Here is a 124,584-nt window from a genome sequence, read left to right on the forward strand (position 1 = left end):
GGCTGAATACTAAATTTACAATTAAAATATAAAACTGAGGTTTGCAATCCATGTTTTTGGCAGTCTACGTAATGCAAAGTCTAGCTTCAGAACTGTTAGGAGAAAGACGTAACTACTCTAATTCTGCTTTGCGGCTGCAAGGGGGAAAGAATTCGAGATAGACATCCCTTTGGTTCCTTAATCTTGAGAGAAGTAGGTGCTTAATGTTATCAGGAAAGTTTAAGAATCGGAGCTCAAGGAAGTATTACGATGATTTGGAGTTTGATTTGTTGCCTCTGCAGCTGGCTGGCTCGTTGCTGATTTATACTGTGGACTCGGTTGTATATGTACCTTTGGGCTATATGTTTTCCAGCCTTGGGGATGTGTTTCTTTAATTATATTCAAATTAATAAAAAGTTAAATATAATGGAAAGTAAATCTGAGTCACATTTCCCACATAACAAACTCAAAACTTCAGAATCCCTCTCTCTACTACATAAATTTCGGCTCTATAAGCCAGACTTCTATGGCCAATTTCTGCAATAACTCAGAGCAGGACTGGCTCAAACTATCTTGTTGCCTTGGATGAAAATAGCACTGGGATCAGAGGGGTTGTGTGAAGTCATGGTTGCCCTGCCAGTGAATGAAGCAAGGCATTCATTGGGGTGAGGGTGTGACTGGGAGCCATTACTGCGGTAACCCTGAGAGTTCTCCAAAGTAGCCCAAGAGCACCTGGTAAATTTGACAATTCCAAGCAGCTGAATTGATTGACTTGGATCCAGACTAAGTTAGTAGTTGTTGTTTATTAATCGCCTTCCACAGGTTAAAAGCTTTGGGATGCAACTCAGCCAGTGGGTTTGTTTTGTGTTTTTTTTAAATAATATTTATTAGATATTTTATAATTATAAAAAGAAAAAACAATCAAGAAAAACAATACATGGATTCAACAAACAATACATCAACAATAAAAAGAATACAATACAACAATATAACACAAAAAACAAACAAAAACACACATCCAAATTTTATATCTATATCTTTCATTAGCTTATTTCCTCGACTTCCTCGCACCTCCCTTTTTTTGTATTCTGGTTCAAATTAACTGGTTCAACAAATCCTTTCCCTCTTCTTCAATTTTTGTTCTATAATTTACCCTAACACAATTTAACTTTAAATTTTCCACTTTATCAAATTAACACTTAATATTCATATAATTCTTAACACTTGTGCTAAAACCATGTAGCTTCATTCCAATATTCTTCTAACATTCATTAATTTTGCAATATTTCTGTAAATATACTTTAAATTTTTCCCAATCTTCTTCCATCGACTCTTCTCCCTGGTCTCGGATTCTGCCGGTCATTTCCGCCATTTCCATGTAGTCCATCAGTTTCATCTGCCATTCTTCCCGGGTGGGTAATTATTGTGTCTTCCAACTCAGCCAGTGGGTTTGCATAGGAGAAAGGAGACACAGAGGTGCAATCTAGGCACATATAAAAAACATTGTGAAAATGCTTTTTATGAAATAATATATTGAATTTGCCATAGCTCTCCATCACCATCAAGGGGAAGCCGGAGGAGGCAGCAGCGGCTGCAGCCTGAGGGAGGAGGAAGAGGAGGGGATGGGGACGGACGCAGAAGGGTGGCGCTTCTGCGGCTGCTGCGGCACCCCAACCACCTCATGCCAGGCTCGCAGGCGGCATGGGTGAGAATCTCTCTCCCTCCCTCCCTCTCTCTCGGGCGGGGAAGGGCCGATGGAACTCCTCGCGCCAGGACGACGGCAGCCCTGACGTGCTGCTTAGCATCCCCTCCAACCAGTGCAGCATCTTAATGTAGTGATTTCCCCCTCTGCATCCCTTTCATAACTCTATTTTTATAAATCATTTGTCCACCCATAGTTCAAATTTTTACTACAAGTTTTCTGTCAATCCTACCAATGCATGTAACTCTTTACAATAGCTTTTCAACCAAATTGTAAACTTTCCCCATTCCTTATTAAAGAGGTCCTCTTCCTGGTTTCTAATTCTGCCTGTAAGCTTTGCCATCTCGACGTTGTTCATCAGTTTTGTCCGCCACTCTTCTTCGGTCGGAGTTGTAGACCCTTAGGATCATCTAGTCCAACCCCCTGCAAAACAGAGTCAGTCGCAGCAAAAGCAGCATGGCTCCATCAGTGCAGGATTTCTATACAAACTAAGCAAAATCCCTTATTTTGGCTGCTGATCCCTTATTTTCATGGCTGCTGGTCCCTTATTTTCAAATCTGTAAATTGACAGCTATGAAGAAGAAGAAGAAGAAGAAGAAGAAGAAGAAGAAGAAGAGGAGGAGTTTGGATTTGATATCCCACCTTTCACTCCCCTTCAGGAGTCTCAAAGCGGCTAACATTCTCCTTTCCCTTCCTCCCCCACAACAAACACTCTGTGAGGTGAGTGGGGCTGAGAGACTTCAAAGAAGTGTGACTGGCCCAAGGTCACCCAGCAGCTGCATGTGGAGGAGCGGAGACTCGAACCCGGTTCCCCAGATTACAAGACTACCGCTCTTAACCACTACACCACACTGGCTCTCTGGCATGTAGCTCACACAGTTTTGCACACAGGAAACTAACCTTTACTACAGAAGGGAGCACCGTAAGGCCTGAGAGCTGAAAGAAATCCTTCCTGCCTGGTCCTTTTGTAACTGGAGGTGGCAGGGGGTTGAATGGGGGGGGGGACGTCAGCAAGCAAAGCCTCTGCCTGTCTCCCTCTGCTGGCACCCAGTAGACACCAGACAGAGGTCTCAACACTGTCACATGAAAACACTATAGCTTTGCAGGGGTCGTGGGGTGTCAGATCGACACAGCCCAGAGAGGATGAATACAGTATCTATTGGAAATATCTTAAGCTCAGGGGCTAATCTTGAGAATGGGTGTTCATTCTTGTATTGCAGAAACGGCCTGCTTGACTAGCAGCTTCACAATGGCTGTGGGTGAACAGCCGGTTTTAAGCTTGGCCTCATGCACATATCTGCAGGAATCCCCTGGTTTCCTCCAGGCACAAGTGCCACCTGGTGGCCACTCGGAGAGCAGCAAGCCCAATCTGTTGACAAAGCCACGTCAACTTGATTAATACCTGACAATTAATAAATATGCACGGTAAATTCATAAAGTTTCTGTGTACTATAAAGTCGCCATAAATCCCAGGCATCTATGGTGTAGATTAAAAGCATATAAATACCAAGGATATAAAATATTACCGATAGTAAAAGAGTTTGTTATATCCCAATTATGTTTTCTACTTTGCTTTTTCATCGCATTATATCTACGTGTGTGTGTGTGTGTGTGTGATTCTGCTGTTGTGCAGTGTAACTGAATGGCGTAAAATATGCCAGGCTTTCAAGCCATTTGAGACACTTTAAATGGCAGCGCTTTTAATTTACTTGTTACATTGATGTTAAAGCTCGCGGTAACTTTTATTAATAAAATCGTCACAGCCACCATGTGCATAAATGCAAACACAGAATTGTCTTTAGACCACCTACAAAAATAGCAAGCTGCGTTAGACCAAGCCAAGCCATTGGCCCATCTAGGTCAATATTGTCAACACTGACAGGCAACAACTCTCTGGGTTTCAAGCAGGGGTTTTTCCCAGGGGCTGAACCTGAGACCATCAGTGTCCTGAAGTGGCAGGACAATGGAAAAGGGGAAGAGGATCCTGGCGAGGTGTGTAGCTGGGACTGAGACACAAGCTGGGGGTGCGGAAGGAGAAGTTGGTGTAGGAGCTACTCACAGGGTGATGGAGGGTGACAAGGGGTTGTGGGGCAATGCAGTGGCGTAGCGTGGGTTGTCAGCACCCGGGGCAAGGCAAGTAATTTGCGCCCCCTAACCCGGGGCAAGGCAAGTAATTTGCACACACCCCCCGCGCTGCACTGTCCCTCCCCCAGATAGTCCCTCGCTCTCTCTCCGCACCACACCGCACGCCTGGCACCCTCCCCTCCACAGTGGGCGGCGACCCGGCGGCTCGGATCGGATTCGCACAGCCAGCACTGCAGTGAGAGAGAGTGAGTGAGCCAGGTAGGGGCAGAGAGCTGCGAGTGCGAGCGCCCCCCCCCCCCCGATGTTGCGCCCTGTGCGGCTGGCCCCCCCTGCACCCCCCACACTATGCCACTGGGGCAATGCACAGGAACCAGAGCAGCAGGACCCGTCACCAGAGCCAGAGGGGCCCCAGTCTCCACGAACTGTTGGGATTCCATTCCACCTTTCGTTGCAAACATGGGATTGTTGCGTGTCACATGTCTGTTTACATTCCAGCACAGATTGCTGGGTTCCGCTCTGTGTACTGCTTTTGTTTTTGGTCTCTCTCCTAGAAGACAGCAAGGAGAGACGACCCATAGTGGCGCTGTGGGTTAAACCACAGAGGCTAGGACTTGCCGATCAGAAGGTCGGCGGTTCGAATCCCCGCGACGAGGTGAGCTCCTGTTGCTCGGTCCCTGCTCCTGCCAATCTAGCAGTTCGAAAGCACGTCAAAGAGCAAGTAGATAAATAGGTACCGCTCCGTCGGGAAGGTAAACGGCATTCCTGTGCGCTGCTCTGGTTCGCCAGAAGCGGCTTAGTCATGCTGGCCACATGACCTGGAAGCTGTACGCCGGCTCCCTTGGCCAATAAAGCGAGATGAGCGCCGCAACCCCAGAGTCGGCCACGACTGGACCTAATGGACAGGGGTCCCTTTACCTTTACTTACAGCCTCAAGCCTCTTATGTTGTGCAGTTTACACTGCTGAGTAAAGTGTGCTCAAGTCTGAGTCACTGATCACGTCGGAGCAGAGGTCATTGAATCTCCACAGCGGCAAGGCTGAAGGGAGACGCTCCAGCTGGGGCCCTGCTAGCTGGCCTTATGACCCCAAGATTCTGACACAAACATGGTGGGGCTCTGAGGTGTAGGAGCAGAGGGAGGGACACTCTAGGACAGGGGTCAGCAAACGTTTTCAGCAGGGGGCCGGTCCCTCAGACCATGTGGTGGGCTGGACTATTTTTGGGGGAGAAATGAACAAATTCCTATGCCCCACAAATAACCCAGAGATGCATTTTAAATAAAAGCACACATTCTACTCATGTAAAAACACCAGGCAGGCCCCACAAATAACCCAGAGATGCATTTTAAATAAAAGAACACATTCTACTCATGTAAAAACACGCTGATTCCCGGACCGTCCGCGGGCCAGATTTAGAAGGCAATTGGGCCGGATCCAGGCCCTGGGCCTTAGGTTGCCTACCCCTGCTCTAGGAGGCTGAGGCAGGCAAGGGCCCACAGCCCAGATTGCTAGCTGGCCATGTGGGGCTCGCTAGCTCTGGTAGGAGGTGTGTGATTCCTCAGCTGGAGTTGGCCCGGAACAGGTGAGGGTCACCTGTCTCATGAAACCCAGACGCTGCAATCAGCAGGCATAGTATAAAAGGGCAGCAGAGCTGAGGTGCTGTGTCTGCTTGACTGTCCATGTTGATGGACCTCAGCTTGGATGCTCCAGGTTCTCTGCGGGACTGTGCTTGCGACACTTGGATTGACCCTAGACTGGGGGACTCGGGTTAAGTACTTAATTCGTTCCGGAGGTCCGTTCTTAACCTGAAACTGTTCTTAACCTGAAGACCACTTTAGCTAATGGGGCCTCCCGCCGCCCGATTTCTGCTCTCATCCTTGAAGCAAAGTTCTTAACCTGAGGTACTATTTCTGGGTTAGCGGAGTCTGTAACCTGAAGTGTCTGTAACCTGAAGCGTATGTAACCCAAGGTACCACTGTACTGACTTGCTGCCAGGGGTTCAGGACATTCTGCATGGAAAGCATATGCTTTGCCGCTGAGTTATGGTCTTCCCCCAAAAAGTTGTATGCCCATTTCCTTGAGAATAACTTCAGTAGTGAATGTGCACAGAGGACAGCGGATCTAATCCAAATGATCCCTTCTGGGACCCATCACTGCAACCTTTCAACATCACCCTCAATGTTGGCGATAACATGTGATGCTCGATACAACTATAGAGAAGCTGAGGACAATGCAAGCAAAGAAGTTCAGAAGCGAAGAAAGATCTGTCATATTTATGGGTTGCCACCTAGTGCTTTTATTGATTGATAAGTCTGATTACATTTGTGTACAGTCCAGCCAAGTATACAAACAGGCAATATACATTTGTATACTGCCCCATTTGCATAGCGCATACTGGGTGGTCTGCATAAGCCATAAAATACAAAATACCATTCACAATAAAATAAACCAATTCGCAATAAACCGAAGCAAAATACATCTCAGCAGCTGCAAAAGGATGCAGGCAACCGGAATCAGCATAAAGTGCAGCGGCTAGAATAATTTAATCAGTTTACAAAACCAGCATAATCCCCAGCAGAGGAACCTTGGTGCAAAAAAAAAAAAAAATCCAAAGCACTAGGTGACTTGTGATTAAAAGGCAGAGCAAGATGTTCATCTGGTGCCTAAAAAGACTATAGCATGAGCACCAAGCAAGCCTCTCTGGGGAAGGCATTGCATAACCAGGGTGCCACTACTGAAAAGGCCCTTCTTTTTAGGAGCCACCTTCCATATTCCAATGGGCAGAGGAACCTGGAGAAGGACATCCAAAGGTCATTTCAAGGTCCAGGCAGGTCTGTGGCTGGGGCCCATTCTGACTGATGGAGCAGAAGGCGTAGAGTCCAAAATGTAGGGGCACCCAGAGCCAATGACAGGCAAAGCCCACAAATTCTAGTTTCCCCCGCACCCTCCCTTCTGAATTCTGCAAGGGTAATGCTGAGACAGAAGAGGAGGACCAAACTGAGTAGCTGGAAAGCAAGCAGGTGGGGGCTGGCTGAGGTTGGTGGGGCAGTGCCCCATTTGCCTCTGTGGACCAGTCTCTACCAAACGAAGAAATAGAACAGGCACAACTTTTTTTTTTAAGGAACACAGGAAGCTGTCTGTATTGTCTAATTGACAACTGTGACTCTAAGGTAGAGAGCATGGGTAGGCAAACTAAGGACTCGGGGGCCGGATCCGGCCCAATCGCCTTCTAAATCCAGCCCGTGGACGGTCCAGGAATCAGTGTGGTTTTTACATGAGTAGAATATGTCCTTTTATTTAAAATGCATCTCTGGGTTATTTGTGGGGCATAGGAATTCGTTCATCCCCCCCCAAAAAAAAATATAGTCCGGCCCCCCACAAGGTCTGAGGGACAGTGGACCGGCCCCCTGCTGAAAAAGTTTGCTGACCCCTGGTAGAGAGTCTTTCACACCACCAGGGACAGGATTATTTGTTAGTTAAAACGGTCATGGGTTGAATCTGTACCTTCTGCAAGCAAAGCGGAATACCCAAATCCGAACTAAGGCTGGTCCTCCCTTCCATTTCAAGTGTGCTAGCAGAGGCCACCTCATGAGAAGAGAAGTCTCCCTGGAAAAGACCCTGATGTTGGGGAAGATGGAGGGCACAAGGAGAAGGGGACGACAGAGGACGAGATGGTTGGACAGTGTTCTGGAAGCTACCAGCATGAGTTTGACCAGACTGGGGGAGGCAGTGGAAAACAGGAGTGCCTGGCGTGCTCTGGTCCAGGGGGTCACGAAGAGTCGGACACGACTAAACGACTAAACAACAACAATAACAAAAGGAAGCTGATGGGAGTCATAGTTCAAAACAAGTGGAGGGCTCCACATGGCTGCTATCCCTGAACTAAGTTTCTGTAGTGTAGTGGTTATCACGTTCGCCTAACATGCGAAAGGTCCCGGGTTCGAAACTGGGCAGAAACAACATGAAATTTTGATAGCCACCGTGGTGTAGTGGTTAAGAGCCGTAGACTCGTAATCTGGTGAACCGGGTTCGCGTCTCCGCTCCTCCACATGCAGCTGCTGGGTGACCTTGGGCTTGTCACACTTCTCTGAAGTCTCTTAGCCCCACTCACCTCACAGAGTGTTTGTTGTGGGGGAGGAAGGGAAAGGAGAATGTTAGCCGCTTTGAGACTCCTTCGGGTAGTAATAAAGCGGGATATCAAATCCAAACTCTGCTTCTTCTACTACTACAGTATGAAGTTCCTGAAGCTATGGTCCTATGGAATGTCCTTAAGCTGAAGAAAAGCAATGAGATCAGCCCCGTCCCATCCTGCTTTTTAGCAAATGTCTTTTTGTTTCACACTGCTTTTTAGGGTACCATCTAGGTTTCAAATCCACTGCTATCAGATTTTACGTTCTTCTGCTGCCTGTTTCAATCCTTTAAGGTTTGGGGGTGTTGTCTATTTAATTGTTAGATATTTTACTATGTGTGTAACACACAAACACATTCACAATTAAGCAAGGGAGTGTTTTCATGCAAAACTCTTTTTTTTTAGAAAAACATGTTGCCTTTCCAGTTCGTTGTTTAACAGCGGCGTGTATGTTGTTTCTTTATTTTGCTTTATTTTGATGTGGTGTCTTTTCAGTGGTGGCTCCTTGGCAATGAAATGCCCTCCCCAGTGAGGCTTGACTGAGACATATTTTTGATGTCATTTAAGTAGCAGGCAAAAATACCTTTTTTAAATTTCCCAGCGATTTTAATGTGTTCCGGCTATAATTTACTTTCCGTGCCCCTTTTTATATTGATTTCACTATATGTTTCACTACTGGTTCTGTTTTATTGTATGTGTTCTTAATTGGCTTTTGCTCTCATTGTAATTCACACCGAGAACTTGGTGGTAAACTGTATGTGAATACTTAAAATAAAATGGGGATTTGACCCAAACACACAAGACAAGCTGGCTTACTTGTGCCACTTATTATCTGTAGATTCTGCTCAAATTTGATTTATAGTCTATTTTAGATAATTTTATAATCTACATTTAATCTTGGTAGTACATTTCTGGAGATTTTAAAAATTATTATTAAAGAGCCCTTAATTATTATTTTGGGAGGGTAGATGTTAGAAAATTCTTACGCTGCATTTTCTCCTTTCTCCCAATCTTACACCCTTGTGCAATTTCCATAATTTTTCACGACAGACAGCTCAGTGCTGCAGGAAATGCACCAGGCTCCTCCTTTGCATAATGAACCATTGTATATTTGGTTTTGCATCGTAAAGGTTGGGTGCATCCCATTCTTTGCATAATAAGAGGATTGACCAGAGAAGCATGGCTACTGAAGTGTTGTCTGCATTGCAGAGTACCACTTTGGACACCAGGTGGCACTAGAGGAAAAGCTCAAAGAAGCCCTCTTGCTCCCAATTCTCCTTCCAGGAACTAAAGGTAGCAATGGGCTTTATTAGTGCATTGAGCTGAGCATTTAAGCAATGCTGATAAAGGGGCTGTGCGCAGCATCCTTTAAAGCTGCTCCAGGCCAGTGTAAGCCCTCTCTTTCCTTCCATAGTTCTGATCCAAGTAGGAAGTCTCTTATTCTCACCTTATAGCCAACTTTTCTTCTGCAGAGCTGAAGGCATGGGGTTCGCAAGTCATTTCCCAACCAGTTTAATGATCACAGCAAGACCTGCTTGACTTCAGCAAGATGGTTGCATCATCATGTTGCCTTCAGACCAGTGAGTTTAGGAAAAGCACTTTTTCACATGCAGCCTCGATCCCACATCTGTAGCAGGGGGGATAACCGTACTACCCTACTGCCCGGTTCTGTCGGAAGGATTGCAGAGATCATTTCTGCAAGATGCTTTGAAACTAGAGCTAAAAAACACACAGCTCCTCTAGCATTGATCTTCTGCTTTCTAGCAAAATGCCCCTTTGTAATGGGAGAATGTCTTATACATGGCAAAGATTGTGCATGTGTGTGTAAAGGTAAAGGGACCCCTGACCATTAGGTCCAGTCGTGGCCGACTCTGGGGTTGCAGTGCTCATCTTGCTTTATTGGCCGAGGGAGCTTCCGGGTCATGTGTCCAGCATGACAAAGCCGCTTCTGGTGAACCAGAGCAGTGCATGGAAACGCCATTTACCTTCCCACCGGAGTGGTACCTATTTATCTACTTACACTTTGACGTGCTTTCGAACTGCTAGGTTGGCAGGAGCAGGGACCGAGCAACGGGAGCTCACCCCGTCGCGGGGATTCGAACTGCCAACCTTCTGATCAGCAAGCCCTAGGCTCTGTGGTTTAACCCACAGTGCCACCCATGCATGTGTACAGGCATGCAAAATGCTGTGAAAATCCGTGTCAGTGAGGGACATCCTCTGTCACTGTCAGGAGTGACGGGCAGATTGATTCCCCAACTCAACATTGTCCTTACATACCGGTATATAACATTTACCTACCTCCTGTTCCCTCCTATCTCGGCCATTAGGAGCAAAGTGTGCTTGGATCTGCACAGTCCCCCCTTTTCACTCTTCTCATTCTTGGTCACACAGGAATGTGATGGACAGAATCTGATTTGTGTTCGTTTGTTCATTAGATTCCACATCTACTAGGGGGATTTTTTTTGGTGGGGGGGGGGGGAGAAGCTGCTGGGCAAAGAAGCACAATTCCTGAGCACTGGCAATCCTGGCTTTGAAGATTTCTGCAAGCTTTGCCCCCATAGGTTTAAAGCCACGCTTTTGCTTTTTTTGTGAGTAAATCATTTTTATCTACCATATTTTTCGCTCTATAAGACACACCAGACCATATGATGCACCTAGTTTTTGGAGGAGGAAAACAAGAAAAAAAATATTCTGAATCCCAGAAGCCAGGACAGCAAGCGGGATCGCAGCTTGCTGTCCTGGCTTATGGGATAGCCACGCGCAGCCTCTCCTGGGCAGCAGCATGAATTCTCCCCCTGCCCGGGAGAAGCTGCGTGTGGCTAAGGCTCCCCCAAGAACCGCCCCAAGAGCCCCACACACGTTCCAGGCGGCTCTTTAAAGGGAGTGCTGAGCAGAGCCTCCCGTCTGCATTCACTCCATAAGACGCACACACATTTCCCCTTACTTTTTAGGAGGGGGAAAGTGTGTCTTATAGAGCAAAAAATACGGTACTTTAAACAAGAGGAGAGGGAAAGGACAAACTGCACAGGTGTTCAAAGCCAGGCTTTCACATTTTATTTCTTTATTTTAGATGGATGCAGAGTTTCCCAGAGTTTTTTAGGGAGGACGGTGTTTCCGGCGGGGCTGGAGGACGCGGGCAGTGGCTGGAGTGTGGCTCCTCCGGCGAGGAAGAGGAGGAGGCTGGACGTGGCACCTCCTGGTTCAGCTGGCCGCTTCGTGCCACGGTGGCCACGGCAGACGGAGGCTCTGCTGCATGGCGGAGGCGGGTGAGGGCAGCGAGCTGATGTCTGGAGGCACCGCATCCAGCCTCTGCATCTTCCCTGGCGCCCTCCAGAACTTGGCGCCCTGGCACCCCGCGCCACTAGCCTCTATCCCTGCTCACACATCCACCCCCACCCCCCTAATTGGATTGGTTCCACACCAGGGTCCATTAGCATGGGTGAGGCAATTTCTTCCCACCATCAACCAGAAAGTAGAATCAAAACAGGGTTTTCTGCCCAGTACTCACTATAGTGCTATATTACTAGGCAATGCTATTCTTCCACGGCTGAGACTCTTCTGATTACCCACCAGTTACAGAGTTGGCCCACACGGCGTTGTTATTTAAGTATAATGAGAAGGATTTCCAATGTATTTAAAATATAGTCTCCCGATCTTTGCTCTTTATACACTGATCTTTCAGGGTCTCTTTAAAGCACTAGGGAGTTCACTTTCTTTATATAAATCCAGCAGACCTCCTTCTCAATAATAATAATAATAATAATAATAATTTATTATTTATACCCCGCCCATCTGGCTGAGTTTCCCCAGCCACCCTGGGCGGCTCCCAATCGAGTGTTAAAAACAATACAGCATTAAAAATTAAAAACTTCCCTGAACAGGGCTGCCTTCAGATGTCTTTTAAAGATAGGAGAGCTGCTTATTTCCTTCACATCTGAAGGGAGGCTGTTCCATAGAGTGGGCGCCACTACCAAGAAGGCCCTCTGTCTGGTTCCCTGTAACCTCACTTCTCGCAATTAGGGAACTGCCAGAAGGCCCTCGGCGCTGGATCTCAGTGTCCGGGCTGAACAATGGGGGTGGAGACGCTCCTTCAGGTATACGGGACCTGAATAATCTCTCCTTATTTGCTTATTCCTTAGTCAAGGGGATTGAGGAAGTTGGAAATTTTGCCGCTGTTCTTACCTTCTGGGGTTTTGAGGCTTGCTGATGAGGATTGCTCGTGTCTAGTTTCCCTCCGTCACCTCGCCTCCTAGATGGGACGTGAACTTCAGAGAGTTCCTTTTTTTAAACGCTGCTGGACCTTGTCAGTTCTGGGTCACCACCAGAGCCTTTTTGGGGGTCGCGTAGCCTCCGCGTTGCCCCCCCAAATTCCCTCTATCAGCTGCTGAACGCGAGAACCCACGAAGCACACCCACAACGGAAGGCGGAAAAAACCGGAAGCCTCCATTCCAGATTTAATTCAAAGTACAGCTTTTTTTTTTTTAATGGCTTGGGGCCAGGAATATACACCTGTCCTAACATGGAGAGCTTCCACTAGGTTTTGACGCCCCCAGTCCTTTTTTTTATATAAAACACACACACACACCAATCAATCTATTTTTCAAGTTCTGGAATCATTGCTTATCTGCTTTTATTCTTTGCTATGCTTGAAGTTTTTACTTTAGATTATCATATAGGCCATTTCTATGTTGGAAGCTGTCTGCAAAGACCAATGATATAGGGCAGCGTTTTATATATATTACTGGGGGGGGGGCACATCTTTAAAGTTGTTAAATGTTACAAATATTATGCCTGAATGTATCCTTTCAACTTGACAGCTCAGGAAAGATACCTAGCTTCAAAAATCATATAAAATCAACTCCTTTGCTATTTTGCCCTTGGAAAAAGGACTCTTTTCCCTGCCACCTCCCCAAGTGTGAAGACATGTATAGGTAAAGGGACCCCTGACCATTAGGTCCAGTCGTGGCCAGCTGGGGTTGCGGCGCTCATCTCGCTTTATTTGCCAAGGGAGCCAGCTTACAGCTTCCGGGTCATGTGGCCAGCATGACTAAGCTGCTTCTGGTAAACCAGAGTAGCGCACGGAAACGCCGTTTACCTTCCCGCCAGAGCGGTACCTATTTATCTACTTGCACTTTGACGTGCTTTCGAAATGCTAGGTGGGCAGGAGCAGGGACCGAGCAACGGGAACTCACCCCATCGCAGGGATTCGAACCACTGACCTTCTGATTGACAAGTCCTAGGCTCTGTGGTTTAACCCACAGCGCCACCCGCCTCCCTGAAGACATGTATACACACCTCCTACCCCAGGAAATGCCCAGAGGTGACAATTGCTGGGCTCATAGTTAGCCAAGGGAAGCCAAATCTCATCACCAGACTTGCCTCAGGCTCCAGAAATACTTTAGGTGGTGGGTACTTAAGACATGTTTGCCTATGCTAATCTTATACTTGGGTGTTGCCCTGACATATCTTTCTATGCTAATCTTGTGTAACTCTCCCCTTTCTGACGTTTTTAGTGATGTAGCAGTGATGTACTGATGATGCTGTGTGAACTGTATTCTGGGATATGGTGGGAAAGTTTTAAAAGTCAATGTTGCCCCATGCTCAGGGTTCACTCGCTGCTGTTTGAACCTGTTGCACGACAATAAAGGATCTAAGTCTACTGGCTGCTGTTTTGCTTCAAATTACTTGGCTGGAATTTCCTTCTTTTACTAACCACATGGACCTGTGGGGGCAGGGGGGGCTTGTACCCCGACGAGCTGGGCTGTTGAGTAGTCTCTCAACCCAGAATTTCCCTTAACAGTAGCAAAGACCCCTTGTTAGGCTGCAAATGAAGAAGCAGCAGAGCCTCAAAGAGGGAAAGGTTAAATATGTTGAGGTTAAAGGTGGGTTCTTTAGGGACGCAGGTGGCGCTGTGGGTTAAACCACAGAGCCTAGGACTTGTCAATCAGAAGGTCGCAGTTTGAATCCCTGTGACAGGGTGAGCTCCTGTTGCTCAGTCCCTGCTCCTGCCAAACTAGCAGTTCGACAGCATGTCAAAGTGCAAGTAGATAAATAGGTACCGTGGGAAGGTAAATGGCATTTCCATGCACTGCTCTGGTTTGCCAGAAGCGGCTTAGTCATGCTGGCGAAATGACCTGGAAGCTGTACGCCTGCTCCCTTGGCCAATAAAGCGAGATGAGCGCCGCAACCCCAGAGTCAGCCACGACTGGACCTAATGGTCAGGGGTCCCTTTATCTTTACCTTAAAGATGGGTTCTAGTTCTCAAAAAGCTGAAGACGATGGGCGAAATAATATATAATATATAATAAATATATAATATATAATATATAATATATAATATATAATATATAATATAATTAGGGACGCGGGTGGCGCTGTGGGTTAAAGCCTCAGCGCCTAGGACTTGCCGATCGAAAGGTCGCGGTTCGAATCCCCGCAGGCGGGGTGCGCTCCCGTTACTCGGTCCCAGCGCCTGCCAACCTAGCAGTTCGAAAGCACTCCCGGGTGCAAGTAGATAAATAGGGACCGCTTAATAGGGAAGGTAAACGGCGTTTCCGTGTGCGGCTCTGGCTCGCCAGAGCAGCGATGTCACGCTGGCCACGTGACCCGGAAGTGTCTTCGGACAGCGCTGGCCCCCGGCCTCTTTGAGATGGGTGCACAACCCTAGAGTCTGTCAAGACTGGCCCGTACGGGCAGGGGTACCTTTACCTTTATATAATATATAATATATAATATGGTGACCACAGATCTTAGCTACGATGGGGGAAACAGCCAATTTTCTCACGCCTGCTGTGCTTCTGCTGTTGGCGGTTTCCTCCACTGTTCTGCTCTTCCTCTCTAGGGCAGCTTCTCGTTCGATGCAGCAACCAGATTCAAAAGCAGACACCGGAGGAGCTAAAGAAAAGGACAAGAGCCTGTTCTGAAAAGTAACCATTTATTAGAACCAATACAAGAAGTATGAAAGAGTGGGGATGAGGAACACAGGGCAGAGGAGAGAGGTTTGTTTGTAACGCGTCAAACTGTACGACAAATAGCTCCTTCGCTTAAAAATCAATTTTTCACACTTTAAAAAACAGTGTAACATACATTAGTGGAGAATCAAAGAGCTTGGCTAAAACGTCACCACAAGGGAAGCTCACATGTACACCCCCCCCCTTGCAAAGTTAACCAACGTTTTATTGTGGACGGCAGCATATTACTGGCAGTGGCGTAGCGTGGGGGGTGCAAGGGGGGCTGGCCGCACCGGCCGCAACATCTGGGGGGTAGGGTTAGGGGGCGCAAATCCATGGGTTTAGGGGGCGCAAATCCACGGGTTAGGGGGTGCAAATTACTTGCCTTGCCCCGGGTGCTGACAACCCATGCTACGCCACTGATTACTGGGGTGAAAAGGGAAGATTGGACACATTGCCCCAGTAAGGCCTCCCTCCAGCGTTCACTGGAACTTTTAACACTGATCAAGTTGAACCTTGATATTCTTCACTTCCTTGCCCCACAGGAAACTCTCAAGGTCCTTTCACACAACTACTCTGCATGTGGCTGAGCTTGTGTTTTTCTGCTTGGATCCGACCAAAGTATTAATGTCGTCTGAACGGTTTGCTATAAATCGAATGCTACAACTTGACAGCCTCTCTCCGAAAGGCTTCACAACAGGCTTCAGTTTGTTGTGAACGGATTCAGGCAACATTATGCACCCAAATGATGCCTGCATCCAGGCAAGGTGAAAAAAAGTAAATGCAGCGAACCACCAGATTTCTTTTCCTTTGAGAGCTGGCTTTGGATTTTGAAGTGATGACATAAGCTAAATGTCTTGGATGTCTCTCTTGTGCAGCTAAAATTCGCTTCTTTGTGACCCGTGGTCTTTGTTTCTGATAAACAAGAATTTCAGATCAGGCACAAGAAATTTAGGATCTAGCTCAAAACGGTTCAAATGCTTTTTTTAAAAGGCTTCAGAGAACAGGAATCCAAAACAAAGCCTGCTGTAAGCTAAGCAGCAAGTTGCAAGCCTAAAGTTGTTGCAAAAGTTGCAGGTAAAATCTAATGCTCTTGTTCACAAGCAGAATGCCTCTCCAGTTTGGGGGATCCAAGAAAATTCAGATCGTACTAGGTCGATGCCTGGCTTCTCCCTTCCTTCTGCTGCCTTCTTCACTGTTCCCCACTGAGGGGACGAGGCATTACACTGCACGTTGCCAAGGAAAGATTTAGATGCCACCCCAGGTAAAAATTAGACCGTTAATCAAAAAATTAATGAGTTTAATTAAAACAAAATTAATTTTCTCTCTCTGAATTTTATTTCATTATTCTAGGCGACTGGGATAACAATTCACTTCTTGACAGCATGCTAAGAAGAAGATGCGTCAGAAGACTGCACCTGCAAATTGAATGTCTCACCATGAACTTAACCCATGATGAATACAGAGAGGAAGTACTCAATTTAAAAGGGGGGGGGGATCTTTAGAGTTTTTTAAAGCCCCAAACAGACATGCACACATGCACACCATTTACAAACCTCTAATAAAAGCCCAGATCTAAAAATCAAACCTCCCCCATCTACTCATCAGACATACATTTCCCCACAACTTCCAAAGGTAAGACACCAAAAAAGCTAACATCAAAATGCCTTTGTTTTGCCACTGAAACATTGAGACCAGGAGCCAAAGAGGAGGTAGGATCATTTCAGAAGCCACTGAAACGCAGCATGAATGGCTTAGAGATCCTAAGATGTTTTCAATCAGCTGGCAAGTTCCATACACCTTGCAGGATGTTCAGCTGACTGGAGGGAACTGGGGCGGCGGCGGCGGGGGGGGTGCACATGGCTGGTATCCAGGAATCCAGCCATGCTTTTGGGATATATTTAAAAGAGCTTTCTCTTTTTTAAAAAAGAAGTGTCTTTTTGAACAGTGCTGCAGCATATCATCAGTTCACGTTGTGAAACTCGCTAAGGTCTACTTCCTTACATTTCTGCCTACTGAGAAGATTAAAAGGGATTTTCGGTTTCTGTCTCTTAGCAGGTTAGGCAGCTGACCCATTTTGTGGGTATGTTTAGCTCGGCAAGGGAGCTTTAAGTACCACATACAATGTCCAACTGTGACGGGGGGTTGTGTGCTACCTCAGACTAAAAGTGCATTTTTTTTTAAAGTTGAGAGAGGAAAAACAGAATGACATTCGAGTTATTTTAACTTTTCTCCTCCCTGGAAAGCTGTGTATAGGAGTAGATATTTAAAAACACACATGCAGACCAACAAATGCACCGCTGAGAAATTGTAGCACAAATACTTGCAAGGAAGAGAAGTGCTAGCGTGTTTTGCTTGAAATGGTTTTAATGCAGTGGTATTGGGCAGTGGTATTATCAAATACCTACTAATTTCCCCAACAGATGTCTTTGCTTTTTTTTTTTTAGCCTGACACACAAGTGCTTATAATCACCAGAAGTCCTCATTTTCAGCTCTGGAGAGAAACATCTATTAGCAGCAGCTGGCGAAAAGGATAGTGTTTATGCTGCAATAGAGTGGAGGATAAAGAAAATATGTGCTTCTAGTGCTCTCAACGCTGTTCCCACGAGGTTTACAGGGGTAAGAGGGGGAGAAATCACTGTTTGATCTGGTGGAACTGTGGGGACTTTTACAGAGAGGATCTGGGAATTATCCTTATGAAAGGAAAGCTCTCTTATTTAGCCTGCACCCTACTGTCAGGATGTCCAGCTGTAAGAGGTCAGGGCACCTGCACCTTCGACAGTTGTGTGGAAGAGGGAATTTCAGCTGGTGTAATTTGTCAGACGATTCACTCTTCTACACAGCTATCATAAGGGACAGGAGCCCTGTTCTGTTTTGCAACTGGCCACTCCTACCTGAACTAAACACACCAACCTTGGCCGATACCAGGCAATGTTGCTGCTAGAGCCTTGGCCTGGGAAGCTAAAGAAGGCGGCCACAATATGGAAACTCTGAGTTTCGATACTGCAGGTTTTGGTCCACAGAACCAGTGGTGTAGCGTGGGGGGAGCTGAAGGGGCCATCTACCCGCAGACAGTTTTTTGGGGGGTGCCTCAGCTCCCGTTGCTCAGTCCCTGCTCCTGCCAACCTAGCAGTTTGAAAGCATGTCAAAATGCAAGTAGATCAATAGGTACCACTCTGGCAGGAAGGTAAATGCCGTTTCCGTGCACTGCTCTGGTTCACCAAAAGCGGCTTAGTCATGCGGGCCACATGACCTGGAAGCTGTACGCCGGCTCCCTCGGCCAATAAAGCAAGATAAGCGCTGCAACCCCAGAGTCGGTCACGACTGGACCTAATGGTCAGGGGTCCCTTTACCTTTTACATGGCACCATGCCCCATTGTGAGCTGTTGCAACATGTGTGCACCCTGGCCCTCCCTGCGAGCCCAGCGCTGCTTGCAAAAGCAGCAGTGGGCTCGAAGGGAGGGCCGGGACGCACGTCTGTTTGCAGTACCCCGCAAGCCCCGCCTCGTTCTTGCAAGTCTCCCAAAGCGATGCTGGGCTTGTGGGGTGTCATGAGCGTGCCCCACTTTGTAGCAGTGGGCAGGGATTGCTCAGGTGGTGCGCCCCACCCATGGCTCCACCCCACAGTGTGCCCTGCGCATGCCCCAGTTGCAAGCGGGGAATGCTTCGCCACTGTGCAGAACTGCGGAACAGGAAAGATGTTCCAAACGGTAGACTGCAGTTCGTTCAAAGCTTCTACTCTGCGGTGGGCTTAGATGTGGTCCCTTGCTGTGGACTCCTGATACCTCTTTACTTCTTTGTCTACTTCCCCAAACTGCAGACCGCATGGAGACAACTAGTGGCAAAGAAGAAGGTGCAAATGGGACTTCAGAGGCTGAGAGCTGTTTGCTGGCTGATTAAGGGCATCTAACTCTCAGTATTGCCTTCCCAGATGCAATTCTTCTTGACTCCTATTCCTCAGTCCCCCCTCCCATCTTTTTGTTTTTTTTTTTTTTTGTTAAGTAGAAGGCAGAAGCTATAATGAATCACAGCCCCCACCCAAGATGGTGAGCCTCATACCTGTAATGCCTTCAGGTGCATAAATAAAATTTGGGTCATTCAGCAGCTTTATTTTTCCTGCTGTTTTAATTCAAACAGATGGCTAACAACAAAAGCAATAATAACGAAAATAAGATGATGGCTATTTTAAACCATTTGTTCTTTCCATCTTTACAGAATACAATGCAAAAAAAAAAAAAAAATTATCCAACTGGCCCTTTCCAACAGTTGTAACTAGGGAATGGGGATGGGGGGGGGGAGAAGACAGCTTTCTGTGAAGAAGTGTAGGGAAAGAAACAGGAACTCCCCCCCCCCCTTTAAAGTAACTATATTCGAAGATCAGAGCCTTCTCAAAGAACTCTCCAAGTGATTATTTGTTCACGGTGCAAAAGTGGCGCAGATCAAATTAAAGTGGAGCGTGAAACCCATCTATCCTCACAAATCCTGCTTAGCAGCTGCTGTATTCTGCCTGTTCAACATGCATGTGTTTTGGGGACTGAGTGAGAAGATGCCAAAACACAGAAATGCTGGTGGAGTCAGAAGAGATGGGAGATGGGCAAGTCTCTAGTGGCGCAGGAGTTACAAGCAATAGCACCAAGTCAGCTCCTGCCACCACACCATCTCCAAACCATCCACAAGAAGCGGTTCTTGACAGTGTGACAGGGCTCAGCATACAGAGGCACAAAATGGAATGATGCGGAACCGCTTTAACTGTCTGCTGTAGGAAAAGACAAAGCTGAAAACCTCACAATGCCAAACTGAACAGGTGCAAACACTCTGTCTCACCCTTCTCCCCTATAAAAAGCAAGACGAAAGTGGTTGGGAGAAGAGGTGTGCATGTGGGGCAGGCAGGGAGCAAAAGAGTTAACTACCAGACCCTAAAAGGAAATTAGCAGGAAATGCAAGGACTAGTGGCATTTCACTTCCACTGGGCAGAAGGCTAGCCTACTTCAAACTGATTCTTTTGCACGCTCCCATCAAGTCTCTTACAAAGTTGTGCGATGCTTATCTGTCCTTAGGTCTCCAAAAGTGCAGCTGGTGAGAAGCCAGCAGCAATCAATGCTAATACTGTCAAGCTTTCCCTTTTATTGCCGGGAGTTACACCAAAATCTGTCTGCAAAGAGGGAAGATGAAGCTATTAATGAGTGTCAAAACTCTAAAGGGCCCTAAAGTCCTATCTATATACTACACAATACAGACATTCCATGTGGAAAAACATGCATGGGCATTGTCATGAGAGAAGGGCACGAAGGAGGGGAAGACTGCTACCTGCTTTCTGTGACTTGGTCCTCCAGCCGCTCACCATATGGAACAAGATGGGGAAATCAACTGCCGAAAGGTCTTCTAAGGGTTAAACAATCCCAACACCCTCAGCGTGGAATAATTACTTAGCTGCCACATTGCTGGTGCAGAGAAATGGGATACTTTTCAGGGGGCAGCCAAGGAGAGACAAAAAAAAAAGTCTGTCCAGAAAACTCTTGCATCAAGATCCGTGTGCTACATATAACCAGGTGCTTGAAAGGAAAGCATGCTTGTATGAGACAGCTCCTCTAAGTGGCCAATTTCCTTTTTTTAAAAAAAAAAAAAAACATACCTGGGGTAAATGGAAGAAATAAAAGAGTTTGCCCACATCTCACAGCAAAGGTTATTATGTCAGAGATGCCTGCTGCATGTGAAGAGAGCTATCCGAATGACGAGAGAGCCCAGAAATAATCCAATTTTGGAACCATGATTTCCAGCTGTCTTTGGAATAGCCACAACAAAGAAGGCTCTCCAGTATGGCACAAAATTTGGCTGGGCTGCTAGTCCTATCCATGTACTGCAAGATAAGAGAAACAAAAGGAAAGAGGTGGTAGGAGACTAGATTTTGATTGCATGAAAGGACTGGTTGGAAAAGGAGGAAATTGTCCTTGCTAGCTAATTAGTTTTTAATGGTTGCCTTCCCAAATTACCTGCTCCTGCCCTGCGGCTAGAAAACTGAGTGCTGGCTGAGTGGAGCTGGTGCAAGTGACATTGGCATTGGGAGTCAGGATGAAAACCGGTACCCAGCATCCTGGAACCCAATTCCAGCAAAACGTCAGCAATTCCTAAAACAACGAAAATGGCCCCATGATGTCCTGGCTTGAGAATTATTTGGGTAATCTCAGAATCCAAAGAGTGTTCTGAGTCCCTGTCAGTTTTACAGTCTTCATATAGGCCAATGGGAAACAATAACCCTTCACTCTCAAACTGATGCAAAAGTGAGGAAGCCGGGGGGCGGGGAGGGAGACAAATGGCCTGGAGACTCAGAGGGATTTCAAAGTGAAAACAGATTTGGGGGGATTGTGAGATAAGGGGAACAAGGAACACACATACACGCACGCACACACACACACCATGTCAATCTTTTGGAGTGAAACTGAACGTGACTCACACCATTAATGTTATGGCTAACCCAACCAATATCAACATTTCTCCTGTGGAGCACAGTAATAAGCACATTTTCATGGATGCATTTGGGTGGAGGGGAAAGGAGGGTGGATATGTACAACTATGGACGGACAAAGGACCCTGGCCACTTTAGCTTTTCACTGCTTCCCGCTCTTTGTTTTCAGCGTCTTCTGGGTACGCGTGCCAGGTCAGTCTCTCTTCATAAAACGCTATCACAATTTGAGGGCACTTGACGTTGGCTTCTTTCGCTAGAACCAGGTCAGCCTCATCCGTGTCTTTCCTGAAGAGGTAAGCGAGGACAACAAGAGAAGGACTCGTCACTAGTTGATCAAGCAGTCACCCACCCCCCAATTGATTGGTACATGAAAAAAGGGGAGCTGGGCTCAAGTAACCTGCCTGAAGGAAGCAGCACCAGAGTAGGAGAAAACATATTCCTGTATTTAAGCTAAATAAAAAATTTCCTTCCAGTAGCACCTTAGAGTTATTCAAGCCCCTTCGCCACGGCAAGGCATGAAGGGACATCCCATGGACTGCAAGAAGATGAAACCTATCCATTCTGAAGGCAATCAGCCCTGAGTGCTCACTGGAAGGGCAGATCCTGGAGCTGAGGCTCCAATACTCTGGCCACCTCATGAGAAGAGAAGACTCCCTGGAAAAGACCCTGATGTTGGGAAAGATGGAGGGCACAAGGAGAAGGGGACGACAGAGGACGAGATGGTGGGACAGTGTTCTCGAAGCTACCAGCATGAGTCTGACCAAACTGTGGGAGGCAGTGGAAGACAGAAATGCCTGGCGTGCTCTGGGCCATGGGGTCACGAAGAGTCGGACACGACTAAATGACTAAACAACAAAGCACCTTAGAGACCAACTAAGTTTGTTATTGGTATGAGCTTTCATGTGCATGCACACTTCTTCAGATACATTGAAGCTGTCAATTAACTGGGAGGAGGAAGGCAGCTACTGCAACCCTAGTGGTGTGTGTGTGTGTGTTGCATATATTAATTGTCAACTAAGGGACTTTTTTTCAGTGAAGAAGCAATTTATAAACAAAATATACATATGCAATACTTATAACAGGCTGCAAGTGTCGACAGGCATAATCAATAAATGAATCAACTAAATCTTTAGTTGATTAATGGGAGCAATTTTAAATCAATGAGACTGAATTAAAGCCATCCTTGTTTTACATTTCAAGGTGATTTGGTTGTAGTATCTTTTACAAAACGGAAGAAAAGTTTGGGGGGGGGGAGGAAAAAGAAAAATATTGAAAGGTGGCCTTTCCTATTAATTAGGTTGTTGTTTTTGGTTTTATTATGTATTTTGTGTTTTTATATCTTGATTTTAGTCTGTGAACCATCCTGAGACAGGTTAAGGGCAGTACAGTGGTACCTCAGGTTACATATGCTTCAGGATACATACGCTTCAGGTTACAGACTCCGCTAACCCAGAAATAGTGCTTCAGGTTAAGAACTTTGCTTCAGGATGAGAACAGAAATCGTGCTCCAGCGGCGCGGCAGCAGCAGGAGGCCCCATTAGCTAAAGTGGTGCTTCAGGTTAAGAACAGTTTCAGGTTAAGAACGGACCTCCAGAACAAATTAAGTACTTAACCCGAGGTACCACTGTATATAAATTCCAATAATAATAGTAATAATAATAGCTTTTGTTCATAAATGGCGAATTAAACTTAAATTTCCTCCAATATCACAATGAATTGATTGAAGCACAGATGGTTTATCAACTTAAAAAAAAGATTGACAACTCTCATTATATACTACTTAATGTCCTGGTCAGCAACTGGCTTTCTGGAGGACTCTTTGAGGAGGGAGCAAGGGATGGCTGCCAACCATTTATTTTGCCACAGTTGCCTTTAATCCTCTAGGTTGAGAACTGGAGGGCCAGGTTGGCATCTCCTAGGGTACCCAATCTGACACAAGTGCTTCCAGTTGCTGAACCCAATCCTAGTGAAGTAACACTGATGTTCTAACCAGTGTTTGAATGCATACTCAAACAGAAATCTCTGCATTTCTCCCTTTTTCCTGCTCTGATCGATGAGGGGCACAAACACAATTTTCTCTGCTGTACCCCTTCTCCAAGAGCTGACTTTAAGATTAGGGCTGGGTTGCCAAAAGAAAGCAACACTGTGCGCTTCTTTTCCCATCAAAAGGATGAGAAGAGGGGAGAGTAAGCAACAGAGCAATGTCTCGCCCTCAATCTTTCTAGGAATTGTACAGTTATGGGTAGGAGTTCAACATTCAATCAATTAATTGGTTAGATCAATCAATTAAAAATACTCCAACTGGTTAAAAATGTGCATCTGTGCATTACATACAGCACAACCAAGCACACACTGCAGGAAATACTATTGACAAAAATTGAATGATTCTTTCAAGCCTGATTGCAGCAGAAGATAGGATTATCTGGGCACATGTTTGCCCAGGAATGCCATGTTGGAAACCCCTAATTTAAATCAAAGGACGTACGGTTTTCTTTTTTGTTTTACCCCTGTGCAAATGTAATTGATTAATAATGAATCCCCGATTTTATTTTTTACACCACCCAGAAAACTATTCCTGTTGAGCAACTGATAAATGGTTGACTAAGGTAAATGGCAGCCCGAGTTTGAAATGTTTCCACCTAACATACCGTATTTTTCGCTCTATAGGACGCACCCGACCATAGGACGCACATTGTTTTAGAGGGGGAGAACAAGAAAAAAAATTCTCCCCATCTCTGCTCAGCGCCCCTCCAGTGAAGCAACAGGAGAAACGGAGCCCCTTCCATTTCTCCTCCCGCTTCGCTGAAGGGGCGCTGCGCAGCTCTCCCTCTCTGCCGAAGCCAGGAAGCTCTGGTCTCCTGGCTTCAGCAAAAGGAACCCGAAGCCTCCGGAGCGCAGTGGGAGCGCTCCCTCTGCGCTTTGGAGGCTTTGCGTTGCTATCGCTGAAGCCAAGGAGCCTGCATTCGCTCCATAGGACGCACACACATTTCCCCTTAATTTTTGGAGAGGAGAAAGTGCGTCCTATAGAGTGAAAAATACGGTAATAGGGGCTAAATACAGTATAAAAAGGTGCCCACTTTTCCTGGATTTCTAGAAGCATAGAATTTGGCTCCTGTACTTGTCCACACAATCGTTTGATGGCACAGCATATTGAAAACTGCTACTAAAGGCAAACTTTTTAGTTATTTTTTCCAGCTTAACTTTGTTTCAATTTATTTACGCTTAAAATGTTGTGCTTCAAAAGGTCAACTCCCAGGATTTTTCTTTCTTTCTTTACTCTATTGGCAGGACTGGAGGCTTGCAGTGTATGTTAGAGATTCCTATTTTAAAATGCATTTCCTATTTTAATACCTCAAGGGAACTGCATGCAACCGATGAAGAAATCATATAGTAGAATGTACAACTACACGAGATGAAATGTAAGCTTGCTTTGTAATCTAGCACCTTTTTTTTTAGATAGGCAAAGGCAAAACAGAGGTAAGGCAAGGGTATACAAAGAGGACAATTTAGCTTGACCAGTATACTACAATAACAAGAACAGAAATGGGCAATATAGCCTGGATGTCCATCCACTCTCATTTTCTATGCCTTGCTTTGAGTTTAAAAGCTTCTGGTGATACCTGAGCTTTCTGCAAAGGCATTATTACAAAGTTGCTAGACATTGCGTATCTCATGACATTTACTGGTAAATGTCAGTAAATGACATCTGTGCTAGGTAAACATTTATCAGTTTACCAGTAAATGACATTTACTGGTAAACTGGTAAATGTTTACCTAGCACAGATTAGGGCTACAAACTTTTTAATTAATTAACTGGTGCAATCAACTCAAGACTTCATTACCAGTTAACCTCCACCCCCAACACATACACAATGGTATTAGTGAGAGGCTATAGCAAGTAAACAGTCTGGGACTGTTAAAGGTAAATTTGATAAAGGTAAATTTGCAGACTGCTTTTCCTTGTGTCTGTGCCCAACATTAACAGTTAAGCCCTGGGAAGCAAAGGTTTTCATGAAAGTCGTCAGAAACTGAAGCTGGTAATCCTGACTTTTACTTGCTTTTTATTATTAAGCTGATGAAAAATAAAATATTGACAAATTGCCTTTCCTTAAACAAATACATTATTTATTAATTTATAAGCTACTTCTCTTCGCTTCAAGATCCCCAAAACAAAACAATCATTCAAGTTTTACATTTTGTCAATCTAAATAATATACATATTGTTGGTGAGCATTTTAGGTTCTTTTTACTCGTTTTTAATATTTGTTTTCAAAAGTCACTTTGAGTTTACCTTTCTGAGAAAAGCAATAAATATAATAAGTAATTATAGCAAAATATTTATTAGTAGATATTAGGTGCACTGTTAAGTCCCAACTGAGTGCAATTCAGTAAATGCAATTCCCAAGCAAATGGGTACAGGATTGCAACCTTAATTCAATAGAATTCGTTTAAATGCAAAGACGTTTCATTAATGACCACTGAATGATGTCAATTGCAAAGGTAAGATTTAAAAGTGATCCAACGCAGAGTACAGATTAGTTAAAATGAGTGTTGTTAAACTTCACAATCTGTTTCTGCAGTATTTTGCAATAGAAATTATTCCCACTGCCTAAAAAGAGATTAGTTCTTTTGAATTAATTAATTTACCCAATGATAGCAAATGTGATCCAGGGGATAATTTGGTTGTGTACCTATAAGCCCAGGGCTCAAACCAAAGCCTTGGACAAGCCACATTCCCTTAACCTCAGCTTCGATTTATAAAACAGCAATCACAGCAGAATAGTTCACAGGGTTCAATGGTGCTGAGCACTGTAAATAACCTTTGCACATTTAAAACAGTCTACAAAATATCATCGTGTTAATCTGCAAAGCATTTGTCTCATTGAACAGATTCCTTGTTCTACAGAATTCGAGTGAGCTGGAAATTTCAAGATTGGATATTCATCAGCTATTAATCATTGCCTTCCTTGGATGCATCACCTGGGACCAAGCTACCATTGGACCTGGGCCTCATATAAATGACTTTTTTAAAAACAGTGATTGTTCCACACAGGTGATTTACCAAAGGTGAAGTTCTCCAGTTTGGGATTGTAGCCCTTACAGGGTATGGGGGTGTATTTCCGCAACCAAGAGGTGCCAGAAAATACCCCTGGGTCCCCGGGGCGTTTGGTCGCGCAGTAGAATGAACCAGGGAGAGGTGAATCTACCAATTCTTCTCCCCGCTTTCCTTGTCTCTGTGTTCCCTCCAGCCCCCTCCTCCAAGGCGCTGTGTGCAGCTGGCTCCCTTCCCCCACCCTGTCTCAAGAGGAGCAGGCACCATCCATCTCAACCCCGCCAGCTTCAGAGACAGCAAAGCCCAGGACAAGGGCTTATTATCTCTGCTGCATTGCTACAGGGGAGGAGGACCCAGTATCAAAATCTTGCGGGGCTGGGGCTGGGGCTGGGGCTGGCGGAGGGGAGCTGAGGAGCAAGAGGCAGCTTCCTTGAACACAGCTGTGCTATAACCTCTGCCAGGCAGATAAGCCAGACTCCCAGCTCTTTGTTTCGGGCTGCTGGTGGGGGAGGGGCTGCTGCATATGCAGCATGGCCATCTCTCTCTCTCTCTCTCTCTCTCTCTCTCTCTCTCTCTGCCCAGAGAGGCTTCCAGCTGAGATAAGCCCAGGAGCAAAACCAAGAGGCAAGTCAAAACCTTCCCAGGAGGATTTCCTGTGCTCTCTAGTATTTCTTCTTCTTTTTGGGGGCGGGGAGGGGGGGGCCGAGATGTGGAAGGGAAGGGGCTTGTGTATCTTGCAAAGCATGATATACAAGCTCCAGGTGTACAGCATTTTGCAGAGCAGAGGGAAAACAAAGCCTTAGCAGAGAAGCAGAATGAAGTGTCCTTGGGCCATTTCGCCACAGCACCTCACCCTAGACTATTCTGGTAATTTATTGGCTGCTTTAAGAAGGGCCGCCGAGAGCAGGAAAACCAGACAACAGGGTCAATATTTATTAAAAAAAAAGAAGCACACTCACCATTTCATTAGGAACATTAAATCGCCACACGAGTCTGTGGCTCCAATGATCTTTTCCGGCTCCAATCCTCTTTCAAAGCCCCTGGCAATATCGGTGCTCTGGTGGAAAGAAAGACAAGAGAAAGAGAAAGACGGTTACAAAAACAATTCTTTCCTCCTCCCGTTCTTTGGCCATTTGTTAATCTCCCTCAACCATGAGGCAGAGGGGCTTCAAAGGGCACCGAGAATCAGGTGATAAACAGATGTGGTACATGGCTTGATGGTAATTAGCAGATGAGGGAAGAGGCCTTATCATCTTTTCTTCTTCTCTCTTTTCTTTGACATACCTTCTTTATGAAATGTTTGGGGAGAGGGGGGAAAGGGGAAAGAAACCTAAAGGGGGGGGGGAGAGGGAGAGAGGTAGAGAGAGAGAGAGGAGAGAAATAAAGAGTCGCCATTAAAATGGGCTAGCAAAGCGATGGATAGAGCTAGGGAATTAAGTCATCTTGCCTTTGCAGCTGCTGCAGCAGCAGTAGCAGCAGCCATTCGTGATTTCCAAGGCTCCCCATCCCTGCTACGCCTCCCCCGCTCCAGAGCGCACCACCTCTACGGGCTCTCACACGGTCCTTGAGGTCTTTGTGCCGGTGCCGTCAATAGGTGTGTCCCATTCATGCAGTTGGGGCGCTTTTTTTGGTTTGTTTTTTTTGTTTGCAAGGAGAGAGCTTAAACCGCCGGGGCCCCAGACAAGGGTCGGTCAGCTCCCTCTGCACATACCATCTGAAGGCTGGTAACAGCGTTCAGTTGCTGCAAGCCTGGAGCGAGCGTGTTCTCCCTGCTTTGCAGCAGCAGCAGCAGCAGCACCGCCACACGCTATTCTGAGGGAGATCCACACATTTGTTGCCCACACATACTGCCTGGTAGATGCGACTAGGCAGAGCAAGCAGTTAACAAAAGAGGCAGGCGGCTTGACTTTTTCGAGGAAATAAAAGCAATTGCCAAATGAAGAGGAAGAAGAGGAATTTTTTTTAAAAAAAAAAATCTGTGTGTGTGTGTGTGTGTGTGTGTGTGAGAGAGAGAGAGAGAGAGAGAGAGAGAGAGAGAGAGAGAGAAAATACAGACTGAATACAGAGGACAACTCTAGGGGACCTTGGGGGAACTAATGAACCCACAAACCAAGTAATAATATAATACAACACTTCATTTCTCAGCTTCTTCATATTGCATAAGAAATCCAGACCAAACTCCTGGTTTAGGACAGTTTGGACTAACAATCACCTCCGGCTTTAGTTAAGAACACTTTAAATTGAACTCGTAACAGGGGCCAGAACAAGATCATGTCTGTGTGGAAAATTGCAGCATATGAGGGGGGCCCCTATTTCCCCCCCCCCCAAAAAAAAAATTGGAGTGGGGGCTTAGTCAAAACTGGCCACTAAGATTACTGAGCCCTTGCAACAAATATCTAACTCAACAGGTATGTATATGGGCATTTTTAAAAAAACTTCTTACTCCCCAAAGTGCTGATGGCCATGATAGATCTACGTATAGCTGTTACAACTCCCAACAGCCTGGTAGAAAAGGATAACTGCTTTAAAGAAAAGATTTGTTGGGTAAAGAGAATCTCTTGTGCGAACAGTAATTGGATAGTGCGCTAGCCAAAACAAACAAGCAAAAGTGTTCTCCTTTTGAACTACTGAGTCTCCAGTAGCTATTGTTATTTGCTGTGATCTCTAAAACAGTCACAGTGTTAGCAAGGCCCTAGCAGATGGCTCAATATAAGGGCCAAAGCTACACATGGCTTTAAAAAGAGGGGAATGTTTTTTTGTCTGTGTGTGTGTGTGTGTGTGTGTGAGAGTGAGAGAGAGAGAGAGAGAGAGAGAGAGAGAGAGAGAGATTTCCATCCAAAGGACATGTGCATTCTCCCCATGCCCCTTTTGTGCTTTAAAATCACATGCCCCACCCACCTTACATATGACTGGAGGAGACACAGGTTACATGCCACCATTAAACATAGTTTTGCCTTGGATTACCAACTAAGTTAAAAAGCAGTCTGGGCTGGAACTGAGACCAGTGCTCAGTGCTGTCTCACTCTGCCTTACCAAGGAGCCTAGCTGCACATGGAGATTTGTTTATTTGTTTTTTTAATCTAAGTTTTACTTAAGAGAAGACATACTGAAATTAATGGACCTAACCTAGCCATGTTCGCCAATACCAATGAGTGTACTTCAAGTAAAACTTAGCTGACTACCAACCCACCTCTATCAAATCTCCCTCACGGCAGAAAGTTTCATACACTTATTTTATTTATTTAAGTATTTTTATGCCTCCCTTCAGTAGAACTCCTGGGGTGGCTTGCAAGAAAATGAGAAAAACAAAAAAAGGTTAACAACAAATATAAAAACAACAATAATCCAATAGCGCAACTAATCTTTGAGCACACTGCTGAAACTGTGAGCAGCCAGGAACGCACAACAGAGTTTTAATCTGAGATACAGGATCTCTTATATGACACAGACCCATCTTTTTCACAGGCTTCCCTGTGTTCCTCTCCCTTAAAGAGCACCACAGGCTCTAGTGTAGAGACAATCATAAGTGCACTGAGCTCTGATAACCAAAGCATATACCAAGAAAGAATAATGCTGTACCGCTGCAAACTTCCTCTCTTGAAAATCACATCTTTTGAGGTGGTTTCAGTGGCTAGGTCAGACAGATATGGGATTTTCACAAGATGTGTTTTATATGTGGTTGATTATTTAAAACATTTTAAATATATATGTTTAGTTGTCAGCTATCCTAAGCTCTGGAATGGGGCTAGATGGATGTTTGAATGCCTTTCCAGCTCCCCACTTGCTCATCACATTTATATCCTGTTAGGAGTTCAATGCAATCTCACTTTATCCTCACAATTCTGAGAGGTAAGTTAGACTAAGAGAAGCAGAGTAACTTGCTCAAGGTCATCTAGTGAGCCTGTGGTCCAAATCCCATGCTTCATCCACTACTATACCATACTGGCTTCCAAAGAGGGAGCCCTATGAACTGAGCTTCTAGCCTTTTCCAAGGCTGGTGCAGACATGATGCTTAACCATGATTAAACATAACAAATGGCCTTAGCCTTACTATCTGGGTTCTCATCAGCTGCAAACTAAAATGTGAAAGCATGACTTAAAGCAAGATTGCTAATCGCAGTCACGGCGTCTATGGTTTCATCCCTGTCTGCGCAGGCCACGACACCAGAGAGATGGGAATGCCGAGCAGACATACTGCAAGTCAAAAAGCAGATCTTTTCCAAACTAATATTTACAGTCTTCCTCTTTCTATCTGTGACTCAGCTTCCATCTACACCTCATGCCTGGACTCTGGCTCAACCATAGGAGCCAATTCCTAGGGTCCATGGGGTCTTCAGTTCCCACAATAAAATATTTGAGGGGCTGATCCCCCCCAGTTGATGGGCATTCCCATTCAAATGGTGTGTGTGCACTGTGTCACGTGATCAATTATGCAGGGTGGGGCTTACCTGGGCCCCCACAATATTTATTCAAGTTGGCACCTGTGGGCTCAACCAGCAACAGCCTGTGCCTACAATTTGTGACTGTCTGATACGTCTGTCCCAGCAGTCCAGCAGAGACCTCAGAAAACATCTGCTGCAGCCCATGACCTAGAGCTGAAAAATTATCAACAGAGAGATCAGAGCTATTCCTTCTTAAACGGTACAAAAGCATCACTGTAGTGAAACAAGGAGACCAGGGAGCTTGTTGACATGGAGGTGAGCAAGAATATGCAGGAACGTCTGCAAACCCAGCTCTGAAAAAAGACTACCTTTAGAAGAAGAGATTGGATTTGATATCCCGCTTTATCACTACCTGAAGGAGTCTCAAAGCAGCTAACATTCTCCTTTCCCTTCCTCCCCCACAACAAACCCTCTGTGAGGTGAGTGGGGCTGAGAGACTTCAGAGAAGTGTGACTGGCCCAAGGTCACCCAGCAGCTGCATGTGGAGGAGTGGGGAAGTGAACCCAGTTCACCAGATTACAAGTCCACTGCTCTTAACCACTACACCACACTGGCTCTCTTTATCTAGCTGTTAAGAGATAGCAAAGAAAGGCTACAACAGAGCCTCATGCTAACAGGTGGGGAACCTCTGGCCCTCCAGGTGTTGCTGGACTACAACTCCCATCACCCTGAATCATTGACTATGAAGGCAGGGGCTGATGGAGTCCAACAACATCTGGAGGTCCAGAGGCTTCATATCCCTGCTCTAGCCAGTGCAGGGAGAAATGCAGCGGCAGCTCACAATCTCCATTCTGGAGCAGAAGCCATCTGAAGTGTCCAACAGGATGGGGAAACGGAAATTAAAGAAGTTGCCATTTAGTGCCTGCTTCAAGAGAAGCCACAGGATTGCAGACAAAGGAATAGTACTGCTGTGGGTTCCAACATTTCTCTGACTCGTTCCACACCTTCTGAAACAAATCCTGTGTTTTGTTGGGGATGGGAAAGAACAGCATGGTGGGGGTGTTGCTAGTAGACTTTGAACATGACAATGAACACTCTCAACTCTTTGGAATGAATCAGTGTCACTTGAGGTATTGCCAAGGTGGCTAAGAGGCCTGGAGCCACAGATCCTTGATGAAACTTCACCCTGCTCCTAGAATGGAGTTTATCACCCCAGAGGATAGGATCACACTTCAAAACGACCTTGACAGATTAGAGAACTGGGCCAAAACAAACAAGATGAATTTTAACAGGGAGAAATGTAAAGTATTGCACTTGGGCAAAAAAAAAGATGGGTGACACCTGGCTTGAGAGTACATGTGAAAAGGATCTAGGAGTCTTGGTTGACCACAAACCTGACATGAGCCAACAGTGTGATGCGGCAGCTAAAAAAGCCAATGCAATTCTGGGCTGCATCAACAGGAGTATAGCATCTAGATCAAGGGAAGTAATAGTGCCACTGTATTCTGCTCTGGTCAGACCTCACCTGGAGTACTGTGTCCAGTTCTGGGCACCACAGTTCAAGAAGGACACTGACAAACTGGAACGTGTCCAGAGGAGGGCAACCAAAATGGTCAAAGGCCTGGAAACGATGCCTTTAGAGGAACGGCTAAGGGAGCTGGGCATGTTTAGCCTGGAGAAGAAGAGGTTAAGGGGTGATATGATAGCCATGTTCAAATATATAAAAGGATGTCACATAGAGGAGGGAGAAAGGTTGTTTTCTGCTGCTCCAGAGAAGCGGACACGGAGCAATGGATCCAAAGTACAAGAAAGAAGATTCCACCTAAACATTAGGAAGAACTTCCTGACAGTAAGAGCTGTTCGACAGTGGAATTTGCTGCAAAGGAGTGTGGTGGAGTCTCCTTCTTTGGAGGTCTTTAAGCAGAGGCTTGACAACCATATGTCAGGAGTGCTCTGATGGTGTTTCCTGCTTGGCAGGGGGCTGGACTCAATGGCCCTTGTGGTCTCTTCCAACTCTATGATTCTATGATTCTATGAAAGCCATCACAAACTCAGGGAAGGCAACAGCTGGAAGGTGCTCAGTGGCAGGCACCTGACATTCTCTACTAATTTCCTGTTTGCTTGCAACTCCCAACTAAACATTCCATAAGTGTATTTGGAATTTCCCCTGCACCTCATTTAGCAGGTACTTAAATGAGAGGTGCCTGTAGCATTTCAAGATAACCCACTTCCCTTTAAATTCCTATGTCTCTTGCTAATTTTTTGCACAATTAATATTTCCCCATTCCTGTCTCTCTCAGCAAACAGGGAAAGAGCAACCATGTGTGTCCCTAGATGGCACACGAGCATTGATTCAGTTTATGGTTGTGGGTGGAGGAGGCCGATAATCTGCTACAGCCACAGGAAGAAGAGTAGCAGAAATAACCCCTTAACATTTCTAAAGAAAGCATGCCTGGGAGGAAAAAAACAGGGATGTGAAGGAGAGGCCTGAATTACAGGGAATACTAGATGCCACTGTTTAGGGTACGTTGGTCTACAAACTTGGGGAAGGGTACTTGGGTGGGTAGTACTAGGAATTGGAAGTGAAACACCTGAACAGGAGGTGAAAAGCTGAGAATTGCCCAGACATTGTCAAGGAGGAATGCCCTTGGCTCATCTGCCTGCCAATGGTACAATGCTAACTTGTATGATGTTGCTTTGCCCTCAGTTAGGCAAAACAGAGCAAGGTCAAAGAGCATGTGGGGCTCCTGAAGAAAGCAGGTGAGACAAAGGACACCATTGAAAGCTGCGGAGGAACAGTCCCTCTTTCCTCCTATGCACACAGTCAGGGCGGCTCAGCACAGCTAACTGCTGATTGAGTCCAGGCCAGGTACACTGGAGAAAACTTGAGCAGTGTGTGCAAGTGGGAAGGTGAAACCTTGGACGGTGAATCCATGGGTCGGTCACTCACTCACACCCTCTACCTGCCTGCCACCATTCTCCCACCTCCTGGGTGCCATTGTTGCTGACGTTGGTACTGCCAGGCCAATTGCCTCTGTCAGGAGGGCAGCACAAGTCTGGTTTGTACCTTGGAATGTAGTCTGTCCTCTGTTCTGAATAGGGTTGCCCAAGGAAGGTGGACAGGGAGCAATACTGCAAGAGAGCGCGACAGGCAATCACTGTCCTTTAACTCATCACCACACATTCAGTCCCAGGGCATTGAAGTGCCAGCAGAAATCTGCCCAAGCCAGGCCTCACTTGAGTAGAGGCGATATGTAAAGATGCAGCACAGCCTCCTTCTACCATTACCCAATCCACACTAGCCAGCCTCCTTTGAACATGTCCCTTTGGGGAAGAAAATGCCAAGGAAATCGTCATCACTGTTCCCCTCTCTTGGCAGTGGTAAGAATAGCTGCAGTTGGCTTGTACATTTAACAAAGATACTACCATTGTGATGCACCCCCACTTGCTATTGTCTTTGATAAATGTTACAGGAGCAACAGAACCTCATAATCCCCACATTGGCTACCAAAATGTCACTCACTGTCCATTAACATGAGGTCTACAAAGATGGTGGTCTGATCAGTGGTGGACACTTTGCTGTCCAGGTCCCAGCACCTGAGCATTTTGACAGCTGAGGCAGAGCCTAGACTGTCGTTTGACTGTATGCTTTAAATCTTAACTGCTGATAGGATTCTAAACTGTGGTTACCACTGGCTACGGTTAAGTGTTATGTCTGCAACTGGCCCTAATGGACAAGTCCTAAAAACCGGAGGCACTAAGTCCAAGGGGAATCGTGGCATGTTAAAATGCTGGAGGAGACAGGATGTTTCGGCAGGAACCAAACCACTCATTTTCACAGTGGACAGTTTTACTTCTCAAACTTTAAGGAGAATACATAATGGGTTATAAAACTGTAATCCAAACGCACTAAGGATAACCTGCTGGATATGAAATATACGACCTTATTACCCCTTATGATTTCATTAAGGACCGACAGTAGCAGTGCAGGTTTGAATCTCTAGTGACTTAGCCATAATTTTGTACAGACACAGCTGTAAAGGGCAGGGCATTTCTTCAAATAAGGTTATAAAAAAATAACGAACACACAGAACTGCAGAAGATTTTTCTCCTCCAGGAAAGGAAAGACAAGACATAAAATGCCACTCAACAGATCCTCATTTATACCAAATTTCATATGTTCACATTCCCCTATAAAGATGTTTTAATAACCCATGTTCTCATGTCTCCTCATGCATTGGCTAGTGAATTCGGCAAATTTTTAAATGAAGGGGAGAAATGCCATTAAGCTTTAACCAATCAAGGTGATACATTTGACCTTCACAGTATTTCCAATACCTGTAACTTAAGTCAGCAAGAGCACTGTCTTTACAACATCATATATAGAGCGGTGTGTGCTCTGTCATTTGAAGGCCCCAGTGTGCAAGCATGGAGCAGGGCACAGAAACCATCATCCTTAGAACCTCAGATTAATGTAAGAATGCAAAGATAAGCCAGAAAGTAAAGTGTGTGGACAAATCCTCATGAAATCTCAGAAGTGGGAAGAACTGAGGGAGCAGAATTTCAGGGCCCCACATTGGGTCATTTGCAGAATTAATTATGTGGAAAATACCATATTTTTTGCTCTATAAGACTCACTTTTTCCCTCCTAAAAAGTGAGGGGAAATGTGTGTGCGTCTTATGGAGTGAATGCAGGCTGCACAGCTATCCCAGAAGCCAGAACAGCAAGAGGGATTGCTGCTTTCACTGCACAGCGATCCCTCTTGCTGTTCTGGCTTCTGAGATTCAGAATATTTTTTCTCTTGTTTTCCTCCTCCAAAAACTAGGTGCGTCTTGTGGTCTGGTGCGTCTTATAGAGCGAAAAATACGGTATATTGGTATTGTGTACACAGGACATAGGTTGTACCCTGAGCTACAGGAGTGGAAAGCAGCTCACACAGCCAGTCTTTCCCTGCCCTCCTGCATCTCTAGAGAGCCAGGGGAATCTCTCAAATATTGTGAGCTGTGTTTTATGCAGTAGGAGGGATGAACTGCAATTGCCCCTTCCCACTACAGCTCCGTAAGACTCAGCCCAAAACATTTGATACGCCCCTCTGACATTTTGGAGAAGCTTTTCACATTGTACAGATGGCTGCCCAGAAGAAGAAGGGAAAGACCAGTTGCAGAAGCAGAGCTTTGGATGCAGCCCATAGAATTTTGATTCCTCTCAGCAGAGTATACACAGGCCTGATCACACTGAGGCAGCTTGCGTTTTCTAAGTGAATTGTAAGAATTTATCCTTCAAATTCTTTTTGGCTTGCATGCCTCGTGAAAATCATATAAGGGTTTGAAATATGGAGTAATGACTCCTAGTAAAGATACGACAGGCTTCATCTTGCCTATCTCAAAAGAGGCTTTTCTCTGAACATAACTTGGCAACATTCACCTAAAGTTTCGTCCAGATCATAGCTACCCACACTCTCTGTACACTAAGCTAGAATTATGGAAGTAGGAGAAAGAAAACGTAGCCTTTTCTCTCTCTATTAGAGTATCAATAGATTGTCCGGTCCACATTAGACTTGTATTCATTACAGCCTGCACTAAAAAACTGCAGCAAATGACCAGCACAAACTAGAAGGACCAACATGTATGGAGTGATGAATGTGACCAGAAAGCACAGCTGTGACCATTCAAAGCCACCACCTGGCCTGCCCTTATATCCACAGCATTTACTCTCTTTCTTTGCCAAAATTTTCACTGCAGAACTCAGAATTTCAACTTTCAGTTGTAAAACTGTGACCCAATCTACTTGCTGCATATGTATTGGGAAAGAACTCTCAGTTGTTTAAAGAGGTGTATTATGTCCTCCCCTCCATAACTGTAATTGAAATATCTAATATTTTTGTAGAAAGCCTAATGCAGCTAACACAAAATTAAAAGCAGTAATAGCAAAAAGATCAAAACAATTCCATAAAACTATTAAAATTCTATTAATTCATCACAAGTTAAATACGTGATAATATTTCAGTAACTAACTACCTAATAAAATATCAGCATAACACCAAGTAATCTTGAAATATTATTCTTCTGTGACCCTCTCAAAGGTAAGGAGGACCTTTGACTGTAAGGACACAGGAGTTGTGAAAGATCCATTCTACCTCACTCAGTGCAGGGTGTGGCTTCAGAGCTCGTATGAGGCTAACTTCAGAACAAGCTTTCCCTTCCTTACCTGTTGTGGCACATCTGCTCTGAGCACCCTGCTGTTACAGCAGCAGAGGTTAGCCATTTGGGCAGTACATTCTTAGCAGGTGATTCCTGAACCATGGGTCTTGAAATTGCTTCCCCTCCCTCCCCCCCCCCCCCGATTCTTTTATGTTAAGGCTACTCCTTCCAAAGAAAAGTGATAGAAAATTCAGCAGAACACAATCACAAAAAAATAAGCTGTTCCCATACACACACACACAACTCTCTACGTTGATTTGTGAGCTTGTTTACTGTCACAGTTAGAAGAGTGCATTAAAAAGGATTTTGCTTTAGCCAGGCGTTCAAACAGTAAATTGCATTTCTTCCAATCTTAATCTGCTCTAGATAGTACTGTGAGGCTCCCTGCTTGATTGTTAATCTTTATTATATTTTAAAGGCCATAATTATTTTAGCGATTCTTTTCTTTACAATGAGTGGTGGCAATTAGCTCATCCTGTTTTACAGGGTAGTTTTCCCTGAGAGGGGTATGAAAATTGGCACAATGAAGCACAGCCAACCTGAAGCTTTGCTCTGGGGACGTAACATCTCAAGTCCTTGATTTTTAAACTTAAAATCCTAAGGTTTCTTAGGATGCAGTTTTAAACTACTGAGTGCCACCGGCATACACACATACATCCAGTGCTGGAATCACTGAGATGGGGCAAACCCAAGGCGAAAAGCTCACCTCTCTCTTCTTTTTGGCTTTGATGTCTTCAGTATTGTTGGCAAGGCTTGACTTCCGCTTGGCACTCTCTGATTTCTCCCGAGGCTTGTTCTCACCTTCCTTCATTTTTTTGTATTTTTTCATAAACTCAGAAATCAGTTCAGGGCAGTCAAGGTTCTTCTCAGGTTCCCAAGTATTATGCTCCCTGATATAGTAAAAGAAGGACAACAGTGGGGGACAAAATAACAAACAGAAAAAAGTTGAAAAAGTTCCCATTTAGTGATCACAGACATCAATTAAGAACTGAGTGAAGAATTACCCTGCACAAGAAAATCTGTGTATGGAGAAAAAACTGTTCCAGGTTTTTAGGGAAGACTGGACACTTAGAAAACCAATTCAGAAGACCTGATGCTCACGATGGATTGCTCAGAGTAAGAGTTGTTTGAATCTCTGAGGGCTTAAACAGAATTCTGTGGCAATTTGGGATTGGTTTCAGCTGCAGTGGAAGAACTCTAAGCACAACATTGCCCTGATTGCTAAAAATCCAATGCAGCTGCTTAAGAAATTGTCATTCTTCCCGGCCACTTTGACCCTTGCACAGGACTGTTTCCTAAAAAAATTGGTTTCTAACACTTGCATTTGAAACATCTTACCAGCCCTGGTTCTAGGAGGTATTTTTGTTTAAAGGGTTACATACTCTTTGAGAGATTTCCCCAAATTTACATTAGGAACAACATTAGCAGCATTTAGAGATATTTGTAATAAAGGAATTAATCACACCGTCACTTACGTACAGGGAGACTTCCTATATACCATAAGCTGCAAGAATGCCTACAATGCAAGGGATTTATTTCTGAGAATATAGCCTTGTCTTAGATACGAGCTGTTCTAAGAACAGTACCAGAGATACTAACTGAACACAGATTAAATAGGAACAGTTTAATCATATCATTATTAGGTTCAACTAAATGAGCAAACATTCATATTTCAAAGAGCCCTTTTTCAGGCTTGATGTTTAAACAAAACAAAAAGGAAAAAGTTGGGTGGTAATAGAGGAAAAGGTCACTTTAGACTAACTGGGTTAGTTTGTGTCCAGTATATGAGATTACAGGTTGCAGCAAAAGCATATTGAAACACTGAAGCAATGGTTACGATTCCACACAATGCTCAACCACAGTTTAGTGCTATTTGGCTGACTCTCCACAAGCCCAAACAAAGTGTTAGCCTCTCAAGTCCCCACCTCTTCTTCAGCCAGAAGGAAGACCTTTGGCAAGTTTAGTTTTGCTTTCAAAGGATCTCAGTTTAGTGCTGCATACAAACCAGGGATCCCAGTTTAAAGCAATTCTTAGTTAAACAAGCCCATACTTTGAGGCTGGCTTTGTTTAGCAACGAACCACTGTGAGCTGCAAGCCAGAATTCCTGGTTCATACGTAATGCTAAGTCAAGGTTCTTTGACAGTGAAGCTAAACTAAACAGAAGTCCTCCTCCCAGCTCCACATAAGGAAAAAGAAGGCAAAAGCACACAAGCAGAACACTTTGCTCAGGTTCAGAGAGGCTCATCCACATAGCACTAAATAACAGTTTAGCATTACGTGTGAGCTGGATCTAAGGCTATTTTCCTTGGAGATTATTTACTTTTATATTTTCAAACTGAGCATGGTCTAAGGGACACAGAATCATTTTGAACAACTGAATCACCGCAAGCCCAAAGTGCTCTTTTTTGATGTGGTGCTGATGAAGAAATACCCTCTCAAATGCTGCACAGCAGGGCAATGTGTCAGTGTCTGCTTGATAACTTGCCTTCCCAGAGTCAGGTGGTGTGCATCCATTTAAACACCGTGGCCTCAAATCTGGACTCTTACATAATGAATCACGGCTGTCCTTCACGGAACCGTAAAACCGGCTGCCAGAACCCAGGACAAATACCCAGGGTACATATACATACAAACACATACATCGACAAAAATCCTTTTTAGAGCAGTTCTTTTGTACTGGGACTAATGAGAAGGGCTGTGCTTTAAAAAATAATGAAATCAATCAAAATGACATACTAAGTTAACTTAAGCTCTGCACCCTGTGCAAATTATGCATTTTGCATATATTTGCTTTGCATAAATCTATTTCAATTCTGGTAATTGTGGAGAGGGCCAAAGTATGCTGAAGCTACTGATTTGGTTCCTGGAGATTCTTCTCAGCTCATCTCGGTGTCTGAGATTCAACAACCTTTGCTGACAACTTTCAAGCTTATCTTAATATCCTTAACAGCTAGAAAGTTGTATTTTTGAAAAATCAAAATCAAAAATCATAGCAGAGATATTTGGGATACTCAAATTTCACACCCAGCACCGAATTCTGTGCTTGGACAACACAGCCCTGAAGGGAGGGGAAGAGGATTAACGTTCCTTTTCCAAAGCAGCAGTTTAAAGCAATCCACAAGAGTATTTGATCAAAATGCCCTCCCAAATCAGAAACCTCAAACGAGGAGGAAAACTATTTAGACAATAGTGCTGGTGAATAACTCAAGTGGAACTACCAACTCTGTGAAGTGAGAGAGGGAACGCAGATGCCAGGGTTTCCAAAACACGCTTTAAGGTCCCAGGCCCTCGCCTCGTGACCCACTCATTTAAATGGATGCACGCCACTCTTGTCTGGAGTGAGGAAAGCAAGCTCCCACCCGTGAAGGTTTTTTTTTGTTTTTAAGGAAAGCTTGAATGAGGGCAACGGAAGTTAAATTTGAAGCACTGCCTGGAGCTCTGCTAACAAGAAAGCTCAAAGCCCACGCCAGAAGGAAAGTTGGACTTACTCAGAGAATCCTTTCCACTTGAGAAGATACTCCACTTGACCCTTCACAACACGCCTGTCTAGAACCTTCTCCACAACATATTCCTCCTCCTCTTCAGAGGACGAACTATCTGCTGTCCTCCTGTTTCTCTTTCCCATAGCGCAGAAGTTGCACCTAATGCACAAAGGCTACCCAATTCCTGCAAATCGGAAGGGAAACGTTAATTGGCGATAACTGAAAACGGGCTTCTGTTTCCAGAAATCTCACAGCGCATCACCCACTCTGGAACGGCACATCTCTCAAATGTTTCACTGTCTGCTGGCTAACAGTCGGGGCTGCAAGGGGGATCTGAGGGCAGAGGAGGCTAACAATTCGTATATAAAAATAAGCTGATTTTAAAGGAAGAAGGGAATAAACAAATGAAGCATTAGGTCTTTTCTTCCAGGCCATTTTTAAGGTGCATGATACAAACAATTCCACAGAGCCACATTATATGCCAAACCTACCCGCATTCCCCCGAAATATCAACCATGCTGATACTAGTCATTAAGCATTGTCCCAATTGAACAAATTTGCGATGCTCAGTAGCAAGAAAGGAGGCTGCATTTATCTCAAGATAAATAAACAGGCATGGCATGAGATTGTTTCACAGGGTGTTAAATACCAGCTCCTAGCGTAGCAGGTCAAACTGGAGCTAATTCAAGAAAATCTTTAATAAACATTATTTATTAAAAAAAGAGAGAGTGAAAGAATTGCGTGGGTGCTCATTATGAATATGAAACTCCTGGTGGGGAGGTAAGCTGTATGCTTCAAAAGAGAATTCCCCTCAACAGCATATAGTAATTTATTCTCTCTTCCTGCAGTAGCCAATCACTTCTAAAAAGGAGCAGAGCTTCCATTTGAGCTACTTTGTTTTAATTTTTATCACATATATACAGCTTTTAGCGAGGAAAACGATTTACCACCTTCTTCTTCTCATTTGGACTTTACAGCAGTCCTTCAACTGTTTCATTTTTTGCAGACTGGGATGCAAGGCTAAAAACTAAAACTAGGCTATGCAGCAAGGGCATGCAATGACAGAGTCCAGCCTGGAACCGATTCAGCACTGGACCCACTGTAAAGTGAACCCCAAAAATGACAAAACAGATGTACACTACAAATGTAGGATACTGTAGAAGTGAGCAGATACCTGTTTCAGCAAGGCTAAAAGCACCTTGGCTCACACCAGGAAGGCATGTTAGGCTTAAAACATTATTTAGGAGGGCAGAAGCTCATGCTGCTGGGTCCATACTGAACAGAAAGAGCACCTGTGCTCAAACTCCTGATTTGTAAAGGTAAAGGTACCCCTGCCCGTACGGGCCAGTCTTGCCAGACTCTAGGGTTGTGCGCTCATCTCACTCTATAGGCCGGGAGCCAGCGCTGTCCGCAGACACTTCCGGGTCACGTGGCCAGCGTGACAAGCGTGGGTGTAAATCTGCACAGTGTACAGGGGTCAGCAAACTTTTTTAGCAGAGGGACAGTCCACCGTCCCTCAGACCTTGTGGGGGGCCGGACTATATTTTGAAGGGGGGGGGAGTGAACGAGTTCCTATGCCCCACAAATAACCCAGATATGCATTTTAAATAAAAGCACACATTCTACTCATGTAAAAACACCAGGCAGGCCCCACAAATAACCCAGAGATGCATTTAAAATAAGACGACACATTCTACTCATGTAAAAACATGCTGATTCCTGGACTGTCCGTGGGCCGGATTTAGAAGACGATTGGGCCGGATCTGGCCCCCGGGCCTTAGTTTGCATACCTATGGTGTAGACGCTTCCAGCTACTATGTTTCTCTAGGGCCAAATGTGAGGAGGGACGGATCATAAAATAAGCCATGCTGGAATGCACAAGCCTTGTTACTGAAGAACTGGAAGCTGCGATCTAGGAAATGTTTTGTAACTTACAACAGTTGCATGAATGTAGAGAAAAATTGGTTTGTATCCCTAGATTTCCCCTATTTTGCATGCTATTTCCAAAGAGAAGATTAGATCTATCACTTTGTGGGACAGTAACTTATGGTAGAGGCATAGGTGCCTATCTGCTGTGGATTTCAGGAATATGAGGGGAGGGAAAGCAGGTACTTCAAAGAGGAAAGCGGCAGAAAAAAATTTTAAAAAGAAAAACGGAAAAGAATGAAACTCAATTTTGTTCTGCTGCAACTTCTTGTCACACACACTTTTTTTTAACATTAAAAATAACTTTGAAAAGAAAGGTAAGATAGTTGGCCCAGTACTTTATTTTGGTTCAATGACAAATTAAAATAATGTAAATGTACATTAAAAAAAAATGAACAGGAAAATATATTCGAGTGATGACTAACCTGTGGTCCTCCAGACGTTTTTGGACTACAACTCCCCCTATCTCTGAACACTGGCCATGCTGGCTGCAGCAGATGGAAGATGTGAGTCCAACATGTGGAGAGCCACATGTAAGCCACCTCTGTGCTGGGGGTGGGGGTAACAATTGAGAAATACTCTTGTGGAACAAAAGGATGGATTTTAAAAATTTTCTGCCCCATTTAACATTACTTGTAGCCCCACTTAACATTCAAATGTAGCCCCACTTCTGAAATGTTAAAAGCCGATGACATTATCTGAAATTTGGATATTGCCACTGTAAAAATCAAGATATTTATACCCACAGAATAAAAGTTGCAGACACGTTTCTGAGTATGCAGTCTTTAACTGGTGAGTGTGTGATGCAGGTAACGCGCCAATAAAATTACTTAGAAACCTCACATTAACAAGAGAAACTCTTCTCAAAAGCAGAGTTGAAATGACGAAAAACTGAAATGGATTGATTCTTTCAACAGACTAGTGCCTCACTGCTACGGCTACAATAAACTGGACTGTGGTCATGCTGGTATTCATGGATCAGTAGTTAAAGTTCTGTCACAGCTAGTTATAAAAAGGCATATTTTTCCAGGGATTTATAACTTGGCTATAAAAATTCACTGCAGCTTGAAATATGGGCTTATGAGGTCTCAGACCCTGAGTGAAGTTTAATACCACCCAAAAAAGGTATGTGTCTGTGGAAGAGAAATCAATTACACCATTTGAGTTACAAGACTGAAAAAAAAGTAGTTACAGTTGCTTTGTGCTCTTATAAATTACACAGCTTCCAATTTTAACAAGTCTGAATTTAGCAGATGATTAGTTCATAAACACTGTGTGGTCCAGCTGTGCTTAGCAGAAATTTTATTTAACTTTCACTTACGGGTTGCCCTCACAGCTCTACCCCTACTGCAAATATTTGCCATTGTGAAACATGCGCACCCCATCACAATTAATTGCACATTCCATATGCAGACATGAAATTAGGTGTTGCAGTCTTGAACAAAACACAGTAAGAGGGCTTATAAATGGAAGTTCTTAATAATTTTCCAAATGGAGACACATTACAAGTTCCCTGGAAAGTGCATATTTTTATAAGGCTATTAAATGTGTTTTTAAAAGAAATTAACACAACAACAACAGAGAGACTTATTTTGACGGAAACCAGGAAATTCCATGTTGAAGCAGGCTCCCATTTCTTAGCTGGAATTTCCTGACTTGTGTCAGTTTAGGTCAGACAGCTAACATATTAAACGGTTATTATAACAGATTCTTTGCCCACAGGAGTCTGCCTGGCAGGCCTGTCCCAGGGCAAAAGCAACATAGCAACCAGTGCAGCCTGAACAAAATGTGTGCAAGTAAACTCCCAAACTGTATGTAGTTGTGGGCATGTTGTCATTTACTATACAGATTATGCAAAGCTAACATCCTATACAGGGAGAAAGATCATATGGAGATAACAGATGAAGACAGCATGCAAAAAAGTGTTTGTGCTTTTGTCAAAAGGCAGCTGTCTGAAAGTAACAAGTTTCTACTATCTTCCCCATGCAATGGACAGAAATAATGCACTTTATTCCTGCTAGGGCTTCTGAGACTAAAGCTCTAGGGGAGCAAAAGAAATGAAAGGGGGGGGGTGGGTTCTGCTCCATCTGACAGATCAACGAAACTGCCAACAATGGTTGGGATTAAGCTAGCATTTTACACAATGTTAACAACATGCTGTTAGCCACTTTGTTTCTCTACAATGGAAGCATTTGCACTTGGCAGTGGTAATGACCACATTAAAACCAACTGAGTTAACACTGTATGTAACCATAATAGTGCTTTACACTCTGATTTAAAACTACAGTATCTTGCAAAACCTAAGGAGTTAAGTATCTCCCTGCCTGGAAAGAGGATCTGTTTAGTATATCTTCAGAAGGCTACAATCCATAAAATATTCCAGCGAGTGGGTACTGAAAAAGAACCATATACATTTAAACCATGGTTTTATAATTTGTAAACACTGAAAATGGTATTTTAGCTAATGAACACTAAGTGACAGGACATGGAGGCCTCTGTCCCCCTTACTACATCATTTTGCAGTGCAGGGATAAGATTACTACTGTCAGCAATAATTCTCATGTTTCTCGTGATAGTCAACTGTGCCTGTCCACTAGCGCAATGGACTTCCACTTGAACAACTGGACTCTTCTCCCATCTGCAGCTTTGAAACATTACAGGACAGAGTGATTTGGAAGGGGGGTGCAAGCAGCAGAGAGGAGAGGAAGGGGAAATCTGTGCCACAGGTTCATACAGAACCTTTGTGTTTGAGTAGCCTTAAATAAATGTATCTACACTGCAAAATTCCAATAACTGTGGGAATGTGATCAACAAAACATGGGCAGGCTGAGCAGTCTTCAGATTGTGACCAACACCAATCAACTCTTGGGTTGCATTCAACAAAGTAGTCTTATTCGTGCAAGGACTTTTGCCTGAAGAATGGGATGACTTCTCTGTCCTCTTCCCACATGTCCCCTGATCGGGAGGGCTGGGGAAAAGCCCAGAACAGGTTGAGAGGAAGTCCCATAGTGCAAGCAGAAGTCCTTGCACTAATGGAACAACCGATTTTCTTAATGAGGATCAGCAACATGAAGTTTAGCTTGCAATGGTGCTAGTATGCTGTCAAGTTCCCTAAGAAACTCCTATGACTCAGGGCTAAAATAGGGCTCAGATACTGTCAACTTAGAACATAGAGCATAACCATTCTATAGCGGAATGAAACACCCTTATCAGTGTTCGTTTATGCATGTCAAACAAGTCTACAGGCCCAACCACTGCTAAATGCCTTCATAATTTAAAAGGTAGCTGTGATAAATTGTAAAGTTAGACAAATTAGTGGTGTCCAGTTTTTAGGATGTCGGTTTGAATGATTTGAAACATATATGCCAAGATAAGTATGATAAAATCTTTAATTGGCATTTACTGTACTGCAGCTGAAATATTTTATGACACTGTACCACTACGATAATCAATATCCTGCAAATACCTAAAAGAGGAAAATTAATATGCTTGTGAAATCATATGTATGCCTAACACAAAGCGCACACAAAGATGTAACATCTAACATACAATGGTTGAGAAATGGATGCAGACCAACCCACTGAGGCCGAATGCAATTGTTAGCAGGCCTTGTGACTTAGAGAAGATAGGGATAATTATCTTTATAGGGCCAAACCACCCTTGTAATTAAGTTTAAAAGCCTGTAGATGCTTCTGGATCCCGGAGCCAAAGTGACTTAAGGAAAGATTTCTGGGTGGTATATCTTAGGGACATTTATTTCTAAATTCTTAAGAGAAGAATAAGCTTGTAACTCTGGATATACCTAATAATTGGGGGGGGGGGGAAGAGTCCTACAGCACACGCTAACACATTTAATAGTACGTATATTAACTCTGGCAGACAAAACAACTACTTCCTCAGACCCCCAGCACATGAGATAAAGACATGGGCATAGCCAAGGGGAGCAGGGAGAGCAGCCGTCCCCCCCTAGATCAAGTAAAACAATAGAAATAACTAACTGGTCAATCACATCAGTTCTGCCCCCCCCCCCCAAACAAAAGTTCTGCCCCTCCAACAAAAATCCTGGCTACGCCCATGGATAAAGATAAAGGAACATATCCTGAAGGCAGACACAGCAAACGTAAGTCTTTATGTTTTTATATGCCCTGGGACCTTGTGGTGAGCAGCAGGTAAGAAATCTTAAAAGTAAATAAATAATAGGTTCAGTCCACTGAAATGAACAAGATCCAATAACATGGCACAATCCAACATAAGAGTACCCATTCCTTACAGGTGGGAGCTTCATCTGCATAGATAAACTCTTTATTAACACATGTGTTTTGGTCAACATTACAGGGTGCAAATTTTACTTAAAATTTGGAGGAAACTGATGTGGTTGTTGCTAGTCTTTTGGCCCAGTAAGAGGGGAGGCTAGTGCTAAAATAGCAAGTACAGCATTGAGGCCAGGATAAAGAAAAATAAAGTTTACAAGCAGCTTTTTTACTTGCAGTTGAAGGACCAGACCATAAACCTTAGGCTTTATTCAACAACACAAACACAACTATTACTAAGTCTTCTATACGTCTATGGAAAGTGATAATGGAAGAAAAGAAAATAATAATTAGAATTTCGTATGTTTTATATCAGCCGCAGTGCCATCTGTTATTTGTAAGCCATATGGAGCTGGCATTTACAATATTCTGGTGATACTGTAAAGCAATCCCTATAACAGAGCATTTAAGATTTAAACATTTAGTTACAAAAACATAATCAAGATATGCATTTCCTATAGTAATTCCCAGTCCATAAAGTTTTGTTATGCTTCCAGCAACACTCACATTGTGCTATTTGATGCAAAAACAATCCCTGCGAATGTCTCACACTTAAAATTTTAAACGCTAACATAACCCCCAACAATGGACTGAAAGAAAAGCTCTGTTAAGTCTGCCCATGTACCAGAAAGTTTATATACTGAAGAAATGCCTAAAGCCCTATTACACAACAAGAAAAAAATAATATGGCTAAAAAGCAGTAATTAAGTAAGAACCCAAGGAGTTCAGGCCAAAGGCCCATCTAGTTCAGAATCCTGTTCCCACAATGACCAAACAAATTATTATTTTCTATTCAATCACTTACCTGCCCTTCACCATGAGGTCCCATGGTGAGTTATAGCAATTTAAAAATACAGGATTAAAAACATGTTAAAACAAATGTCTGTGGGAAGCCTGCCAGCAGGGCACAAGCGCAACAGCGTTAAATTAAATATTTTCCTTGTAATTAACTATTTTTGTTAAAACTAAGTAAGATAACGTTTTGTCACCATTTTGTCAAATTTCCTGTATTTACAAATCTTTTGATCAGTGTGCATTTAATAATGTACCATAGCATAGGGATTTGGTACCCGGCTGAAAGATCATGTACCCCTACTCATACAAATTCACCCAAATTGTACACTACACATTTACATGATCACATGTTTTGTTTTGTTTCTACACTGTATTTAGACAACTTTCCGTTATGGTGCATCGGCGCACTTAATTCCAAACCAGATTAGGAGAAGACAGGGAAATTTCAGTACAAAAGGGAAGGGACAGAATAGAGAGAAACGTGATCCCATTTCCATTTCCTAGGCAATGGCTCTTAGTTATGAATCTTCTAGGTAGGTTTTGTTGCTGCAGTGACTATTATTATTTCTCCAACTTCAACCTTTACAAACATATCTAATCTTTAGACATCCCAAAGAAGATGCATGTGATATATCTGCTAAAGTTCTTTCTTTCTTGAGGCAAATCACTGTGCAGAAAAGAAAAAGTGGGGTTTTCTGTTGGTGAGACACAGGACAATTAAGGCCATTTAAAAACCACGGATTCAAACTGAAATCTTTGCCTGACAGGAGTTTTTCTGCTTCTGGATGCCATGTAGATCTAAGAATAATTTGTTATTTTTTAACAAAATCTGTTATTTCTCAATTACTATATCTTTAGTTTCTTTTTTAAAAAAAACCTTTAGTTTGAGGAGGAGGAGGCGGGAGGAATAGCCCAGCTATTGTTTTATTGATTTAATATGCTGAAACTGCTTTGAGATTTTTATTAAAAATATAAAGAGGTATAGAAATAAATATTAAATAAATAAATACAAATCTTTGGGGCATACTGAAATAGACGCTTACCAATAAGCAGAGAGTTGTTGTAAATTAAAAGTATGATTTCCACAGCCTTTGGAACCAAAAATTCCACTGTGTGTGAAGTTAGTAGAATAAACTGTATTGTATTTTAATCTTGTTTTTTAAATTGTATTTTAATCAACTTGATTTTATTATTGGTTGTTAGCCACCCTGAGCCTTGTCTTGGCTGGGGAGGGCGGGGTATAAATATAAATATAAATATAAAATAAAAATAACTGGGAGAATTGTTTCTCTCTCTCTCTCTCTCTCTCTCTCTCTCTCTCCCAAATACCCCGACTGGCTTCAGATTATCAGAGGACTCTCCATAATTGTTTTTGTGTGTTTTTTTTGGAGGAGAGAACAGAGAAATTATTTTTCATTTGTCCAGTGCAATCTTTGGAGTCAAGTTTACTTTGCAGTTTCCTTTGGAGCAAAACTAAATTATACAAATGTGCTGAGTGCATATAAAGCTTGATGATGGAGGGAGTCAGGTTCAAAGTTCTGTTCAACCATGAAGTTTATTGAAAGGCCCTGGGCAACTCACTATCCGACAGCCTAACCTACCTCGCATGGTTGTTGTGAGGACAAAAAGAAGGATATCGGAAATTACCCTAGTATAAAAAGGCAATTTCAACAAATTACACAAATGTTACCTGATAATTAAGCTAACAGTCTGCTTTTAAGAAACCTGATGAACTTTCTGGATCCTGTCAACAAACCTTCACAAATCTACAGTGGGATAACAGCTATGCAATACAGCAGTGTCCTAGTTTCTAGTAACAATTATCCAAGGAAAAAAAGCTTGTACAGTGGTGCCTCGCAAGACGAAAAGAATCCGTTCCGCGAGTCTCTTCGTCTAGCGGTTTTTTCATCTTGCGAAGCAACCCTATTAGCGGATTAGCGCTATTAGAGGCTATTAAAGGCTCAAGGGATTAGCGGATTAGCTGCTAAAAGGCTATTAGCAGCTTAGTGCTTTAGAAAAAGGGGTTGGGGAGCGAAAAAAAATCGCAAGAATCGCAAGACACTTTCGTCTTGCGAAGCAAGCCCATAGAGAAATTCGTCCTGCGAAGCGCATTGAAAAACGGAAAACCCTTTCGTCTAGCGGGTTTTCTGTCTTGCGAGGCATTCGTCTTGCGGGGCACCACTGTATTAAGTTCAGTTCTTGGGCCGACTCCCTGCTAGAGCCCACAAAAACAGTCACATGCCTGACAATGCCCGCAGAAGTTCCAAGCAAATATTCAGAAAACTAAGATAATGGCTGAAGTTTAATCTTCTACCAAAAATTTGATGAAGGGTTTGGCAGTGCCTCTTTTAATGCGCAGTATAGTTTTGTACTCCAGTATCACTCCAATGCATTTGTCAAACAAATTACATTTAAGCTATATAGCCTAGAACTTAGACACATAAAACCAAAATAGTATTGAACTTTCATCCACCCCGTGCAAGGGTACCCTTGGCAGCCTCTTAACCATCCATTATAATCCAAAGCAATTTCTCTCTGTAGCAATTTAAAAGCTGTAAAAAATATAATGGCCGATGACAGGAGAAACAAACCACACCAGAAGTTATTGAACCTTGTAGGTTCTCTCAAGTGTCTCTATTGACATTTAAGTGTGAGTTATTGTGCCACAATATCATAAAATGTGCTCAGTGTTGCAGATATATTGTTATTTAAATGGCACCCAAAAAAAATCAGCTCCAAAGAAGAGGTAGCTACATCTTACAGAAAGAGAAAGCTTTCTTATAACCTTGCTGCTGTGGAATAGGAATTTCAGTTACTTAATTTAGAGAATTGATACAAATGGTTTCCCCACACACACCCTGCTTATCGCTCACTTGGTTCACAAACAGAAAAATCCAACAGACTTCAATCTCAGAAGTGTAGTTTATGAACAAATGGTGCAATGTGGACTTAAAAAAATAAATTTATAGAAGAATTCATTTCACAATTTATTAAGAACTATTTCTGCTTCCTGCTAAAACGCATAGCTGCATTTACCACTGCAATAAATGGCTCGGCCACAATCCTGAGATGAAATACCTAAGACTAGTGTTGTGTGCCTTGTAGGACTTCTGTCACAGGTCAACCCTCTTCTACCCGATCCCAAACAAAGACTAGTGTCATAGAAAGAAAACTGCATATGCATCTTCCTAAAGTTCTGGATGGAGACCAGATTTTCCCATTCTCTAGCATTATGTTTTTTTATCAATAAGGTCTACAATAGCCCACATTTCTGTCAGAAGGAAAAGAAGACCCCCAAAACTTTGTACCAGGCACCCTTGGTCTGATAAAAGAATATAATACATTGGTGCCCCGCAAGACGAATGCCTCGCAAGATGGAAAACCCGCAAGACGAAAGGGTTTTCCGTTTTCAGAGGCACTTCGCAAGACAAATTTCCCTATGGGCTTGCTTCGCAAGACGAAAATTGACGGAAATTTTTGAGGGGGTTTTTCGCTCCAAACCCCCTTTTTCTGAAGCGCTAAGCTGCTAAAAGCATTTTAGCAGCAAAACCGCTAATCCCTTATGCCTTTAATAGGCGTTAATAGCCCTTAAACTGTCAATAGCGCTAATCCGCTAATGGGCTTGCTTCGCAAGATGAAAAAACCGCAAGACGAAGAAACTCGCGGAACGGATTCTTTTCGTCTTGCGAGGCACCACTGTATATCAATAACTTGGATCCTAACTAGGCTTCCACTTACTCAGGCACGTCCAGCAGGTAGATCGTGATCTAGATCACTCGACTTTCCTCCTCCCTAAAAAAAGCTCAGCAACTTTGACCTGAACCCCCCAAAAGGAGTAGATCACCACCAGTTTTTAACTGTGAGTAGACTGCAGTCTCTTGGGAGTTGGCCAGCCCTGCACTAACTGAAGGACTCCTTCCATTCACAGACAGGACTGAGAATCCAGCCGAGGAAGCTGCCAGCAGAGGAGCAGGGAGGGCATTTTTCACCCATTTCCCACTACACCTGCAGTACCCCCACCTCCTGGTGCCAGGGGCATAGGAAAGGGGGGCCGGGGGGCTGCCCCAGGTGCCGTAATGGAAGGGGCTGACAAATTATCAAGGAACAATTACTGCCCTAAAAAGGTCTTATCTTACTACACTAGGGATTATATAGCTATATCTGAAATTTCGTGCATATCAGTTAATATCTTGACCCTCCTCCATGAAAATAGCTATTTACTTGGCCGTTTTCCTATGTCGTGAAGGCTGAAATTTCAATTCAGTGGAGCAGGGTCAAGATATTAACTGATATGCATGAAATTTCCGATATAGCTATATAATCCCTAGTGTAGTAAGATAAGACCTTCAGAGCAGGCATATTTTTTTAAAAAGTTTTTTATGAACCACCCTACTGCCCTACCCTCCACTGGGCTTCCCAGGTCCTGGAAAGTCAGCCTATGTGAAGAAAATGAGACTAGGCTGAGTAGATTAGGCCTTGCCTTGCCTTTGTCCCGCCCCCTGCACGCAGCCGATTTTTCTTGATTTTACTGCTGTGGGGTTTTTTGTTTTGGTAAACCACTTTGTAGGTTTTTTAAAAAATAAATTTTATTAAATAAACAATAAATATAAATAAAATAACACAAGCCAAAACACAGTCCATCCTGTAGATTTAAGTATCCGTCCGTAGTCGCCTACTTGTTATCAGAGGCCCAGAATCTACATTCCTTTGTAAGAAAATATGAAATAAGGTAAAACCATTTTTGCAGGCAAAAAAAATAAAAATCAGTGTGTGGGGGGTGACAAGAAATTTTCTGCACCGGGTACCACCTGACTTTCCTATGCCTCTGCTTGGTGCTATATCCAAATGGCCAGCTCGGTCCCCCCCCCCATCCGCTCTGGTAACACTAGAGCACAACCTAATGCTGCCATCGACATCAGGGATTCATTCACCTGATCATCTTTCCAAGGTGATATATGCCATCATCTGCAGCAATGTCTTTCTGCATTCCACACAGGACAAAACAGGCCTGCCTCCCCACAAAATAATAAATGGGCATGAATCTGACAGTAGAAATGACACTATTCGAAGCCAGCGAAGGACCATTTCAGATTCCCAGGACACTCTGTAAAGTGATCTTGGGGTAAAGGAGGTTCAAAGGAAAACTGTGGCACAAAACCACTGAAGTACAACACTTCAAAGGATTCAACGCTATCCTTTGTGCAAAGGATTTTTAGCACATTATATATGTTAACTGGCTTACCAATGTCAGGATGTCTGTGTTAAGAACTGTTTGGTGAATTGCCACTATTAAGGACTTTGCTGCACTGTCATTTCCCTCTGAACTCATTGTAAACAAAAAGGTAAAGGGACCCCTGACCATTAGGTCCAGTCGTGACCGACTCTGGGGTTGCAGTGCTCATCTCGCTTTATTGGCCGAGGGAGCCGGCGTACAGCTTCTGGGTCATGTGGCCAGCATGACTAAGCTGCTTCTGGAGAACCAGAGCAGCGCACGGAAACGCCGTTTACCTTCCCGCCGGAGTGGTACCTATTTATCTACTTGCACTCTGACGTGCTTTCGAACTGCTAGGTTGGCAGGAGCAGGGACCAAGCAACAGGAGCTCACCCCGCCGTGGGGATTTGAACCGCCGACCTTCTGATCGGCAAGTTCCAGGCTCTGTGCCACAGCGCCACCTGCGTCCCTATTGTAAACAAAACCTCCCCCCTATAAAAAAAAAACATGTATGGATGTGTGCGCGTAACTATCTATCTGTCTATCTAGCTAGCTGCAATTCAAGATAGTCCACAAAGGCTTATGTGAGGAGTGGATCTTTGTCAGTCCCAAGGACCGTGTTGCTTTGTGTACAAATTTTTACCTTTGTACAGTGGGCTAGTTTCTACACATACTCACACATGCCTCTCTATCCTTCAATTCAGCGCTCAAGGGCACATTCCAGCCAGCCAAAGACACTCAAAGAAAGTCTGAAGCAGGGTCACTGAAATGTGGCTTGGGGCACAGCCAAAGGAAAGCCCCAAGTAAAGATGCAAAATTAAAACCCACTCCCCCCCCCACCAGGAAGAACAGAAACTTTGGAATAAAGGGGGAAATATGCAGTACTCCCTTTTTTTAGCACCCTTTACTGGAAATGACTTTGTTGCTTTAGGAACGTAAAACGTATTATCTGCAATTTGGTTTCCCATAAAATTATCATCTTTGGCTTATTAAAAGTACAGTTTATTAAGGCAATAATTACAAACTGAATTTACTTTGTGTTACAAACGGTGTTACAACCTGCTGAACTATAAGGGACCTAGCATCCCTTTTGCCAGTTTCAGTACAGTAAAACAAATTATGTCTTCTGAAAAAAATATTTCAGCCCTCCTATGTCAAGCAGACATAAAGCACTTACTAATTCCATTCATAAAAAGTTGAGAAAAAGAGTGGCAGGGAGGAGAGGACCAAAAGGCAATGAATACGACATGAAATTCAATCATTATCTTTTTTTTCTCAGCTATCATGACCAGTTGTTTATATTTGTCAATGGATTTATAATGGACATGAAAACTGGGGGTATGCCCAGATGTGGGGAACCTTTGTCCCTCCAGCTGCTGCTGAACTACAGCTCCCATCATGTCTGGCCATTGACAAGGCTTGCTGAGGCTGATGGGAGTTGTAAGTTCAGCAACATCTGGAGGCCCAAAGGTTCCCCCAGACTTGCTCTACCCTTTCATGTGTCCGTTTATTTATTGATTTGGTGTATTTCCAAGCATAGACCACTTTCTTCTACATGCTGCAAAAGAAGTTGGCGAGAAGCAAGAGGAGTCAGAGGTTGTGCTGCGCAGAGGCTTGCAACCATGTTGCAGGAGGTTTGGCAGAATCCCAGTCTGCATTCCTGCGCTAAGTAACTAAAGATGTTCTGGATTCTGCAACATTTGAAAGTACATCTGGTCCTAAGTGTTCTGCTTGTTTTGTAATCCAGTCAAATGCAGTAGCAGTGCTATCATCACTTACATTTCTGCCTTTGAATCTTGGATCCAACAGATTTGCAGCGGCAACAAATTTCTATTGCTCTGTATGTTCCCCTACTCCCAGTTCTCTTGAGGCCCAGTCAAGCCAAGGGGACGGAGACAGATCCACCAACTGTGTTGTAACAAGATGAAGACGCAGCTTCGCTTGTGACAATGGCAGTGTGCCCTAGAAGCAGAAATGTATTTTGCGCTTGCATTTGAGACTTGGAAGTCTTAGTGATTGTCCTCAGTGTACAGGAACTGTAATGATCTGATACTGTACTTACATAGCAATCTTCCAGTTACCCAGGTTTTTTGGTTTTGAAAGAGTAAAAATAATTTTGAGGAGTTAAGTACATGGTCACCTGCTCTTAAATATTTTATTCATGTAAAATGAAAATATTTCACACACACCATTTTTCAATTCGGGGGGACGGGGGCGGGACTAGCTTTGGAGAAACCCCACACCATTTTCTTCCATGTCTTTACATTTTTAGTCTCCAACCCTGAGCTGATGCCCTAACTTGTGCATCTTTAAGGTGTTCATCTTCGTTGTTTTTAAGGTACAATGTTAGCTTGACAGCTTTCCTTTACAAAGACGATACCAAACTAGGATCTAGGTAGTCTCTCCTTAACACAAAAGGAGTATGAGATACTTCAGACTCAGACCAAAAATTGTGCAAGCCTCGACAGGTCTTTGTTCTATAGAAGAAATTTAAGAACATCAGTAGAATATCACCTTCATGCACACCCTAAGCTTCTACATCTATCAGTTTCAAAAGTTCACAGCAAAGTCTCCACTGGGTGATTTACAGCCACATTCCAGTGACTCAAGATGGGCCACTGTCTTAGAGCATTAGCATTTAAATTGTGACAACTAAGCCTTACCATTAACACTCTATTGAGATAAATAAGGGAAATTTACACCTCGTTTTGATGCAATTTCCATGCATATGGCTATAAATACCAGACACAAAAGGTGATCTTTTTGCCCAGAAGCTTTGTCTAAACCACCCCTCTATCTTTCCCACACCATTCCCCTATATTTCACATAATTGCTTGCCTTGCTACTTTTGGTTAACGCAAGCATCAGTTACTTAGAAACAGTCAAAGCCCAAGAAATACTGGAGTTACTGGAGGAATTCTCATTTGAATGTTGTTATGTTGCTTTGGTAAAGGAGATATTTGAGAATCCACCCTGATGAATTTAGGAGTTACAAGGAGAGCAAACCATATCTCTGTCCGTAAAGTGCTCACACAGCTGGTAAAACACTTTTGTTCAACAGAAGCAGTCAAAAAAGTCCACAGGGCCCAGAGCATGAAGCAGCTGGATCTTCTCTAGGTATTCTTTGAAAGCAGTTGAGAGAATGAGCTGTGGCCAGTGCGTGTTTATGGTTTGGAAGGGGGAAAAAGACTGTGAGAGAGTAGAGAGGCAGCTGCTGTAGATAACATCACTTCTAGTAGATAACTTTAGACAAATCTAGTTGTGGTTTATTAAACCATGGCTTAGTTTTATATGCAAACCCTGCCCTGCAGGTTAACTATGATTTGTCTACTGCAAAAAAAACCCCACAATCTGAAACCATGGTTTGTTTCTGGCTTACAAACCTGGCTTACTTTCACCATGGCTTTATATTACATCTGAATCCAGCATTTCCCTAACCATAGTTTGACCACCTCGCCCCAGAAACTACAAAATATCATATTGATTTATAGCATGCTTTTTTTTCCAAACAGGGACTCAACATGGCTTACAACTAAACTAGGTTACTGTATTAAAATGTATTTAAAAAGCAATGTTTGAAAACAATTAAACATTAGCAATACTCACACACACACATACATACACACATGATCATATACAAAGGTATGTTGGAGACAAGAGCAGCTGGGAAACAAACCAAGCTAGTCATAATTTTGTTTGATCACCTGTGGGTTAACTCATTGCTAACTTCTAGTTTGTTAAACAAACCATGGCTCAGTTATGTCTGAACCAAGCTTATTCTCAGCCCTGTATCTGCAATATGGCAATGATAAAAATACTGTATACAGTAATACTGTACTGTTATAAGGATTGCTAAAATTTGGAAGGTGAAGTTATTTGAATGCTCAAGAAACACTACATAAATCTGAGGTATGATTATCATCATTTTATAATATCCTGTAGGGTGCTGAAGTACTGAATACCAGCTATGGACACCATTAGTGATTAAAATGTCATTTTCTGTAAATGCACACTTCTGTTGCTGTGAAGGACAGGTGGGGAGGGACGAAAAGCTAAAACTGATCTAGACCCTACAATTAAGCCACAGGAAGCAGAAATGCTATCTAACCATTTGGGTCAACATGGACCACTGCAACAAAATTACTGCAATGCAGCTACCATGAGATCTTGATTTCACATGCGCATAACTGTATAGGTCTTCCTATTTCCAGCTGAATTGTTCCTGTGCTTGATTTTAACTGTAAGCAATTTTTCCTGCCTAAACAAAAAGCTCCACTGTTTTACAATATAGGAGAAATAAAAATTTTCAACTCACAAGGAAGAAGCGAATGTCATATTTTAATCTGATAAACTGCTGTAGTTTAGAAGACAGAGATCCATAGCCGCCTGTCTGGGGACTAGTGCCTCTGCCTCTTTTTAAATATGCAGTTTTGAGCTAATAACAACAACAAAATGTAGGGAAATTACTAGGAATCTATAGAAAATTGCCAGCATTTTCTTTGCTTAACAGAAAAGAAAAAAATATTTTAACACCAACGAAGCAATGTGAACACACATTTAGCATATATAGAGGCTATGTAGCACAATTATTTCACTTAGCCTTCACGTTAGCTCATCATAAAGAGAAGAGGTGTCCCAATCACTTTTTAAATGCTTGCTACCTTTAGGACGTGGGATGCGGGTGGTGCTGTGGTCTAAACCACTGAGCCTAGGGCTTGCCGATCAGAAGGTTGGTGGTTCGAATCCCCGCGACAGGGTGAGCTCCCATTGCTCGGTCCCTGCTCCTGCCAACCTAGCAGTTCGAAAGCACGTCAAAGTGCAAGTAGATAAATAGGTACCGCTCTGGCAGGAAGGTAAACGGCATTTCCATGCGCTGCTCTGGTTCGCCAGAAGCGGATTAGTCATGCTGGCCACATGACCTGGAAGCTGTACGCCGGCTCCCTCGGCCAGTAAAGCGAGATGAGCATGCAACCCCAGAGTCATTCGCGACTGGACCTAACGGTCTGGGGTACCTTTACCTCCCTTTAGGGCAACACTTCATGTACCTGATAAAGGACTCTATTCCACGAAAGCTTACCCCATAAATTTAAGGTGCTGCAAGACCTAGTCTTCTGCAGAAAAACAAAGAACACAGTTCCCTCTCTGGAGATCCTGGGTTTTAATAGCAGCATCCTGCAAGACAGCACTTGAGTGACATATCAGGTGCTATGGCACCTTCAGGCATAAGATGCCTTTTAAAATAATAATAATAAATAATAATAATAAATTTTATTTATATCCCGCCCTCCCCAGCCGAAGCCGGGTCAGGGCGGCTAACAACAATTAAATAATCAAACAATCAAATAATCCAACATTCTAAAAACATTCCATTATAAAAATTAATTAAAATTAAATTAATGGCAACCGTTAAGCAAAATTCTGTGCAGGTTGCCAGCGGAGGGAGTCAGGCTGGGCCTTACCAAAGGCCTGGTGGAACAACTCTGTCTTGCAGGCTCTGCGGAAAGATGTCAGGTCCCGCAGGGCCCTAGTCTCTTGTGACAGAGCGTTCCACCAGTTTGGAGCACAGCCGAGAAAGCCCTGGCTCTAGTTGAGGCCAGCCTAACCTCTCTGAGGCCTGGGACCTTCAGGATGAAGGTGCAGCATGAAGGTGTAGTTCAGAGGCTTTCAACCTTCTTGAGTCCACGGCTCCCTTAACCAACTGCACTCTTTCTGCGACATCCCTGTGGGGCTCAGGAGCCCAGCGATGTCACTCCCTGCCTGCAGAGCTGGCAGCCTCTCATCCTTTTTCAAACACCCTCCCTTGCGGTGTGTTCCCTCAGCCTCCTCTCTTCTCCCCTCTACTTGGGAGTTCTTTGGGCAGCCGCAGCTTCTGCCCCTGGTCTCTAAGCTGGCCCCCCACCCCAAAGAGAGCTGCCTCATCACACTGCCCCACAGGGACCTGGGAAGCAACCCCTGGTCAGACCCAGAGGCACCATTGGCCTGGGGAGCTTGTGGCCAGGGCTGCTGCAACAAACAGCTATGTAAAACCATTGGGAGGCAGAGACGCAAGAGGGAATCCGAGGAGGCATTGAAGGACAGTGGGGCAGAGGCCAGTGTTGCCCGTAGCACCCCTGACCATCTTTCAAGGCACCCCAGGGTGCCACGGCACACTGCTTGAAAACCACTGGTGTAGTTCAACATTTGAAAGATCAGCCACCCAATTTATAAATTTGACATGTTGCCGCCTTATAAAGCCACAAAACACTAGTGTCATGCCCTATGTCTTTCAAAACATTTTTTGATTCTTATTGTGGTTTGATGAAATGCAAGCTTAACCTAAAAAAAAACACACACCCAGAAATGTCCAGCTCACAAGATTATTATACAGTGGTACCTCGGCTTACATACGCTTCAGGTCACATACGCTTCAGGTTACAGCCTCTGCTAACACAGAAATAGTGCTTCAGGTTAAGAACTTTGCTTCAGGATGAGAACAGAAATCGTGCTCTGGCGGCGCGGCAGCAGCAGGAGGCCCCATTAGCTAAAGTGGTGCTTCAGGTTAAGAACACTTTCAGGTTAAGTACGGACCTTCAGAAGGAATTAAGTACTTAACCCAAGGTACCACTATATTGGTCTCATTTGCTAGATGGATTTCTGGGGAACGTTAAGCCACTGGTCATAAATCAAGAGTTGTGTCTCCACAGCACAGACAAATTCTGTGGAGGTGCAGTCCTCTTACGACAGAGGAAGTGTATACTATGTCCTGATCATAGGCCAACAACCCAAGCTATGCACTGTTTCTCTGCCTAGTCAAGAACGTGCTGTCTCTTCCCTGCTGCAGAACAAAGCTCTCTTGCAACTCAAGAGAGGCTGGAGAACTTCACTCGTTGTTGGAATAACAGCCTGGACAAAGGAACAACAACGGTGAAGTTAAATGTAATCTGAGAGCTAAACTAGATGGTACGAAAAACACCTCAGGATCTCATGGTACACGAGAAAGAGGAGATGTAACCCATAAAAGATAATGGTTATCATGTCAGGAGCTTTTGTAGGCAAGAGTGGCTCTTACTTCATGTATGAAGTATCGTGAAAATTATGGAGAATGTATACATACACAGATGGCTGGAGAGAAAAACTGCTTGGAAAGGCAAGATGTTAAAAAGTCAATGCATACTGAAAGCAAAGTTAAGTAAACAAGACCTAAGGTAAAGGTAAAAGGTAAAGGACCCCTGGATGGTTAAGTCCAGTCAAATTTGACTATGGGGCACGGTGCTCATCTCCACTTTCAGGCCAAGGGAGCCAGCATTTGTCCATAGACAGCTTTCCGGGTCATGTGGCCAGCATGACTAAACCACTTCTGGTGCATGGAGAACCATGACAAGTGCCAGAGCGCACACAAACACCGTTTACCTTCCTGCTGCAGTGGTACCTATTTATCTACTCACACTGGTATGCTTTTGAACTGCTAGGTTGGCAGGAGCAGGGACAGAGCAACGGGTGCTCACCCCGTTGTGTGAATTCGAACTGCTGACCTTGCAATCAGGAAGGCCAAGAGGTTTAGACCACAGCACCACCCGTGTCCAAGACCTAAGGTAACAACAACAGCTTCATCAATAAAGATGGATCCAGGTATACCCAATCCTTGCTGGTTAGTGCTCAGTTTGTGCGACATCATACGTGAGTGAATTTTCATTAATTTAGGACATGATTCAAGCCACCAGAAATTTTAGTATTTCACTCTGCCTGTCTTCCACCCACTTTTTTTTGAGATAAGAAACATAAGGTCGTGGGAGTTTGAGATGTTCATCTGTTTGTTTTTCTGTGTTGTGATTTGTTGTGTCTGATTTGTGTTGTTTTTATTATGCAGATATTACTTTGTTCAAAGTAAGCCACAGAATGGTACTGCTGGCAATCAATGACATGCCACTTTGGAGGTGTATGAACTCTTGAAGGTGTAGATGATTTTACTCTATTCTGTAATAAATGTTGCCTACTTAAATACAAGGAAAGAATTAGTACAGAGATTAATGTAACAAGAGAGCAAGGCTATGTTTCTGTATGGTGTGTCAGAACATTGGTTAAACTGCAATGAGTTCTATATGTGCTACTAAGCTTCTAGAAATTTAAATTGCTTAACTAGGTTTCCTATACTTCAGGGGGGGTGGGGAGAGACAAGAAGAGGATATTACAATAAAATCACACCAGAAAAGGGAATAAGTTACAAGAAAGGGACAAAGCCAAGGGCATAAAACTCCAACTGAAACATAAGTGATAAGATTTCTGAAAGGTATTTTTTTGCTAGAGTAAAAAAGTTAGCATTTATGCCTTGCTACCCACAAAATATAATTTTCAAAAGCATCCTGTTTGAGAGTCAAATAATTTTATTAAATGTGTCAGGAGGCTCTCAATGACAACCTCCATTTACCTATTTCAAATCCAAATACTTTCACCAGGAAGCATATCAAATACCAAAATACAAGAGTCAATAATGTATTTCCAAAATAAAGCACCGAATACAGTTACATTCAGCAAAATATTTTATTAATACAGGGAACGCATGTACATGTTATAGGTACACGAGGAGCTTGTTTTGCAAGAAACTGTATGAAACAAAAAATAAGGCATATTTAACACAATTGAAGGAAACAACAATTTTAGGACTATTTATGGGTTGGGTCCAGAGAGGCACAAGTGTAAAGACACTCACAGAAGAACCTCTAAACAAGTACAGCCAAATCCCCACTCCCCATTACAGTCCCCGCACCCCACCCCACACTTTTCTGGAAGACTCCTTGACCCAGGAGAAGTTTTTCAGAAGCCAAAGGAGGAGGAGAGAAGAGGAAGGGATGTGAAAGTCCCTCTGTGTGAGCATTCTAAGGCTTCCAATATATCGATCTAACTGGGTTTTACTGTTGTTGTTGTTTAGAGATTTACTGAGCTTTCAGCATAAAGTTCTCAGAGAGAGTTACCAATATACTACCTCTTTAATTGGTTATAATGCCATAACCATTTTCATATGGTTATAATGCCATATGAAAATACCGAGAATACTGTGAGTTCTTATGAACCGAATATCAGCTTCTAAACTAATGTAAAACAAATATCAACTTCTATACCTCCAGGTACAGGGCGGTCTATAAAATCAATCAACCAAGAAATATAAATAAAAAGATATTTCCTAAAGTTGCTTTGCGCTACAGAATAGTTGGCATCAATGTGCCTGATTAGTGTTCGCCTTGTGATAACATCAGTGTTTCTATTTAAACCTGAAAATGTACAAATGTAACATTTTGACCTGAGTGGACACTGTATATGAAGTGTCAGAATAAGACCCAATTGTACATAAATCATCATTATTAGGCGCCCCAATTTTCTTCTGGCAGGAAAGTACCAATCAGAGCAATCAGCACTGATGGATCCTATAAGCAGCCATAAACACAGAGATCTTGCTTTTGCAGTTATGCCCTTGGCTGTTATAAATGGGTCGGTTTCTTACTGTAAAACAGCAGCCTCTTTAAAGCACATTGCACCTATTTTTGCATCTAGCAATGATGCTTAAAACCCAGTCAACAATATACCTCTTCATTCCATTTTCAGGTTACCTGATCTTCAGGTGGTTTCATGCTGCTCTGTAAGATTCTGATTGGGGTACTTAAGTAGCATGGATTCCCTGAAACAAAACTGCAGGATAAAAACGTAAATGAAAATATTTTAAAGTTTGGTATAATTTTTAAAAAGTGTATTAATATATACAAATGTATCAATATAGGATGGGGGAGGGGATACTCACACTCAGATGTGCTCTGAAGTTTCTAATTCAACCAGATATTGCTGTAGTCCTTTCTGATTTGCGAGGCATTTACTTTGCCTTGACAAGTTTCCCATCTTATGGAGCACAGGAGAGAGAGAAATATTTTCCATCTAAAATATGAACATGGCCATTTCAGGGATGATACTAAAGTACTTGTATTAGTTTCCTATTCATCCATACTGGATTAAAAGGAGGTACATTTCCACACAGATTCCAATCAAATAAACATGCAGAATCAGTATTGCCATTTCCCCATTGTTTCCCACTGGAAGACACTGAAAGATCCATTAGGCCTCAGGAAACTTCTCATGACCACAGCACAACCCCACATCATGCAAAGGACTGAAACCAAATTAAGTAAGACATGGTCCAATTCTCTCGGCCATGGGGCTCACTTGGGTGGCCTCAGGGTTTGAAATTAGCAGGGAGCCAGGCGCATTTTGCATCTAAAGACTCTAAATTTGTGAGCACCTCAAAAAGTCTAGGTGCCATATTTTGCACGTGGCTGACACTCAAGGATTACCGAAATGTATGTGTTTTGAAGCCTTGAAGTACATGTTAAGGATAGACAACATGTTAAGGAGTTTAATAATAAAGAGTAGTTTTGAAAACAGAAGTATGGAACCAGTGGTGGCTAGACAGTCTGTTTAGGGGTCCAAAACCCAGGTCCCAGAAGTCCTAGCTTTTCAATCCCCGTTTCTAACATTGGGTGACCTTAGACCACTGTCTTGCAACCTAATCAGTCTCTTTCTTTTGAATGGACATCATTCTGGTGAAAGGGAGTGGTATAGGAAAAAAGATGTTAGGATGTCACTATACCAGCAAGATTTTAAGCAGAACATTGCAACTTACATGCAAAGAACAGTAAGCAGCATTCCACTTATACAACTCACTGTCTCTTGTGCCAGCAATGAGCTACTCCATCAGGAGAACATTCTGGACTGGCATACAATTTGGCACCACAAGAAACCAATTGTGCACAAGGGAAAGTGCCTTTCACACACCCTAGACCATGGCTGAAGTCAAGCCAATGAGTTTCAGTCTTGCTTTTCTGTGAGCACCAAATTCATCTGTCCTTTAATTATTTTATGGAGCTCCAGAAAGGTACATGTTGAAATACTAGAGACAGATAAAAGATAATCTTGAACACATCTAGAAAGTTGATAGAAGAGGAGATGCTCTCCCAACGTTTCCCAATTTACAAGACTGGCATATTTATGCTGGATATGACAGGATGAATTTACATAATGGAGATCCAAGTGACTGGGGAGGACAGAAAGGGAGATTTTCAAAATAAAAAGTCAGCTCTAAATTACACCATATTGTGGCCTTTTAAACTCTAGGAATGGCAGAAAGGTTTCAGTGCTGCGCACAATCCTTTGATGGAAATCTCAGGTGCTGTTAGTTTAGGTCCTAAAACTTGGATTTGTCATTTTGGAGCTTTATGCTGCTGCTTCCTGCAGTATCCAGCAGGTGTTGGTAGTATAACAGAGATTCTTTATTTTTATTGGAGGAAAGAACCCATGGGAGATTTTTCGGCCACTCCCTTTTGTATGTGCAAATACTTTTTCAGGGGTGTGGATTAAGCACTAAATCATGAAGGTAAAAACAAGAAGACAGCTGTATGTAGAATAAAACATTCTTTGTTCCTGTAGCTTTTCCTGAAGCGTTTAGTATATGCAAATATCTTAAAAATCAACACCATCCTATTCTACACTCCACTATGTAGCTGTGTGGTAAAAGGCCCACTATTTCTTATGACATCCATTTTATTCAGTTCACTTTGAAGAGAACCTGGAAAGAGGTTTGAAAATTTGGTAACCTACCCACATAGTTGGTATGATCAGAGAGAAATTCATCATAATTTTGGATCAGTTGTGTAATGCAATCATGTAAATTTTAAACAAAGCACACATCCAATAAATTTGAAGGATAGCGTCAAATACTTTTCAAACACAAGTGTTCCTTTGCGCTAAACAAGACATAATGGCCTGGATCTAAATACCACTGTGTGCAAGTAAAAAGCTCTCCATTTGTTGGAAAAGGGGTTGTCTTTTTGGGGTTTCCTTTCATTGGCAGATATTAATACTACATTGAATCCTACTTTGAAGCAGCTGGAGGTGGTGGACGAGGGGTTGCAAAAGTTTGGGTACATGCATGAAACATCTATATATTCTGTTCAGTATAAGTTCAGAAAAATATCCTATAAAAAACTATGTAGTACACATAACTATGTAGTAAAAATAACTTTGTAGGGTCTTGTATCAAGTATGGTTTTTGATGTGCTAGTATTGCACTAGAATATTTTTTAAAATCCATTGGATATTAGTTCAGTATATTTTTTATATTGTATCAGAAATACACATAGAAAAGTTGCTTTCTTGTTTATATTGGGCTTGTTCTTTCTCCCACAATCCCACAATATGCTGTTGCTTTTAACCAGATCCTTCAGTGACTTCAGTACAGGTGTGCATGAATGCTGTACAGTCGTACCTTGGATCTCAAACGTCTTGGCTCCCAAACAAATTGGCTCCTGAACTGCGTGTTCCAGTTTTCGAATGATTTTCAGAAGTTGAATGTCTAGTGTGGTTTCTGCAGCTTTGGTTTCCGAACGTTTTAGAAGTCAAAAGGACTTCCGGAACAGATTCCGTTCGACTTCTAAGGTACAACTGTACTTCCCTCGGAAGCCACTGAAGTGCTTAGCAATACGCAGTCTGAATTTCTTGCCCACACACTGTTGATTGAAGTAGGCCAAGAGAGAATGAGAGGAAGAAGAAATGTGGGGCAATGATGTGACTACAATACAGAGTGTCCTATTGCTGGAGCCCGATGAGTAATTTGGCAAGTTTTGCATCCATATCTTACACTATTTACCATGCTGGAATGTCCTGAAGCAATTTATTTTGCCTTTTTGCAGAAGCACATATACAAATAATTTTATCTCAAAACACCCAGTTTAACTTTGATGTTTGATGGTCTCACCACCTTTAACAACAACTCAGTATGCCACAAAAAATATCAAACAGTGACCATTTCTGACTCCCAAACTAGCAGCAGCCAACTTGCTAAGAAGCAACGCAGATGTGAACTAGACTGCAAAACAATTGAGAGCTCAAGTTCTTAAACATTTATTTAATATTTTGACAGATGCAGTAATTTAAATTAAAAATATCACAAGTCATTTGCAGTTCAACTACTTAAATTGCTGAATTACTTCTGGTAGGATATGAAAATGGTTTTATTAGTACAGCAAATCAGGAACACAGATGTTTGGTTGCATATTTCAAGTTGCTCTGGACAGTTAATAAGCAGATCTGTCTGTTTGTTCAGGAAGTGCTCAGACAGCATGCTGGGGAAGACAATATACAATAACTAGAAAAAAAGTTATATTGTAAAAGAAAATACAAGGGTAAATGATAGTAGACAATTTGCCTGTTGTAACTTAATTGGCTTCTATTTTAAAATGGGGGGGGGATTCATTAAGAAATAAAAGTCTATGTTGTAGCATAACATTTTATCATTTTCACAATAGTTACTGTGCAAACAGAGAAGGCACAGAATTTGAAAAAGAAATTGGGTCCTGAGTTTTGGCTATTGATCTTGTTAGTATGAGGGCAAAAAATCCACTTTTGTATCCATGTGTAGATATACAATTGTGGAATAAACTCACATACAGCATCAGTAATGAAAGATGCCTGCTTCCATTGATTTTGAATGGGTAAATGGCTCTGGCAGCGCAGCAGCAGCAGGAGGCCCCATTAGCTAAAGTGGTGCTTCAGGTTAAGAACAGTTTCAGGTTAAGAACGGACCTCCGGAACGAATTAAGTACTTAACCCGAGGTACCACTGTACAAGTAATGCAATTCATAAATGGGGAGGAATAGAAAAGAATAGAATTAACAAGTAATTTACAATTTGCATGTTTAGCTTAATGCTTTTCAAGTCATGGGGCGAGTTGGACAAAGGTGGACTTGCTAATCACTATTCTGCTGTCTGGCTAAAAAAGAGTTCATCCCCCAAACTAAATGATTTTTTTTTTTTACCATTTCGTTTTTTAAAGATCCAAGTGTCTTGTATAATCTAGTTCAAAAGGAAATCTAAACATTTACTAGAAACACATTAAACTTCCTAAAACCAGTATCACAGCTACCTACCAAATACTGTAGAATGAATTAAAGATTTCATTTTTGAGTAAAGTAAACTGCCCACCTAGCAGTTCGAAAGCACCCTTAAGTGCAAGTAGATAAATAGGGACCGCTTTATAGCGGGAAGGTAAACGGCGTTTCCCTGTGCTGCGCTGGTGCTGGCTCACCAGAGCAGCTTCGTCACGCTGGCCACGTGACCCGGAAGTGTCTCCGGACAGCGCTGGCCCCCGGCCTCTTAAGTGAGATGGGTGCACAACCCTAGAGTCGGACACGACTGGCCCTTACGGGCAGGGGTACCTTTACCTTTAACTTAAACCACAAGGGAAACAATGTATATTTTTTAAAATACAGTCGTACCTTGGAAGTCGAACAGAATCCGTTCTGGAGCCAAAGTGTGGCTTCTGATTGGCTGCAGGAAGCTTCTGCAGCCAATCGAAAGCCGTGGAAGCCGTGGATGTTCGGGTTCCAAAGAACATTCACAAACCGAAACACTCACTTCCAGGTTTGCGGCGTTCAGGAGCCAAAACATCCAAGTGCCAAGGTGTTCGGGATCCAAGGTACAATTGTACTGCAAATGACACAGCCAAGAGTAGCGTTTTTGAAATGAACCAGATCAAGTCACCACAACAAGCCAATATTCAGGCAAAGTGCAATTGCTCAAATCCTCCTTCTGGCCATGCGGGAAGAGGCAAGTGTGCAAACCTCAGGCTCACAGCAGCTCTTTCCTGTTCGTGCACATAATTCTAGAACTCTGGTTTAGTGTAAGGTGCGAACCAGTTCAGTGTGTTCAGTTTCAAGTTATGAATGAAATGCAATTACTTTCTATCTCAGGAAGAAATACTATTTTGCACAGTAACTAACCCTTGCATCATGGAAAGCTGTGAAAACTTGCAGTTAATCTTATACATGTTTACTCACCCACTTTGTTCAATGGGATTTACTTCTCAATACATGTACATAGGTTTCACCACTTTAGTCAAGGAAATGGATTTTGCTTAATAGACTTGCATGTGTACAGAGAGAAATCTATCTTGTCTTATCTCTAAGCAGGAAAAAAAATACAATGCAAAAAGTACATGGGATACATGAGCAAGGAGTTTTGATTCTGTCTATGTAAAGGCATTATTTAGCTGCAAACCATGTTTTATTTATTATGGTATCTATTAGTATGAAAGCTTGTTCAGGAAGGAAATGAATATCAGTAAGTGGGCAGCTTTGATTTTGAATCTATTTTTAAAGCCTAGAGCCTTCTCTTCCAACATTTCTCAGGGACTAGCAACCCACAGCAACTAGATACCTGACAAGACACTGAAAAAAGACATTGAGCAGTCACTTCTCTTCAGGTCTCTATACCACTCTGCTTATTGTTTATCTACCCATTTGTAGCAGATATAGCTGCTTTCATCTTCACATTACTCAGTTTTTTCCTTCCAGCCAAGTTAAACAAGATGGCAAGAATGGACAAAATTCTACCTATGCTGAGTGTCACCCCTATATGTGCAGCATTTGTGTACCTCATTTAAATCAGCTTCCACCTAAGTGTGGCTGAGAGCCAACTACAAGCTCCTCAGCATCCCAGCTGCCATTTCAAGTTCTAGATACCCATAATTCAATGTATATTCTACAACATGTCTGTACTTGGGATCCACTGTGTGCAGCAAGATTTTAATTTTAAACAGCTGGACAAAAAAAGCGCTAAGCCAATTTTCAAATCTTACTGTCGACAGTAATCCAAAGCATTAAGTGCCATTACACCTACAGATACTCCAGCTCTCTGGATTGAATAACATTGATTTTATTTGAGAAAACGTTAACATATATATTTGGACATTTCTTTATCAATTGTTATGCACAGTAAGATATTCTCTATGGCTTGCAGCCAACAAATCCAAGTATGCACTCTCATTCCCTCATGTTGGATCAAGCATAGTATTTTAACATGGAATTGCTGTAAAGACCAACAGAAGTCTTGTAAAGAAGAAATCATCATTATTATTATTTTTGGACTCTTTTTTTTTTTTCAGTCCAACCAGCTATCAGAATAAGCAAAGCAACTGCGAAGGGGCAATGTGAATGAATGTGAAGGGGGCCCCTTCGCTCAGTACTCTCCAACAGCAACCACAATAGCAACACCAAAACTTGCTGAAGTGTGAACCTGGGTTTGTGGACTATGTCCTTCCTCTGCAGACTTCCCACTCAACACCCAATTCTCAACGTTTATTTTATTTTTTTAAATGACTATTTCCTCCCACTGTGTTTCCAGCGGTTCTTTAGTTGTAAACTGCCTTGAGTCCAGTCAGGGGAAAAAGGCGGAGCACTAATAAGTTCAAGTTTGATTCCCTCCCCCCGCTTTCTTTTTCCTTTCTCCTCCTATGAAGAGGCTGCATTCTAATGTTTTAACTTAATCTTTTAAATTGTATTTTAATCCACTTGTTTTTATTATTGTTAGCCACCCTGAGCCCGGTTTTGGCTGGGGAGTGCGGGGTATAAATAAAAATTTATTATTATTGATAATAATCCAATACAATGATACCCGAATATTCCCCGAACTTGCCTGTGCTATATATACGCTGGGCACCAAATAAGTTGGGAACTATCTTCCATGGGGGGGGGGGTTATATTTCATGGAAAGTTTCTGGAATTTCGGGTTTTGGAAACTCGAGTAGAGGGGTACGTGAAAGGCTGGCGGATTCGCCTGGTTGGCTTGGACTGTCTCCGGGGTCGGGAGCGAAGGAGCGTGCGAAACAGCGAACTCCCCAGAGACGGCGGGAGGAAGACACGAGAGGCAAAACTCCAGCCCTTCACAGCCACTTATCCTCGAGCGACTAAGACACGAAGACTTTCTCCGGCGTGAATGGGCAGAACGTGGACGGCAGACTAAAAGAGGTTTCTCTAAAAAAGTTCGCGGGGGTGTGCGGCTTTGAAAATTACGGGCCAGGACAAAATACTGCAAGGCCATATGTAGTCAAAGACATGCATTGGGGTGGGTGAGACTGAGGGAAAGCTCACGGCGGGAAAGCCTCCCACTCCTAAAGAAAAGCGCCATAGTACCGAGGCCCCTCGCCATTGGCCATCCTCCGCGCCAATCAAACAGTTACGCTAAACCACCTGCCCCACAAGCAAATGCGGCTTCCCCGTTGGATAAACCGGCTGCCACTCCACCCTCCGACCCTCAATGGTCTAACCCTCCCAACTGCCTCAACCCTTCGACCTATGAGGCTGTCACTCAGATTCCAACGCCCCGCCCCCCAGAGCGCAAGCCCCGCCCCCTTTCCAACGGTACCTCACAGCACGGACAGGCTCCCAATCACGCCAAAACCACGCCCCCTCCCTCGAAACCGCTGGCTCCCGGTAACGCGGCCCCGCCAAGATTGTTTCCCGTGGTCGCTCACCTGGGGAAAGTAGCGGGCTCGGAGCGGAAGCAACTTCCCCCTCCCTGGTTTGTAACCCCTCACAGCCGCCGCTTCTGCGCAACGCCCGCCAAAAACCCCGTCCAGTGCGCACGCGTCAGCCCCTCCGCCCCCTTCCCAGCCTCACTGCGCCGGCGTGAGGCGCGCGCATTTATCCCCTCTCCCTTCCTCCCCCTCCCCGTTATTCGTCAGAAGCAAGACTTTGTGACGCATGCGCAAGGTGTGCAGCGCGCTTCAGCGTAGGCTCGCCTCAGAGGCAAGTTGCACGTATCGAACTCTCTTTCCTCCCGCACCCCGAGCCCAGCCCGGCTCGCGCCTTCACCATACCAACCATCAACACAAAAAACGCTCAGGAATACCAACTTAATTCCCGCCTCTATTAGAATGAATGAATAAAAAGCTAACCAACCCCCAAAAAGGGTATCCGTTGGTCCCAGCCAATCGCAAGAAACCTGCGTTCCGAACTGCCCAATGAAAGAGAAACTCTTGCGACTGGTTATTTGAGGAGTAAAGGGCGGGGAATTCCGTCGGAGTCGGAAGAGTGACAAAAAACCCAACCAACGGAAAGCCAACAGGGGTACGGATAACGGAGTGAAAAGGGCGGGGTCACTACGAGAGCTTCCAATGGAAACAGAGCAATCTGGCCGTTGTCCAGTGAGAGGCGACGAAGCCGAGACGCCTGCCCAATGAAATGGGGCCGGTGTGGGCGTTACTAGTGAGGCGGCGGCGCACTCGCTGATTCGGCCCCTTTTCGTCTCGGCTTCAGCGAGAGGCAGCGTCGCTTTGTGGGGAAGCCGGGCTAGGCCTTGCCTGTAATTACGCCGCCGCCATGTCGAAGTCTGAGGTAAGAGCCCTGACTACGGGCGGTTTAGTTCCATTCTTTCGACCCTCAACCTGTGGCTTGTTTTTGTGGAATTATGTTTCCTTTGCCTTTAGGGATCGTCCGATTACGGGTGCGATATGTCTCCTCACGAAGTAAGTCTAAAAAAAATGTATATATTCCCTATTCCCACCCCGGAATTCTTTTCTCTCTTTCCCCGCCATTTGCTTCGCCTTCTGCTTCAAGGCGTCGGCCTTCCTTTGCCGCCTGGCCTCTTTTTTGCCCCCCACCTCCCCTCGGGCTACGCATGCGCGCTGGCTTTCCAGGGCAGGCGCCATGTTTCACAGTGCGTGGCGGTCACCGCTGCTCTTCCCCAACGCTTGGAATGGCTGCGCCTGCGCTCTGCGGGCTAGGAGGATTGGCGCGCGCCTGCGCACTGGCCTCCGGTTCCCCTTCTTCGAGTTGCGTGGGGGATGGGGACGTGCGCACACCACGTGCTCTCCTGCTTTGTCTGCAGCCTCTCCGCCCCCCCCCCCCGCCGCAAATTTCGCCAGTTTTTCCCTTCGCCAACTTTCCCTTTGCAACCGTGGATGTCTTTCACGCTTTCGCCCCTGTCTCTTGGATGATAATTTTCTTGGGATTCGTGTACATAATGCACGTTTATCATTCAGTAGGGAGGCCTGCCGTACGTAAGCACATTATGTACTCCCAACTAGGTATGTAGAACTTGGGGCGCTACTATTAGCGAACAGCTTGAAAATCTTGGCCATTTTAGGGCTACAAAGTTTCTGGCTCTGCCAAGAGACCTAAAATACTACAATGTTGCCATCCTGTAGCTGAAAATAGACTTGATGCTTTCCTGCCCCCTTTAGGTTTTTTCCCCTTTTCTTAGAAATGGATTCTGATAGGTAGCTTGTGGTCTTCCTTAGAAGTGTGTTTATTTGTAGAAGGGCAGATTTAAGTGAAGGAAGAGCAATATTCTCAACAAGACTTGGAAAGCATACTTGTGTTTTATAAAATTAAGCAGCAAAATACATAGCTGATGCATTTCCTATTGCTTTAATACATCATAATGTGTAGCTGAAAACAAGAACAAGAATAAAAGGCATAAATAATAAATAAAAGGTTATCAGAACAAGAATAAAAGGCAGTCCTTGGTTATTTGGGATATAGTGATTATGTGAAATAGTGACAAATGCAGGATTGGAGTGTGCCCCTACTCTTGTTGAGAAGCTTTGCTGACATGTTGATACCAGTTAGGGTGCTAGCAGGGAAATAGGTAACAAGTGTGCTAACTCATCCAAGGATTATTGTGCATTAGTAGGCCTGCTTATCTACATGACGCTGTAGTTCAATGGGAGAGTCCTACAGTGCCACCTTCCTTGTTCTATATTTCCCTACTCTTCTCTTTTTCAGTCCCCCAAGGAACCTGAACAGCTACGCAAACTGTTCATTGGCGGCCTAAGTTTCGAGACGACAGATGAAAGCCTTCGCAATCATTTTGAACAATGGGGCACACTTACAGACTGTGTGGTAGGTGTTTATATGGGGATTGGCTTTTCATTTTGGTGGGGACATTGGTTACTTGGTGTTGTAGATGGCATTACTCAAGAAAAATGAATGTTTTTGAGTCCTGTAAGAATCATGCATTCCATGGCATGCTATGATGTGTGTTGTATCCTTAGAACAAAGTGAAATAATCTGACTTGGCTTTTTTTATACTAGGTGATGCGAGACCCAAACACTAAGCGCTCCAGGGGCTTTGGATTTGTCACCTATTCAACAGTGGAAGAGGTTGATGCTGCCATGAATGCCAGGCCCCACAAAGTTGATGGGAGAGTTGTTGAACCAAAAAGAGCTGTATCCAGAGAGGTGAGAGCTGCTGTCGGCTGCACTAGTGAGGAGTGTGCCAAAGTGCTGTACAGTGGTAACTTGGGTTACAGTTGCTTCAGGTTACAGACTCAACTAACCCAGAAATAGTACCTCGGATTAAGAACTTTGCTTCAGCATGAGAACAGAAATTGCGCGGCGGCACAGCAGCAGCGGGAGGCCCCATTAGATAAAGTGGTACCCAGGTTAAGAACAGACCTCTGGAATGAATTAAGTTCTTAACCCGAGGTACCACTGTATTAGTTTCCTGTAGCTGAAGGCCATAAACATTGTGTTCATGTACCTGGTTATCCGGAACTGCAGTTAAAGCAACTATATTAATACCAGTAGGGAAGCTTACAGTAGGGAAGGTACAATGTAATTAAAACTATACTTTCAGTGCTAGTAGGTTATGGAATATTTAACCTGTTGCATCCTTTTGTTTTTTTCAACCATTATAGTTAATAATGAAAGTCTTAGGTGGTATGCTGGGTCCCTGTGCATTGCTATATTTTACATGGCCATAAGAGCAACTATTCTGTTGGTTGGTATTCATGTAATGCTGTAATCCAGTATGTGCTCTGGTCAATTCCTGGTTCTGAATACACAGGATTTGTTTAGTGTGGAGCAATTCATGTTTATTTAGAATTGTTCTCCCCTACCCACCCCACATTCAGTGGTGCATACTTGTGGTGCTCTCCAGCTGGAACTCATGGGAATTGTAGTCCCACAACCTCTAAAGAGACCTGTTGGCTGTCTCTGAACTACAGCACATACCCTTGATGTAAAATATACACCAGTCTTCAACTTAACCTAAACATGCTGTCTGTATGATAGCTTTCGCCAGTACAGAGAGTTGCAGAGCAGTGACTGGGAGAATAAAATGGTAGCTACTGGCTCACAGTTGATAATACAAGCCTAACATTGCATTTATCCTGTCTTATTCTAGGACTCTCAAAGGCCTGGAGCTCACTTAACAGTAAAAAAAATCTTTGTTGGGGGAATTAAAGAAGATACAGAAGAGCACCACTTAAGGGACTACTTTGAACAGTATGGCAAAATTGAAGTTATTGAGATCATGACTGACCGTGGCAGTGGCAAGAAGAGGGGGTTTGCCTTTGTTACTTTTGATGACCATGACTCTGTGGACAAAATTGTCAGTAAGTGTATTATTTGAGTTGGTTTGACTTCCAATTTTAGAGTTGCAAGAGAAACACTGACAGCAAGGGAAATACTGACAACACTTTGTCTTCTTTATATATAGTTCAGAAATACCATACTGTGAACGGGCATAACTGTGAAGTCAGGAAAGCCTTGTCAAAGCAGGAAATGGCCAGTGCCTCATCCAGCCAAAGAGGTGAGTTTTGTGGCTTTGATTGATATGAACCTAGACTGCTAGTGCCTCTTTGTAGTGCTGAATGTAGGTTTTTTTTTTTTTTTTTTTGTTAGGTCGTAGTAGCTCTGGCAGCTTTGGGAGTGGCCGTGGAGGCGGATTTGGCGGTGGTGAGAACTTCAACCGTGGCAGCAGCTTTGGTGGCCGTGGTAAGGACAATTTTACTGGTTACTTTCAATATTTAATGTTGACGCAAGGGCTTCAAAGACTTCAAACACTTATTCCAAAGAATCTGCCCTGGGCTCATGTTTTATAAACCCAACCAAAAAACCAACTGCACTAAAATGGGAGAAGAAACCTTGTTTCAGTGTCTAGTTATTGATTCAAATAGATGGAAGTTGCATGTTCATATTTACCTATCTCTTGTGCAGAAGGGGTATACCAGCCAGAACATTGGTCTTCAGCTGGTTGGTCAGGAATCCCTACTAGGTTTTAGCCTGATTTGAGGTGGGTTGTAACATCAGCTTAACTACCATGCTACAAGAAATAAAGGAGCAGTCCCCCAGTGCAGCTTGGTTTTTTTTGTTTTTTTAAGGTACAGTGGTGCCTCGCAAGACAAAATTAATCCGTTCCGCGAGTCTCTTCGTCTTGCGGTTTTTTTCGTCTTGCGAAGCATGGCTATTAGCGGCTTTAAGATAAAGGAAACAAACTCGCAAGACATTTCGTCTTGCGAAGCAAGCCCATAGGGAAATTCGTCTTGCTGAACGACTCAAAAAACGGAAAACCCTTTCGTCTAGCGAGTTTTTTGTCTTGCGAGGCATTCGTCTTGCGGGGGTACCACTGTATAAGAACTCATCTAGAAGACAAATTCCCAGGCCTCTGTATTCTGGTTGAGGATTTGCAGGAATAACTTGCTTAACTTCTCTAGAAAGATAGTAAGAGAAATGTTTGGAAAATGTTTTCTTCATAGCCTGCTTTGAATGTGTTTGTAATAGCTGTATTTTAATAAATCAGCTAAAATTTAATCACCCGTCATCTTAATGAACTGATCCCGGTGCTAACAGTAGTGCTCTTTCTCAGGAGGGTTTGGCAGTCGCAGTGGCGGAGGTGGTGGCGGCGGCGGCGGCTATGGAGGCAGCGGAGATGGCTACAATGGGTTTGGCAACGATGGTAAGTTTGCATCAACTGTGCTTTGAGGATGTAAATCTTTCCAAAGTGGCTTACAAATTAAATTGAAAGGCACTTAACATCAAAAGACTATTATCAAAACCCAGCAGCCTAACTGGACCCTCCCCCATGACAGCTGGCAATGGATAAACCTGCGGTTGGGGGGCAGGTAGTCTTTGATACCTTCCCCAGCTTCCCTTCCTCTTCAAGTTCTTAAAAATATTTTCCCACGTATGCTAATTGAGAACTTTATGCTGTGAACAAGAACATGTCCTTTTCTTAAAGGCTATGGAGGTAGTGGACCCGGATACTCTGGAGGAAGCAGAGGTTATGGCAGCAGTGGCAGCTATGACGGCTATAACAACGGAGGTGGCGGCTTTGGTGGCGGCAGTGGTGGTAAGTGTTACGTTTGGGTGGTAAAATAATCAGCTGCATGCACAGGGCGGATCATTACTTTGGTTTTGACAAATTCCCAGTGTGGTCTTGGCATTAAATTTCACATTTGCTTCAGTACCTGTTGCCATATGGCAAATTCTCGACATCTTCACGTAAAGTAGTAACAAGAATAATAGAAGCCGAATTGTAAAGTTGGAAGACATTCAGAAGGCCATGTAATCAACCCCCTGCAATGCAGGAATATGCAGGTGGCCACCAAGGGGATCGAACCTGTGATCTTGGCATTATCAGCATCAGACTAACCAACTGAGCTAACTGGCATGCTTCAAGGCAAAGAGACATAAAGATGATCCTGTCGAAAGGACCAAATACAAAAAAATCTATGAATGCCAATCTTTGTATAGTTGAATATTGCCTTTTATGACTGCAGTGAGTATAAGCTTTAAAGGTCTTGATGCACACACGAGACTGCTTTGGTTTGTGTTGGTAGCAGGGGATCTTTAAAGCATAATTTAAAGATTTATTTTTTTAATAAGTCACTTTTTGAATGCAGTAGCTTAAATAAAAAAGACCACCTAGGGTAACCAGTGTAATTCCACATTTTGCAAAACTGTCTCTGGAGAAGATAAGCAGTATGTATATCTTCATGTGATGCTGGGTATAATAGACAGGGATGGCAAATTGTTCCTATTTTGGTAGATGCAAGTAACTTGTTGAAATCATTGCTTCTTACTCTCTACAGGAAGCAGCTTTGGAGGCGGTGGAAGCTACAATGACTTTGGCAGTTACAACAACCAGTCTTCAAACTTTGGGCCCATGAAAGGAGGAAACTTTGGAGGCAGGAGCTCTGGGCCATATGGTGGAAGTGGGGGTAGGCGTCTTTAAACTAGTAAAGTTGAACTGCATGAACTTCTGTTTTGCTCCTTGATCACAGGGAATGGGGGGGGGGGGGATAAGTCTACCTAGTAGGACACTAGAGGCTAATTCCTACCTTGCTGCTCCTGTTCTTGGCTGTATGCACCTCTCTGAAAATGCAACTTTGATTCTTTCAGGTGGCTACGGTGGCTCTGGTAGTGGCAGTAGCTATGGCGGCGGAAGGCGGTTTTAATTCCTAGGTAAGAATCTTCCTTTTAACCATTGAAGAAATATGCAGTGCTGATGAAATTTAATTGTAACTCTTAATTTAGCTGAGCAAAGTTATTGTAGTTTAAGCTTACTTGGACTAAAATACAGATGTTAAAAGCTAATATATGGATTGGCAGTCGGTGGGAAGAAGCTTGCTATTGGATTGTAGCTTTGAGTCTCAAATGTGTTTAGATTAACAACTTTATTCCGTATTATTCAACAGGAAACAAAGCTTAGCAGGAGAGGAGAGCCAGAGAAGTGACAGGGAAGCTACAGGTTACCACAGTTGTGAACTCAGCCAAACACAGTTGTGGCAGGGTAGAACTGCCTCATGAAGACATGTGTTAGACAAGCGCTTGTTTGCAAACATCAGGACTGTATTTGTGACTATCTGTAACAGGATATTTTAGTTTTTGTGTTCTGTGGAAAGTGCAAAGCATTCCAACAAGGGTTTTATGTAGATGATTATTTTTTTCCACACCCATGCTGTTGATTGCTAACTGTAATAGACTGATCATGACGCTGAATAAATGTGTCTTTTTTAAAATGTGCCGTGTATAAGTTAAGTTTCACTGTAAGTCAATATGTACTGGTTTTAGCTGCATAGTTGCTGTGCAGGCTTAGTTTAAAGGGTATCAATGCCTGTTGACAGGTCTATAATACTGTGTCAAAGACCAAATAGCAGTACTGCCCGCAATTGCAATGGCAGTATAAGCACCTGCCATTGAACCCTTGAAATGGCACTTTGGACTCATAGTAATATTTATATTGGGGTATGCTGTGATACTTGTGAAATCCAGCTGGTTCTGGATTGCCATAGATACGCTACCAGTATCAGCCCTGCACATTTTTAAATTCCACACATTTTAAAAGTCTTAAAGCCAGGGCCAGTTGATTGAGTCTGCTGAAGGTTGTAAAATCTCCAATACTGGAGCTTAATGCCAGGTCCAAATGGTTTTTGCAACCTGTTCCTAATGGGGGTGGGATTTGTTTCCATAACCGAAGAGGCTAGTAAAATATGACTTCTCATCTGCCCCTAGCTAAATGTTTTGGGTTGGTCTGTGAAATACTACAATTATTAAGAAGGCATTGAGCATCCTAGTTAACTGGGGAAGATTGGAACAAAACAAGTTGAGTTCTTTACTAAGTAGCTAGACAACAGAATTATATTAGTTTGTGTATGTTGGGCAAAAGCTTTTAAAAGCTGTAGATCTGGGTAAAGACTCCACAGTTGTGTAGCCTCTGTCTTTATGGTTGATTAGAATTTTTTACTGGAAGCAGTTGTGTTTAAAATAGTGCTGCGAAGTGAACCAACAGTACAAGGATTTCCACGTGTAACAACAACTCTCTCCTCCCCTTCTCCTACCCAAATCTGCTCACAAACCCTTGAACAGATGGGGATTTCTGTTGTGCAAATGGAAATACTTGTGCTGATGGGATGCAACATTGCAGCATATAACAGAAATGGGTCTGAACGTTCTTGCTGGGTTAATAAACAAAGCTTTCCTGATTAGAATGCAGGAAAACTCCATAGGGCCATTGGTTAATGCTGGTGCCTAAGAAAAGCAGTACACATGTGAAACTGGTATACTAGGCAGCTCCCCAACAAGGCTCCTCCAGTTTCCTGGCCTCGTCTAGGAAGAGCAGCTCTTTTCTGTCAGCTTTAATGCTTTTAAATTCTTTGGATTAATAAAGTAAAGTTAAATTAGGCCCCATCTGCATTAAATGTTTAAAGCAGCATCATGCCACTTTAATGTTCATGGCTTCCCCCAGAGCATCCCGAGGTCTGCAGTTGGTTAGGGGATTGCACCCCTAACAAATGGCAGTCCCTAGGATTCTTTGGGGAAAATAATGACTTAAAGTGGGATGCTTTAAATGGTATAGTGCAGATGGGGCCTTAGTCTTGTGGGCATTGAAGACACTACTTGTCTGCTAAAAGCACTTTGGTAATTATTCCTACATCTTCTAATCTGAGTGGGACAGCCGATAAGTTCTGTCTCACATAATGGCTTAGATGCACTTGAACTCCGCAGCCCATTTTTGGGATAGTCTGTATTTTCTTTTTTGAAGAAACAGTTCCAGGCACTTCTCCCTCCCCAGTGCAGTTGACAGTAGAATATTGGCCTCTTGGCTGTAATAATTTAAAACTGCTTTCTGGTCTACCTTTCCATTCTGTGAGGTGGAGCCAAAACTGCACTTAAAAGTGGAGGGTGGGAGGGTTTGTATAGTGCGGGTTTTCCCAATATTTGGTCTCCAGCTGTTTTTGGATTACAACTAACAAACCTTAGCTAGCAGGACCAGTGGCCAACGATTGTAGGCATTGCAGTCCACAAACAGCTGGAGACCCAAATTTGGGAAACCCTAGTATATTGGTCCAGTTAATCTTCACTGAGACCTGAGCACACCTTATGAAGGATTTCCATCCTAGCCTCTTGTTGAAATAAGACCAGTTTTAACGTGTGCTTAAACCTTTTTCTAAAGCAGCAATGGTGTTTGTATATATATAATTTTGTTTGACTGGTGAATGGCTTAAATTTAGAATGCAAAACTGATAGTCCTGATGGGTTTTTACGTGGCTGAGTTTGCAATAGCAGGCGGATCCTTATTCTGTTGAGGGAGACGAGACCTCAGGATTCACGAAGTAATGCTCGGTTTTGGCATGGTAGCATAACCACAACAGAGGAGAGCACGCCAGGATCCGAAAACTAAGTAGCTTTACAAAATCCGGGAGGCTTGCAGATGGTTGAGCTACTAGGAACGGCTAGCAAGCATAGCTCCGAATGGCTTCCAGCTCAGACGCTACCACAGCTGAGAGTAGACGCGTGTTGAGTCGAGTGGACAGATAAGCCAGGTGCAGGCTTCTGCTGACTAGAAAAGTGCTCAGTGACCACCGGAAGGAGGCAGACGAGAGTAAGGATCCTTGCTCTTAGGACTAGCAGTCAGACGCAGAAGGAAGGAAAGGTTATATTACTGTACTGGTAGGTAAGAACAGATTTTACTTATGTCCTATACAGTTTTGTTATCCTGCTAAACTTTTCTCAGAGGCTGAGTTTACCTTGTAAATACTAGTTGAGCTACTTAAATTTTCCCAGTGCTGTAAAATAAGCATTAGATGGGTAGAACATAATATTGACTTTCCTATTTTTTTTTTTTATAAAAAAAAAAATTAGTCACAACATGGGTGATGAAATGTACTTAATGAAAGCACTGCCTCTTATCTCCTCCTCGGGTAGCCTTGTGGACTTATAAAAGCATAGTACCACAATGCAATGGCTATACTGCTGTAAATGCAGACTACTTTGGGGGGAGGGGACTCCCATGCAAAGTACCTGTTAAATGTAATAGGGTGAGGTCGTATTAAGTATTTTAACACGTCTTCCTTTTTATAGGAGAAGAGCTGTCCGGTGCTAAAACACCTGCTCCAAGACAAATGGACTAGGATGCCCCTGGATCTCATTTTCTGTTAAAACCAGGTAAAACCAGCCAATCCTAAGAAGGTGGGTGAGGCAGAATGTGGTGAAGTGACTGGGTGCAATAAAATACAAGAAGCACTTGATAGTTAGCTATAGGATAGAATCATAGAATTGTTGGAAGGGACCCAAGGATCATCTAGGCCAGGCATAGGCAAACTCAGCACTCCATATGTTTTGGGACTGCAACTCCCATGATCCCTAGCTAACAGGACCAGTGGTCAGGAATCATGGGAATTGTAGTCCCAAAACATCTGGAGGGCCGGGTTTGCCTATGCCTGATCTAGAAGAAATATGCCAGGTAGCTGCTATGCAGAATGAACCTATAACCTTGGCAATATGAGCACCACACACTTGAATCAGTGGTGTCCAAACTTTTTTCAAAGAGGGCCAGATTTGATGAAGTAAAGGGCCATGAGGGCCGACCAAAGTTGTTGAGGTGTTTTTTTGTTTTTTTTTAGGATTTTACCCCAGGAAATAAATTGCCATGGGCCGGATTAGGCCCACAAAACGGACTTTGGACATGCCTGCTCTTAATCAACTGGGCTAACTTTCAATGGATTCCAGTATTTTGTTTTATTTCTAGATTGATAGGCAAATACTAGGCTGCATCTAGTAATGAAGAGTAATACTAATGTGTGTTCAAATGTTCCCTGTGTTTCACCCTTTGTTCTTTTCTTGCAGGACTCTTCAATTTCACGTACCACAAAGCTTTCCAAGAAAGGTTAAATGGCTACTGGGTAGCTGTATACATAAACTATTCATGTGAATAGCTGTTAAGTAATTATTATTATTTTTGTAGCAACTGGGTTGCATTTTCAGAGTTGTCAACTTCTAAGGCAGTAGTGAATTCCATAATATTCTGACACAGCCTTCTTGGCCTTCATATAAAAACATGGTTGAACTCCCACTTCATTGTGCACCTTTCATTGCAGAATTTATTGAAGTTGACCTACAATTATGTCTTCAGATTTCAGCTGCTCAACACCTACAATTTCTCCCTTCCATAAATAAAATGACTGGGGCCAAAAGCCCCATCTTAATAAAATGAGCAATATTTTGCATTTCTTAGCATTGTTTTTCAAGCAGGGACAGACACAGATAACTCGGTTGAGGCGCTCTGCTCCTTACACAGCGCACACACAGCTTTGTTGAAATCATCCTGCGTCCCTGAAATACCTTGGGTGTCTGTATTTGCTCTAGCAGCCAGTTCCGTCGGGTTTGTAAAACACAACCGCCCCACAAACCTTTGATGCGCAAAACCAAAATGACTTAAAATACTGATGCTACGATGCAAAGGGAAATGCAACATGAGGCACGATTTAACCAAACAAGTTTATTCTGTAGAAAGATTGAAGTTCAACTTATTTACACATTGTGAGTGGCCATGCTGCTTTGCAGGCCAGATGTGTTTTGATGCCACAGTCCTCTCCTGCACAAGTGTGTTCTGCCCAACACCCTGGTACACTTATACTGGGGGGTGCAGGTGGCCTGCATTTCTGGAAAGGAGCATGCATTTTAAGAGACCACATTATGTTGTTGATTTCCATGGGTAAAGAGCAAGGGGTGATCTACCAGAGCTAGTGCAAGCCTGTCCCATAATAAGCTGGTGTAGCATTTACAGAGGCTTCAAACTTCTTGAGCCACAAGCTAGCCTCCCTGCTGAAACTCAGGTTTGTAATACGTAGTTGGCTAAAACAATTTTGTACCGCACCTCAACAATCTGGAAGCGACAGTAAGCATCTGGTTCTTAAAAGCCTCTGCTCTTTCCTGAGCCTTAGTCAAGTAGGCTTGCTTAATTTATTCTAGCAGAGCACAGGTCATAGAACCAGTTTTGGTTCCTCCTTGCAGTTTTTTTTTTGTGGAACGGTTCATTCACTTCCTTTTGTCTCATTTCTACGCACAGGTCTCTGGCGTGTGGTTTGTTTTGGTGTCTTTACACTGTTCACCACTGAATCGGAACAAATATCAATTGGATTTTCTGTGGGTTGATGTTTGTTCTGATTCAACAGTAAACTGGGTTTTCCTCGCGAAAGTTGCAGAGCAAAAGGTAAACCTTGGATTTGTATACGGGACTTGTGGGAAAAAGGGCAATGTGGATGAGCCTTGTATTTAACTTCAAATGCCTGAAGTGGTGCTTGTAGCCAACAGCAAGCGTAGTTCCACAAAATGAGGGTGAAAGGGGGTCTGAAGAGTCCTGTGTGCTCTTAATGGAGCATGACTATGGCTAATTCTGAAAAGATTGCAAGCAGCCTCATTTTCTGTTGAATTTTCAGATAGGTTGAAAATTTGTGGTTCCTACATTTTGGAAGCACTCCCCTACCCTCAATCTTATTATTCTGCATTGGAGGGTATGCCAACCCCTTTTGAGAAACACTGGATTCAACTCCACTAGTGCTAATTCATTTGGCCCTCTAGAGTAAATTTAAGAAACAGGCTGTCTGGGCTAGACTCCCAATTCCCAACATCAGGCTTGCTTCCTGAGCTTGTGAGCTGAAGTCCATCATCTGGAAGACGTTACGTTTCCCATCACTGTTCTAAAGACCTTGTAGTTTCCGAAGACCAGGAAGGCAGGGTGGGTGGAGAATTAATTCTGATCAGAATTAAACGAGTTGCTATACCTTTTGTTAGGAGACAGATCTAACACCACCATACAGATCTTTTTTCAGTCTTTGTGCTGCATGCCAGCGGGTGGGTGGGCGGGGGCAAAAGTAGGAGGAACAGTGAATGCAAGTTTGCTTTTGCACAGTAGAACAATAGAATCCTAAGAGTTGGAAGGGACCCAAGGGTCATCTAGTCCAACCCCCTTGCCAGTAGGCAAATTTCACACTCGATGCAACCTTTCCACTGAGGTAAACAAGAATTCTTGGGCATGTTTCATTGAGGCAGCACTTGAGGTATAAAGCAGGAGGCCGTACATGAGTTCAAAGGGCCATATAAAGAGGCTTGGAGGAAGATTTGGTTGGTCCATTTCTTGAGACTCCCCACTCCCTGCCATAATGGTCTGGGAATACAGTCGTAGCCTGGTTGCCAAACAATGTATTCTGAGAGTCCTGCAGCCAATCAGAAGCTGCACTGGATATTTGGCTTCCAACAACCGGAACACTCCCAGTTTTCAATCGTTTGGGAGCCGAAACGTTCAGCAACTAAGCCGTTTGAGATCCAAGGTACGACTGTACTGCCTTCAGTAAACAATCTGGGAAAGACTAACCTTAGAAATGGTGTGTGGATGAAGCAAATAATGTCAAGCTAACAAAAGTGATTAGTTTGGCTAGGTCAATAGTTCTTTGGATAGATTCTAGTTGCCTTCAAGCTCCCAAAGCTGTTTCCCTCTCCCAATTCTGTAAATCGGTTGTGTGTTTAAAGAACAGCCTAGATACAGTCATAAGCACTTTTAAGTTCAGAAGCAATGGCATTTGTTCAGTTACAAATATGTATATGCGTTCATTTGCCATGTGGCTTGCAATAGACCGTGCTCCTCTGTTTGGGTAGCCTTAAAGCCTGAGGTGGAGGCTCCTTGAGTCTCCTTGAAAATAGTGCAGGGTTGCTTATTTTGGGTCTATTCAATCCCTGCAATTCCTCCCCCCAGAATCTGCTCTGTTCAGTCACTGGGGTTGTCTGGCTGGTTGTTTCGCGGTACCAGGAAGACTCCGCCATCTGCCGTGAGCTGCAGTACATACTCTTCAGGGGAGTAAGTGTTGCCAGCTTCGTCACGCAACATGCAAAAGACCTGGTGGTAGAGAGCCCCCAACTTTTGCTTGGTGAGCGCTAGGGTCCTGTTAAACTCTCCTCGGTCCCGTAGCAGCCGCTGCCGCTCGCAACTCAGCTCCTCCAGCTCCCGCTCCAAGTGAACCAGGGTCTCTAGCTTGCGCTTGCGGCAATTCTGAGCTGCCACTTTGTTCTTGCCGCGCCGGCGGATGTCTCTGATCAGAGCCAGCTGAGGCTCGCTCAGCGGGAAGCGTGTCACCAGCTCGTTGAAGTCGTCCACGGGCAGGTTGATGATCTTCTCGACTGGGAAAGGGATGTTCATGGCAAGGGCCCGCCGCTCGTCCCGACTGCCCACCAGCTCCCCATGTGGGCTCCTCCCTTTCTCCAAAGAATGTTCCAGGGGTGGGTTGGCGCAGGGCAACTCTGGCACAGGGGGCAACATTGGGTAGGGTGGTGCATGGTCCATGGGGTACAGTGGCGCATACTCTGCCCTCTCCAGCCCCTCTGCTTCTAGGGACTCTGCATCGCTGTAGTTAAGGGACAAGCCAGAGTCTGATTCCAAGTCCTCTTGGGGCTTGCAAGGGCCTTGTGGCCCATAGCAACTGGCCAAGTCCCTCTCCAGCACCATCCCTGGTGCCCCTTTACATTCGCCCAGAATGGCAGGTCCAGGAGGCTCGAGGGAAGACGAGATCAGCATGCCGGTGTAGCTGTAGACAGTGCAAGGGCCCGGCAGAGTTTCTGGGAAGGGGCGCTCGTAAGCTGGAGCAGGATGGCTGTAGGAAATCGAACAGTCCCCCATCTCTGTGCACTGCCCGTAGCTGGGAGGTGGCACCATTGGTTGTGCATGGCCGCATAAGGCAGGGTCATAGCAGCTTTCAGCTGGCATCTCAAGGCCCTGCAGGGTTGAGAGAGAGGTGCTGAGCACAGGCTTAAAAGTTCACACAGATTTCCCTGCATACAAGGGTCACAGCTGAGGCTTAGGAGGAGGGAGACACCAATCAAGATACAGAGAAAGGGTCAGCAAACTTTTTCAGCAGGGGGCCAGTCCACTGTCCCTCAGACCTTGTGGGGGGCCAGACTATATATATATATTTTTGGGGGGTGAATGAATTCCTATGCCCCACAAATAACCCAGAGATGCATTTTAAATAAAAGGACGCATTCTACTCATGTAAAAACACGCTGATTCCTGGACCGTCCGCGGGCCGGATTTGGAAGGTGATTGGGCCGGATCCGGCCCCTGGGCCTTAGTTTTCCTACCTATGATCCAGAGATTCAGAAAGCAGAACTTAGAACCCAGGAATTCTGGCTCTTGTTCTAAGCTGTTTCCCGACTGCTGATCCCTTAAGTTCCAACTTCCATGCAAATGAACTCCTGTTCCCCCTCTCGGTTTAACTCCTTTGATTCCACCTACACCTTCCCGTTCCTTTTCCAACAGAGGCCTCTGTAGGTAGCAGCTTTCTTCTAACAATTTGCTCTCCCCAGCACGTTGCTCTTTGATGACTGAATAGGTGGTGTTCCAGTCTGAGCATCCCTCAGTCACAACCCTCATCTACGCATTGGCACAGCCTTCTGCTGCATAGCATGCTATGCAGGGGCGGAAGAGGAGCGAAGGAGCCCCTGCGCAGGTGCCTACCTGGCGGAGATGGATGGGTTGATAGCATTCCCCCTAAGAACAAAAGGGCGATTCATCTCATCAGACAGATCCCGCATTGTGCACCGTTCCTCCCCACCTTGCATCTCCCCAGGGTCAGGTGCTGAATGGGGCAGTGTTGGGAGAGTCATCATGAAGGAGGCAACTGTGCGCAGTGGATACCTGCCACTCTGCAACTGACTTGGTCCACGCCTCCGTGGAGGACCTAAACCCCCATGCAGAGCTCCAACGCTGTCTCGGATGCTACATGTTCCTCCTTCCTCTCTCTAACAGCTCCTCCTTTTGCACATTAGCTCTGAAGGCAACTCTGCGGAGGTCAAGGAGACCTGCTCCCAGGCAAATGCAGAGAGGGCTGCCATCTTTGCTTCAGCAAAAAGTTTCACGCTCATGCAAGACATGGGAGGATTTCAATCTTGCATTCTTCTGAGGTTTTGCAAAAGGACAAATAACGATAAAAGGAAGGCAGCTCCCCCCACTTTGAAGCAGCAGGGATGAGTGACAAAAAAGGAGGAGGCGGAGTAGAGTGGAATGCCCTCCTTGAAGGAAATGGCTGGAGTTCTCTTTTAGGCGGCAAGGGTAAAGGTAAAGGGGCCCCTGACCATTAGGTCCAGTTGTGGCCGACTCTGGGGTTGCGGTGCTCATCTCGCTTTATTGGCCAAGGGTCAGCTTACGGGTCATGTGGCCAGCATGACTAAGCCGCTTCTGGCAAACCAGAGCAGCGCATGGAAACGCCGTTTACCTTCCCGCCGGAGTGGTACCTATTTATCTACTTGAACTTTGATGTGCTTTTGAACTGCTAGGTTGGCAGGAGCAGGGACCGAGCAATGGGAGCTCACCCCGTCGCGGGGATTCGAACCGCCAACCTTCTGATCGGCAAGTCCTAGGCTCTGTGGTTTAACCCACAGTGCCACCCGCGTCCCATGGGGCAAGGATACACTGCAGATATTCATTGGTGGTTTCACTTGCTAGTTTTATAATCTCTAATACTAATGCTGCAGATGACAGTGCTTCCATCTCCTTCTAAAGCTCTTTGCTAGCCTGAGCAAGAGAAAGACAAACAGGAAGCTGAGAGGGATCGGAAGGAGCCCTGTGGCCTTTCCCCTGGGGGTGGGGAGGGCTGCCTACAACCTCCTACAATAAGGTTAGCAGACATCCACGTTTCCCCAGGACAGTCCCCGGATTTACAAACCAGTTCCCATACAAAACCCATTGAAGTTGAAAAGTGTCCCCAGATTCATTGGAAAAAATCTGGTAACAACTGCAGCAAAGGAAAAGCAGCACTCAATGCGTAGTTAAGGGCTATTGTGACATCAGCAGCCAATCCCATCTCTGCCCACTGTTATGTAACAGAACCTGAACACTGGTGGGGGGGCTTGCAAGATGTTCACAGTACTTTCACTACTGTCTCTCAAGTAGCACAACCGCCCTGTTAAGGTAAACCAATATGATCATCCCCTTATTGCAGGTGAGTTGTGCACATATATCCTTTGTTGTCTCTGACATAATATAAATGAGCAGCAGAGCATCCAGAGTGCAGAGGAAAATCCTGAACGTCACCCCACTTCACCTGTTGCAACCTTGAAGAACTGCATCAGACTATGATTGATTGCTGTAGGATCTAGGAAATCTGGTTGCCCTATCTTGCACCTTGTAGGAACTGCCTATACCAGGACGTTTTAGCATGTCTTACTCTGGTGCATAGGTGGCGCTGTGGTCTAAACCACTGAGCTTTGGGCTTGCCACTCGGAAGGTCGCCAGTTCGAATCCCCGCAACGGGGTGAGCTCCCGTTCGGTCCCTGCTCCTGCCAACCTAGCAGTTGGAAAGCACGTCAAAGTGCAAGTAAATAAATAGGTACCACGCCGGCAGGAAGGTAAACAACGTTTCCGTGCACTGCTCTGGTTTCGCCAGGAGCGACTTAGTCATGCTGGCCACATGACCCAGAAAAACTGCGGACAAACGCCGGCTCCCTCAGCCAGTAAAGCAAGATGAGCGCCGCAACCCCAGAGTCATTGAGACTGGACTTAACTGTCAGGAGTCCTTTACCTTTTTTTACTCTGGTGCATATACTTTAGCATAAGTAATAGCAATTGATGTGGGTTGTATCTGTCAAGAAATCCTTGCTCACTTGCTTGCCAGTTATTCCAATTCACAGGACGGCATTTAAGGTGAAAGGTGTTGGGACTCAAGGTTTGATTTACATTGGAGATGGCCCATCTCCCTCTGTGCCTGTGAATGTCTGTCACCGTTCCAAGTCTTTTGAAAGGTTTCCCCTGTTCAGCTGAGAAATGTGACATTGGCGCTCATTGGTCAGAAGGAGCCAGGTGTCCTCAAATCCAATTCGGGCTTTTAGTATCTGAAGAAGTGTGCATGCACACGAAAGCTCATACCAAGAACAAACTATGCTGTGGGTTAAACCACAGAGCCTTGGGCTTGCCTATCAGAAGGTCGGCGGTTCAAATCCCCACGACGGGGTGAGCTCCCATTGCTCAGTCCCTGCTCCTGCCAATCTAGCATTTCAACAGCACAAAGTGCAAGTAGATAAATAGGTACCACTCTGGCGGGAAGGTAAACGGCGTTTCCGTGCACTGCTCTGGTTCGCCAGAAGCGGCTTAGTCATGCTGGCCACATGACCCGGAAGCTATACGCCGGCTCCCTCGGCCAATAAAGCGAGATGAGCACCGCAACCCCAGAGTCGGTCATGACTGGACCTAATGGTCAGGGGTCCCTTTACCTTTAAGGACTGTGGCACGCAAGGGTGAGCAGAAACAAAAATTAATAAAAATGTTAAATTTGAATGGCGGCTCTTAGCTAAACAGCAGTAGGAAACAAATTTTCATGGGGGCAAATGTTGTTTATTTGTGCTTCATTTCTGTGCTACTAAGGTGCTACTAGTTGAAAAAAGGAATGTTGACGGAACTCATAGAGGGGCAGACGGAAGTCCAGGGGAATCCTTTGTATGTATGATTATTATTTGAATATGAATGTAAACTGTAAAAATCAACAGAAAATTGGGGGGGGGGAGAGAGAAAGTCCTTAAAAAAAAAGGCTACCCTATGCAGCATTCTCCCATCCCATCATCAGAGGTACTGACTTTGACCACTCACTGGGAAACTGACCATCCTCACTGCTTACTCATAAGTAGACTGAGAACACTGTGGTGTTAGTAAATAGGTTAGAATTCGTCAAAATTTGGAGTCACTGGGTTCTTTTTGTTTTTGGGTATCTGTTTGAACATTTGCCTTACATTCTTATTTGGGTAAAAATGATGAGAGAGGCAAACAACCGTATCTTCAGTGTGGGAGTCTGCTATAAACCTCCAAAGCCAGACAAAACTTGAGATGATGTTTTCCTATAGCAGATTACCAAACATTCAGAGATATAGTAGTCATGGGAGACCTCAGCTGATATCCGTCGGGACTCGAACTCTGCGAAAAACGTAAGGTCCAACAAATTTCGCAATTGCCTTGCTGAAAATTTCATTTCCCAGAAGGTGGAAGAAGCAACAAGAGGATCGACTATCTTAGACCTGATCCACACCAACATAGTGAGAAGCTTGGGTGGAAGTGACCTACTGGGATCCATTATGCAAAGTGAGGGGAAAGCTGGGTGTAGTCGGATGCACAAACTCTGGATTTTAAGAAAACAGAGTTTTAAAATCTTAAGGAACTACTGGGTGAGATCCCCATGTCAGATATACTCAGAGAGAGAGATCGAGATGGATGGGAGTTTCTTAAAAGGTGTGATATTGAAGGCACAGTTGCAAACAATTACGACAAGAAATTGAGGAGGCGGCAGCTAAAGAAAGCAGTGTGGAGCTTTTAAATGGGCTGGTGGGCTCTGGATGTTTTGACTACAGTCCCTATCAGCACTGGGACTGATAGCAGTTGCAGTGAAAACATCAGCATGGTGAAGGCTGAGATCCAGCATTTGTTCTTCAGTTGGAGAGACAATGACTTTCTGGGAATAGCAGTGGGACAGAGAGTTCTTCAGTAATCACATGCCCTTTCTTCATCTCCCCTCTTGTTCGCTTCCAATCTCCACCAATTGCTAATTGCAGGGAAAACCTTCTCTTAGCTGCTGCCTTGGCCAGTAATAATAATAATAATAATAATAATAATAATAATAATAATAATAATTTATTATTTATACCCCACCCATCTGGCTGAGTTTCCCAGGCACTCTGGGCGGCTCCCAATCAAATGTTAAAAACAGTACAGAATTAAATATTAAAAACTTCCCTGAACAGGGCTGCCTTCAGATGTCTTTTAAAGATAGGATAGCTGCTTATTTCCTTCACATCTGAAGGGAGGGTGTTCCACAGGGTGCAGTTATTAAGTTTGCAGATGACACCACCATAAAGGGTTTAATAACAGGTGGAGACGAATCAACGTATAGAGGGAAGGTCCAAAAAATATCTACATGGTGCCTAGGGAACAACTTGCACCTTAATATCAGCAAGACAAAGGAGATGGTGTTGGACTTTCGGAGGAAGAGAGAACTAGCCCCGCTGTACAACGGGGAGGGCTGTGTGGAGAGTCTCTTCCTTTGAATTCCTAGGAGTTTATCTCACGGAAGACCTTACTTGGAAAATAAATACAACCCAGGTGGTTAAGAAAGCCCAACAGAGACTCCATCTCCTCAGAGTCTTGCGGAAGAACTATGTCAATCAATATTTGATGATCTCCTTCTACTAGTCAACAATAGAAAGTATCACGGTGTGGTACGCTGGTTTGACATCATCTGATAGGAAGCGCCTACAGAGGGTGGTGAATACAGCACAAGATTTTATGGACTGTCCCGTGAATCCGCTGGATGAAATAGCGGAAGAACGTTGCCTCAGGAGAGTGAGGAAAATTCCCAGGGATGATTCACACCCTGGCCGGCACTTTCTTGATCTCCTGCCCTCAGGCAGAAGATATAGAAGCATGATTAGTCGTGCCAACAGGGTAAAGAACAGCTTCTATCCGTGGGCTGCTAGGCTGCTGAATGAAAAGATAACAACAGGGCAACTGACTTTCGGGTTTGGTGGGTGTGCGTCAGTAAAGGAGGGGAATTAAGACTAAGAGAGCTGAGTGGGGGGTGCTTGTGTAATCTCACTGTATACAAGTTGTACAAGTGACAATAACACATTTCAAATTACCTGCAGTTCTGAGATGGAGAGGATTTCTTGCCAGGTGAGCTCCATTTCTCCTTGGGGGCCAAGCTCCCCCCCTGCCAGGGGATTGTACAAGGGGAGGAAGGTTCCCCGAGCCCATCCTTGCTGGGGTGGGAAAGGGGGCATTTTGTCAGGCCGGGCCCTGCCCAGCCTCTGCTCCAGCTGGGTCCCCCCAAAATTAGCCGTGGCAGCAAAGTTCTGCAATGCAAAAAGAGAAAACAGAGTGAGATGGAACTCAACCACTGTGAATCTTTCATAGGAAGAAGCTGTTGGTCTATCTAGCTCCATTGTCATGTACTGAGTTGAATAGGATCCAAAATGCAGCAGACTGATTGCTACATTTTGGATCCTATTGTTCTAGGACCAGTCTGACTGGTTCTAGAACAATAGGATTCAGAATGCAGCAGTCTGATTGGTCCTAGAACAATGCAGCAGTATGATTGGTCCACAGGAGCCACCCAATCCAGCCCCAGGTGGAAGTGAATCCACAACCTGATTGGCCTACAGGAGAATCCCGGAATTAGCCAATCACGTGGGGCCCATTGTGTAAATAATGTATATAAAGCAGACATTCTGGGGGAACTCCTCACCACTATGAGCTGAATAAAGAGCATGAAATCCACTCTCGACTCCGAGTATATTTCATCTATACTGTCTACACAGACTGTCAGCAGCTCTCCAGGGTTTGAGACAAGGGTCTCTCCCAGCCCTATCTACAGACTGACCTTCCTCATGTGAGGCCAAGGCTTTTCCACTGGGCTCCAACAGTGCCACGTCATCCTACAACATACAGTTTGGAAGCAGCCTAAATGAAGCAAGGCCTTCTGAAAAGGGGAGCAGGGATAAGAGACCATGAAGTCCACAGCTAAAATGACCTAACTGCACATCAGGGCAATGTGAACCAAGTGCATGCCTTAGCACACTTCCCAGAATCCTTTGCAACTATTTAAAGATGTTCCTTGGCAGGTACATTGAGGTGGCAGAAGTATCTGAAAGGTGAACATTGGAGAACCACTCATTTGTGCATCTAATCTATTTCAGTATACAGTGGTACCTCGGGTTAAGTACTTACGGTAATTCGTTCCGGAGGTCTGTTCTTAACCTGAAACCGTTCTTAACCTGAAGCACCACTTTAGCTAATGGGGCCTCCGGCTGCTGCCATGCGATTTCTGTTCTCATCCTGAAGCAAAGTTCTTAACCCGAGGTAATATTTCTGGGTTTGCGGAGTCTGGAACCTGAAGCGTATGTAACCTGAAGCGTATGTTACCTGAGATACCACTGTACATAACTACAACAGGTAAAAATAATAATCAGCTTTTGTTTCAGAGATGGGGGGCGGGGAAACCTGAAATAAAACCTCAACCCACACCTCCCACCCAGAAGAAAAATGCCACTACAGTGGTACCTCGGGTTACATATGCTTCAGGTTTCATACGCTTCAGGTTACAGACTCCGCTAACCCAGAAATATTACCTCGGGTTAAGAACTTTGCTTCAGGATGAGAACAGAAATCGCCTGGCAGCAGCGGGAGGCCCCATTAGCTAAAGTGGTGCTTCAGGTTAAGAACAGTTTCAGGTTAAGAACGGACCTCTGGAACAAATCAAGTACTTAACCCGAGGTACCACTGTATATGGGAAACGTGTAATGAACATGGGCAATGGAAATGGCAGATGAAAATGGACTGAGTTAGATGTGAACTCGGCTCTAGAGTTTTTGGAAGCACAAACATTTTCCGGGGACTTGGGGTAGCAGCCAGCAAGGTTAGTGGTAGACAGGAACCTGTTTTTTAGGGTCTATTTCCTATAAACCTTCCACACACACACACTCCCCATGCTCCTTGTCTTAGGCTCAGCTTGGCATGGGTGGGACTGCCCATCTGGTCCTTGATAAAACTCCCCTCTGCTCCCCACAGGTTCTTACCTCAGAGCTGGCTCTGTGAATCTGCAGCGTGCAGCTGCCTGGATTAGACATTCATGAAGCCACGAGGGTGCCCAACTCTGTTTCTGCAAGGGAAAGATAAACAGCCTTCTTATAAGCCACAGAGCGCTTGCCCTGGAGAGAAGGGTTTGGGTTTGGGGGCTCTCTGGACTGGTAAGGCAGCAGGCCAAGAAGAGAGCGGGCAGAGATCAATACAGGGAGGCAGAGCCATAGCTATGGGGAGGGGATAGCTGAGTTTTTTTGCCCTGGGTGTAGCCTCCAGAGGGGTGCGATTGAGGTGCGCGCTCTCTCTCTCTCTCTCTCTCTCTCTCTCTCTCTCTCTCTCTCTGTGTGTGTGTGTGTGTGTGTGTGTCTTTTCTGTGTTTGCTTTTGCCAAACTGGGTCTTTGACTCAGGTGAAATAAAGCTTAGTTTTTCTCCTGCAGGGAGGTAAAGAGCAGGTTAAAGAGAGAATGTTTCTGGGTATTTGGTGGGATAGGGCAGGGCAAAATTTGTCTTCCCACTTGTTATGTACTGAGTTGAATAGGATTCAGAATGCAGCAGTCTGATTAGTCCTAGAACAATAGGATTCAGAATGCAGTAGTCTGATTGGTCCGTAGGCCACCCAATCCAACTCCGGGTGGAAGTGAATCCGCAACCTGATTGGCCTACAGGAGAATCCCAGAATTAGCCAATCACATGGGGCCCATTGTGTAAATAATGTATATAAAGCAGACATTTCAGGGGAACTTCCATTCCTCACTACTATGAGCTGAATAAAGAGCATGAAATCCACACTCGACTCTGAGTATATTTCACCACTGCTTTTTCCTTCCTTCCTTCCTTTCTTTCTTTCTTTCTTTTTCGCCTAGGAGACTGGATTTTTCAAGTTAGTTTTTTAATTTGTATATTGCCTTTCTATGTTACGGTACTCAAGGCAGCTGACAAGCCTATTATGCAACAATAACCAAATACATCATTGTGCACCTAAGAACACTGCTGGAACAGACCCAAATTCTGTCGGGCCCTGCCATCCTCTTTAAGAGTGCTGGTTGGCGAAGACCTGGGTTCAATCCCTTACTTGGGCTGGTCCCTCAACATGCCTATTCTTGTGACTTGAATTTAATTTTAGCTGCTTTTGATATTGTGGTTTAAATGGTTAAAACCCGTCGAAGGACCAGATGTTGAAGGGCAGGTAAAAAACTGGAGCAGCGGCCAGCCTGATACAACTTAGAGAAGTCCACAAGCAGGGCAGGAGAACGAAAGCCATCCATCCACACACACACCCTCTTATTGGTCCACAGCACCTGGTGTTCAGAGGCATCGAAACTGGATTTTTGCACTAAGGAAGTGTGGAAATGCAGGAAACAAATGGTTAATGGAAAGACAGGTAAACACACCACAAGCAAATCTCGGTGAATGCAGAATAAATGCTCATTGTGTCAGGGATCAGCAAGCTTTTTCAGCAGGGGGCCGGTCCACTGTCCCTCAGACCTTGTAGGGGGCCAGAATATATTTTTGGGGGGGAAATCAAAGAATTCCTATGCCCCACAAATAACCCAGAGATACATTTTAAATAAAAGCACACATTCTACTCATGTAAAAACACCAGGCAGGCCCCACCAATAACCCAGAGATGCGTCTTAAATAAAAGGACACGTTCTACTCATGTAAAAACACGCTGATTCCTGGACTGGATTTAGAAGGAGATTGGGCCGAATCTGGCCCCCAGACCTTGGTTTGCCTACCCATGTTGTATGATCACCATGCAAACAAATCAGGATAAATGCTCAGCGAAGGCTGAATATAATCATCCACATAAGCTTTGTGCAAGCAAATAAGGATGAACGCTCGAGAAACAGACTGCCTGAGGTAGTCCTGAGGCCGCTTTCGTATGTCCCTGTGAAAGTAGAAAGCAGCCCCAAAGATACTGCCCCATAAAGTGTTAAGATTCCACAGCCCACACTGCTCTGCTCCTGCAGCGGCTTCCAAGATGACAAAGTACCCGCCTGCTCATTGCGCACGTGCCCACGATGCTGTCAGAGTTGATTTATGACCCCGCAATGGCAATCTGTAGAAGCAGATTGGTTGTGTCTGGGTTGCACCAGCAGCAGCCCTTCTGACTGGGTGCCAGCCCTGAATGAAAGAGCATCATTGGGAGTTCTTGCTTCTTCCATGATTACCATCAAAGGCTGATAACAATGGAATGCAGCTGTTTCTGGGGTATGGCGAGGCAGCCGCCACAGAAGAAGAATCTTTCTTTAAGCACGGGGTCCGAGACCAGGGAGAAGAGTCGATGGAGGATGATTGGAAAAAATTTAAAGTATATTTACAGAAATATTGCAAAATTAATGAATGTTAGAAGAATATTGGAATGAAGTTACATGGTTTTAGCAGAAGTGTTATTAAGAACTATATGAATATTAACTGTTAATGTGCCAAAGTGGAAAATTAAAAGGTTAAATTGTGTTAGGATAAATTATAAACAAAAATTGAAGAAGAGGGAAAGGACTTGTTGAACCAGCAAATTTGAACTAGAATACAAAAAAGGGAGGTGTGAGGAAGTCGAGGAAATAAGCAAATGAAAGATATAGATATAGATATGAAACCTGGATGTGTGTTTAAATGTTCTTGTTTTGTTTTTGTTGTATTGTATCTTTTTTATTGTTGATGTATGGTCTGTTGAATCTATGTATTGTTTTTCTTTACCTTTTTTTCTTTTTATAATTATAAAACATCTAATAAATATTATTTGAAACCTTTCTTTAAGCACAGGGTCCCCAGCTGAACCATATTCTCCGCCATGTATATTCTGTGATTCCAGGCAACCGCACACCGAGAAAGCCCAGGAATGCTTCTTTGGCTACTGGATTTCCGAGAATCTCAGTACTGTACCAAGCTTTCCCCCCCCTCCAAAAAAACCGCTAAGTTACTAGATCTTATGGTTGCAAAAGTATGCTTAAAAATAAGTGGGCGAAATTTCATCAGAAGCCTGAGGAGCTGTTGAATAAGATTTCCTGTGGTTAAGGGTGGAAATGTACCACTCCCCTTGATTAACAAAAGAATGAATTTTGCAACATTCGTCCCTGTGTTTGCACATGGAATATGCACAGTCCTGTGTTTCCAGGCCTCCTCTCCCCTTTTGAGCCATAAAAACACAACCCCAGCTACAATACAGTGGTGCCCCGCAAGACGAATGCCTCGCAAGACGGAAAACCCGCTAGACGAAAGGGTTTTCCATTTTGGAGGTGCTTCGCAAAACGAATTTCCTATGGGCTTGCTTCGCAAGAAGAAAATGTCTTGCGAGTTGCTGCGATTTTTTTTCGCTCCCCACCCCCTTTTTCTAAGGCACTAAGCTGCTAATAGCCTTTTAGCAGCTAATCCACAAATCCCTTAAGCCTTTAATAGCCGCTAATAGCCGCTAATCCGCTAATAGTGCTAATCTGCTAATGGGGTTGCTTTGCAAGACGAAAAAACCGCTAGACGAAGAGACTCGCAGAATGGATTCTTTTCGTCTTGCGAGGCACCACTGTATATCACACCGTAGCAGGCAAGGCTGTGGCCAGGTGGCTTTTGCCGCTGCTCCCTCTGCTGCCCAAGCACAAAGGCTGCGTACACATTAATAATAATAATTTTTATTTATACCCTGTCCTCCCCAGCCAAGGCCGGGCTCAGGGTGGCTAACAAGTAATAATAAAAAGTTGAATTAAAAACAAGATTAAAATACAACAATTAAAATATTGAAACATTAAAATATTAAAATGCAGCCTCATCACAGGAGGAGAAAGGAAAAGGAAAAAAGAAAGAGAGGGAGGGAGGGAATCAAATTGGCTCCAAGCCAAAGGCCAGGCGGAACAACTCTGTCTTACAGGCCCTGCGGAAAGAAATCAGATCCTGCAGGGCCCTGGTCTCATGAGGTAGAGCGTTCCACCTGGCTGGAGCCAGTGTTGAAAAGGCCCTGGCTCTGGTTGAAGCTAATCTAACTTCCTCAGGGCCCGGGACCACTAGGGTGTTGCTATTTATGGACCTTGAGGTTCTCCGTGGGGCATACCGGGAGAGGCGGTCCTGTGGTGGAAGTGTAGAAGGTGATTGGGTCAAATCCAGCCCATGGGCCTTAGGTTGCCTACCCCTGCTCTAGACGGAAGCAAAGAACTTGGGCTTATAAGAAGGCAACCTTTCCTCGTTCAGTTCTACTTTTAAAAATCTTTTTCTTGGATGTGGTACCAGACATCTGAACTCGGTGTCCAGAAGGAGACGACTAGCCTGGCCCCAAACCCCTGGCCAGAGAAGGGTTAGGCAACCTAAGGCCCATGGGCAGCCCAATCACCTTCTGAATCCTGCTGGGAATCAGCGTGTTTTTACCTGAGTAGAATGTGTCCTTTTATTTAAAATGCATCTCTGGGTTATTTGTGGGGCACAGGAATTCGTTCATCCCCCCCCCCAAAAAAATATAGTCTGACCCACCACGTGGTCTGAGAGACGGTGGACCGGCCCACGGCTGAAAAAGGTTGCTGACCCCTGTCTTAGATCTTGCTTCTCCATTGAAGGAATTAAGGCAGGCCTAACACCTTTATAGGGACGCGGGTGGCGCTGTGGGTAAAACCTCAGCGCCTAGGGCTTGCCGATCGCATGGTCGGCGGTTCGAATCCCCGCGGCGGGGTGAGCTCCTGTCTTTCGGTCCCAGCTCCTGCCCACCTAGCAGTTCAAAAGCACCCTTAAGTGCAAGTAGATAAATAGGTACCGCTTTATCTATGTGCTGCGCTGGTGCTGGCTCGCCAGAACAGCTTCATCACGCTGGCCACGTGACCCGGAAGTGTCTCCGGACAGCGCTGGCTCCCGGCCTCTGAAGTGAGATGGGCGCACAACCCTAGAGTCGGACACGACTGGCCCGTACGGGCAGGGGTACCTTTACCTTTTAACACCCTGTTTTAGGGACTGGAAAGCAAGAGGGAAGCATGACTGGCCTCTTCGATCAACCAGGGGGACAAGGGGCAGCCTTGCCTTCCAGGAAGAACGTCTCTACAAGGAGAAGACCAGCGCGTCCCCATCCAATGGGCAGAGATGGAACAGTTGAAGGGAGCTTCCTCTCGCCCTCTCTGCCCCATCAACATACACATTGCTTATCAGTTAAGCTCAAGGCCAGGGATAGGGAGCCTGTGGGCCTCCTGTTTTGTTGGACTACAACTACCATTATTCCCAGCTGGTTGGGGCTGGTGGGATTTGGAGTCCATCATGTCCAGATTCCACCTTGGAGGAAAGGTGCGATATGAATGTAACAAAATCAACCAACAAACACGTGGGCCATGCATGCACATATGATTAAAAACAATAGTTTTGAAGCAAGAAGCGCCATCTTTTTGCCTGTGGAGAGGGAATTCCACAATGTCAGGGCTGCAGCAGAGAATGCTGCTGGATGACAAAGAGGTTTACAAAATATAAAAAACCAACTGCACAACATTATTAGGAAAATGCACCGCAGTTAGAACACACTTCATTTGAAATATGCAACAAAACAATCCCATTAAAACAGGTGTCAAGGGATCAAGCGAATGCCTGCCGGACTGATTATCCGTTTCTGTGTCATCCATATGACATAACTGGCATAACAAATGCCTGCCTGTATGACCCGTTTGCAAATTAAGCCCCTGTCTGGGTGCGCCCAAATACCCAGTTCACTGCTTTCAACTGGCGAAGGGCAGCACCTCAGTGAGAGCTGCCAATCCAATCTGATTGACAGCCCCACTGAAGGCTGAGAAAGACTCCATGATCACTGCAGATGGTGACAGCAGTCACGAAAATAAAAGACTCCTGCTTCTTGGGAGAAAAGCAATGACAAACCTAGACAGCATCTTAAAAAGCAGAGACATCACCTTGCCAACAAAGGTCTGTATAGTTAAAGCTATGGTTTTCCCAGCAGTGATGTATGGAAGTGAGAGCTGGACCATATAGAAGGCTGATCGCCGAAGAATTGATGCTTTTGAATTACGGTGCTGGAGGAGACTCTTGAGAGTCCCATGGACTACAAGAAGATCAAACCTATCCATTCTGAAGGAAATCAGCCCTGAGCGCTCACTGGAAGGACAGATCGTGAAGCTGAGGCTCTAGTACTTTGGCCACCTCATGAGAAGAGAAGACTCCCTGGAAAAGACCCTGATGTTGGGAAAGATGGAGGGCACAAGGAGAAGGGGACGACAGAGGATGAGATAGTTGGATAGTGTTCTCGAAGCTACCAGCGTGTGTCTGACCAAACTACGGGAGGCAGTGGAAGACAGGAGTGCCTGGCATGCTCTGGTCCATGGGGTCACGAAGAGTCGGACATGACTAAACAACTAAACAGCAAATAGCCCTGAGACCTACGGGTATACAAATTTTAATCATCTTAGTCGAAAACCACCCTTAGCCACAACTAACTTTTGCTAGATTACGCCTACTGTTTCAAAATGTTGTTGCCCGCTCCAGAGCCTGGTGGATTACAAACCTATCTATATTTCTGCAGGAAGCTGGGAGGGGAAGCATATGCCAAGAAAGATAATATACAGAGTGGGACCGTGTCAGTACTCCCTGCTCATCCAAGGATTTGAAATTGCTCCTCTGAGGAAAGCACACACAGGGACAGCAGAAACCTCTTGGGCAGCCGTATGCTGAGTTCGCTCCTGCTTGCCAGGAGGCTGAATTGGGAAAGTCACTGAACATTGTCTAGCTGGCTGGCATCTTTGAGAGGACTGAGAAAACTTGTGTGCTAAAGCAGGGATGGGAAACCTCAGACCTGGGAGCCATACGGGGCCCTCTAGTCCTAGCTCTCTGGCCCTTGGGACTCTCCAAGGCCACACCCTCCAACCAGTCTTACTTTGCATGTTTTTGCCTGGCTGGAATTGTCCTTGAACTCTGGCAATGCATAGAAAGTAGCCTACTGTATAAAGGTAAGTAAAGGTAAAGGGACCCCTGACCATTAGGTCCAGTCGTGACCGACTCTGGGGTTGCGGCGCTCGCTCATCTCGCTTTATTGGCCGAGGAAGCCGGCGTACAGCTTCCGGGTCATGTGACCAGCATGACGAAGCCGCTTCTGGCAAACCAGAGCAGCGCACGGAAACGCCGTTTACCTTCCCGCCAGAGCGGTACCTATTTATCTACTTGGACTCTGACATGCTTTTGAACTGCTAGGTTGGCAGGAGCAGGGACCGAGCAACGGGAGCTCACCCCATCATGGGGATTCAAACCGCGGACCTTCTGATCGGCAAGTCCTAGGGTCTGTGCTTTAACCCACAGCGCCACCCGTATAAAGGTAGAATTCACATTAATTGCTCTCCCCACTTTCCCCTCTATCCCTACACACCGGTATGACATCTGGCCCCTAGCTGGTTGCCTAGAAGACAGTGTGACCATAAAACCCATCCACTGTCAAGATGGAAGATTATCATCATCATTATTTATTTTTATGCCACCAATCTGACTGGGTTCCCCCAGCCACTCTGGGCGGCTTCCAACAAATTAAAACACAATACAACATCAAACATTAAAATCCTCCCTGAACAGCCTTCAGATGTCTTCTAAAAGTCAAATGGTTGTTTATTTCCTTGACATCTGGTGGGAGGGCGTTCCACAGGGTGGGCGCCACTACCGAGAAGGCCCTCTGCCTGGTTCCCTGTAACCTCACTTCTCACAGTGAGGGAACCGCCAGAAGGCCCTCGGAGCTGAATCTCAGTGTATGAGCTGAACGATGGGGATGAAAATGCTGCTTCAAGGCCAAAGCTGTTTCGGGCTTTAAAGGTCAGCACCAACACTTTGAATTGTGCTCGGAAATGTACTGGGAGCCGGTGAAGATCCTTTAGGACCAGTGTTCTATGGTCCCGGAGGCTGCTCCCAGTCACTAGTCTGGCAGCCACGTTCTGGATTAGATGTAGTTTCTGAGTCACCTTCAATGGTAGCCCTACATAGAGTGTGTTGCAGTACTCCAAGCAGGAGGTAACCAGTCCATGAACCACTCTGGCAAGACAGAGCATGGGCAGGAAGGGTCTCAGCTGGCATACCAAATGGAGCTGGTAGACAAGCTTATGTATGGGGGCATAGCCACAACTTTCATGTTACTATTGTGACAAATCGCTATGTAGCTATGTAGTCTGTTATAAGGAAAAAATAGAGCCTTCATTATAAAGGACTCCTGGACAGCTCAGTCAGGAGAGCACAGGACTCTTTAATCTCAGGGTTGTGGGTTCGAGCCCCACACGGGAAGAAAGATTTCTGCATTGCAGGCGCTAATGACTCTTGTGGTCCCTTCCAACTCTACAGTCCAATGATTCTACAATTCTATGAGCTACTAACATGAGTTTGACCAAACTGCAGGAGGCAGTGGAAGACAGGAGTTCCTGGCATGCTCTGGTCCATGGGGTCACAAAGAGTCGGACACGACTAAACGAGTAAACGAGAACACAATTCTATGAAAAGATTCCTGTGGCCCTTTGAAGTCTCCCGCCTATATTGTGGCATAAAAAGCTTCCGTGAGTGCTGGCTCACAAACGTTAATTCCACCGCAATAAAATTCCCAAGGCTATCCTGAGAGCCCTCCCGCAGGACATTTTGTTGTTTTGGCAACCATTGTACCAACAACCACCAGTCTTAGCCTCCAAAGGGTCCTTGGAGTCAGAGTTTTCTGCGCATTTTTGGTTAGAGATCGCCAACAACTACAATACTCCCAGCATTCTCTGGGAAGAAAGAATGACTGTTAAACCATGCCTTGACTGTTGTTGTTGTTGTTGTTGTTGTTGTTGTTGTTATTGTATTCTGCAACATGTTCTTGATACAATAATAGTGCACCAGCCATGGATTTGTTCTGCTCTGTGATGATTCCCCAGGACAAAAATAAACCAGAGCATTTGTGGTAGAAAAAGTGATGGGATTGTATGCAACAACAGTGGCAAGAATACTCATCGCGAAGTATTGGAAGACACAAGATTTACCCACCCGGGAAGAATGGCAGATGAAGTTGATGGACTATATGGAACTGGCGGAAATGACTGGCAGAATCCGAGACCAGGGAGAAGAGTCGGTGGAAGAAGACTGGAAAAAGTTTAAAGATTATTTACAGAAATACTGCAAAATTATTGAATGTTAAAAGAATGGTGGAATGAAGTTATATGGCTTTAGCAGAAATGTTATAAGGATTTAAGTATAAATAGATTAATAGAATATTATAGGTAAAATAAGGTTAGAATGTGTTAAGATAATTATAGGACAGAAAACAGAGAAAGATGGAAAGGAATTGCTGAAATAATTGATAGAAGTGGAATACAAAAAGGGAGGTGTGAGGAAGTGGGTGAAATAAGTGAAGGAAAGACAAGATATTGAAACTGTTTGAGTGTTTTAAACTGTTTTTGTTTGGCTTTGTTAGTGTTATGTAGTGTCTTTGTATTGTATTGTTCTTTTTTTGTTTTTGTTTTGTTTTGTAGTCTTTAAATTGTTCAAAAAGTAATAAATATTATTTTTTTTAAAAAAAGAAAAAGTGATGGGATTTCAGCAAGAAGCTATGGGATATACATGGATTGCAAGTGAAGCAGTGTGACATCCCCAAAATGTTTGCAGGCACAAACTGTATTGAAAGCAAGATTGTGTCAGGGACCATGCTGAGGAGGGCTACACTGAGGAGGAATGGTGGGAGCCTCCCCCTCCCCCTGCTCCGGATCATGAATCTTCCTAGGAGCAGGAGGACAGTATAGATTTGGAACAGCGGTTTGCAGAGGGACATAGTTCAGAAGGAAGAAGCTGGGAAATACTGGATGGGGAACAGCAAGGAGAAGAAACACTGGAAGAGAGAGGGTTAACAGATTCACAGTCTCTGGACAGCATCCACACCCCTTCTCCAAAATCACAGAGATCTCAGAAAGTGGCAGAACAGAAAGCACAGAGGGTACAAGCTCAGATTACAAGATGGAGAAGTGACGTAGATTAATAGGGACGGAAGGGAGTGTCATCCTTAATTGGGAGCACCGCCATTTCTAGGAGATGTTCTTCTTTGTTCTCTCACTGTGATTATTAAAGTTTCTAACTGGTAAGAAGACTCCTTTTCCTTTGTTCTGCTTATCTACTGCCACGGGAGAGGAAGCTGATTCCCTGAAGCCTGACATGTGACTGCTCCAATAGCATCATGAGAACAAATCATCATGAATGCGCAGTAAAAAAAATAGGTCCAGGGAGGGGCTGTGAGAGAAGCTCCATGAAAATAAGTTTGGGGAGGGGAGGTAGTCCAGAGCAGTGTTGCATGATGTAGCCCACCGGATGCTGTTGGATTACAACAACTCCTATAATCCTTGCCCATTGGCTAGGATGAGTGCTGCTGATGGGCTCAAGGCTGAAGAACACGGAGCATGTGCTTTACATGCAGAAAATTCCATGCTGGCATCTCAACACCAGCAGCAGCAGGTGATGGTGAAGACCTTCCTCTGCCTGAGATTCTGGAGAGCCATTGCCCATCAGAACAGAGTAGAAAATAGCTGCTGACACAATCATCATCGGTGGAGTCATCCTGGACCGCCTACAAATCCTTCTCCTTTATTAGATGTCAGGTGATGATTTTCCAGTGTTACCACATTATTGCCATTTGGAGGAGCGCCCATGCGCTATAGCACAACGAAAGCGGGGCAATAATCATCGTCTTATTTGTAGGCCGCCTTTCCATAGTTAAAACCATGCTCAAGGCGGCTTACGATGCGAAAAGATTTACACAATTACAAACATAGCAAAAGTAGTCATAAACTATGAAATAAAACACACCAGAAAGTACGCAACCCAACTGAACAATCTCCATATAAATCATAGTATCTGAAAATAAAGATACAAAAAAGTATACGTAGCAGCAGCTTCCTCAACCTCGGCCCTCCAGATGTTTTTGGCCTACAACTCCCATGATCCCTAGCTAGCAGGACCAGTGGTCAGGGGTGATGGGAACCCTCAAAACATCTGGAGGGCTGAGGTTGAGGAAGCCGTCCCTAAACAATATCCCAGCTCAAGGGAGTGTTCAGCAGCTTCAGCTTTCGTAGCTGGAGTCAGTCAGTCAAAACCAGAAATTTAGCCTAGTTTGGGACCACCCATTGCACTGTAGTAAAATTGCCCCACGTGACTGCAATCAGTTAATAATAATTTAATGATAATTTCATTATTTCCACCTCGCCCATCTGGCTAATGCACCTTATGCTATGTAAGGCTTTTAAAAATTCAATTTCCTTGCCAACAGAAAGGGAGAGGGATTAGGCAGAACTATTAAAAACCACAGTTTACTCATGTGATTGCAGGGATTTGGGCATCTTTTTCAAAGCAATTTTTATCTGAAATATTGCTCTTCCAACCCCTCCCTCCCCACTGCCAAGAATATTTGTGGTATGAAAAGTTCCAAGATTTGGTTAACATCAAGAAACATAAACCTATTTAAAAATAACTATGAAAAAAAATTGGCTTGAGGTAAAAAGAAATTTAGAAATATGGAGTATTTCTCTCATTGTTAAAAGTTCCAAGATTTCAGGGGGATGTCATGGGATTGCACTGATTGGAGGTGAAGCAGTACGCTCGCCCCAAAACTTTTGCAGGTGTAAACAGTATCGGAAGTGGGGTCAACGGTAGCCACCCCAGCACCATCGTAAGCACAAATCTTCATGAAAGCACAATGGAAAAGACATCTGTGCTGGTCCACTACACACCTCAGGCCAGACTCGCAGCCTTTCTCAACCTGTGGGTCCACAGATGCTGTTGAACTACAACTCCCATCACCCCTAGCTAGCAAGGCCAGAGCTCAGGGATGATGGGAGTTGTAGTCCAAGAACATCTGGGGACCCACAGGTTGAGAACCACTAGGCTGGAGTCTTCAAGCCCAGTAGCCTTTGTATGTGTGTGTGTTGCATTTGTGATGCCCCCACCCTCCATTGATTTGAGCCATCCATCCCTCTGGCCATGCTCTCCAATGTAACTGTGGTGCGCTCCTTTTCCCTGGGGACATTTATGGTGTGTGATGCGCTCATAGGCAAAGTACTGTTATTGTGGGAGGCCCCAAGGATCTGAAACTGCTCTGCTCTCTTCCTCCCACCCACCCCACCCCGGAACCTCTCTCTGTGGTCTGCTATCGCCTCTCGCCCTTTGCTTTTCCCGTGTGCATTTCGACAGAGACTGGCCCTGCAATTTCCGATCCTCTGCTAGGATGTTGCATAAGAAGAAGAAGAGAGGAAAAAACCCCACACCCAGAGCTCCTGAGACACCTCAAGTCTTCTGAGGCCAATGGTGGTGATGGGGGAGAGAAAATGTATTAACACGAGCAGGCTTCAGTGGGATTTCTAAACTACAAATTCCCCAATTGGTTTCTCCCATCCCAAGAATAGGTAATCTGGCAAGTTAGGAAAACAAAGAGGCGATGGAGGACGCAAAAACTGCAAAATGGAATCACCAAATGCAGATGTAGAATACCTCTGAACGCCAGATCCTGGGCCCAAACAACAGGGGATGAGCATTTGTGTTATGTGACTACCAAAATCTTTTGACAATGACGTGAGGCCAGACTCAGTATGGTGGTTCTTAGTTCTTGTTGACTTGTGGCATTCATTATCACACGATGTGCTGGTTGTTCCCTACATTAAGGGTTGGATTAAACCCGGTGTGAGGAACCTTTGGTCTTCTAAGGTTCAGATGTAGCCCTACAAGTCTCTTTCTCCAACTCTCAGGAAGAAGCAGAAGAGTTTGGATTTGATATCCCGCTTTATCACTACCCGAAGGAGTCTCAAAGCGGCTCCTTTCCCTTCCTCTCCCACAACAAACACTCTGTGAGGTGAGTGGGGCTGAGAGACTTCAGAGAAGTGTGACTGGCCCAAGGTCACCCAGCAGCTGCATGTGGAGGAGCGGGGAAGCGAACCCGGTTCACCAGATTACGAATCCACTGCTCTTAACCACTACACCACACTGGCTCCAGCAGGTGGTAACACATGATTTGACTGACCATTACGTGTGCCTTAGCTCTTGGAGAGGAAACAAGCACTGTTCCCCAAGCTGGCAGGTAACAAGGAGTCTCAAAGCGGCTAACAATCTCCTTTTCCCTTTCTCCCCCACAACAAACACTCTGTGAGGTGAGTGGGGCTGAGAGACTTCAAAGAAGTGTGACTAGCCCAAGGTCACCCAGCAGCTGCATGTGGAGGAGCAGGGAAGCGAAGCTGGTTCACCAGATTACGAGTCCACTGCTCTTAACCACTACACCACACTGGCTCTCCCCAGTCTACTATCCCTCTCCCCAAGCCCCCAGGCCACACGCCTCTGCTTCACACGCCATGTCTTTCTGCCTGGCTGGAATGTGTTACTGAACTGCAATCATGCCTCTCACTTGTCTGGAAGGAGGACAGAGGGGTGTGGGTGTATGTTGAAACCTCTGGCTTTTGCATGGCTGAAAATCAGCTGGTAAAAAGACGAGTTGCACTACTTGCTCTGCCCATTTTTGCTTCTGGCCGATCATGGCCCACAGCTTTAACCAGGACAGAATGTGGCCCTCATGCTAAGCAAGGTTCCTCCATTCTAAACAAGCTCATCTCTGGCCCAACCAAAGATTGGGGCAAGGCTTCCCTTCCCACTTCTCAGAGGGCGGTGTACCAGCCACACCAGGCGTTTGGAAATAGGCCCCATGGCTCTGTCGTAAACCCATGCTTTGCATGTCTGAGCTGCCAGACTCAATCCCCAATGTCTGCAGTTTAAACAGGTGGGGGGGGGCTGCAGTCCTTCCAAATGCTGAACTACAACTCCCATCATCTCTGACCATTGCACATGACAGCCGAGGCTGATGGGAACTGGAGAGAGTCCAGCAGCAACCAGAGTCGTGTTAGCAGGGTCTGGTTATAGGTGATGGGAAAAACCTCTCTATGGCTTGAGACCCTGGAGAGACAATACCAAGGGCCACATTCCCTTCTGTGAAGCCTTTCAAGGGCCACATCATTCCAGAACGGTAAGCAAAGTAGGTGGAGCCGTGAATGTATTTTTTACCTCTGTACAGTAGGCTAGTTTGTACATACACACTCAAACAACTCTCCCTGTGTTCCATCTGGACAAGCAAAATGCACCATCAGAGATCAAAGACACTTTCCAGCCAGGCCAAAACATCTGCGGTGTAAAGCCGTGGCAATGAGTGGCGCAGAGAGTGGACTTGTGGCCTCAGAAGAGTTCTGAGATCTCCACCCCTGTTCTAGACACACATGCAGAGCCTTTATTCAGGTGGAACCTGCTTATAATGGCCCCAGGTGTGTAAGATCTGAATGACATGTGTTTGCTTGATGCACACATACCCACGGTTACATATAGAACTGACACATTGATAGGAGGGAATGACTCCAACTCTGTCGCCAGGGCAGAAAGCGAAGCAGCGCAGAGAGTTCTGTGGCCCAGAAAGCAGCTATAACACTGGCTAAAATGTATAGAACAAAAAATGAACTGTAAGGAAATGTAAGGAAAAGGAAGGTACATTTCACCACATGTGGTGGACATGTAAAGAGCTAAAAACTTTCTGGGAAATGATATATAATGAGTTAAAGAAAATGTTTAAAAATACTTTTGTTAAAAAAACCAGAAGCTTTCTTATTGGGTATAGTGGGTAGAGAGCTACCAAGACAAGATAAAAAATTCTTCTTATATGCAACAACTGTGGCAAGAATTTTGTTAGCCCAAAGAGGGAAACAACAGGAGTTACCAACAAAAGAAGAGTGGCAGATGAAGTTGATGGGCTTTGCAGAACTGGCGAAAGTGACGGGAAGAATCCGGAACCAGCGAGACCAAGCATTCCAAAAGGACTGGAACAAATTTATATTATATTGGAAGGACAACTGTAAGCAATTAACATCATTAGCAGGATTATTTGAAGATTTGTAAGATGAAATTGCTACCTTTTCAGGTTGAGTAATATAATATTTTAGGTAATGATATAACAAGGATGGGACACGGGTGGTGCTGTGGGTTAAACCACAGGGCCTAGGACTTGCCGATCAGAAGGTTGGCGGTTCGAATCCCCGGGACGGGGTGAGCTCCCGTTGCTTGGTCCTTGCTCCTGCCAACCTAGCACTTTGAAAGCATGTCAAAGTGCAAGTAGATAAATAGGTACCACTCTGGCGGGAAGGTAAACAGCATTTCCGTGCGCTGCTCTGGCTCGCCAGAAGTGGCTTAGTCATGCTGGCCACATGACCCGGAAGCTGTACGTCGGCTCCCTCGGCCAATAAAGCGAGATGAGCGCCGCAACCCCAGAGTCGTTCGCGACTGGACCTTATGGTCAGGGGTCCCTTTACCTTTTATAACAAGGATAGGAAACAAAGCGAAATGTAAAGATGTAAAGTTTAATTTTGTAAACCAACAGATGGGAGGGAGGGAAGTGTTAGGCTCAGTTGACCCAAAGAGATAAAATATGAGGGTACAATTTTATGTAATGTGATTATATGTAAATGCAATAAAAATCCTTTACAACAGAAAGCAGATATAACGCAAAGACTTCTGGTTCTATCCAGGAGAGGGCATTAGATTGAGAACACGTGTACATGCATACATGAACACACACGTGTGTTATTCGTATTTCTATCTGGAATATACACGCACAGAGGAACACAGACATATTTTGGAATGTTCCCATAACACCCAGGTAGCAGTGGTCCTAAAGGAAGCGTGTGTGTGCCACCAACACAGATTGGGCAGGGAGTAATTTGTGGTGCTATTGACAGATGCCGCTGCACACAACACAGGAGGAAACAGCATGGCAGAGAGGAGTGATATGGTACGCGAAGATTAGAAGAAGCCTACTCAGGAGAAAGAAGCAGAGCAGACCTGCAAGACAGTCAAGTTAAAACTTCCACGTTAACAGAGGGACCTCCACACACACACATGCATAGTCACATTCCTATTACACAATGACACCTCCGGCAAGCAGGTTGACTAGACAGTTTGGATCATGTAGATTAATGCACCACCACAAACCATAAAGGGGAAATAAGCAAGGTCCAAACCCCCCTCCCCTATACACTTAACATGTAAAATAGGAGCTGTCAGAGCTAAAAACAAAACACCACACATCCTGAAAGTCCCTTTGCTCTGGAAGCCCTTATCCCAAACTGCAGATGAGGGGTTGGGAGCGCCTGGAAGGCACTCTGAACATGCTCAAAGGCACTCCTTTTTATCTTTCTATTCCTGCCATCTTCCAAGGAGCTTAGGGTGGCCTTTTAGCATAACATCAACACATCTGCGAGCCTGAGGGAGAAGGGTACAGGTAAAATCCTCTTTACAACTTGCTAGAACCATACTGCCAGGAGCCAAGCTACAATTTTTAGGAGGGTCGAAAGCGGTTTGAGAGAGGTTTTGCTTTATGCAATGCATATAAATGTTCCTCTTGGCGTGCTTCTGCTGCCTCTGGATAAATAAGATTTGCAGGTTTCTGAAATAAGAAATAACTTCTTCAGCAGAAGCAAAAGGGCAATGATACAAACCAAACAATTTAATATATATTTATGTATATAAGCAGGGGGGGACGGGGACACAGGGGGACGCATAGCCCTCAACATTTTGTGAATCTTTGTACTTTTGTCCATTTACTGTATTTATTTTCCCTGATTTGAACTATAAAGTGGTGGTTTTCTTGAATCAAAATGAGAGTACCCCTAAACAGTTCTTTTGTAGAAAAAAGCATTATATAAGTCTCTCTCGTTCTTTCTCCCTCTCCCTCTCTCTCTTTCTCTGCGTGTATTTGTGTCTTTCTCTCCACCATGCAAACAAACAGTACCATCTCTCTATCTCTCTAGTCAACGTTATTCAAACTATCTTGGTTAAGGTAACCCACGGTTCTGACCAAACTGCGGGTGGCAGTGGAAGACAGGAGTGCCTGGCGTGCTCTGGTCCATGGGGTCACGAAGAGTCGGACACAACTGAACGACTAAACAACAACAAGGTAACCCACGGTACTTCATAGCTAAGCAAGGCTTTGAATCTCACACGCAAATCCAGTGCTCCACTACATTGCTCTGGCTCATGTACCTCACGCATTCCCAGACTCAAGAGAGATATTTTCTATAGGGCGTTTGTGATTATTTGTGTTCGTGCTGCTGTCAGGGCTGTCAGACACAACGCCACCTTCAATACTATTTGCTGCTGCAAAAGTCTTTGGGCAGTTATACTGCTTCATTTCCCACCAGTACATGCGCTGAAATCCCATAACTTTTCATACCACAAAAGTCTGAGGAATCGGGTTGTCTCACTTTTATTGCATGATAGCCCCTTCAGACAGCAATAGCACCGGGAAAGCATCATGCTTGTAATAAATGGATCTCATTTCCTATTCACATCAGGCAGTAGCCTTCACTGTTCTCTGGGCTAAAAAATGTTTTTGTTTAGAAAAGGCTAGCTGGCACATGTTTTAATTGTGTGTGTGTTTTTAGCCTGTTGATTTATATTATTTTTGAGTGGTTTAAATAGTTGTTTTTAACTGGTTTTCCCACTCATTTTTAAATTTATTCTTTTTTTTCTAAACCGCTTTGATGCTTTATGGCAATCAAGTGGTAAATATTGTGGAATAAATAAGAAAATTGCAGCTAATAAAGCAGAATAAGACCACCACCAACACCCTGTTATTGTGTCAAGAACATGCTGCAAGAAGACACCCGAAATAAAACAACAGTCTGGAGGGACCCTGAGCCACAACACCCAAATCCAATACCTGAACCTCAGCCCTGGGTTCAAATTAACCCCGGGTGGTTCATACCAGACAGAGCTGGCCGGCTACACACCTCCCTAAACAACTTCCACCTATTGTCGACCCAAAGGTTTGTGTTTACTCCAGGATTCCCACAGGTCATCTTGCATCTTAATATGGGGGGAAAGTGTCTTCACAGGCATGCATGAAGCAATTGCATACCCCAGCTCAAGAGGTATGGGGATGTTTCCTTTTGCAAATGCCCAACTCCCCACCCCCGCCGTTATAACGGCTGTGACAGCCACTTTCTTTCATCCTCACACAGGCTGGTTGTGTCGGCTTGCAACACAAATGTACACGCACAAGACTCGGATTAGGTGAAGGATGTTTCTCTTCATCTGTGTGGTTCCGTATTGCTGAGTTGTGTTTGTGCACAAGGCCGCTTGTTGCCTGCCTCTTTGCAAGTGAACCTGCGCACTTCAAAAATGCCCATGCAGAATGAACAGGTGCAGGGTGTGTGTGTGTGTGGCAACAACTGCAGCAAGCAAAGGCTATTTTACAAATATTTTGCGGCAAATATACACGGACATTTAACATCATAACCCAGAGTCTAAAATTACCTCTCTGCCCCACGGGAGAATGCTGCAGCTTAATGCCACATATTCAAAGTCACGGGGAATACTGGGAACTGTATTTTCTTAAGGTTGCTGGGAACTTTAGCTCTGTGAGATCAGAACCCTTAACAAACTACACTTCCCAAGATTCTGCGCAACCATTAAAGAGGTGCAATAGTGCTTTAAGAGCATGGTGCAAATGTGACCTTGGTGTGCGTCATTTGTATGTACAAATGTTCTGCTCCCTTCCACCCCGGGGGTTCAGGAAATAATTGCATTTTCCCTTGCAAAATGAGACACAGTTGCTCAGAAAAAAAGAGACGCAACGGGAACAAGCCATTAAAGGTTCCTGATCAAAACACCCCATAAACGCACCTGTAACTTGAACACTGGATAAGGGCAGCTTCTGAGGGAAAGAAGCTTCTTTGCTCCTCATCATGAGACGCAAACACAAAAAAGTCCCTGGAGCCCGTGTTGTATGAGTTAAGTCCCTCTGAAAAAGCTACCTGCCCAAACTAGTGAAGGACCTGACATTCAGAGAGCCTGAGGGACTTCTGTCAGGAACCAGAGTTTTCTGGGGGTGGGTAGAGGGAGCGATTTGAAGGTGATGCCTGTCTACCCCATGGGCCAGGGAAATGGCTGGCCCTAGAATTTCTAACATTTATTTGGGAAAGGGCGGGGGGCTCCCGTAGGAAGAGCGGCTCGGTTTGAGATCCTCCCCCCTCTTCTTGCTCCTGCTACAGCCTTCACCCCTCTCTCTCACCTGGCCACACAACCAAGGAGACAAATAGCCCCCGCCTTGCTAGAGAGGGCTGCAAACAATGGTACCCTTTGAGGCAGTGGCGGCATGGCTCCTTACCTGCAGGAATTCCTGGCTGCCTGGGCCAGGTGTGCAGCCGGAGAGGGTGGACGAGGAAGCAAAAAGGGGAAAGGGTCTCCTCTGGGATGTGCAGGAGAAAGCACCCCCCCAGTTTTCCAGGCGGTGGGTGCCGTTTTCCCTTGACGGGCTAGGGCTGCTCAAAAAGGGCCCTCAAGGAGCTTCCATCGCTGCAGCAGTCGGTCCCACAGACTCCAGGTGGCCAGAGCTGTACAGTGCGTGCCCCGCCTTGTCTCGCTGGGGGCTGCTGATATTACATAACAGGAGCCGCCCCTGTGCAAGGGGCAGGGAAACCACAGGGCCGGTGGCGGCGATGGCTCAAGGGTTTTCTTCCCTCCCACAAAGCCTTGTGTTGCACCCTGCCTTTCCAAGAAAGGCCACAGAGCCGTCTCCTATCTACACTTACAGAGCTCGAAGGAAGAGAGTCCACAGAACACCACAAACACACACACACCACACAAAGGAAGAAAACGAGAGAGAGGGTATCTGCCGCTCCGAGGCTACCCTGGCACAAACATACCCTGCAAACAGATATAAACGAACAGGGATGCCAGAGAACGGAATAAAACAAAAATGAGGGAAGACAAGCAGAGTACACGCAAGACTGTGCTTCAATACACTGCACAGGGCTGGCTCTGTCATTAGGTGGGGTTAGGCAGCTGCCTCAGGCGGCAGATGATGAGGGGCTGGGAGAAGATGGAGTGGTGTGTGTCACACGGCCTGCCCTGCACCCCCTAAACTGGCCTGCTGCACCCAAGTATAGTGGCGGGTGATCTCTCTCGCCTCTTGTCGGTTTCTGTATATGGAATTGGTGGAGGTGGTGAGGCGCCATCTTGTCCTTTGCCTCAGGCGGCGGAACGTCTTCCACTGGTCCCGAATGTGCAGGTCACACTCATGCTGTCACACAACCTAAGTGTTCCCACCTGCAAGGAATAACTGGACGCAGCGTGACAATGTTTGTCACGACAAACGCTCCACAGGGACACACAGCAAGATGGTGCTGGGCATGAGGAGAGGTTACATTTCAGATACAAGGCCGCCATTTAAGGAACACACAAAGAGAACCAGAGGTTGTAGCTATGCTACAAACCTGAGGAATTATTATTTTTTAATGCTTTAAGTGTTCTTGGGGTTTCTTGAGAATGGTCGTTTTGTGGCAGTGCTAAGCATTCCTGGGTGAATGTCTTAATCCTGTCATGGGGTTACGGTCCCAGGGTTTCTTGAGGGAAACCATGACAGTGCACTGGATTACAGTAATAGTGGAGACATACCCACCCAGTTCCATGTCATTCTCACTGTCTTGCACATATCTTTCTCTTTTGCTCACTATGTTCCATGCTCTCATAAGCTTGAAAAAAGAGACAAGGCATGTATTTTTGTAAACTAAGAAATCTTTAATAAATATATATAGTGGTGCCCCGCAAGACGAATGCCTCACAAGACGGAAAACCCGCTAGACGAAAGGGTTTTCCGTTTTTCAATGCGCTTCGCAGGACGAATTTCTCTATGGGCTTGCTTCGCAAGACGAAAATGACTTGCGATTCTTGCGTTTTTTTTTCGCTCCCCACCCCCTTTTTCTAAGGCACTAAGCTGCTAATAGCCTTTTAGCAGCTAATCCGCTAATCCCTTAAGCCTTTAATAGCCGCTAATAGCCGCTAAACCGCTAATAGCGCTAATCCGCTAAGCCGCTAATAGGGTTGCTTCGCAAGACGAAAAAACCGCTAGACGAAGAGACTCCCGGAACGGATTCTTTTTGTCTTGCGAGGCACCACTGTATATATATAAACTTAAAAAATAAAAATAAATGAATACCCCTCTCAAGAATTCCATGCAAAATATGCTCCTGACCACTCCTCTTCCTGTCACATTCACTCTCTCTCTCTCTTCATTAGGGTTTAGTTTTGAGATTAATTAGTGCCTCCTTTGGGAAAGGTCTGTACGGTAGCAACATGAGAACCGGCCTTTTCTGCAATGGCTCCCTATTTATGGAATGCTCTCCCCAGGGAGGTTTGGCTGGCACCTTCATTAGACACCAGCAGAAGAATCCGGTTTTTTGGGGGAAAGTACTTTTAAACATTTTTTCAATTCATCATAGATCATTTCCCAATACTCTTTTACCCTTTTACATGTCCACCACATATGAAAGAATGTTCCTTCTGCCTCTTTGCATCTCCAGTGCATATCTGATTCTGTCTTGTACATCTTATCAAGTCTATGAATCATTTTCAGGTAGTTCTCCTTCAAAGAATAACATGCTGTAAATTTCAAGTCACTTTCCCAGAGTTTGTCCCAGAGGTTAATATCTATATTGTGTCCTATATCTATTGCTCAGTGTGTCATTGAGGCTTTAACAAGCTCGTATTTTGTTTCCCGTTCTAATAAAAAGATTACAGTGGTACCTCGGGTTACATACGCTTCAGGTTACATATGCTTCAGGTTACAGACTCCGCTAACCCAGAAATAATGCTTCAGGTTAAGAACGTTGCTTCAGGATGAGAACAGAAATCGTGCTCCGGTGGCGCGGCGGCAGCAGCAGGAGGCCCCATTAGCTAAAGTGGTGCTTCAGGTTAAGAACAGTTTCAGGTTAAGTACGGACTTCCGGAACGAATTAAGTACTTAACCCGAGGTACCACTGTATACATTTTAGACAAAAAATTCTCTTTATTTTGTAGAAGTTCTTTTTTGAATTGTTATATGTATACGCACACACACACACACACACACACACACAGAATTGGAAGCTACCCAGAGTGCTGGGGCAACCCAATAAAATGTGGGAGGTATAAATAGTAAAATTATCATTATGGAATGGGAGGTCCCTATTTTCATTGGAGGAATATTGGAGGGTACACACCAGGCGAAAACATTCCTTTTCAACCAGGCATTTGGCTGATTGACATCTGATGCCCTTTTAAATGTGTTGTGGGAGGGGAGATTATTGGTTCGTTGCTGTTTTTATTTTCACTATGTATTTTGTCGTTTTCATATTGTAATTCTATGTTGCAAACCACCCTGAGATCTGCGGATGAAGGGCGGTGTAAAAATTAAATAAATAAGTAAAACCACAAGTTCTGCCAGACTGGATCCTCTGCCTTTTCATAGCATCCCAACAGGCAGAAATCAGACAGGCGCAGCCCTCCCCAGCTCTTACCTCCACGTGCATAAAAGCTTCACCTGCTTCATTCTGACCTGTCCAGCTGTCATTCAAGGCTGAAGAGCAGAGCTAGGAGAATGGACCAGTCGCTGCCTCTCAGTCTAGCCTACCTGCCAGGGTTGTTGCGGAAAGAAAACAAAGAGGATGAGAACAGCCTACACCATCTGGAGCAACTAGGAGGAAAATGTGTTCTATAAATGCAATAAACAAAATTATAGCAAAAAATAAAAATAAAATGCAATGATGCCCTGAAACATGATCCAGCTGTGGACATCTACTGTTACGTACTTCCCACAAGGTAAGGCTTGTGGTTTCTTGCCTTGATGCTTGTGGCCAATACATGTGGCCTTCTGTGCATGTGTCCTGGCAGACAAAGCACTCTGCCTATTCTTCCGCTCACTTGAAACCTCTCAGGGGTCAGCAAACCTTTTCATCAGGGGGCCGATCCACTGTCCCTCAGACCTTGTGGGGGGGCCAGACTATATTTTGAAGAGGGAAAAAATGAACGAATTCCTATGCCCCACAAATAACCCAGAGATGCATTTTAAATAAAAGGACACATTCTACTCATGTAAAAACACGCTGATTGCCGGACCATCCGCAAGGCCAGATTTAGAAGGCGATTGGGCCGGATCTGGCCCCCGGGCCTTAGTTTGCCTACCCACGCTAGGGCATGGAAAAGATGCCTGTGCCTTTAATAGGCCTGTTCCAGCAAACATCCAGAATGTTTACTGGGGGGTGATAAAAGAGGCCTTTGTTTCCCCACTCAGGAGTGGGATGGCCCCATGGGGAGGGAGCCCTCTTGTAGCAGGTGGATGCTTGGATGGCCAGACAATATGCATCCAACCTGTTCATGCTTCTCCTTCCAACATCTGCTGCCCACTACTTGCTTAATATTATTTTTAAAGTCGGTTGAGAGTTCCACCTGCAGTTGTCCCACCTCCTTCTGCATCTGGCCCAGAAGGTTGTCCATGAGGAAACATGGCCCGCTCTGGCTAATAAATGTTCCCCACTCTTGCTATAGAGGGATGCGGGTGGCACTGTGGCTCATGACTCCTGTTGCTCGGTCCCTGCTCCTGCCAACCTAGCAGTTCAAAAGCACGTCAAAGTGCAAGTAGATAAATAGGTACCGCTCCGGCGGGAAGGTAAACGGCGTTTCCGTGCGCTGCTCTGGTTCACCAAAAGCGGCTTGGTCATGCTGGCCACATGTATGCTGGCTCCCTCGGCCAATAAAGCAAGATGAGCACCACAACCCCAGAGTCGGTCACTACTGGATCTAATGGTCAGGGGTCCCTTTACCTTTTACTCTTGCTATAGGGCAACTCTCATGGCAGCCACTCAGGTGGATAAAACCCATTCCATAAGCTGCCTCCTTTCGTCGGGTTGCATGTTTACGAAGCAGGATGCCATCACAATGTAGGGAGATTGTATGACCCGGGCAGAATTGCTGCAGTAAAATATCTGTAGTTTGCCATGATTGGGGAACGGAAGGTGGCAGAGTGTGTGTGTTTGGGGGCAGGAATGGGCAGCCGAAATAAATCCTAGGATGGAACACATTTCTCCTGCTCAAGGTCCTTTTCCCACCCTGTGCTGCCAAACATAAAGGTAAAGGTGAAGGGACCCCTGACCATTAGGTCCAGTCGTGACTGACTCTGGGGTTGCGGCACTCATCTCACTTTATTGGCTGAGGGAGACGGCATACAGCTTCCGGGTCATGTGGCCAGCATGACTAAGCCACTTCTGGCAAACCAGAGCAGTGCATGGAAACGGCGTTTACCTTCCCGCCGGAGTGGTACCTATTTATCTACTTGCACTTTGACGTGCTTTTGAACTGCTAGGTTGGCAAGAGCAGGAACCAAGCAACGGGAGCTCACCCTGTCGCGGGGATTCGAACCACCGACCTTCTGATTGGTAAGTCCTAGGCTCTGTGGTTTAACCCACAGCGCCACCCATATCCTGCTTCGCTGCCAAACATAGTCACATGTTAAATTAATTAAGTTAAAAGAACCGGTCATACATCTGTATCGATTGCTGGCTTAGAAGGTCATTAGCATATTTTTTTTGGGGGGGGTGCGCAGTTTGTCACATGAGCGGTGATGTTTCGCTGGGTTGTCCATACATCAGCACACATTGACTTCCATTTGCTCCTCACTTGAGCGCAACCTACCTCTTTTCGTTCCCGGCAGCCCAAATGACAGGAGTGTGCCTTTTTCCAGTTGCACATCGGGATTTCAACAAACAAGTTTGGAGGAGTCGTTCTCTCGAGGTCTCACGCCATGCAGAGGATTTCTTAATTGCAGTACATATACGGGGACTTTGAAGAGCTTGTGCAAGACTTCTTTTTCAGGATTTTGGTAGAGCTAAATGCTAGTCTTGTGCAACACCACTCTATACGTAAATATTTTTTTTCAAGAAACAACAACAAATGGAGATAGATGTTGCTCCTGTCCGAAAAGCACGAGACTCCCTTTAGCCCACAGTGAACAGAAACAAACGTATTTCAACAACCTGTTTGCAACATAAGGACCCCAACTGGAAGCACCCTTACACAAAACTATAAAGTATTGTGTTCAGTGGAACCGTCTCCCTGTCAGCATCGCCCTTGAGCCAGTGCCACCGACTGGACTCATCCACTTCAGCCCCGACTGGGCCAGGCGAGCTGGGGTAGCACTTCCAGAGACCACCTTCTGCACAGGAACAGGTCTAAGTGCTGTGGACTCACAACTCAGCGTTGTGAGCACCGGATTCACTCCAACACGAAGACAGTCGTCGCACAGCAGAGTACAGCAGAGTATAAATGACTCGGAGAGCAGCTCTGTAGAATATCTTCTTTTATTCTATCTACAGCTATAATACACAACTATGTACAGAGCTAAATGAGGTCTAAACGAAAATGCTGAACGGCACTGAGTGTCTGCAGCTGCTCTTAGCAGCAATCTTATCTATACACACAATCTCTCTCTAACACTCAGTCTCTCTCTCTCTCTCTTTGATGTGAGGCTGGAGCGGAATAAGTAGAGAGCAGAAACCGCCCCCTCCTCTCTGGAGAATCAGCAGAGAACATCAGCAGATTCTTGGATATGGGAGGGGTGAAATCTCCTCACTCCCTGGTAAGTGTGCCCAGAATTGTGGGCACTTCTGACTGTGTGGCTATAGCTTAATATCTGACTCACTTTCCAAATACCTACAAAGGATGTGCGCAATCCAATCCAGTGAAGATGGCTCAAAAAAACCACTGTTTTAAAGCATGGTTTGCTTGGATTGATCACATTATGTCATATAATATAAAGAGGCAGGGGAAGAGAACCTCAGGCCTGGGGGCTGAAGGCAGTTCTCCCAGTATTTTGGGGGTCCACACTCTCTAAAGCTCACACCATCCCCTGGCCCGACTCCGCAACCTCCTCAGGTGCTTCTGGCCTGGCTGAAATGTACCCTTTAACTGCAGCAAAGGCTCTGGCTTGCCTGGATTGAGACTGGAGAAGCGAATGGGTGTCCATAGAACTCTCTGACTTTTGCATGGCTGAAGTGCAGCCACATCCAAAGGGAAGAGTCACCTCCATTGTCCCACCTGCTTTTGCATCCGGTCCTGCCTGTTATGTACTGAAGTTCTCACCCTGGGCCAGCAGGGGGATGCTGTAGATAGTTATGCAAATGAAGGATTGAAAGTGAAGTTCAGTGATTGGATAGTTTTAGAAAGTTGCTACAGTAACGTTGTACTGGAGCTCTATATAAGCAGGCTGACTGAGCCCTTCAGCTCAGTTCTGTTCTGGCCTCTGAATAAACAAGGGCTGTTTGAAGAATCGCTGTGTCGTCTGATATGTTCACTCACAACTTAACACTGCCCATCACTGGAACATGGCCCCCAGAAGGAAATGTGGCCCTCTCTGGCCAATAAAGCTTCCTCACTCCTGCTATAGGCAGCTGCCCAGATGGATAAAACCCGTTCCAGAAGCTGCCTCCTTTCGTCGGGTTGCATGTTTACGAAGCAGGATGCCATCACAATGTAGGGAAATTGTATGACCCGGGCAGAATTGCTGCAGTAAAATGTCTGCAGCTTGCCATGAATGGGGAACAGAAGCTGGCCAAGTGTGTCTGGGGGGGGGGGGGTTGGATAGCCCAAACAAGACCTAGGAAGGGATGCATTTATCCTGCTCAATGTCCTTTTCCCACCCTGCACTGGCAACCACAGTCACATCCCACAGCACTGCTCACCACAGGAAGGTCGTTACTGTGGTTTCTGTGGCTGCTCCTGTCTCTTTCTGCCATATGGACTACTTAAAACAACAACAAAAAGTTCCCCAGGGGCTGGATCTATTTCTGGATATTCCCTGTAGGCGTCTTTGCATGCAACACAGGAATTTGGGCAGAGAGACAGAGATGGATGTCACTGTCACGAGAGCTGTGTGTATTGCAATCCTGTTGCACTTCATAGGGAAATTCCAGAGGCAAGATTATTTTGGCTGTCCATTGATTCTGAAGGCAGCAAGAAGCCGGCATTTGAAAGGATATTGCAGGCATGGCTATCAAGTGGATGCTACCTATGTAGGCTTGCTTGCAACCCCTTCCCCTGTAAGATTTAATCCAGTGCCTTAAAGCAGCTCAATGAAGGGAGAGACTTGGCTTTCCGGTGTGAACATTCCGGGTATGTTCACATTAACACTCCCACTGCTAGTTTCTGAAGTTATCTTCATGTGACGTTAGCCACAATCTCTTTTGATTCTGCAGTTTATTTACAAATATTGCTGTTGGATGCAGTCTCCCCCCACTAGCTTCAGTCCAAGCAAACTTAAGCAACGTTCACTTCATACTTCAGAATTGAGTGAACATATCAGATAGCTGTTGCACATGTGCAGATAATTGCGTACACGAAGATAGCTTCATGAATAGGAGTTCTAGGTGGGTTGTAAGGGGCAGGGAGCCCAAAAAGGCCATGTGAGTTGGGTGGCGAGATCTTTGCTCCCTCTCTGGTGTGAACAACATTGTGCAAATGGGGCTTGAAACACGTTGGGGAGAGGGGGATAACTCTTTGCTGTGTTTTAAGCCGTGAACGTGAACATATCCCTTGTCTCCCAGCGTGGCACGGTGGGCTGTTTTGGTTCGGGGCGATGAGTACCTTCCCCCTGCTAAAAGGCATGACTTAGTTGCGGATGTGCTTGTGCAAAAAATGGAGCCAAGATCAGCCCAGCTCCTTCTAGCAACATGTTATTTGCACACGGACTGTATGCATGTTGGGTTTGAAGGGCATCAAAATTAGACGCTGCATGTCATGTGTGACGAACAGCATGTGCGTACAGATCAGCACACATGTTGGATGTAATGTGTGAACAGCCTTAAGTGAACAACAGGGCCTTAAGGGGGACACAGAAGTCCAGAGTGGCAATTGGAAGGGGCCCCAATCTAACCCTCTCTGAAGCCTCTATCTGCCAAGGCCACTCCCCACAGTCTGTGGGATATTATGAAACCAGAAAGGGAGGAGGGGAGGAGGCAGCTGGCAGGGCCAGGAAGGAGCCTTGTGTTGAGTTATCAGCTCCTCACAAGGCATCCGCCTTCCTAACTTCCTGTGCAACTTGGTCGACAGGCTTCTGCGGCCGTTATTCCTAAACCAGACGCTTCCCCCCACCAACAGTCAGGATCCCCCAGAGACAGACCAGCTGAATATCCTCACCGCATCATGATGCTTGGGGGGGGGGGGCAGAGGTGCCAGGAGGGGCTGGGGATAGAGACCCTCACCCATCATCATGTATACATGTCCTTGCAACAGAATCAGAAAAAAAATCCTTAGGGCTACAGTCCTATGCATACTGAACTTGGGAGTAAGCCCACAAAAAAGAAGGGACGCGGGTGGCGCTGTGGGTAAAAACCTCAGTGCCTAGGACTTGCCGATCGCATGGTCTTTCGGTCCCAGCTCCTGCCCACCTAGCAGTTCGAAAGCACCCCTAAGTGCAAGTAGATAAATAGGTACCGCTTTATAGCGGGAAGGTAAACGGCGTTTCCGTGTGCTGCGCTGGTGCCGGCTCGCCAGAGCAGCTTCGTCACGCTGGCCACGTGACCCGGAAGTGTCTCCGGACAGCGCTGGCCCCCGGCCTCTTAAGTGAGATGGGCGCACAACCCTAGAGTCGGACACGACTGGCCCGTACGGGCAGGGGTACCTTTTTAAGCCCACAAAACAATAGCTATATAAATCAGTGAGACTTGCTTCTGAGTAGACATGGTTATGAGTGGCCAGCTCCTAATTCTTTCCTAGGGTTTGGCAGCTCTGCTGATGAAATATGGCATTTGCCGCTTTCTGAACCACACGGAAAGGGGGACATTACACCAGATGGGGTAGCTTCTGCCACCATTGCATTAAGCACGAGAGCAGAAGCCATTTATTTATTTATTGAATTTCTATACCGCCCTATGATGGGACGCGGGTGGCGCTGTGGGTTAAAGCCTCAGTGCCTAGGGCTTGCTGATCGAAAGGTCGGCGGTTCGAATCCCCACGGCGGGGTGCGCTCCCGCTGTTCGGTCCCAGCACCTGCCAACCTAGCAGTTCGAAAGCACCCCTGGGTGCAAGTAGATAAATAGGGACCGCTTACTAGCGGGAAGGTAAACGGCGTTTCCGTGTGCGGCTCTGGCTCGCCAGAGCAGCGATGTCACGCTGGCCACGTGACCCGGAAGTGTCTTCGGACAGCGCTGGCCCTTGGCCTCTTTGAGTGAGATGGGCGCACAACCCTAGAGCCTGTCAAGACTGGCCCGTAAGGGCAGGGGTACCTTTACCTTTACCTTTACACCGCCCTATATCTGGGGGTCTCAGGGCGGTTCACAGAAGAAAATCAAGATATAAAACCACAAAATACATGATAAAAATAAAAACAACAAACCAATAGTCATTCCCCCCCCCCCAAAAAAAAACATTTTAAAAGGGCATAGGATGTAAATCAGGTCAACCAAAGGCCTGGTTAAAAAGGAACATTTTTGCCTGACGCCTAAAGGTGCATAATGAAGGCGATAGGTGAACTTCCCTGGGGAGAGCAGTCCAAAGATGGGGAGCCACTGCAGAGAAGGCCCCATTCTCATGTTGCCACCCTCCGGACCTCTTGAGGAGGAGGCACATGAAGGAGCGCCTCAGAAGGTAATCTCAGGGTCCGAGTAGGTTCATATGGAAAAAGGCGGTCCTTGAGGTATTGCGGTCCTGAGCCATTTAAGGCTTTATAGATGAAAACCAGCACTTTGAATTGGGCCCGGAAACTAATAGTTAGCCAGTGCAGTCAGACCAGGATCGGTGTAATATGCTAGAACTGTCTTGCTCCGGTGAGCAACCTGGCCGTTGAATTCTACACTAGCTGAATTTCCAAATCATCTTCAGAGGCCATACTAAAACAACAAGAAGAAAAAATCCCTTCTGTTCAACTTGTAAAGTTGTACAAATCCACTTAGGATCTGGAGCTGACAATCCTGGTTTTTCCTAAGTGCTAGAATTCATTGGCTTTCGCTGCTACCTTTGGCTCAGAATCCAGCAGTGTCCTTGAGAAAATCCTTGAATCCCTCCCCCTGCATTCAGTTCCTCACCCTTGCCCTAAGACCCCAGACACCTACACAATCTTTGAAGACTTTTCATCTAGCACCGCCAACTTTGTTGTTGGTCTCCGCCCCTGAAATAGTCGAGAGTGGATTTCATGCTCTTTATTCAGCTCATAGTGGTGAGGAGGAATGAATGTCCCCTCAAAGTATCTGCTTTATATACATTATTTACACAATGGGCTGCACGTGATTGGCTAATTCCGGAATTCTCCTGTAGGCCAATCAGGTTGTGGATTCACTTCCATCTGGAGCCAGATTGGGTGGCTCCTGCAGGCCAATCATATTGCTGCGTTGTTCTAGGACCAATCAGACTGCTGCATTCTGAATCCTATTGTTCTAGGACCAATAGGCTGCTGCCTTTTGGATCCTATTGTTCTAGGACCAATCAGACTGCTGCCTTTTGGATCCTATTCAACTCAGTACATAACAGCCCCTGTGCTTTTAACAGCAGTGGGTTCTGCAGATATTGGCAGAGGCTGGCGCTTATTCACACAATGTGGTCTCTCAAGTGCCCCATCTCAGCAGGACGACCAGGAGGGAGCCCCTCCAAACACAACACCACATTTTGATGTAAGTGAAGCACTACATCTTGCCAGCCAAAGAATGGCCCCTCTATAAGACTGTTGTCTCCCTCGTCTAAAATTACCCAAGTGACTTGGGTTGATAATAATAATAATAATAATAATAATAATAATAATAATAATTTATTTATACCCCGCCCATCTGGCTGGGTTTTCCCAGCCACTCTGGGCGGCTTCCAAAAGAATATTAAAATAACTGTGAAACATCAAACATTAAAAGCTTCCCTAAACAGGGCTGCCTTCAGATGTCTTCTAAAAGTCTGGTAGTTGTTGTTCTCTTTGACATCTGGTGGGAGGGCGTTCCACAGGGAGGGTGCCACTGCCGAGAAGGCCCTCTGTCTGGTTCCCTGTAACTTGGCTTCTCGCAGTGAGGGAACCCCCAGAAGGCCCTCGGTGCTGGACCTCAGTGTCCGGGTAGAACGATGGGGGTGGAGACGCTCCTTCAGGTATACTGGGCTGAGGCCATTTAGGGCTTTAAAGGTCAGCACCAACACTTTGAATTGTGCTCGGAAACGTACTGGGAGCCAATGTAGGTCTTTCAAGACTGGTGTTATGTGGTCTCGGCGGCCGCTCCCAGTCACCAGTCTGGCTGCTGCATTCTGGATTAGTTGTCGTTTCCGGGTCACCTTCAAAGGTAGCCCCACGTAGAGCGCATTGCAGCAGTGGCGTAGCGTGGGTTGTCAGCACCCGGGGCAAGGCAAGTAATTTGCGCCCCCTAACCCGTGGAGCTAGGTAGGGGCAGAGAGCTGCGAGTGCGAGCGCGCCCCCCCCCCAGATGTTGCGCCCCCTGCATCCCCCATGCTACGCCACTGCAGTCCGCGGGCAGATAGGGTCTCAGCCTACGTACTGCAGAGAATACCGTTGTTGAAAGAGCAAGAGCACACTAGGCTGTTATATGCTTTTCCTCCTCCACCCTGGGAGGTTCCCTGGAATGGTGTGACCTGGCAACCTTATCAGCAAACCCAAAGCAAAATGAGCTGGGGTGAGAGGGTGCGCAGAGCTCAGACTGTCTCCCAAGACCTATTAGACATTTACAAGGCTAAAATACTACCTATTCCTTGCTGGCTACACCAGTTACCAGGGTGATTCTGTGCCATATTTTAATAATAATAATAATAATAATAATAATAATAATAATAATAATAATAATAATAATAATTTATTTATACCCCAGCTAAGGCTGGGCTCAGGGCAGCTAACAACCAATAATAAAAACAAGTTGAATGAATACAACTTAAAAACAAGATCAAAATACAACATTAAAACATTAAAATGCAGCCTCATCACAGGAGGAGAAAGGAAAAAAGAAAGAGAGGGAAGGAATCAAATTGACTCCAAGCCAAAGGCCAGGTGGAACAACTCTGTCTTACAGGCCCTGCGGAAAGAAATCAGAACCTGCAGGGCCCTGGTCTCACGAGACAGTGCATTCCACCAGGCCGGAGCCAGTGTTGAAAAGGCCCTGGCTCTGGTTGAGGCTAATCTAACTTCCTTAGGGCCCGGGACCA

At 44.8% G+C, this 124,584-nt stretch overlaps 3 protein-coding genes and 1 long non-coding RNA gene across 15 annotated transcripts; 2 read left to right on the forward strand and 2 right to left on the reverse strand.

The window, feature by feature from the left end:
* Positions 1–18,946: 18,946 nt before the first annotated feature.
* Positions 18,947–70,528, reverse strand: CBX5 (chromobox 5). Of its 5 annotated transcripts, XM_083428100.1 has the most exons (7): positions 69,991–70,105; positions 62,434–62,564; positions 62,246–62,324; positions 40,428–40,605; positions 37,646–37,829; positions 27,316–27,413; positions 18,947–21,588 (listed from the first exon to the last, which is right to left on the reverse strand). In XM_083428100.1, the coding sequence occupies exons 4-7, from the start codon at positions 40,562–40,564 to the stop codon at positions 21,438–21,440; spliced, it is 570 nt and encodes a 189-aa protein (XP_083284226.1). In that variant the 5' UTR covers positions 40,565–40,605; positions 62,246–62,324; positions 62,434–62,564; positions 69,991–70,105; the 3' UTR covers positions 18,947–21,437. The 5 variants fall into 5 exon arrangements, with proteins under 5 accessions (XP_083284226.1, XP_083284229.1, XP_083284227.1 ...); XM_083428103.1 differs by lacking the exons at positions 62,246–62,324; positions 62,434–62,564 and adding an exon at positions 33,806–33,870 and having other exon boundaries at positions 69,991–70,148; XM_083428101.1 differs by lacking the exon at positions 62,434–62,564.
* Positions 48,760–50,777, forward strand: LOC310671805. Its single transcript, XR_014508211.1, has 3 exons — positions 48,760–48,895; positions 49,162–49,301; positions 49,644–50,777. It is a non-coding gene; the product is annotated as an uncharacterized lncRNA (long non-coding RNA).
* A 182-nt stretch (positions 70,529–70,710) lies between the features above and the next one.
* On the forward strand, positions 70,711–81,252 carry HNRNPA1 (heterogeneous nuclear ribonucleoprotein A1). Of its 5 annotated transcripts, XR_014508068.1 has the most exons (13): positions 70,711–70,852; positions 70,945–70,983; positions 72,245–72,361; positions 72,554–72,700; positions 73,647–73,857; positions 73,962–74,054; positions 74,147–74,239; positions 75,111–75,200; positions 75,483–75,593; positions 76,336–76,464; positions 76,646–76,708; positions 80,108–80,191; positions 80,873–81,252. XR_014508068.1 is itself a non-coding variant. In XM_083427853.1 (12 exons), the coding sequence occupies exons 1-11, from the start codon at positions 70,838–70,840 to the stop codon at positions 76,699–76,701; spliced, it is 1,101 nt and encodes a 366-aa protein (XP_083283979.1). In that variant the 5' UTR covers positions 70,711–70,837; the 3' UTR covers positions 76,702–76,708; positions 80,108–80,958. The 5 variants fall into 5 exon arrangements, 3 of the variants coding, with proteins under 3 accessions (XP_083283979.1, XP_083283978.1, XP_083283980.1); XM_083427853.1 differs by having other exon boundaries at positions 80,108–80,958; XM_083427852.1 differs by lacking the exons at positions 80,108–80,191; positions 80,873–81,252 and adding an exon at positions 76,942–77,265.
* Positions 81,253–81,509: 257 nt separating this feature from the next.
* Positions 81,510–112,155, reverse strand: NFE2 (nuclear factor, erythroid 2). Of its 4 annotated transcripts, XM_083427811.1 has the most exons (5): positions 111,764–112,112; positions 93,909–93,964; positions 92,627–92,709; positions 90,692–90,904; positions 81,510–84,791 (listed from the first exon to the last, which is right to left on the reverse strand). In XM_083427811.1, exons 3-5 carry the CDS (start codon positions 92,675–92,677, stop codon positions 83,790–83,792), a joined length of 1,266 nt encoding a protein of 421 aa, XP_083283937.1. In that variant the 5' UTR covers positions 92,678–92,709; positions 93,909–93,964; positions 111,764–112,112; the 3' UTR covers positions 81,510–83,789. The 4 variants fall into 4 exon arrangements, with proteins under 4 accessions (XP_083283937.1, XP_083283934.1, XP_083283936.1 ...); XM_083427808.1 differs by lacking the exon at positions 93,909–93,964 and having other exon boundaries at positions 111,764–112,155; XM_083427810.1 differs by having other exon boundaries at positions 92,627–93,964; positions 111,764–112,111.
* Between the last annotated feature and the right edge of the window lie 12,429 nt (positions 112,156–124,584).

This window comes from Podarcis tiliguerta (genome assembly GCF_965153285.1).
Source record: "Podarcis tiliguerta genome assembly, chromosome: 2".
Taxonomy (NCBI): domain Eukaryota; kingdom Metazoa; phylum Chordata; class Lepidosauria; order Squamata; family Lacertidae; genus Podarcis; species Podarcis tiliguerta.

What these genes read in the sequence shown, in the direction of transcription:
- CBX5 (XM_083428102.1), bottom strand. Translation starts at nt 40,564, where the DNA reads ATGGGAAAGAGAAACAGGAGGACAGCAGATAGTTCGTCCTCTGAAGAG. An exon ending in AAGTGGAAAGGATTCTCTGA is followed by an intron (nt 37,830 to 40,427) that starts GTAAGTCCAACT and finishes TTACTATATCAG; the next exon opens with GGAGCATAATACTTGGGAAC. An exon ending in AAGCCAAAAAGAAGAGAGAG is followed by an intron (nt 27,414 to 37,645) that starts GTGAGCTTTTCG and finishes TCTTTCCACCAG; the next exon opens with AGCACCGATATTGCCAGGGG.
- HNRNPA1 (XM_083427853.1), top strand. An exon ending in GCACACTTACAGACTGTGTG is followed by an intron (nt 72,362 to 72,553) that starts GTAGGTGTTTAT and finishes TTTTTATACTAG; the next exon opens with GTGATGCGAGACCCAAACAC. An exon ending in CTTTGGTGGCGGCAGTGGTG is followed by an intron (nt 75,594 to 76,335) that starts GTAAGTGTTACG and finishes TACTCTCTACAG; the next exon opens with GAAGCAGCTTTGGAGGCGGT.
- NFE2 (XM_083427808.1), bottom strand. Translation starts at nt 92,677, where the DNA reads ATGTCTAATCCAGGCAGCTGCACGCTGCAGATTCACAGAGCCAGCTCT. An exon ending in TTCACAGAGCCAGCTCTGAG is followed by an intron (nt 90,905 to 92,626) that starts GTAAGAACCTGT and finishes TTTGCATTGCAG; the next exon opens with AACTTTGCTGCCACGGCTAA. An exon ending in TCTCCATCTCAGAACTGCAG is followed by an intron (nt 84,792 to 90,691) that starts GTAATTTGAAAT and finishes TCAACCCTGCAG; the next exon opens with GGCCTTGAGATGCCAGCTGA.